General features: G+C 42.0%; 1 protein-coding gene across 1 annotated transcript; it reads left to right on the top strand.

Annotated features, from left to right (window-relative positions):
- Positions 1-40,331: 40,331 nt before the first annotated feature.
- Positions 40,332-115,424, top strand: LOC124798963. The gene is made up of 4 exons (XM_047262498.1): positions 40,332-40,652; positions 56,685-56,906; positions 84,814-85,119; positions 115,050-115,424. Exons 1-4 carry the CDS (start codon positions 40,332-40,334, stop codon positions 115,422-115,424), a joined length of 1,224 nt encoding a protein of 407 aa, XP_047118454.1.
- The last annotated feature ends 28,755 nt before the right edge of the window (positions 115,425-144,179 follow it).

Genomic DNA, 144,179 nt, shown 5'->3' with positions numbered 1-144,179 from the left:
GGGCATATAATGGTGATGGGAACTCTAAAATTAAGTGTTTGTATGGCACGTTGTTTAGGAGATATGGCGTGATATGTAACGAGTGTCGTGACGAATTAGCTTTTCTTAAAAACTTAAGTATTGCTATACTTTGTTACATTACAATACCGTTTGGATGACAAATATTCCAGTCACTCTGAGAAGTAACATATTCTTCTTTAAATGAAATATGGTAATAAAAGAACAGTACTCACTGCTCAAGTGCTCGCCTACAGCTGACTCTCCACAACATTAAAAATATAGTTTGTCATTGCTCACTAATCCTTTTCTTCAACACAGTTCTTTTCTGAATGTAAATTATGATCTACTACCTGTTCCAGATCGATGAAGTCAAGATACTCATTTCTATAAGTTACTAGTGAACAAACCTAATCAAAATATTTTCACAGGACCTAAACACATTACACTGCGCAAAGTAAATAGTATTGATTATATGATTTTACGATTTGGGGATCCGCAGCTTGGATACGTGATTCTTGAAAGTACTTATTTGTTTGTTGCGAGGTCCATGTTGATTATCATACCTCTGTTTTTCATTTTAAAATTTCACTTTCTGTCTACTTGGTTTGACTCCAGCATTTCGATCCACAGACATAATTCATGAGTCATAGGTTTCATTTTTGATTTTATTTTCTCATTTTTGTATGTTCGACATACGTTGAAGTTGAAACAACATTAGCACTTGGTCCATCTTTATCTCAGATACCAGCTCATTCCACCATGTTGTTACGTTTCTACATCATTTAGGGGGCACTTAAATATTCCAATCCCTTAAAGACATAATGTATTCTTCTTTAAACGAAAATGTAAATGACGTTAAGTTATTGCAACCATTTGGTAGATGAAATGAAAAATTCAATGTAGGTCGCGTAACTAAGTAATGTAGAATAATGAACTTGAGATCTGGTCATTGCCCTGAAGATACTATCGAAAACCGGACGCACTATTTAGGTTCAATCTGCGTGCAATGTGAATTAAGTAACAGGTATACCTTAATACTTCTCACTGCAGTTTTATTTCACCCAGTGACATAGATGCTGCTTTACAAACCTCCCACATCCAAAAATCGATCACTTATATACAATTCATGGGAATAGTTATGATGTTCAAAAAAATGGTTCAAATGGCTCTGAGCACTATGGGACTTAACATCTGTGGTCATCAGTCCCCTAGAACTTACAACTACTTAAACCTAAGTAACCTAAGGACACCACACACATCCATGCCCGAGGCTGGATTCGATCCTACGATCGTAGCGGTCATGCGGTTCCAGACTGAAGCGCCTAGAACCGCACAGCCACACCGGCCGGCAGTTATGTTGTTGTTAGTACAGATTTTACGAGTTACAATTAAAAATCATGACACCTTGTTAAGTTATCATACGGATGGAAATGTAACAACAATTCAATTCATATAAGCGGATTGGCCTGATTTCGTTTTTATCACATGAAATTACATGAAATATGCAGTACCAACAAAGATTTTTCCAGTTCTGTTAATTGCATACTAAATGAATTAGGTACTGCGTTCCTGTCATATTTTCGGCATTTAACTAAACAGGCATTTTCATCAGTATTAACAGATGGTAAGTCTTAGCAGTTTTTCATGATTTGTGATTGACAATAGTTCTTAATATCTCGTAAATATTCCGGAAATTGGTGACCATCATTAGATACATGAACAAAACAAATGTACAATAGCTGTACACAAGATAAGGCAAATTTTTAAGTATTTTGGCTGATACCTGAAAATTAGCAACTCGTTGATACACGATTTCAGTATCTGCTAATTGCGATAGAATATGACAGTTTTATATGTTCCTACCAATTAACCGAGTTCTATATATTTAGTGAATTGATGTTTCAATATCATATAAATTATTTAATAGCCACAAAGTAGGAATTATTGCTGTCATCAAAATATGTACATTATAATTATACTGATTGGTGTCTACATCTACATCTACATCTACATCTATACTCCGCGAGCCACCTTACGGTGTGTGGCGGAGGGTACTTATTGTACCACTATCTGATCCCCCCTTCCCTGTTCCATTCACGAATTGTGCGTGGGAAGAACGACTGCTTGTAAGTCTCCGTATTTGCTCTAATTTCTCGGATCTTTTCGTTGTGATCATTACGCGAGATATATGTGGGCGGTAGTAATATGTTGCCCATCTCTTCCCGGAATGTGCTCTCTCGTAATTTCGATAATAAACCTCTCCGTATTGCGTAACGCCTTTCTTGAAGTGTCCGCCACTGGAGCTTGTTCAGCATCTCCGTAACGCTCTCGCGCTGACTAAATGTCCCCATGACGAATCGCGCTGCTTTTCGCTGGATCATGTCTATCTCTTCTATTAATCCAACCTGGTAAGGGTCCCATACTGATGAGCAATACTCAAGAATCGGACGAACAAGCGTGTCTCGGTTAAGAGTTGTGGTATTGATCGATGCAGTTGGCCTCTTAAACTGGTTCATTATGGATCAGTACTCCCCAAAGGAGTCCACGTGATGGACAGTACACAGGACGGACAAAACATAGGACGGGCAAAACTCTTCCAGGTTATCCACCAAACACAGAAGAGGTAAACAGTACAAACTTTAAATCTGAGAAATAATTTTAAATATAAGTATGTACACATGAAGTAGTATGTGAAATATTATACAGTTACATTGTAATGAATACCATAGTACTGCAAGTAGTAGACATAAATGAGACATGTAGGACATTGTTCTTTAAAAAAGATTTTCCTCCTTCACGAAGTCTCCTACCTCTCATCACAAATGGTAATCGTCGTTTTTAACATATGACGTATCGTACTGTCCTGGAAAATGACGCTTCGAATTGCTTTTTCTGTCGACCAGAGCACTTACATAGATCAACATATCACTTTATAGGTGACTGACAACAAACAAACATCAGGTAGGGAACATAGAAAGAAATACATAAAGATAAATTTGAAATGCAGTATCAACTACAATCTTGTACAGAAAAATGTGAACCTAACCTAGTAACGTTGATGCAGCTCATTGAAGACAGTTATATACCCAAAATTCATGAATCAATGTAATGATTATTACTTTCATCTTCAAATGTAACACTTATCACTCACATGTTTAGTGCAGTAATATGTACTACAGTCTGTAATACAATGGCATATGTTATATACAGCGATAATAATCTTTCTCATTAATTACTTTTACATGACTATGGTAGTTAAACAATAGTGTAATGTCATGTTAGTGCAATAACATGTACACTACACGGTGCCAACGAATGCCTTACATGTCATCAAGCTTTTCATCCTGCATTATGATATGCTTTCTGATCATCATTCATTACCAAAAAGTGTTCCACTTTAAATAACAGTGTATCGTAACAGTAGTGTTATGAGATGTCCTCTGAAAGATTGACTTACGAAGTTAAAGTGGGTTAGTCACGTGATGATAGTATGATGTATACACATAATTTGTGAATATCTCAGATCTCATTAACTAAGTGAATAGTGCATATAATTTGAAGTATTTTATCAGTATTGCTCACTCGGTGCAGCAGGCGCTATAACATAGCCTGTCACCTGATGTCACCCATAATCAATACAGCGATAAGTATATGTGTCATTGTAATTATATGGAAACATTTGCTAACGATTCACATGTGACGACAAGCTCCTTTTGGAATCTGTAATTGTTAGTAGGTGCAGTGATAGCCGTAACATACAAGATCATTCAATAAAGATAACGGAACAATATGCTGTTCTTTGACACAATTCTGCGTTGATAAATAAGAAAAGAAAAAGAATTGAATAGTATAGGATGAAATATTACGTAAGACAGTTATGTTGTTTTAGCTTAGAAACTAAATCCGCTATGGCCAATGTTAAGCTTTACCAGCTTTTCTGTGTGTAGTTGCCGAAACAAGCCAGTTCCTATTAGATCCGTGTGTTTTTCTAGAGTAACAATACCCCGTAAATATCCCTTACATGTTTGGCTGAAGATTTTGTAGTCACCACGGCTGCCAACGCTGTTTGTGCAGTGTGATGCGCATGTGCTGTGACGCGTGTGTTTATGAACAGCATGCTACCAAATATAGTTTTTGCTCCCGTCACAAGGGGCGCTGTATTTCTATTATATTTTCTGTCTTCTGTTTATTCTTAGATCTACAGAAGCTTCATCTTTGTGAATTTTTTTCTGCCGAGAATTGTTATTGTGATGCGTCGGTTTAGTCATGGTAAATACAGCAGTTTTGTTCGTACCTGACTAGCACTTATATTTGCATCTGCAACGTTAAAGAGTAGCACTATATTGTCTAGTTTCACCAACGAGTATAGATATGATTGCCTGAGAACGAAGACGTCGTCCTTGCAAATTAATCTTAATTCCGCACTGAATTTACAGACAAAACAGTAATGTTACAGCTGAACGGATGAAGTGATGACCCCGACTTTATCTGCCGGTGTAAAGCACGAAATTGGCATGTTACTATCGAAGACAATACATGGATGACAAAAGTCCGGCAGCGTCGAATCTCACTGTGGCAGGACTCGCGGTACGATCACGAGACTCCTTGTCACACAATACCGACCTCTAGATCGTGCAAGACGACGCACTCTTCTTCTGCTTGAGCGTAACGGTGGATGACACTGGGGACCACAAACCATTCCAGTACTTGCTACACCTGCGGAGTAAGATCGACGCTGATTCGGTTCCAGACTATCTGGAGCAGCCGTGGGCCATCTCCCGTCAGGACGATAATAGAATCCCTGTCAGGTAAGTCTTTGGATACGATTGCGGTCCTGGGGATCAAACTGTAAGATGCTATGTTTCCTAAGCACATCAGAAGTGCACGAGTAACCGTGTCGCTCCTCACGACTATGCACTGCCGGCTAGAGATGAACTGTTGACCTAGCAGATCAGTTAACTGTTGTCTCGCCGTGAAGCGAGTAGTGATCGAGGCTGCCCGAATCGCCCAAGACACTCACGTGGCTGACTGGCACCTACCTCTTCTGCACCAGTGGCCGAACCACAACGAGGAATTTATTGGCAACGTGGTAGATCTTGAGAACAGGCGTGACACTGTACCCTGCCCAGCACATACCCAAATGCCGGCAACAGTCGAACGTAGGCGCCTCATCCGACTGCCAATTTACGTCGCAACGCCTGTTCGTAAGCGACCGGCGCACAGGTTGGAAATATTTAATGGACAGAGTTCCGATCTGTGTATCTGCCCACATACCACAATACGCCGTTGTAGGCGGCCAACATCGATCTTCCTGACTGCTGCTAACGATTCCTCAGTAGCAACATACGGCCCACAGCGGTCTGAACTGGATTTGAGCCTACGTCGAGCGTTCGTTTGGGATTTCACGGTCGCAGACGTCACTGAGCCGACTGTAGGAGCAGACGTTCTCTCTTACCACAGCCTGCTACATGGTATAACAAATACTCAGCATGTCAACAACAGCACCAGATTAACGATCTCAGGACACCGCCGCAGTACCGTCAAGCCCTTTGAAGCTGGAGATGGCGACTACACCACGCTATTCCATCTTCTGGCTTTGACGACGAATCGTGGGGTGCCTAAGGAAGTGAAGCACAACACCCTACACTACATTAAGACCACTTAGACACTACCAATATCTTGTTGACCGAGTTGGTTGGCTCCGGATAGCTAACGATAGCCGAGGAAGAATTCGACTGTATGATACCGTAAAGTATCATCAGGCCATTTAACAGTCCCCGATCTTCACCATTGCATCTGTCGGCCGTGCAACTACTACAGAGCGCTCAATGCCCGTACGGTGCCAGATCGATACCTGGCGGTGTTACTCCGTGACTACAACCTTGGGTTGGGTGGCGTCCGCCTCTACAGTGTGTTAGACTGCGCCAAGACCTACACGCAAATACATATCACTGAAGAAGATATTCTAAAGATGGCCATTATAGCACCTTTCGGCCTACTTGCAAGCAAATTAATGACGTTTCGCCTCCAGAACACCGAGCAAACTTGTCCGAAGTTGATCGATTCTGTATTACAAGACCTGTCCCTCTGTTTCCCCTGTTTAGATGAAACAATGGTATTTTCAGCCTCGCCGGAACAGTATCGCTAACAGACGGTTAGATCAGTACGACGTGGTGCTGAACAAGACGGAACGTATGTTGGTCAACCACAACTAGACTTGTTTCACCACCACATATCTCCATCCGGCTCCTTATCACTAACTCACAAAGTAGAAGCGATCCTCCAGACCTCCTGGCCGACCGTGATCGATGAATCAATGTGTATTCTCAGAATGCTGAATTTTTATCCCAGCCACCTACTGTGTGTGGCAGAAGTACAAGAACCTTTAACAGCTGGACTCAGAGGTCCTAAATGCAAAGAAATCACAGCAATTTTATGTATAGAACGCTTGACTGCTGCGTTCAGGGAAACTAAGCAAGGAATACCGGACGCTGACTTACTAGCACACCCTGGGCCAAATGTAATGTTAGAGTCGATAATGGACACTTGCCATACGGCGGTGGGTGCGATGTTGCAGCAACACAACAGTAGTGTGGAATAACCTCTTTCCTTTCTCTTGCGCAAATGTTCGACGTCCCAAAAAAAATGAGTGTATAGAACAATGAGTTGCTTTTGATATACGAGGCTATCAAGTACTTTCATCATCAGCTAGAAGCCCAAGATATTACTATCTTTACAGGGCACAGGCCATTAATGTACGCCTCCTTGCAGAACAATCTCAATCGTTCACCCAGACAACATAACCAGCTGGTGTATATTGCTCACTTCAGCACCAGTGTCCCACATACACCCATGAGCAAGAATGTAGTGGCAGACTGACTCTCCTGTGTGGAAAATGTTTCCACCATCGAATACACCGACTTCTCCGAACCACAACTAATAGACCGAGCTACTCCTTCGTTGGACCTACGATTAACTAATGTCCTGGGAACTTGTGACAAACGATACCGCGATGTATCCAAGGCGAAACCACGTACGTATCTACTGTCCAATTTTAGAAGAAGTGCAGTCGAGTCCTTGCACAACGTGTTCCACCCTGGCGCGCGGCCACCAATGCGCCTAATATCGGTTCGTTTCGTGTGACCGGAAACTAAGGGACTGATGCGAGTGATCAAGATGCTGCATCGAGTGACAGCGTAGCACGGTCGACCGACACGTACGCTCACCAGTTTTTGATTTCCAAATACAAACACTCACGCCTGCTGGCCCTCAAATGGGTGACACAATACGCCAGTCCAATCCACATCATGACGAAATGCGGAAAAGAGATCGAGTCGGATTTATTCGCCAAGTTCAAGACATTGTGCGCCACGAGCCATCACAAAACAACGAGCTACCACTCCTCCAGCGAATAGGATACTCGAATGTTCATAATAGTCTCTTATAGCAGCGCTGATGGGCAGCGAAACCTGGAGGACGGATGCTTTTCCTATTGTTTTACTTTGACTGTGATACGTCTTTTTTCATCTCAGAGGAACACTACCAACTTGCGACCTCATTCATTTGCCGGAGGTATTCCAGTCTCTTGTCTTCCTCTACATTTTTTACCTTGAAGCTCCCTCTTGTACAATGGAAGTTATTCCCTGATGTTTTAACAAATGTCTTGTCATGCCCCTTCTTCTTGTCACTTTTTCCATCTATTACTTTCCTCGCTAACCTCCTCATTTCCTTATTATGTGTCCACCTAATTAACAACATTCTTCTACTTTTACAGTTTTCCCGCGTGTTTCACTACCACACAATGCTGCGTTCCAAACGTACATTCTTGTGGTGTCACCGCCAGACACCACACTTGCTAGGTGGTAGCCTTTAAATCGGCCGCGGTCTGGTAGTATATGTCGGACCCGCGTGTCGCCACTGTCAGTGATTGCAGACCGAGTGCCGCCACACGGCAGGTCTAGAGAGACGTCCTAGCACTCGCCCCAGTTGTACAGCCGACTTTGCTAGCGATGGTTCATTGACAAATTACGCTCTCATTTGCCGAGACCATAGTTAGCATAGCCATCAGCTGCGTCATTTGCTACGATTTAGCAAGGCGCCATTATCATTTGCTATTTATCTTGTACCGTCAGGCCGATGTTCACCAATTATGAATTAAAGTTAAGTATTCCAGTAGTTACTTACGTTCTTTGCTACTATAAATTCCCTTACCTGTTCCAGACATCACGCCAGCCTGCGTGAGCTTAAACGCGTGCTTTTCGGCTTCCTCTCCTAGTGGTTTGGCTGTCTTGCCAAGTCACAACAATTCTCATACATCTCGTACTCAGATTAAGGGCTATGTTTGATACTAGTAGACTTCTCTTGGCCAGGAATCGCCACTTTGTTAATGCTGATCTGCTTTTTATGTTCCCTTTGCTCCGTCCATCATGGGTTCTTGTGCTGCATGGGTAGGAGAATAGCGAATGTGAAGTAGAGATACAACGAACATCAATGTTTTATTTATTTATTGTATTTTTCTTTTTATTTTTATTGGGTTTCATTTCTTTATTTACTTATTTTAAAAAAAATTAACATTGATACTACCGAGAATAGTGAGAAACCAAGGAGGAGTATGTGACAAGACGCGAAATTTCCGTGAGACTATCTACATATAGGTTTTCGAAGAAGAATATTCGATCACCAGAGTATACCGGTTCCAAAAGTGGAAGAGACGGGGATCGGTTCCTCATGTCAAGAACACCCCAGTTCTTGGGTTGGTTAGGGAATGTTGTGTCTAGACAAGACAGCCTAGACACAATGAGAGGAAGCCGAAAGGCACGCGCTAAGTTAAAGCAGGGTGTGTGAGGTCTGAAACAGGATACGTAATGAATGCTATAGAGAAAAGTACGTAGCTTCTGGAATACTTAACTTTAATCCATCCTTTTCGTACATCTGGAGATTGTGGCAATACAAGTGAGACTCTTTAGATACATGCAATGTTACTAATGGAGCCTTGCTAGGTCGTAGCCATTGACTTAGCTGAAGGCTATTCTAACCATCTGCTCTGCAAATGAGCGAGGCTTCGTCAGTGTAGTCGCTAGCTACGTCGTCCGTACAACTGGGGCGAGTGCTAGTCCGTATCTCGAGACCTGCCTTGTGGTGGCGCTCGGTCTGCGATCACACAGTGGCGACACGCGGGTGCGACATGTACTAATGGACCGCGGCCGATTTAAAACTACCACCTAGCAAGTGTGGTGTCTGGCGGTGACACCACAGGGAACACACGGCAAAGGAAATTGGAAATTGCGGACAGCTACACAATGCCGTTCATTAAGGAAGTGCCAAAAATCAATTTTATTTATCTCGCCATCAGAAAACAAGTTTTGAACTACACACCGCAGAAAAAGGTTTGTATCACCTCGATTCCGAGAGTGCCGGAACCTGTACAGAAAATAGGAATAGATATCAACATAAACATCATATCCGCCCTTTATATTGCTCATTAAAACCCCATACTGCATGTTGTACCACCATACAGCGAGATCTTTGAAGGTAGTGGTCCAGATTGTTGTACAAACCTGTACCTCTAATACGCAGTATCACGTCCTCTTGCAATGATGCATGCCTATATGCTTTGTGGCATACTATCGACACGTTCATCAAGGCACTGTTGGTCCACATTGTCCCAATCCTCAATGGCTATTCGGCGTAGATCCTTCAAAGGGGTTGGTGGGTCACATCGTCCATAAACAGCCCATTTCAATCTATCCCAGGCATGTTCGATTAGGTTCACGTCTGGAGAACACGCTGGCCTCTCTAGTCGAGCGATATCATTATCCAGACGTTCGTCATTTACAAGATGTGCAAGATGTGCAGGGACTCACCGAAAAGGCAACAAAAAGGAAGACAGATTTTGACAAGAGGATATTACGAAGACAATCCTTTTGCATTGGGGAAAGAGTAGTATTATGTACACTTCCATGTGCGTCATTACTAAACAACAAAATTAGATATGGCAATTAATGTACCAAGGACCATTTGAGGCAATTAGGATACAAAATCAAGGAGCATATCTATTATGAAATCCTGAAACAAGAAATATAAAGGGATTATATCTCCATTACTATTTTAAAAAGTCTCATTCCTTAAGGAACGAAGGAATGGCAGAGAAAGAATATATTTACTAAGAATAATATAAGCATTTTTTTTATAATTTCAGATAAGCGTATAATGTTTCAACAGAAATGCATAAGAGATGATTCATAGTGGTTATGTAAATATATGTGCTTTGATTCAGCAACATGACTTTAAGGTTCATTATGGAAAAGCTAGTATGGTGTTACTTAATTTCAGTTAATATTATAGTTATTAGTGGATATCGGTTTCAGTTTTTTTTATGAAAATGTTAGTATTAGGTACATGAGAATATTCACGTCAAGAGCATTATATATATATATATATATATATATATATATATATATATATATATATATATATATATATGTACGCCGTTGCCATATGAATACGGATGATTAAATGTTTTAAAGACAAAAGTCAGTTCACTTGGTGGAGGTTTTACGAAATTTGCTTAAGATAGATTACAAACGAAGATATGAGGAAGGACGTTGCTGGAGCAGGTTGAGCAAGATATGTGTCATCGTTGTGAGGTGTTTGAAATTAAACTGTCATTATTTAAAATAAGAGTTATGAAAACAGATTAAGAGAACCGACTGGGCTGAATTTATGTAGATTCGGGGGCAGTAAATAAATTTGTAATGGAATTCTGTAAAAGTTAGAATCAGTTTTGAAGACTGACAGAAGTACGTATTTGTTATGTATACTGTGAACAACAGCGACCTTCCAACGTAGTGTTGTGTGTTACCAGGTGCCAGATAAGCTATGAACACATGGTGGTCGCCGGCCTGGGTGGACGAGCGGTTCTAGGCGCTACAGTCTGAAACCGCGCGACCGCTACGGTCGCAGGTTCGAATCCTGCCTCGGGCATGGATGTGCGTGACGTCCTTAGGTTAGTTAGGTTTAAATAGTTCTAAGTTCTAGGTGACTGATGACCTTAGCATTTAAGTCCCATAGTGCTCAGAGCCATTTGAACCATGGTGGTCCAGTGTCATAGAAAGCTGCTAGTGAAGAGACGCAAGAGTGATTATCTGTGTGCTAAAGAGAAAAGAGAAACTCAAGTGCGGCATGTACTACAACGATTACTGAGCTGCATTAAAATGTATATGAAGACACTAAAGAGAATTATCACCAGAGTTTAGCACGGACAACGTTTTTTTTTTGATATGGTACTCTGATATTCATAAGTGACTATATAAAGAAAAACATTGGTAAATATGACCAAAGTTTACGCGAATTCTGTGTAATCAAATTGGATATCACTTTTTCAGAATCTCTGAATTCAGACCAGTAGCGTGAGAACGAAAATTATATGTTTACCCATCACCGCCCTGTGAATGGCGATATGAGGGTCGGATCCAGCCTTTCTTCTACCTGAGGATCAACCCTGTTCATGACCATCGCTAAAAAAAAAAAAAAAAAAAAAAAAAAAAAAAAAAAAAAAAAAAAAAAAAAAAAAAAAAAAAGGTTGAAATGGCTCTGAGCAGCATCATTCCTCTAGAACTTAGAACTACTCAAACCTAAGGACGTCAAACACATCAACACATCCAAGCCTGAGGCTGGATTCGAAACTGCGACCGTAGCGGTCGCGCAGTTCTGGGTTGAAGCGCCTAGAACCGCTTGACCACAGCGGCCGGCCATCGCTACCATCCCACACATAGCAGCAAGAGGGTCATCCTCCGTCTCTCCACACACCTGCCCAGCATCTTCCACGAGACATCACGTTGACGTTGCTACCTTGATTTCTTCACATTCGTTTACACCTGACTCCACCAATGCAAGAATACATTATACAAAAACACTTGCAAATCTGTCAGTTAAAATTTTAAATATTTTTTATAAATTACTGGGTGGAACATAAGGTTAAATTAGCCTTGTTCCAGGTTCTCCACGGTTTCCCTTAGGAAACCTTGCCCGAATGGGAGGGCTATTCTGATCGGACGTCCATGGCCACATTTGCCGTTTACACCACCGCAAGCACATTCCACTCAGCAATACTGTGGTAAGACAGTAGAGTCCTTTTTATTGTAATTTTTGCCCCAAATTGTCTGAGGAAATAAGATTCGCGCTCAGGAGGGGCCATGTGGTGTAACAATGTATGCAAAACTCTGATCTGTGTGCGACAAATTGGTATTGCGGTGAACGGCATATACGGATTGCGAGATTCGGACGTCCCGTGCTACGAACGCATCTATGTGTCTTACCGAACCAAAGATTTTGCATTTGGGAATCTTTGTGAAAACATGGAGAGATCGGACGTGTGAGAGGAGGAAATTGATTGTGTTTCGAGAGGCCATTACGATACATATTAAATGTTCAAATAGTTTTTTACACAAAATAAAATCCAATCACTGACATCAAGTATTCAAGGTGTGTACATGTCCATCCCGCAATTACTTAATTATCACAGTACAGATTTTATGAGACGTAGATAGCTCGGAGGTGAAGTTTGGAACATAGTGCGAACCTGCATCTTCCAGGGTCAGAATTCGTCTTAAGATTATCTCTGAATTCAAACCTTAACTTGCTAAAATTTCAGCTTTTCAGAAGAGTAAAGATAAAGGGAAATAAGGAACTGAGCTAAACCAAATGAAACCAATAGCTAAACCAATAATTAAAATAAAAGCAAACATAAAGAATATTTATTTACAATAATAAGTAAATAAAGAATATTTTTAATTAACTAACCAATAATAATAACATATTAAAGATCACAGCTCGTGTTAGCACCTGCCTTCTTTGGAACTGAAGAGTTTCACGTGAAAATATTTCGTAGAGGTGTGTTTCATCTTTGCAGCTTAATGAAAGGCACTGTATTTTTTACCATATGCAATTGTCTTTTCTTATTTTCAGTGGCATGTAACGAAAGTATATATATATATATATATATATATATATATATATATATATATATATATATATATATAACAAATCCGTTATGCAATAGTTACAAGTATGTCACTCATGCTTTTATCTTTTTTTTAAAGTGAGAAACAAATTTGTGGCACAAGTTTCGTGAGGTTAAAGTATTGTTTGGTGTTACATACGATTTCCATTGGTTCTAGTCCATATGGATGGTCCTGGAGATGTGTTTACTCGGTCCCCATACTCCAGATGTCCGATTTCCGGCGTTTACACCCACATTTATAACAAAATTCCGTTTGCACTTTTCGTTTTATTTTGAACGTATGTGTATTAACAGCGTGAAATGTTGCCAACTGTCGTTGTGTGTTTATCTTCCGTCTTTTGTATGTGTTGTATGTTAATGTTTTGACAGTTGTTCATTTCTCTTGTTTGTGTGACCATGTATATATTTCTGTGCGTGTTTTGTTGTGTGTGAATGTGTCATTCTTTGTGAGAGAACACACTGCGTACACATTTACAGACAATATACAAACCAGGTAAGTATCAAGGAGCAGATACGGGGTGATAGTTACTGAACTATATGAAAAAGAAAATGTAAATTAGTTACAAACACTTTATGCAACATGTAAACGTCACTACAGATATTCATATTTCGGATGCAGGTTATGACATGTTTCATATGCCTACTATCATTGGCGATGATGTGACACAGACGAATAGCGAAATTCTCATGACCCGCTGAAGTGTCGGAACATGGATGCTGTCGATGACTTCCTAAATGGCTGTTTTCAGCTCAGCAATGGTTTTGAGATGATTGCTGTAGACCTTGTCTTTAATACAGCCCCACAAAAAGGAGTCCCTTGTGATCAGATTCGGAGAATATGGCGGCTAATCGAGGCCCATGCCTGTTGTTTCTGGGTATCGCAGAGCCAGAACAGGGTTCCCAGTGTTCCTCCAGGACATCAACCTCTCTCTCCTGCATCGAAAGGGTCGAGTTGCGTCTTGCATGAACCACAGCTTGTCGAAATCAGGGTCACTTCGGATAATCGGGATGAAATCATCTTTCAAAGCCTTCACGTAGCGTTCGGTAGTCACCGTGCTATCAGGGAATCTCACACCGATTATTCAGTGACTGGATATTGGACACCACACAGTCCCCTGCTGAGTGTGAAGGAATTTCTCGATCTCGAAAAGTTGATTCTCAGTCTCCCGATGCGTCAATTTTGTTTATTGATAAACCCCTTCTAAATGAAAGTGGGCTTCGTCGCTAAACAAAACGATGCTTGCACATACTAATTCCCACCCTGTCTCGCGGCCAACCATGCAGTTCGAACATTGTAACGGAACCCCTTCAGAAGCCATGACGATTTTACTTCATGTAGTTCAATAACTGTCAACCTGTTTATACCACTTAGATTGCCAACAATGCAAAATAGTATATCCGGGGATGACAGGCAGGAATTTCAAAGCCAGGTATAAAGAATATATAATAAGGTGGAAGTATGAAATGAGCCATTCTACCTGTGATGAACACCTGATGAAGCATGGACATGAACCGTCCATACAGAAGAGGAAAATTACTAGAGTAAACCATTACAGTAAAAACTCCTGATATTGCTGGAAAACTTTCACGTGTAGAAAGAGCCCTTCCAATGAAAAAGAAGGTCATTAACGACCAGATCAATAAAACAATAACATAAAGAACTGTGACATTTAAAAACGAGAAACTTAAGTAGAACAAATAATGAATCTCCCTTCCCCCGCCCCTTTCTCCCTCTCTCTCTATCTCTCTCTCTCTCTCTCTCTCTCTCTCTCTCTCTCTCTCTCTCCCTCTCTCTCTCCTTTCTCTCTCATACACACGCACACACGCACACACACACACAGAGAGAGAGAGAGAGAGACAGAGAGAGAGGGAGATGATATCTATTCACGTGAAGACTAGCACATTCACAAACAAAAATATATAAAAATAAAAATAAATGAATTAAAATCTCACTAAGAATATCACATTCACACATAACTAAACACACACACAGGCACACACCTGTACACGCACGTATGCCAAATGAATAAATATCAAACCACACGTAGAATACGAACAAAACACGAAAAAGAAACACACAGTGGCAGTAGGCAACATTACACACTGTAACTACACATACGTTCAAAATACAATTAAAAAAAGTGAAAAATGAAGTGTTGTGGTAAATGTGAGTGACTAACTTTAAACAACAAAGAAGGTTCAAAATGGCTCTGAGCACTGTGGGACTTAACTTCTGAGGTCATCATTCCCCTAGAACTTAGAACTACTTAAACCTAACTAACCTAAGGACACCACACACATCCATGCCCGAGGCAGGACTGGAACCTGCGACAGTAGCGGTCGCACAACAAAGAAGGGCAAGAGAAAATAAGACAAAACTAACATACTTCTCACTACTACATAATTTTGACTTTATTTTTGTAAGATGTGTATAATCAAACATATTGCAGCCACTGAAGATGCTTCATAAATAAAAGAAGCGAAACGCATGTGGCAAAAAAAACAAACAAAACGTAACATACAACCATAAATTATAAAGCAGAAAAAGCTTTTCAGGTAACTAAATTAGGCATTCTTTTCTTGTCACAGTCTGCAGGTCATTTGTCACCTCAAGCAATGATGGACATTCCTGCTTGGACGCCATGTATATTATGCAACATACAGATTCACTTTGAATGTAGAAGCAGCAGGCCTTACGGTAGAGAACGCGTTTGGAATCCGAGCGAAGGCCAGGGACCGCACACCGGGTACTCAGCACCAGACGGAATGCACGCCGTTCTCGCTAGCTCACTATCTGCAGGCAATTTTTTTAATGGCCGGCTTCGGCCGCGGCCAGTAGATTTGAAGCCGGTCCACCGCTGGCTGTGAAGGCCCTGCGGCCTGCCCCCCCACCCTGACCCCTCCCCCTCACCCCACCTACGCCTCCCCTCCTCCCCCCGTGCACAAGGCGGCAGAGCGCAGCTCACGGTGCCCACCTGTTCAAAGCGCACGTAGCCTGCGGCTGAGGCAGGCACTCTCTGCCTGCCCTGCACCCCCTTCTGTCCGCGGGGTACCGCGCCCCGCCTGATGGGAAACGAACACGAAATTGGGGAAAAAAAGGAACATCAGAGCGTTCCTTTCGCACGAATCAGGGTTAAGTGGCCTCCGGGCGGAAAGGGTCCAGAGCAAAACTTCCTCTTACTTCGTTCCGGAACCACAATGTGATTTTATATAGAAAACATTCCGGCTCTTTCATTTCTTTCGTAAAAGATTTTGCTTAATGTCGTGACCTGAAAAACGAACGGAAACAGTCTTCAGTGAATGTTCCCTGAATTTGGATACACGAAGAGCTTTTCTTTTTATGTGTTACAGAACTGTGTGTATAGTCTGTGTATAAGCTGATGTTTCAGGGAACTCACGGGATAATACTGACTACTTCAAACGATCTGTCAAAGAATAATTATTATTGCTGCCAGCCTTTTTCAGCGAACCATAACGGCTTTAGATGGTCCGAAAGAAAACATTGTTCGTTATGAGCTACATAATATTCAGTTTATTTGCTACTGGTTAGTTTCGACACTACAGTTACTATGAAGCAGTATACAAATTATCCCTATGCAACATTCAGAAAAATATGTGACACGTAAAATAATCCGGCAGTCTACATTAGGAACTACACATAAACATTTACGTGATCCGTATGGAATATGAACGGGATGTTTATAACACGTCTGTGACCACCACGTACACTATAGCTTAAGTGCGTATTTCACATCCAACAACTGAACCTCAACTTTTATATTTCTGTTCTAGGCAAAAAGGGATCCGTTCTGGTATTTCACAGCGGGAAGTGGTGGAAACGCTAAACCAAGTGAAAATGACAGAAAAGCTGCATTGTTTCGCCAGAGAAACACTGACCGTGTTTTACAACTTCAGGTAGAAAACACAGTCTACATCACGTATTACAATAATGTCCAGTTTCGGTCAAATCAGTCTATCTTCAGGTATAACAAGTAAAATAATAAAAGAGGAAAATTTAAAAAAATGTTAAGTTATTCAAAAAATAAATATTATAAGTACACAAGAATATGTGCCATGTTACTTAAAATACGGGAATGAAATATTCACGATATGTACCTGCTTCGAATAGCTTAGATAATAGTACGTTTGTTTTCCTTTTCTATACTTTCAGATCAGAACAGTTTAGAAACGGACAATTACAATAATAAAAGTATTGTCTGTACTGCACTATCTTTGTGAAATAACAACTGAGAAAAATAAACACACAGTGTTGAAGGGCAGTTCTGTCTAACATCAGTATAAAATGTTTGATGTCTATAATATGGAAAATGAAATGCTCTTTATCTAAATTTTAAGAGTACCATCTCTTGTATTGTGCATTTTTTTCCAATTTAGGCCTTTAATGCACCTCCTGAATAATTTTTGCTGAAGTATAGCTTTCTCTTCTTATTATATAGTTCCATTCCATCAGAATGTTGTATTTTGTGAACTACTCGCCACTCTACCTGAAGCGTGGCAGCTCGATGATTTTAAAAAAGTTGGCCTTTTTCCCAATCTTGGCGTCCGTACTCCATTCCACGTCTAATAAATCATATTGGTGTCAATATAGATGCAACAATTCATTTACTTTTCTGTGAAACAGTACTTTTTTGGGTCGATTTATGTCGTGATTCTTTCTTTGTGACAACTGAAGTAGTCTGGTAATCAGTTTCAAGAAAATTCAGAAGACGCTGTATCTCAAGGAACCACCGAGAAGACATTTTGGCTTTCTTATTTGTACGGTCGACGAATCTCAGAGAATGACGTACAAGGCGCACACTTGCAAGAGCTACAGACATACAGTCAGCGCGCGATCGGGATGTAGCAGTGTGGAAGCTTTTGACACTGTTCTAGAATATTCAGGTTAACTGAAGATCCAGTCTACAGAAGTATTAAGATCCATTACACCATTGAAGACGCCCTTCACCGAAGAGTATCGACCCGTCCATCTGACTTGGGTGGAGGTAAAATGAAAAATGTTGCGCTAGAAAATTATGTTTTCGTACATTAGTGGGGTGGAATGATTTTCAGACAGAAATTATAACAATTACACCGGAAAATTAAGCGTTTTCGAAACGTGAACAACTGTTTCAAAGTACTGCTTAGTCAAGTAGCTAGCAGTAAATTTTCTATTCAAATTAAAATGAGAGATAATCTTGTGAATATCGTTCCTTACAGTCTGCGTTACAATATTCCTCTACTGCATCCCAATAATCAGCAAGTAAAATCGAAAATGATGTATGATCAAAATCGACGTAGAAGTTAAAACATTTTGAATAGGAGCTAATGACAGCTAACAGAAATTGGGAGCAAGGAAAATTTAAGATAATAAAGGATCCTAAGTCATTGGCAATTGTCCCGAATTTCATGATAAGAAGACCTTTCGTTTCAAGGTACAAGATCGTACACGCTTAACGAGGTATGGCTTAACCGTCCACGTATTATGTAATTAGTTTTAAAATACACAGAATTTAACTCCTGATAAAACTCTATAACTTGTCAGTTAACGAGCATTTCGCTCTAATTTAAATATATGGCCGAAAGAGTCAGCCAACAGGAATTGTGAAACGAACCCTGTCGTCAAGGTCAGCGTGCCACAAAAGGCGCAGATTCACCACGAGATGGGGAAACTCACAGGCGTCTATTGTCTATTGAGGCCTAAGCGCTGTAGTGCGCGAGTGAGACAGACGAGAGCCTACGTCATTGGGAAACCTAGTAGAAGCCGTTGGGCGAAGGAGAAAAAATGGCTCTGAGCAGTATCGGACTTAACTGCTGAGGTCATCAGCCCCCTAGAACTTAGAACTACTTAAACCTAACTAACCTAAGGACATCACACACATTCATGCCCGAGGCTGGTTTCGAACCTGCGACCGTAGCGGTCGCGTGGTTCCAGACTGTAGCGCCTAGAACCCTCGGCCACTCCGGCCGGCGCGAAGGAGACGTAGCAGTGTTAAATATAGCGGACCTAAGATCGGCCATAAAGGAAAACATTTATGTAAAATATTTAATTCCGTAGTAATGCAGGGAATCAAGCCACAGTACTTTTATTCGGCCGTCCTCCATAAATTTTCGTGGTGATCCCAATAAAAACTTGAATATTGATAATATCTGTAATAGTTTAGGATTTACTGTTAAAGTGAAACTCACAAGTTTTGTAACATAGACCTGAATGCTAAAATCTGAACGCTTTATTCGACCTTAGCGATCGACATTTCGTAAAGAAGCGCATCATTAAAATGACAAATGTTGTAAATATCAACTCTGTAACTTCATTTGTTTAAAAGATATAGTAAATTTAAATTATCAGTATTTTCAGTTAAGCATCAGATCATCATTTCCTCCACACAAAACACATTGAATGATGAGAGCATGACACCTTATTGAATCATTAGGTAATAGAATATTTGTTGTAAGGTTTGGTTCATAATATTTACTTTTGTTCTGTATTTATTTGTCAGAAAGCACATTGGTGCAAAGCTACTGGCCGTTACATTCAAAGTTAAGAAGGAAATTGTATTGGTTTTATGTGAAAGAATTTAACGTTTACTATATAATGGATATTATTGTTGGTCCCACTGAGAAATTCATCAATGGAGTAGAAGGAGTTGGCCACCAATAAATCCTTTAGGCTTCTCTTAAACTGAATTTCAGTGGTGGTTAAGCTTTTTATGGCTGCTGGCAAGTTATTGAAAATGTGTGTTCCTGAATAATGCACACCTTTTTGTAGAAGAGTAAGTGACTTTAAATCCTTGTGAAGATTATTCTTATTTCTAGTATTGATCCATGAATTGAGCTGTTGGTTTGAAAAAGTGATATATTTTTAATGACAAATTTCATTAAGGAATAAACATACTGGGAAGCAGCAGTTAGTATTCCAGTTTCCCTAAACAGGTTTCTGCAGGATGTTCTTGAGTTCACACCACATGTAACTCTTATTGCACTGGTCTAAACACCAAAGGGTACAGTTCGGATTGAGACGCAATAGCGGACAGTCTGTCTTTGGACAGATAGGAACTGAAACGACTGAGAAAATTTCGCGTTGTTTGTTATCGCGGGACTTAGTCTAAGAGCGGTCAGACGCCGCCCGCCTGGTGTGAATTCTAACTTTTCGCGTAGTTAACGAGGTGGAGCGTTGGACTTTTAATTCACGACGAGATTGTGAATGATCGAACTGTGTCGAACGGATATGCGCTCGAGTGTAATAGTAATTCTAAATACGACCACTTTTGCTATTAGTTTGCTTTCTGAATAAACATTATTCTAACCCAATCGCACTGTGTGGTCTACATCACTTACGGGTCATTAATTTAGTTCCCCATATTATTATTACTGCTGTTATATGTTATGTTAACTTTGTATTTCGCAAACTTGCCATCAGCCAGACAATTTAACCAAAGGGTCCCAAGTGTCTGTCTAATTTAGGGCGTGTAATGCGACACATGCTGTTCAACCCCTGGACGAGTTTGAGCCAAGGCATTTCGACGAAGAGGAACCGCATGTGAGCCCGAACATCTTTCGGATGTTAGCTCACAAACCTAACAAATAACAATATTCTCAAAATAACTTAAATATGTTATACACTGCTTAAATATGTAGAACTCATAATACTTACAAGCTCTGCATAAAGTACATGTCTCCACAACAAGAAAAACAGTAGAAAATCCCAGAAACTGCTTATGGCGGTCTGCAACCGGTGTTCCTTCATGTGACTCTAAAATAAATCACTAGACTATAACACCGACCAGGAAATATCATCTGTACCTACCAGAAACAACACTCTACCGTACTGAAAACAGAATAAATCATGTAATAGGTTCGCATCTGGGAAGGACCGGTGTTCCTTCATGTGACTCTAAAATAAATCACTAGACTATAACACCGACCAGGAAATATCATCTGTACCTACCAGAAACAACACTCTACCGTACTGAAAACAGAATAAATCATGTAATAGGTTCGCATCTGGGAAGGATGTTACAAACGACTGAAGTTTTACCAGACGTGATAACAGGGCGTGATGTAAGACGCAATATGGTTTACAAGTAGAGAGCGACGACAAGCTTGGCGGCGGGCGGCAGTAAACTCATGGATGTCCTCCAAATGCCTGCACACAGTACGCACTAGTTGTTTTCGCTTTCACGCTCTCTAGTTGCCGAATTTCAAAGGGCGAACTGTCGTCAGCGTTGAAATAAATTTCACGATTTTAGTTTTACTAAAGGTGTATTAGTGAATTATGTGGTTAAAAGTGGAAATACACATTGAAAGTAACTGCACCCACGGTGTGCCCTCGGGTTGTTAAGTTTCATTTCGCAGTATCAGTGTTGCAACTGCTGATAACCACACGACTGCAGTATAGAGCGCCTTGTGGATGCGTAATATTGTTCTCTTGCCATAGGGTCGCACGGTGTTCAGATCACTACATTTCATAACCTATGTGGCAGAAAACATCTTCACATATCGTAATTGGCAGCAGCAAGTTCATGCTCTTGGTTTCGAGAAATGTAAATTTTCTATGGATTCACAGCTTCCTGCAGAATATGTGGAGAAGTTTATTCTGGTTTTAAAGTGTTTCGTGTTGGCAATGTGTGATGTGGTCCAAACCACAGACTACGCCGAAGTTGTATTATCTTTTGTCATGCAAGGATTTTAGAGGCCGCCGTGTCTCCTGAATAAATTGTCTTATAACATATGCGTATGCCGTTCTGTTCTTCCTCGTAAGCAATGCTTGACACAGTCCTAAAATCTCCTCAGGAATCCCATGCAAAGCATCGTTGTCGACCTCAGTTGTCTGCGAGTGTTCCAGTAATATGGGCTGCAGGAAGGAGGAGGACTGCAGAACGGTGACCAGTGGCTGTAACATTAAGGGGGATCTCTGCACAATCAGTTCCTTCTTGAACCTAGTCTCACACACCAGCAGAGAAGAGACGGGAGTAAATCGAATAACAGGGAACGTAATAGAGTTCGCAGTGTTATTCCTTTGCCATGCACATGTTTAAAAATCACAGCAAATAGTGGCTCCATATACCACACAATCTATTGTCTATTTTTTTCCAGATTCTACAGCTGGCAGCTGACAGCCGTTGTTGTGGATACAAACAGTCAGTGATAAAAATTTAAGTCTAGAGACGTATAGTTTCCGATGAGTAAACCACACGCTTCGGTGCACTTCTTTCATTTACTCCCTGTTTCAGATCGATTTACGCAAATAATAGTGTAATTTAATAAGACGAAAATATTACATGAACCAGTAAAAAAAATTAAACAGTTACCAATTTTGCAAAAAGGTATTTGAAAATTTTGTGCCAGTCAAGTTTCACTGATATGGTGGTCTTAATTTCGAAGATTGATTTGTTCCTTTGATCTTTGCATAACTACACACACACACACACACACACACACAAACACACACATTACAAAATAAACTGTTTACTGATGCCTTGAGAAATCCATTTATTTACTTCAATAATGATAATTGAAACCAGTAGCTCTGTTGTAATCCAACGTCTATTATTCAAAACATGCTACCAGTTTCGACGCCAAAAATCGTGATAGTTAGGCCACTTTGTTTACTCCAGCCGTTTGGTATCATGTTATAAATTTGGTTCCTTTTTCTGTTTTTGATATATCCCATATTAGTATTTGATATATCCCATATTGTTCCAATTGGGGATATATGTGACTTCGATTGCTTTGCTGGTGTAATTCGCTATACGCGATGGTTCCTCTACAGTACTTCACATCATTGGAGTTCGGGATTATTGCCCCAAGAAGAAAAACCAATATGAATTCGATACTGAATTTCGATTTGTACCAATAACGATAGCATATTTTTATAATGGAATTTTATGAAGTGATTTACTCACTTTTAGTCACAAACTGTGATATTTTTTGTGTGTACACCCAAACCTTTTTATCATGATAAGAATGCTTTCATATACAAGAGCCTGAAGATGACTTTTATAGGGTCGAAACTGGTAGTATGTTTTGAAGAAAGGACTTTGGATTACAATACAGGTCTTGGATTCAATTATCGTTACTCAAGTACTTCATCCCTGATGCTATCCAACTGTCCTCGATGGATTACCATTCATCTATTTATTTAGTCAAAGTGTGCTATAATTTATTTTTTTCCCTGCTTAGAAGCAGTACCTTTTCATTAGCTAACGGATCTACCCATCTAATCTTCAGCACTCTTCTGCAGTGCCATTTTTCAGATCAATTTCATCTTTTCTTGTCTGTAGTGTTTTTCTTGCACGTTCCACTCCCACGTAAATTTATACTGTAGAAAATAATTTCCGAATAGAATTATTATCGCTTTACTTAATATTCGGTGTTAACAAACTTCTCTTTTTTTCATAAACCATTTTCGTGCTACTGTGAATCTACATTTATGTTCTTCTTGTAACATCTTTTATAAACGCTATCTATTTTGTTCATCTGATCTTTCAAGTAATTTGGCAAATCTGACAACTACTTCGAGACTTACAATGAATCCAGCTCCAAAAGTACATTCTCCAGCATTTCCTCCTCAAATGTCCTCCTTGCTCCGTCTGTCATCGATTATTTTGCTACCCAGGTTGCAAAATCCCTTAATATCATCTACTTGGCGATCATCCATCCTGATGTTAAGTACCTCGCTGTTCTCATTTCTGTTAAATCTCATTATTTCGACTTACTCTCAGTCCACATTCTGCACTTATTAGATTGTTCATTCCATTCAGCAGATCCTGCAATTCTTCTTCACTTTCACTGAGTATACCAATGTCATCTTCTAGTCTTGCTATTGATATCCTCCCACCTCGAATTTTAATTCGACTCTTGGAGCTTTCTTTTATTTCCGACATCGCTTCTTCGATGTACACATTGAACAGTAGAGGCGAAATACTATACCCTTGCCTTACTCCCTTTTTAATATGAGCGCTTCAATCTTGCTCTTGCATCTCATTTTTCTCTTTTGATTCTTGTGCATATTGTACATTATCCTCTTTCCCTACGATTTACCCGTTTTTCTCAGAATTCTCAACGTATTGCGCCACTTTAAATTGCCGAACACTTTTTACAGTGCCACAAATGCTATGAACATATCTTGGTTTTTCTGTAGCCATGTTTCCATTATCAACCGCAACGTTCTAACTGCGTGTTTGGAACCTTTACCTTTCCTAAAGACAAACTGATCGTCATTTAAGACAGAATAAATTTCCTTTTCCCGTTTTCTGCATATTGTTCTTGTCAGCATCTTGGATGCATGAACTGGTAAACTGTTTGTGAGATAATTCTCACAAGTGTCGGTTATTGTCTTCTTCGGAATTGTGTGAATGTTGTTTCTCCGCAAGTCAAGTGTCATACATAATTCCTACACACCAACGTGAACAGCCGTTTTGTTGCCACTTCTCCCAATAATTTTAGAAAATCTGATCAGGTGTTATCAGTTACTACTGCTTAATTCGCTCTTAAGTCTTCCGAAGCTCTTGCGAATTCTGATTCTAATACTGGATCCCCTATTTCCTCTAAATCGACCCCTGTCTATTCTTCAATCACATCGTCAGACAAGTCTTCGCCCTCGTAGAGGCCTTGAATGTACTATTACCCTTTATCGACTTTCTTATCTGCCTTTAACATTGCGATTTCCGTTACACTCTCAATGTTACCACCTTCGCTTTTAGTTTCATCGAAGGTTGTTTTGACTTTTCTGTATGCTGACCCAGTCCTTCCGACAATGATTTCTTATTCGATTTCGTCATAGTTTTGATTTAGCCAATTCGCATTAGCTACCCAGCACTTCTTATTTATTTTATAACAAAGTGACATGTATTTCTGTATTAATGAATTGCCCCAAACAGTTTTTATTTCCTTCTTTCATCGATCAACAGAAGCATTCCTTCTGTTACTCATTTTTTCTTCGCACTTACCTTCTTTTTACCAATTTTTTTTCTTTCCAACATCTGCGATTGCACTTTTTAGAGATATCCATTACCCTTCAACTGGTCTCCCTACTAAGCTATTCCTTACCGCAATACCTATGGCCTCAGAGAACTTCAAGTGTATCTCTTCGTTCTGCAGTACTTCCGTATCCCACTTCTCTGTGAACTGATTCTTCCTGATTAGTCTCTTAAAATTAGCTTACTCAAAATTGCGATCTGAGTCTATATCTTATCCTGGGTACTTCTTATAATCCGGTATCTGATTTCTGAGTCTCTGAGTGACCATTCCGAAAACAGATACACTAACACAACTACTCCAATGCGCAATGGTGCCCTTTGCGCTCGTCGTATGTAACTGAATTATAGTCATTTATACACTCACCGATGATTGTGCCTGTACACTGACATCCGACGTTACCTTCTAGGTTATTAACTTTTTTGTCAGGCAGTGTATATCGAGAACGAGTAAATACTTTACATAGAGATATCGCCTTGTCATGTTATACAAGAAAATGTGGTGACGTTAAGTAACTTTACACGTTTGTAGTTTCTGATCTTTGACACCGACTCTGGTACCAACTAAATACTTTCCTCGGCGCCGCTGGCATGAGCTGTAGAAAAGGACTTCAGCGACGTAACAGACGTAGAACTTAATCAAATATTGATGCGATAAGAACACCGCCAACCAATCTCCTGCAGTGAGGAAAACGTTAGCACTGCTGTACCAAATGTAAGGAACCACGTAACTCTAGAACAATATAGCCAACACACCATGATAATCAGTGACGTGTGTAAACAAGGAAGTACCTTATCGCCCGATGACGACGGGCGGTGCGGGGGAACAAGAACAGCTTCCCTCTCACTGGACTGGCAGGCTACAGCCGTGTCCTTAGTTCTTGTGCAAGCAAAACTGAAATTAATGTCATAAGGATTACCTATCCATTCCGCTGTGAAGATTATACTCCAACGTGTGCTGAAACATAGGATTAAATGAACACACAAGATTGATCTTGGCCGGCCGGTGTGGCCGAGCGGTTTTGGCCCTTCAGTCTGGAACCGCGCGACCGCTACGGTCGCAGGTTTGAATCCTGCCTCGGGCATGGATGTATGTGATGTCTTTAGTTTAGTTAGGTTTAAGTAGTTCTAAGTTCTAGGGGACTGATGCCCTCAGATGTTAAATCCCATAGTGCTCAGAGCCATTTGAACCATTTTGATTGATCTGGTCTTCTTAGCTTTGACTGTTAGTTTGACAGTTTCTGTCACATGTGTGAAGAGCACACATCCTCGTAAAGTATGGATATCCTAGGAACATGACACGAATATTGGTACCGTGTCTTCTGCATGGCCGGACTAAGTGGCCGTGCGGTTCTAGGCGCTGCAGTCTGGAAGCGCGAGACCGCTACGGTCGCAGGTTCGAATCCTGTCTCGGGCATAGTTGTGTGTGATGTCCTTAGGTTAGTTAGGTTTAAGTAGTTCTATGGTCTAGGGGACTAATGACCTGAGAAGTTGAGTCCCATAGTGCTCAGAGCCATTTGAACCATTTTCTTCTGCATGCACGAGATGTACTTGGTGACATTCATGCGACTGGTCTGAAGCTGACATGAACATGACGTCGAAATTGGTTGCTTAAGAAAAGAATATCAAAATAACAGCTATTGGTAAGCATTAATACGTTCACCGACCTGCCGCTGTCCTGCATTCCTTGTAAGTAGGCTGTTTATGTTTTCTTACTGGCAACGTTATGTAGCGCTCTGGCTGTGCTGTGTGCAGTCTGTGGCTAGTTTGCATTGTTGTCTGCCATTGTAGTGTTGGGCAGTGGCAGCTGGATGTGAACAGCGCGTAGCGTTGCGCAGTTGGAGGTGAGCCGCCAGCAGTGGTGGATGTGGGGAGAGAGATGGCGGAGTTTTGTAATTTGTCATGAACTGCTATATATATATTATGACTATCAAGGTAAATACATTGTTTGTTCTCTATTAATATCTTTCATTTGCTAACTATCCCTATCAGTAGTTAGTGCCTTCCATAGTTTGAATCTTTTATTTAGCTGGCAGTAGTGGCGCTCGCTGTATTGCAGTAGTTCCAGTAACGAAGATTTTTGTGAGGTAAGTGATTTGTGAAAGGTATAGGTTAATGTTAGTCAGGGCCATTCTTTCGTAGGGATTTTTTGAAAATCAGATTGCGTTGCGCTAAAAGTATTGTGTGTCAGTTTAAGCACAGTCACGTATAATTCTTCAAAAAGGGGACGTTTCATATGGCGACCCTTAGCCGAGGATACCTCACTGGAATCTTCTGATTTTTTCTTGTAGTTTGTGCAATTAGTGTAGCTTTTGTTTATTGCTAGCGCGCAATTATAGAGAGAATTTCCTTTGTAGTTGCAGTCTTTCATTGTGGTACAGTAAAACAGTTGTAGAATGCATGCAGTTTTACACCAAGTATTTCGCATTTGCGCTTGCAATTAACTACCTATTATTTTCAGTGCTATGTTAATGTGTTCTCTTATTTTTGCTCTTCAAATTGTGCTTTTCTGTGTTATCGTGTGAAATATTGTGACAATAATGGCGTGTGAAAAACGTAACACTAGGCTCCAAAGTAAACTGAGAAATAATAGTGACGACGAGCGTAGCTTGCCAGCACCACTGTGTAATGAATTAACAGACGTTCAAAGTAGTAATTTGGTAACTGTGCATAGGGAAATGGAGCGGGCTGCAAACAATGGCGTAGACAGTGAAACAGGTAGTGAACAGGGAAGCATTATCGATCGATCGCTCGGCAACAGCTCGCCTCAGGAATCCGAAACGACAGGACACAATTTTGCAAATACTGTAGATTCAGGTTTTGCGTCCTCACCGTTTTTTCAAATGAGTCAAGACACATTTTCCGCTTGTCAAAATGTGAATGTTGCCGGTGCAAATTCACTGCCGAAAAGCACTGAGGAACATTTTCCAGACACCAGTGCATTGTTATTACAATTAATGCAACAAATGGGACAAAAGCTTGAAAAGTTAGACACAATGGAAGAACACCAGAGACAAACACAGCAACAGTTAGACGCAATGGAACAAAATCAGAGACAAACACAGCAACAGCCTCAAAAGTTAGACTCATTGGAACAAACTCTTGAACAAACACGTGAAGATTTAACTACTGAGTTACATAACATTGAATCGAAATGTCAAAAAGTCTGTAATGATGTAAAAACTCAAATTTGTGAGCATTTTCAACCTTTTCTTTCGCGGCATGAAAATGCATTACAGAATCACGAAGCAGCCTTAAAAGAACTGCAAACCATTGTTCATGAAAATCATGAGACCTTGTGGGCTACAATTGACTCAGTTGCATCTACCGATTCGGTTACGCAACTTGCAAAAACTCAGGAAAACTTGAAGGACACAGTAGATTCGATTTCAACACAAATGGACACTCTGAAACTTGGTTCAGAAAAACACACTGAGGAAATGTGTTCACTATTGGAGAAAGTAGCCGAACTTTCGGATCAGGTCACTAACTTATCTACAAAGGTAGATGATGATCTGAATGACACAAGACCTGTAGCCTTCACTGACACAGAAGAGTATGAACAAATTAGAAAATTCAAACAAAATCAAAATCAAATCAATACACAGTACAAAAGAGAAATCCGGGAAGTACAAGATCAGTTGACGCAGGTAATACAAGAATTACGTATTTCAGAGGACACTCGCGCTCCAACACGGGAAGAGGGACTTATAAATACGGAAAAGACGCAAAATAATAACATAGGGCATTTCGGAAGTTATGAAAGAAACTGGCAATGTGCACCGAATTTTGAGATGGAACCGCCGACATGACCTAACAATGACCGATATGCGACTCGCCGACATGATGATTTTGACTATAAGCTGTTCATTACTACACGTAAATTCAAAACGTTTAAGAATTCTGCCAACGACATTCATCCACAAACATGGCTCCATCAATTCTCTCATTGTTTTCCTCCCAACTGGTCGTTAGAACACAGATTAGAATTTATGTGTGGCTACTTAGAGAACGAACCAGCTGTAAGAATGCGATCGGTCATTCACGATTGTCACAGTGAAGGAGAGTTTTACCATGCCTTCCTCTCAGCATATTGGTCTCAAGCTACACAAGACCGAGTAAAACATAGCATCATAATGATGAAACATTTCGAACGATCTGAATTTTCCAGTCTTGTGAAATATTTTGAAGACATGTTGCACAAGAATCAGTACCTGTCAAACCCATACAGCCCCTCAGAACTCATCCGCATTTGCTTAATCAAATTACCTGACATTTACGACATATTATTTTAGCAGGACGTTGCAAAGACGACATTGAAGCTTTTCAGGGACTCCTACAAGAATTAGAAATTGACACTGACAGTCGCCGGATGCGAAAACAGGAAAACAATCACTACAGGTCATATACGTCACAATTCCGTGACGACAGAAACAATAACTGGACACGACAAGGCTATTCTTTCAACGTAGATCATGACCAAAACAGACACCACCTGTATGACAAACGTTGGCAGAGTAGTAATAATTACAGGGAAAGATCACCTCTCCGTGGTAATGGCTATCACAGAGACAATCAGAGAAACAGACAATATGGGAACCAAAACAATTATTATTACGGGAGACACAATAACTTTAGACGCAACGGTCCAGCGTGCAGTTACGATTCAGGGAGAAATTCTCCACCACTTAACCAACAAGAAAGAAACTATGGCATCTACCGACATGGCGACAGACGATATGATCGTAACGACAGACCTGAATTGCATCAGAACTGGCGGGATTTTAACAGGGCTGGGCCCTCTGGGCAAGGTGAATTTGTAGAAGTTAGGTCTCCAAATCCCAATAACGACGCACGCCAACAAAGAGATAGCAGACAATGACCCGCACCGCAGGCAACCACGTGCGCCGGCTGGCTCAGAGAAAAATAACATAGACGCTAACATTGAGAAAAATTCCAGTATTCTTTACCGACGTATACCGCATGACAATTGCATTCAAGTTCAAACTCTGAGTACTATGAACAGTAAAGGATTTCACCACACTTCACATATAAAACCGCTTATTGACAGATAATCTGTTTTTTAACTTAGTCTTAGCTATAAAATTTTTCACTTTACATTATTGTATGCTTTGTTAGACTTAGAAACTGTTAACATGCAACAATGTTTGAAGTTAAATATCCAGTCAAGAACCAACAGAACTTAATTAAACAGAAATTACGAATGCATTGTTATTGTGAACAGACGATACAGTGTTATTGTGTGTGCACATTCTTGCTTGTTAGTTGCACGATTATGTAATGACTATAAGGCTTATATACTTAGAACATATACCGGTACTGCTAATGAGATTTTAATGCAACATTTTGGTTTACTTGCAAATACATTCTGGATTTAAAGTACTTTCTGTGAGATACCAGATGACACAGTGGTTAGTTTATGTGACAGCTATACGATTTTATCACGACGCTAGTAATGAGTGACAATTTACAATGTTGTTTTTGTGGTGTATCTGTTTTGCATCTGCACAGTTTTTCTGAATTATTCTGGAAAGTAAAACATGTTTTAGTAGTAACTTTTGTGGTATAGCTACAATGAGACAGCCTTTTTCGTGGCACACCAATACGTTACTGTACAGTACTTTCTTCATCACGCCAATAAGCATAATAACTACGATATCTATACGCAAAGCATTTCACTTTTGTTTATCATGAGGTAAGTACATTGACTTCTGCAGAACTTAGCTTTCGGAGGACGATAACTACAAGACTTCCACAGAGATTATCTTACAACATGACGCACAGTTTAGTGCTACAGTACACGTATTTGAGTGATTAATTTCGCACTTAAAACATTTATTTTTTTAAGATATTTGAAGTACAATGATACAAGGGTTTTCCGTGATATATTTCATTCCATTGCTGTAATCTGTAACACCTGGGGGTATAATTACATTAATCCTCAGGGGGGTACACGCTTACTTTGTGTATCATGTGTTTGGCAAGCACAAGGAGCCCTAGCTAATATGGTATTTGCTTGCACAACTTTACACATCGGTACCATATTTCTCTAACACACAAATTACACAGCTATCTGATTATTTAACAGAGAAACAAACATTTTTTTACTACATCAGTGACACATGTTTACGAAATTACACAGTTGGGTAACTTCACACTTATTAAATTGTATTTTGTCTGTACTTTGTGAACTGTTTATATTTTTTTGGAACCATTGTGATACTATGAGAGCTTTGAATGATGTATTTGGTAAGGGAGCATGATTTTTAAAGTACGTTTGAGGTAGATGACACTGTTGAAATGAGCAGAGAATTTTTTTTAGGTTTTAAAATATTGGAGGAAGCTACGACAATTTTGAGATTTGACTGAGGTGTTATGATGTTATTTTTACGATGACGATGTGTATTATGCTGTTGAGGTATGTTTATGATCAATAAGCTGATGCTATATGCGGAATTTGATTATGCTATGTATTTATTATGATGAAATATTGCAAGATTGACGTCTTGACGAATATATATATGTGTAATAAGGTAAGGAATAATGAGTAATGTTTAGGGACTCTGATTTGTGGAAAAGAATGTTGGAAACCAAGAATCGTACTTTCAGAGTTATGAAATGTGTGTAAATGCGTGAATATATCACAATGCCGACGAAAACTTTTTGGACATTGTTATATTCATAAGATTTTGTATCTACACATTTGCAACGCAAATTCTCGACCTCTGAAATTTTATATGAGACTCTCACTGTAGCAGAAACTGGTGTCGTAAATATTTCGGTAAGAAAGTTAAGTGACCACCTGCACGTAATGCATCGTGGGCACCCAGCTGGGCGACAGTCGCCTGAAAAAAAAAAAACCATTAGCGTGTGCCTTTCAGAGGTACAGGTGGAAAAAAAAGGGAGGCTATAGTCCTCACTATTGACATTCCTTTGTAGAAAGCATCGCAAATACGACACGCTCATAACTTGGAAACATTCTTACATCTGCACACCTGATTAGGACAAGTGTCTATCTACGAGAATTGAGAGAATTTTTACTGCCTTATTAAACGCCATATGGCTAATGAATGGTGTTTCATGCTGTCCTTTGTACATATTTGCTCATTTTCTTTAATATCTAGTTTCTAGCTGCACTGCAGCATTGGTTAAAATAAAATTTAATATATGTAGTAATATAGTTATTTTATGCCTACAGATCCAGTCAATAAGAAATTTATGATCTACTTCCAAGACAACGAGGGCACATAAATAGACATTTCCCTTCACAGGAATTGCATAAATAATTTCTTTACGATTTGGTAACTTATCTGCTAGTGTAAGTTCTCGTGATGCATCACTCTAGTATTAAGATGTGACATAGGTATTAGACATGGCCATTTTTAGTGTAATATTTTTTCTGCTTGAGCTATGTCATGTTTAGATATAAGTTATTTCATTTTCGTGCTACTGAATTTTAATTTGTGTTACTCTGCTAAGCCTGATTTATTTTTCTTGTTTGCTGCGCATTGCCTCATATTAGTTGTAATGTTGAATTGCTGGGTAATTTAGATTTACTGTAGCTTGCTTTGCAAATTTCCATTTTCTTTATTGCTGTTTGCATTAATTGTTTTATGCTGCTGCATTGCCTCGTCCCTTAGTTTAGCATCTGAGCTCAGTAGATTTAAGTTAGCTTAAGAAGGGGTAGATTATATAAGAAACTGACTATGGACAATAGGAAAAAATGCATTGAGATGTTATATGAAAAAGATTTGGGCCAAAATGAGTATTGTACAGTGGAGAAAAACTATTTTGAAAGAAGATGTGAACAGAATACAGACAGCAGGCTTAGATAGTACTTTTGGGAATAATGATGAACAAAGGGAGATCTCCATGCAAAATACTGCAGTAAAACAAACCCTGTCCTTTCCTTTTGTGTCATCCCTCTATATGTTTGTGTACCCTTGTGTATTTGTGTTTTTCCTGTCTTGATGTGTTTATCTGATAAGACTTATGTTGTAGAATTTTTCTAGTACTAAGCTACATTCACTATGATGAGGAATACTGTTATCCTCAAATATAATTGGCATTAATAATATGTTATTTACCTTGTAAATATGATTAGACATTATTTGTTCTGTTTTGTTTTAATGCTTATGTGTGAAGTTGATGTTTCAAAATTTATTCTGATCTTTTATGTATCAACTTATCTCATAATTCCTGTAACATTGATGTATATGTTTATTTCTATTCTTTTGTAAAGCCTGTATTACTACAAATGTTATCTGTATTATTATGTTTTAATGATGTTTTCTGTATCTTTGTAATTGTATTCTTGTGTTATAAAATTGTAATTGTCACCATTCATCATATTATTAACTTGTAAGTTACATTTCACTGCACACGTTTCTGTTGGTCATAGTATATGGACAATATGTGAGAAGCAGGGACTGATAGTGTTTGCACGTGTGTTAATAGTTCAGCAAGGGACTGGATAACAGCATTTCTGGTTCTAAGGACATTTCAAAAAAAAATTTTCTGTGCGTGCACAAGTGGTGGTTTATGGACTTGCTATATTCTCCGCAAGACTCTTTGATGGTGATTGTGCACCTGCACAGTCGCAACAGATGGCTGCTGGCCGTCTCTACAAGGACTACATTGGGTCTGCATCTTTGATGACCCACCAGTACCATTATTTCTACAAGGACTACAGTGGGTCTGCATCTTTGATGGCCCACCAATACCGTAATCTCTACAAGGACTACAGTGGGTCTGCGTCTTTGCTGACTCACCAGTACCATTATTTCTACAAGGACTGCAGTGGGTCTGCGCCTCTGGTGACCCACCAATATCGTAATCTCTACCAGGACTACAGTGGGTCTGCTCTGTGATGACCTACCAGTATTCTTCAACTTCGACTGACTCTGCTGTGGGTTTGCTCTGTTGTGGCCCATTAGCTGTCTGCATGTCAAGAGTCAGTACTGTCTTTCCGTTTGAAGGACAACACTACTTCTTCAAGACTGTGTGGAAATCCAGTACTTCCATGTGCATTTTCTTTTACTGCTCAGACTTTGAGAAAAACACTGCTATTTTACTGTGATGAACGATCAGGACTGTCTTTATGGACAGTGAGAAAATTTTAGCTTTTGACCAACATTGTATCAATAAGTGTGTGCATTTGATATCTTTGTTATTGTAATTATGAAAAATTTTATCAAATCATTATTGGCCACTGCCCAAAACAATTTGTAAAATTTTTTGTGGGGAGCATGGGGGCTATGTAAGTAGGCTGTTTATGTTTTCTTATTGGCAACGTTATGTAGCGCTCTGGCTGTGCTGTGTGCAGTCTGTGGCTAGTTTGCATTGTTGTCTGCCATTGTAGTGTTGGGCAGCGGCAGCTGGATGTGAACAGCGCGTAGCGTTGCACAGTTGGAGGTGAGCCGCCAGCAGTGGTGGATGTGGGGAGAGAGATGGCGGAGTTTTGTAATTTGTCATGAACTGCTATACATATTATGACTATCAAGGTAAATACATTGTTTGTTCTCTATTAATATCTTTCATTTGCTAACTATCCCTATCAGTAGTTAGTGTCTTCCACAGTTTGAATCTTTTATTTAGCTGGCAGTAGTGGCGCTCGCTGTATTGCAGTAGTTCCAGTAACGAAGATTTTTGTGAGGTAAGTGATTTGTGAAAGGTATAGGTTAATGTTAGTCAGGGCCATTCTTTCGTAGGGATTTTTTGAAAGTCAGATTGCGTTGCGCTAAAAAATATTGTGTGTCAGTTTAAGCACAGTCATGTATAATTCTTCAAAAAGGGGACGTTTCATCCTTATCAAGATGGAGTTGCATTTATTTAAGTGCTCAATGTGTCGACCTTGAGCACTATTACGTTTTGTGAAGCAATTGCAGACAAACGATATTTCACGCCGAGTTTCATCCGGGCATAGGTCAATGGTATCAAAAGCGTTGGGAGCCCTCCGGCTAAAACAGCAGTTCTTTTTTTTATTTTTCCCACAGGATAAACAACAGAGGCGTTACTTGTAGAGCGTGTGAAGTTCGTTTTGTGTCTCCGTACCCCATTCCAATGAAAAGTTCTGCAACTACCTGTGCGTCATATTAATACCACATGGACTGACTTACGTACCGTGGAATGTCTTCCAATAACACCAGCAGCGTACAGGGAGTGGACAAAAATGCTGGAACACCGCAAAAAATGCATGCTTGAACATAAAAGTAGATCCTAGCCACGTCTGCAGCTTGGGGTGCTGTATTTGAACACAAGCGGCTTCTTTATAGAGTCCTCAGTAGTTTGCAAGTGTCAGCCGTGGTTCTGTATAGCTATGAGAACATTATGTTGGAGCAAGTTGTTGGTGCTCGTGCGTTGGAAGCTTCCATAGGCAGGGTAGCAGAAGATTTGATGTATCAAGAGGCATCGTGAAGAAGATCTATGCCGCATACAGGGAAAGTAGAGGAACATCAAATGCCAATTCACAACGCGGACGAATGAATGCATGCGTTTAGAGATCGCCACGGATGATGACTGAACTGGATTTTGACGAAAAGTAAGAGGACGACAGCAGCAAAAGTCACTACAGAACTGAATGTCGCACTTGGAGTGCCCTATTGCCACCAAAACAACACGAGGGTAGCTCCATAAGCAGATAATTTCAGGGCAAGCGGATATTCCAGAGCTACTCATCAGTGATGGAAATGCCAATAACAGGGAAACACAGTGACGAAGCCATAAAACCTGGAGCAGTAGGCGAATGTCATTTGGTTGGATGAGTCTTGATTCACATTATTTTTAACTTCTGGTCGAGTTTACGTCTCTGGAGTGAAACATGGCTTAGGTTCTGTGATGATTTGGACTGCCATATCGCGATATTCGAAGGGGCAATGGATACTCTGAAAGATTACACTACTACCAAGCGTCATTTTGCTGGTGAGGTACATTCCAGGATACAGTGTTCACTCCCTATAGTGATGCTGAGTTCCAAGAAGACAGGTCCCTTTTCACACAGCTCGAATCGTCCAGGACTGGTTTTGTGAGTATGACGATGATCTGTCGCGTATCCCGTGACCATCATAGCTGCCAGATCTCAATATTATTGAGTCTTTGTAGTCTACTTTGGAGAGAATGGTGCGTGATCACTATCCACCTCTTCTTCGTTGTCTTAAGTGGTCACAACTTTGCAGGAATTATAAGATGTCTTCCGAAACCTTACAGGGCCTGTATTTATCCACCCCGAGACGACTGGAAGCTGTTTTGATTGCCAACGGTTCCTACATCGTATTAAGTATGGTAATGTGCTGTGTTTCTTGGTGTTTGTATATGTGTTTACAGTTTTAGATACTAGTGGCCATTTAGAGACCACTGATGCGATTCTTCCAGAGCTTGCATTGACGGACCAAACTATTTTATCCACATCTCTCAGCCAAAGGAGATTTCAAACTGACTAGTACTGCATATTGCGAAAATACATTTGACAATTGTTTGTACGCATAGTTTCACCTATAAACAAATATTGCACAGAATCGCCACATCACTTTGCAGTTTTCATAGACACCACTGGGAGTGGATTAACCGATTTGAAGTTCGTTAGAGTGAAGCTATTGATAAAGTCAAATGTGTAAAGTTTGGAATGAAGTAGATGCGCCGCCCGGAGTGGCCGTGCGGTTCTAGGCGCTACAGTCTGGAACCGAGCGACCGCTACGGTCGCAGGTTCGAATCTTGCCCCGGGCTTGGATGTCTGTGATGTCCTTAGGTTAGTTAGGTTTAATTAGTTCTAAGTTCTAGGCGACTGATTACCTCAGAAGTTAAGTCGCATAGTGCTCAGAGCCATTTCAACCATTTTTTGATGTAGATGCATAGAACACTCCTCTTGCTGATCGTACGTACACACGGAAATTGTCTTAAGGTGACATGTGGATTCTGTAACAGCTGCTAATATATTACATGCATTTCTCTCATCAGCTGTTGTTCTGATTCGTTGGTGTATTTTACTCTCCACGTTATAGGTTTCATTGTTCGGTGCAGTAGCGAAGACATTATACTTGACGACGGCTCCCGAAAAGAAGAAATGGTATGTAAGTTGGGCCTTTGCCAAGTTCTGACGAAATTCTACAAGCAGTATTGTTTGTATAGAATCACTTTATATGTGTTCCTGCTCGAGGATCACATTCTGAGCATTTAATATGACTGTGCACTATGGGGCTTAACTTCTGAGGTCATCAGCCCCCTAGAACTTAGAACTACTTAAACCTAGCTAACCTAAGGACATCACACACATCCATTCCCGAGGCAGGATTCGAACCTGCAACCGTAGCGGTCGCGCGGTTCCAGACTGCAGCGCCTAGAACCGCTTGGCCATCCCCGGCCGGCCAAACTAATAAACACACGAACAATACTTGAGTTACAAGTTCGTTTACATATGGGAAAGTAGGGAAGTGGTTTGTGTCAGCACCGCCTGACGCTGAGAGAGGGCTGTTATCTAGTTACTATTTGCTTGAGTTACATGTTTGCTTGCAGATGGACACTGGGGCAGAAGTTTGTGTGGACACCGCCTGATGAAGGGAAAGTGTTCGGCGACGCTGCTGTCTTATTATTTGAGCTAGTTCCACCCATGTTACGAAGTAGCAGTGCACCAGATCATAAATATATCGTTCTTTCACGACTTTTGTGAAAACGGAAGCGCAATGACCTAAACTCTTTCGCACGTGTTCCTTTAGAGTGTGGCCGACTCGAATGATGAAGCTTGTCGAAATTGGTGGGCAGCAGAGTGTGGCACCACTTGTGAGTCGGTACCAAAATAGGGACGAGTAATTATGAAAATCATATCACATTTGGAAGAAACAGCAGCAGTGTGCTCAATGAAACATCTTAGGATGACAGGAATCTATTTTGGTTCTCTGAGCTATCCAGCAGTTAGGTACGAGTGTGGATATTGGCTTACCGGAGTAGTATTTTGATACGTGTACTCAGTTTTCCTAAGACCAGGTCTATGAATCTTTCTTCAGATTCACAGATAACATTTTACTTTCTAAGAGCTATTCAGTTTTTACATCAACATATTTTCTCGGTGCGTTACTGTACGAATCGCAGTGCACGTACTATAATTCTGGATATCACGCATTGGTAATTTGGTCTGCAGTCTTTTTCCTGACACTTTTGATAAGAAGAAACACACGCCTGTTTCCATTACCATTCAATAGCTTTAGTCCCTGATACTCTAAAGGACTGATGCTTATTGATTTCACTGATAGAGAATATTGAATATTTTCGTTCCCAGGAGTTCGAAGTATTACCCTAACTAACTGGCTCTCTTGCTTATTGTTGTAGGTAATGGTTGAATAAGACGTTTAACAAAAACGTGCCTTCTTACTCATAACTATTCGAATCTCCTAGTTTATAGCAGGCTAGGTGAAGCCTTCCCCTACTACCACAGCTGGATCAAGTTATCACCTTCATAAAGGCCACAAACCTGGTGACAGTTCTCTTAAATATGTCGTTCAGATTATTATTACGCAGAACTTGTGAACAAGTATCTCGAAAATGTTGAAACTGGCTGAACGTTTATGTGCTACCGTGGTGAGCATCTACGAAAAGAGGTAGAAGGGCAGTAAAGTTACTACTAGGCACTAAATGATTGGATGTCCACGACTGTTCACAGAACGTAGGGTTCGGATGCTTGTCTGCCCTGTAAAGTAGGATAGGTTGTGATCTGTGGCATATTTGCTGAAAGAGCACAATGCCTGTCCATGCACAAGTGTTTCGGAGCACACCGTTCATTGTACTTTGTTGAAAATAAATCTGAGCAGGAGACTACCCCTATATGTTCACATGTTGATCCAACATCTTTAGTTATCACTACAGTGGATACGGGACCATCGAGATTTGACCGTTGATCAATAGAAATGTGTCAGCTCTTCGGGTGACTCAAATTTTTGGTACCCTAGGTCGTCTCCACAAACGCCGTCATCTTGGTGAACGGCGGCTCGAAACGTGCAGCGCGCCACGGATGCCAGCTGGTGGGAGTAGTATTACGCCATAGGAGACACCTTCCTGCGCTTGCATGGAACATGTAATAGTAATCGAAGACACGTTGACAGCAGCTAACCACCTGCATCTCTTCCTGCTTCATGTCTTCACCGACGGTGGCTTCACTTTTCTGCAATATAACTGTCCGTGTCTCGGAGCCAGAACCGTGCTACAGTGGTTCGAGCAGCATTTTAGTGCACTCACAGTGACGTTTCGTTGACCAAATTCGCCTGATGTAAATCCTATGCAACCCATCTGTGTCTCTACCTGCGACATCACCTCGTACACAAATGAGCGGCCCGTTATTTACGAGAATTACATGACCTGTGCGTAGACATCTAATGCCACATACCTCTACAAACTCATCATCAAACTGTCAGACCCCTGATACGCAGAACTAGTGATGTATTTCGATCCAAGCTATTAAGCAGGTGGTCATAATGTTCTGGCTTGTCAGTATATATCTATTAGCATTTACAAGTACTAAAATTCAGTACACTAAGCTGAAAAAATTTATGGTTTTTCATTTCCTCACAGATGTAAAGCGACGATAAATTGATTAACTTCTCGTTGTTGGCGTTCACGGTTATCAAAATTATTGTGGAAGACATCGTAGGCCTCTTTGATTGTAAAAGTTATATATCTGCACTCCGGCAGTTTCGGCCATGTGGCCATTATCAAGTGATATAACCGTACTACAGGAAAAACCAAAGGATAAAAAACTTCTGACATATATACATGTCATCGCCATAACTGTATGTACGGCGATGACAAGTATACGTCTCAGAAGATTTTTAGATTTTGCCATGTGCTACCATCTGACAATGGCCATATGTCCGAAACTGTAGTACTGAAAATAAATTTTAAAAAAAGGGGACTATGACGTCTTCTACAACAATGAGTTCATGTAAGCAACAGGTGAAAATATTTACAAGTTGTTGCATCAAGCGGTGCCAACATAATTTAACTTTATTCACTTGTGATAAAGAATCTGTTTTTTTAAGAGGAAGGGCTTCAGCCGTTTATAATTCTTACACCTGTACTCCTAATCCGGAGAAAGTGTGTAATACATTGGAGCAAGTCTCGTAGCAACTGGAAGCACAGGTCGTGTAACGATCCTAGGATCTGCCTCTGCCTCTAAGGGCACGTGGGCCGGCTGTTGCTTTTATGAGGGGCCTATATTTCAGTCGAGATTATGTCTGTATGCAGTGCGCGCTTCTCGCCCCGGTGACGTAACGCGGGCAGCGAGCAGACAGCACCCAATTCGTCTGCGGGAGCGCAGTAGCGGCCGGAATACCATGGCTCCTTCTGATCTTCTGAGCTCGGAAGAGTGCCAGAGAGTCGTAAAGAGCTGGTTGGCCGACGATCATTTCGAAATTGTGGACGTGCAGGTCCGGCCCTTGAGTGACGAGGTCAGTGGTTTCCTAGGGTCGCACCTCAAAGTCAGCATTAATGTTAGGCTTGGCAAGGAACGTAAAGTCAAACAGTTGGAGTTCTTTGCCAAAAGTATGCCGTCAGAGGCTTCTTCGTTCCACACGGACTTCATCAACTCCATACACTGCTTCGAGAAGGAGACCGCTTTCTACGACATTGTGGCCCCACGGCTGGTAGAGGCACAGGTGAGTTTGTGTTCCGCATTACATGAAGTAAAACACATATAAAATGACATGAATGTAATAGTAGTGGCTGCCAAGGAATGCGTTTACTTTGTTTTCGTAGTCTGTATGTTGGGCGACAGTCTGTAACTTTCACTCACATACAGGATAATCTTTTTCCTTGAGCCGAATGATACGGCTCAAATCCTGCACGTCAATGTGTGGACTACGGAAACCACAGTCATTATGCTCTGAATGCTAATGGCGTTCGGTGTCGAGAGGGAGATATATATATATAAACACTCTGTCGCTACCTATTCTCTCGTAAAATGGCACTTTTTACTCATTTCGTGTAGTAAACCATGCATTAATGTGTTTTCAGTATATGTAGATTTACTTAAGCTACAATTTCAAATGTATTTAATCAAGTCATGCATTTTTCACTTGCATGAAAAAACTGACATATGATGTTATAGCTGACCATATAATTCTCGTTTTAGTTGTATCTGTTCTTTTTCTCAAGTTTAAATATTCTCGCCTCGTTAACGAACTGCCCTTAACAGCACTAGGTACAAATTATTTCGTAGCATTTTATTATCTTAGTACGGTGCTTGTATGTCTTTTAATCTCATAATGCTTTTACTACCGTCAACAATCCATTTCTCTTCCCAGTTTCGAGATCTGAAGGCGGTCTCTGCAGCAAGCCAACAGGATACTTGAACAAATAATATCAAGTGATATAACTGATGTTTCTTCCGCATTATAGTATCAGTGGTCATGATCCGAATGACTTTTATTACTTCAGTTACGTAGTCACTGTGACATCAGCGCAGAAGACTGACCCAGTCAAGATAGTCTTCATCAGTCAGCTCCACACGCTCCACATACATTTTACAAAATGTAGTGGCTCTTTATTCGGGTGTATGAAATGTAGGTATTTCCGAAACATGCAGGCAAGTCACTGTTGGGCTGTTTATTATTCATTCATTCTGTCATCTATACACTGTGCTCTACAAATCTCACCCGTAGTTGCCGAGCGGTTCTAGGCGCTTCAGTCCGGAACCGCGCTGCTGCTACGGTCGCAGGTTCGTGTCCTGCCTCGAGCATGGATGTGTGTGATGTCCTTAGGTTAGAGGACTGAAGACCTCAATCCCATAGTGCTTAGAGCCATTTGAACTATTTGAACAAATCTCACCATGAATGAGGCCGTTTAAGGCAGGGCAATAATTAACGTTATTTACATAGAGATGTTACTTCTGTGAAGTATACTGATAATAAATTATTACTAAGCAAATGTGCCCACACAGATAATTATGGTAATTACTTTTTGAATTTTTGAAAAATGTTTATGCTTATTATGTGCCTACTTTGAAAAAGAAAGGCACTCTACTCGTCTTCTTGTCCTCAGCAGCTGCCTTTCTGTATTACTTCGAATAAATAATTATTTAACGTCACAGGAACTATGTCAGCGAACTGCATACTACAAAGACAAGATCTGTTTAATACAGACATCAAAACCTGAGCGCAAATATTCTGATGTATTATAGGAGTTTCTAAAGCGGTGTTGTTTAACTTCGGTTTTGGATATCTGAGGATTTATCTTCTCTATTTATGGCCATAGCTGTTCGCTTAATTTAGCGTCAGAATATAAATCTGCATTATGAAACTCAGATAAGGATTCGTAGCCTGTATGAAATTATTTATAAATGTAACACTGTGGTTGTAAATCGCACAGTGCATCCTAAATTTGCCCTTGCTATTAGTCTAAATGCCGTTCGGAACACACGTATCAGCATGTAAGCGCGTGAATCCGCAGGCACCTGTAAAATCTTCTGCAAGGTGCTCGATTATTACAGTCACGCTATTCTTAATACGTATTCTTATAAAATAAACACACTCCTTACCTAACTTGCATTTTCCTAGGAGACTATGCCATAGGTCAAACTTGATTGTCTAAAGCTAATCTGAATGTTTAATGAGGCTCATGATACCGTGCAAGCCTGATCTGAAAGCTTGACAGTGTCAAGACCTGATTGTAGTAGTTTAAATTCGGAAAGGAATACAAATTCTGCGTAAATAAGCGTTAACTATGACTGTCTTGGAAAGCTGTTAGGCATTCTTAAAAATCGAGAAACTATAATTACTGTATTTTTTGTAGCAAATTCAATGCACTTTAGCTGAAATCAATGTGTAAGCTTTAAATTTAACAATCAGTTCGAATGTAACAAGTTATTTAAGCAAAGTATCCACTTGCAAAACTAGCAACATGTGATTAGTGAATCAACTAAACTTCATCTACCATCACTATTCGTCTATAAAGAAAGGCAACAGTCATTTAACTTATTTGAAATGTGCACCTTTATTAAAATTATTTCTGTAACAACAATATTAAAGTTACTTACTCTTTGCTACTATACTCTTTCAATTACCACGACAAAGATAAGTGAAAGGATTGTCTTTATAAATAGCTTATATTGATTATATTTTATAATATTATATTCATGTTGTTCAAAATAGGAAAGAAAGTTTTCTTCCGCCCAGTCACGAACTAGAATACATATAATTAATGGTTCCGTATGGCCTTTTTGTATCTGGTTTGATGAAATAAGAGCTCAGATTTGGTGCTCGAACAGTGGCTTCATACAGTAACAGTCATTTACGGGTAAGCACATTATCGTCTTGAAGTACTAGTACGTGCATTCGTACTCCTCTTGCTGGATGATGTACACACTTTATCGGAGGCTGATGACTGGTATTTAGGGAGAAAAACTCCACAGTGCTTCTGCTATAATATTCTTCTTGCCTCAGGTTGTAGAGAAGTCACACTTTTGCGTCAGCTTCAGCCATTTGGTTTTTATTATGAAAAGTTAACTTTAGATCGTAATTTATTGCACATACACCGGCCATTTAGACCCATCGCAGAAGACAGAAATATTCAAATACATATACATAATGAAATTATTGACACATCAATTCCACGAATCATGATAAAATAGTTGAGAATAGTTATAACGTCACAGAAAGTTATTACATATTTGCTCATTTACTTCTCTTTCTGGCGCCCTCAGTGCTAGCTGTTGGATCTACTTCTTCCGGAGTCACTAAGGTCCTGTCTGTCCACCTCGTTTCCGGACGGTTTCTTGGACGTCTATCAGTTGGCTGATCTAGAAATACTCCATTACTGAGAGTGCCCTCTGCCGTAGAACATGTCCTGTCCACTGTAGCCTTCTTCTTCCAATCACTCTCCCAATATCAGCTTTCTTAAACCGCCGATACAGATCTTCAGTGTGCCTTCTTCCCCATCTTGCAGTTTCTGCATTGTATACCGGACCATAAATTTTCCATTTTCCTTCAAATCTACCTCTCAAACGTACGAATGCGCTCTTCCATAGTCTATGTACTTGTCCACATCTCACAACCATACAATACAACCGGTAGCACTAGTGACATGTATAGGTGTATCCTACTTTCCTGGGATACGATGCGCAACACTTTTAGGTGGTTTAAACTGTAGCACTCCAGGTTCTCACTGTTTGTCGAATTTCCTTCTCTATCTCACTTTTATTCGACAATATTGACCCCAGGAGCTGAATTTCTCAACTCTTTCTAAGCTATGACCGTCTAAACTGCTGGCGTCCAAATCATTCTGTCGATGAGAGATTACCGCATACTTTGTTTACTCATCGTTGGCCAGTAACCATAGTTTGCTCGTTTCTAGCATAAATTGAGAGGTATCTGCTGTCACTTCATTCAGAGTTTCGCCCGCAATCACCATATCATCTGCAAACGCAAGGATCGTATCACTTCCAACCATATTCATCACCCTATAATGGCCAATTGCAAGTATCACTTTTTCCAGCGCTATGTTGAACAGAACTGGTGAGAGAGGATCACCCTGTCTCAATCCATTCTTAAGTCTGAAGGGTGTCGACAATTGATTTGCCGACCATACTTGGCAACATGAGCCGTTGTAACAAGCTGTAATCGGCCTAATGTACTTCACTCGTATGCTAAAATCCCGCCCGAGGGCGGTCCGATTAATGCTGTCTTATGCCTACCGGAAGTCAAAGAATTTAAGGTGTAGTTCTTTATCGAATTCATAGAACTTCTCCATCATCTGTCTCAATGTGAAGACGTGGTCGGTAGTTGAAAGTCCAGGGGTAAATCCACACTGGTACGTGCCTACAATCCCTTCGAGCAATGTTTTTAATCGACTTAGTATTCGGGTGGTGAACACTAATTCGAGTGGTGAATCCTATCTCCAGCAGTGAGATCTGTCGATAATTACGCACTTTTGTGACATGGTCTTTTTTTAAAAAAATAGGGTATACGACTGCCTTTTTCCAATCCGCATGGATCTCCTCTGCCAACCATATTTCAGCCATAATCTGTCTGAGACCTTTTATTGTCGCTTCCCCCCGCATTGCTGTCACTACTGCCTGGAGCCTTATCGTTTTAAAGGGCCGCCAGCATGGTTTTTATCTCATCCGATGTTGGCTCAGGAACTTCTTCATGATTTAGTAACTTGCAAAACATCTTCCAAAGGTACCTGCTTGCTCCACTGAGGAAGCACTCTTTCCTCATCATCTATTACGATTAAAGTTTACGGTCTATAAATATCTATCGCAAACCTTGTTCGCCGAAACAAGGCGCTGGTTGCTTTACTTTAATCCTCGGTTAGCCTCAGTAGTTGTTTGCCATATTCTCGTTTCTTCTGCCTTATGATTCTGTCTGTCAGTCTTCTTTCCATCGTGTATGGTACCTTTGTGTTGTCAGTGGGATTATTCAGCAATTCTAATCTTCTTGCATCCTAGTCTTCACCGCTTCTTTACACTCATCATCAAACCATGCCTTTTTCATTGGCTTTAGTTGTCTTCTTCACTTGCCCTTTGAATGATAGCCCCTCGTAGTGACCGCCACTTCTATTCCACTCCACTTGTGATCCTGGACGATAGACAAGTCATGACTTTTCTTGATAGCAACGTCTCACTTGCTCATTTGCAAGCATGTCTTTGTCATGTCGAGCCACTGCTTCATTTCTCTGTAGCCATTTGGTAGTTAGTTTCAGTCGCAGTTCCAGAATCACTAAAAGATGGTCGGAATTCATATCAGCCCCGCGAAATGTCCTTACTTGTTCAACAAACCCACGGTGATTCCCATCCAGAAAATGTGATGAATCTGATTTTTATTTTAAACATTTTGTGATATTCAAGCAATTTTATGTACCGCTTTGCGAGAGAAATACGTGCTGTTAATGGCCATTCTTCTGTCGGCAGCAAAATTGATTTGTAGGGCACAATTTTCATGCTTTCCTCACGTAGACTACGCGGGCCGATAATCGGTCAATTTCCCTCCACCTTCCCAGTTCATGCATTAAAGACTTGGCGTGCTGTATGTCCTGGTCATCTGTCTCCGACTTCCTCCAACTCAGCAAAAATGTTGCTTTTCGACTCATCACCTGCGTCCTCTGCTGGTGAATGGCAATTGACAATGCAAATTTTATATAGAGATGCGATCACTTTTCGGTATCCTCTTGGTAACAGCTATAGATACTTCGTTGTGGACGGCGAAACCAACTCCTTACGTCCAATCTGGCGTGACTCATTGCTGTTAAAGAGAGTGTATTGATTACCGACCTTCATGATCCCTTGGAGAACTCTTGTTTTTGGGAGAGCCGTCACGACGCATTTGTAGCTGCTGAGCGCGTCTTCCAGTTGTTTCATTCCGGCTCTGATGAGGAATCTGATGTTCTATGTTCCAATTCGAAAACCGCTTCGTAGGCCCTTAACCAAGTGTTTGTCAACCACAGTATTATCTGTCCTGTGTTTCCTTTTGTCACTTTATTTTATAACATTATTTAAAGCTAGTAGGTTATCAGCCTTCTGAGCTGGAGCCCAGTGGTGGAACTGTCACCTTCGCGGTCTGGACCAACCGGTTTCTTTTCGAAGGTCCTTTTTCTAGACAGGCTGCCTTCACCGTGACTTAAGAACGCCATCCATCCTTAGGCGTTTGGATTTGGGGTTTCCCTTCAACTAGCCTGATTGCTTTCTCTGTGGCGAAGGAATCCAGCCCACTACACTACATTCCCCTATCAGCACTTGGGGAGGCACCCGATTGGGAAGCAGCTACCCCGCACGGGAAGTTAACGTTAGATACAAAATAAAATCACGAAGAAAAGCTCAGTCTTTTACTGAGATAGTACAATTGTGGTTTCTCCAGCAACGATGTAATGCACCGCATTTGACTTGAGTACATTTTTTATGTTAATGTCTTATCTAGTATATATATTATGCTGAACATATATAGGAGTACTCCGTATTCTAAGCTTGAAGATGAGAAATTTCTTTTAATTTTACTGAGATAGTAACTCACTACATACTCTATCACATTTGCTGTGGTCATACTCTTAATTACTCATTGTTCTAATTTTGCATTGTGACCACGCTCTCTAGGCTGTGACGGCATGATACAGACTGTCTCTTTACGCTCTCTGACCCGTTTCTACACTACAATTCACTTAAAATGTCAAGTAGCTATTTCTCATTACCTCCCTTCAGATTTGTTTCTAACAAGAAGGGAGAAGTACACCACAGGCTCAAAATACACAATCAGAAAAGAAGACAAGTAATACACCCCTGATATCCCAAACTAACCTCAAAGACACGAAAGTAACATATTCCTTGAATAACTCTACAACATTTTGGATCATGAAAACTGGCCAGGAAAAATATACTTAGCAAAACCCTATGCCATACAACTAAAGTCCCAGTATACAAGGATCGTAGCGCTGAGCACTGCTAGATTTAACGAAAACAATACTGTCCCTTACATGCAATTTATTCCAAATACGTGCAACTTCAACGAATGAACAATCTGACAAGATGCGACAAGTATCAAAACTCCTCTAGGTACTACACGTGAGAAAGTAATTTTAAAACTCCTAACGTAACTTAAAATTTATGTTCGGAGCAGATTAACTGGACCACTTCAAAGAAAAGAAACAATCTTGCGACATAATTAAATTTTAAGGAACCAGACGAAGGCGAGCGGACTATGAAGACAAATACGTGGTGGTCGGAAAAAGTTTTTAAAAAATTGTAAGGGTGTTGCATGGTCGGTTGTGCTGTGAAATAATTTTAAGAGGAAAACTCGCTACGATGCCCCGTTTCCTACTTAATTAGCACTGAAGTTAGAATATCAGGCCGTTGGGCGCGAAAAAAGCAGAGACACAAGAAACTGATTAGCGTCAGATATTCACATAACCTAGTAGATGGTAGCGCGTGAGACTGGTCAGCCTTTGGCTTGCATTAGATCTTTACTACCGACCCAAGTTCAACTTTTGTGTACCTTTCGCGTTCTGTTTTAGGAAAACGAACGAAGGACACGTTTGCCAACAACGTCCCTGGCGAGCCGCTTGAATTTGGGCGTTCATCGGTCTGATTGGCTAACTTCAATGATCATTAACTAGAAATCAGCGTAACTTATCGAAAATTTTTTTAACAGTTGTTTGTCAGCACAGCCCACATTGCAACATCGGTACAAGCGTTTGAAAATGTTTCTGACCACTCTGGATAGTACGGATATCTTGCCACTGTACGACCGAGCGAGGTAGTGCAGTGGTTAGCACACTGGACTCGCGCGTCAGGCCATCCTGATTTAGTTTTTCCGCGATCTACCTAACTTGTTCGAGGCAGATACCGGGATGGTTCCTTTGAAAGGACACTGCCGATTTCCTTCCCCAGCCTCCGATAGCTCAAGCTTGTGCTCCGTCTCTAATGGCCACGTTGTCGATGGGACGTTAAACAATAATCTCCTCCTCCATTACATTACCGCACATGCCTAGATAATAAGTACACATGAAATGTAGGGAGATGAAGGAAAGCGAAAGGATGGATGGGAAATGGTGATGTCTGGCCGCGCAGAACATTATCCTAATGCGATGACGAAAGTTGAGAGTTTGTCGCGGACCGGGATACGAACCCGGATTTCCCGCTTCTCATGAGCAGTTGCATTAAACCGCCTCGGCCATCCGGACACGGTCGCTCACCGACTCAAATTTTCAACTTATCGTATGCTGCAATTTCATCGTCCATTAAACTCACTACTCGCAAATCCTGGTCCCGTAAGAGTTAGGACAGTATTCGCGCATTCACATTGAAACAAACATTGAAGAGACGTAGGCCGTCTTTTTATTTTCTATTTTTTTCAGAAATATACATAAAAGCATGTGAACCAAAAGGGTATAATTCTTTTACGTTTTCTTCCAGCATGGATGGTTACCCAATAGATATGTGTAAACCCTGAACTACATCTTCGCACCTTTAAATTTTTTTTATGGTTTTAATTTACTGTTACTATGTTACCATTTGCGTACATCGTTGTTACTTTGGACGAAACTACAGCTTACCTGCTGCTTAAATGACATGATAGAAGTCTAGAGTATGCAAATGACTTTGTATACGCCCGTCTGATAATTATAATTCCACATTTTTACAATAAAAGTTCTACTATGTTGTCATTTGAGTACAATGTCGTTATTTCGGATCTAGCCAGGGATTACGGTGTTACTTTAATGACGGATTGTAATTCCACACCTCTGTTTTAATAGTTGTACATTTTTAAATTTTTCTACGACTATTTTAGAGGCGTTGACCATATGTCTGTGATTTTTGCAAATTGTTAAATCCTGTTTAAGTAGTCTATGGTTTATTGGTTTGCGGTAACTGTACTAAATATAAATTCAATTTCTACATAGGTACATTGCGTAATTAACGCTATAAGAATAACTCTTCAGAGTCGAGCCTGCCTTAATTACTAAATGGTAATAATTTTGTAAACATGTTTTTAGATTTATGTTCGTCCTCGCTTTAGCTAGCACACTGTAATGTAATCACATAAATAATTTCAAGTAAGAAACCCACGTTACACTAGTGACATCTGTCGGTCCAGTGACAACGCTTATTCGTTACGGGTTACCGCCTGCTGGTCTAGCAGCGCCCTGATTGCAATGATGTATTGTATTGTGATTGACATGTGGCGAATAATTCTTTTTATACTCGTTTTAATCCAGAGGTGCAGCTCCATCAGCCTTCTAGTTTGTTACGTTCTTACCAGTTCACGAGAAACGGTTCTTGTACTGGTATTTTAAGACATATACCATAACCTGTCTGTCGCGATATCTTGTTCTTCTGCTTTTTCATTTATATTGTACCTGATACTCCATATTACAATTGTTTTGTACATAGTCACACTCTGTAAACGCTTTCGAGGTCTGAAGACGGTTACAATTATTACCAATAAAGTTTATTACTAACGATCTTGGGAAATAATTTATCTTCTCCAATGTACTACCACAGATCACGCTTTGATTATCATTATGAGCAGTAAAACATTTTGAAACATTTGCGCTCCGGCTTAGACATCTGTCTTAGCGTTGTCCTAACTTTCCAGTAGAATCATCATAGAAGGCAGCTGCCTGTGCTCTCCACCATTTATCTAAGCTGGTATTCACGGCGTTGTCTTCGTAGCCAGCGGTTCTTGTGAGCAGAGATGAAACTAAGACGAAGGCAAGGCCGGACGGTGTGATGGGTAATTGAACACTTCTCGTCGGAAACGCTGCAGATGCGACTTCATTGCAGCTGTAATTTGCGGGCGAAAACTGTCATTAAGAAAGAAATGCGTAACAGTTAAGTTATTTGGGCTGCACGAAATCAGGTGAAATCTCGCAGCAGGCATCCATACTTGGCGGAAGACTACGCGTCTTTATGTGCTCATTAAAGGGCGACGTGATGCGACTGACGGACATACAGAGACACTGCCCAAAACATCTGATGAAAGCTTCATCGGACATTCACTGTGGTTTCCTTTTTGCCATCGTTCTGACCTTAATCAGCGAGTAGCCCTGGTACAAATGACTCTGCATCGTACTATAGCGATTAATTATTTCTGCTGTGCCTCAACTTGTCATCTTAATTAACGTAAAAGCCTGATTCAGCATATAGTAAAGTTAACATTGAGAACGCAAGAGCAATTTCACACCTAAGCAAAGAGAGTGGTTAGCTGGAAAAGGGACACTGAACGCCTAACCAAACGGAGCAAATGTCTGATGACATGACAGAAGAAGAAATTGGAGACAAAATGGAAGACGTGACTAAAAGAAGGTATCGGTTGATGGGACACATCTTACTGTATCATCATTTGGTAATGGATGGAAGTGTGGAAATAAAAGCTGTAGGGAGAGAGAAAGCTTTGAATACACAGAGAATGTCCAGTAAATGAGGAGAACTGAAGGGGCTTACAGAGGGGAAACTAGCGCGGAGAATAACTTTGAGCCACTCTTCGGTGTGGGCAATGACAACAAAACAATAATAGTGAACCGTGAATTATTTTCAAAGCATATTCTTAAGAACTTATTTTATTTACTAGCGATTCATCAAGAACATTAACAAAATGGTTCAAATGGCTCTGACCACTATAGAACGTAACATCTGAGGTCATCAGTCCCGTAGAACTTAGAACTACTTAAACCTAACTAACCTAAGGACATCACACACGACCATGCCCAAGGCAGGATTCGAACCGGCGACCGTAGCGGTCGCGCGGTTCTCGACTGAAGCACCTAGAAGAGCTCGGCCACACCGGCCGGCAAGATTAACACATTTAATCACACTATGTAAGCGTGGAAGTAGTTGCCAAGGAGTAACTGATGAAATCATAATCAAATTCCGCGGGCCGAAGTGGCCGAGCGGTTCTAGGCGCTATAGTCAGGAACGCGAGGCCGCTACGGTCGCAGGTTCGAATCCTGCCTCGGGCATGGATGTGTGTGATGTCCTTAGGTTAGTTAGGTTTAAGTAGTTCTAAGTTCTAGGGGACTGATGACCTCAGATGTTAAGTCCCATAGTGCTCAGAGCCATTTAATCAAATGCCTTTTAACAAATGGCAATTTATTCACTTTAATAGTGTCTAAAAGCATTTTTTTTTAAAGAAGAAGATTTAAAATTATAATCAGAAAGCACCCTCTAAATATCAAGTTACAATTTATTCAGAGGCAGAAAGAAACAAGTTTTGACGGTATGAGCTTTCGGGCAGAGAACCTTGCCACTGCCTTCTGACACGGCCGTAGTTACGACCGCTCACAACAGCCTCTGAAAGACTACACTGGTGCAGATCTGCAACACACCAGATTACTTTACACTAAAAGTTTTAACAATTTACACAAGCACACGACCTATGCACCCCCGCAGGAGGGGTGGAAATGGTACAAAACACTAACAATTAAAACATTAATTTTGCCACCAAACGTGCAACTTGATTTTAACTTCTAAGAAAAGTCTTACGGTGAAAGGGTGGGGTGGCAACTTTATATACTAAAATGATCATTTAAATGAAAGTCCATGGAATACAATCTTATATAAAATTCTACAAGATTGGCCAAACAAGTTAAGATGCTCTGCAGTACACAGATACCGCCTCTCAAGATGATAGGAAAGATCAAAACATATTTCAGGCATTAGGCCATTACACTCCAAGCAATAAATTCGTTAACACACCAAATCCGACAAACATGACAGAGGCAGATCCGAACGACCCGTGGTCTAGGCGTAGCGTCTTTGATTCATAATCTAACCGTCTTCGGTCCCGGATTCGATCCCCACCACTGCCTAAATTTTGATAAATAATCAGCATTGTCGGTCGAAGACTTCCGGCATAAGAAGTCAGCCTCATTCTGCCAACGGCCTTGTCAAAGAGGGCGGAGGAGCGGATAGAGGTTCAGTGCACTCTCTTGTCCTAGGGGTGGGAAAATGCCCCTAAAGGGGGAAGAATCAGCGATGATCAACGACATGAGGATGCAGAAGGCAATGGAAACCATTGCATTAAAGACACGTAACGTGTATCCACAGGACATGTGACCTGTAACTGAAGAAGTGTCATGATGATCTCTCCATTGGCAAAAGATTCAGGAATAGTCCCCCATTCGCATCTCCGGGAGGGGACTGCCAAGGGGGAGGTTACCATGAGAAAAAGATTCGATAATCAACGAAAGTATAACGTTCTACGAGTCGGGGCGTGGAATGTCAGAAGCTTGAACGTGGTAGGGAAACTAGAAAATCTGAAAAGGGAAATGCAAAGGCTCAATCTGGATATAGTAGGGGTCAGTGAAATGAAGTGGAAGGAAGACAAGGATTCCTGGTCAGATGAGTATCGGGTAATATCAACAGCAGCACAAAATGGTATAACAGGTGTAGGATTCGTTATGAATAGGAAGGTAGGGCAGAGGGTGTGTTACTGTGAACAGTTCAGTGACCGGGTTGTTCTAATCAGAATCGACAGCAGACCAACACCGACAGCCATAGTTCAGGTATACATGCCGACGTCGCAAGCTGAAGATGAACAGATACAGAAAGTGTATAACGATATTGAAAGGGTAATGCAGTTTGTAAAGGGGGACGAAAATCTAATAGGCATGGGCGACTGGAATGCAGTTGTAGGGGAAGGAGTAGAAGAAAAGGTTACAGGAGAATATGGGCTTGGGACAAGGAATGAAAGAGGAGAAAGACTAATTGAGTTCTGTAACAAGTTTCAGTTAGTAATAGCGAATACCCTGTTCAAGAATCACAAGAGGAGGAGGCATATTTGGAAAAGGCCAGGAGATACGGGAAGATTCCAATTAGATTACATCATGGTTAGACAGAGATGCCGAAATCAGATACTGGATTGTAAGGCGTACCCAGGAGCAGATATAGACTCAGATCACAATATAGTAGTGATGAAGAGTAGGCTGAAGTTCAAGACATTAGTCAGGAAGAATCAATACGCAAAGAAGTGGGATACGGAAGTACTAAGGAATGACGAGATACGTTTGAAGTTCTCTAACGCTATAGATACAGCAATAAGGAATAGCGCAATAGGCAGGACAGTTGAAGAGGAATGGACATCTCTAAAAAGGGCCATCACAGAAGTTGGGAAGGAAAACATAGGTACAAATAAGGTAGCTGCGAAGAAACCACGGGTAAGAGAAGAAATACTTCAGCTGATTGATGAAAGGAGGAAGTACAAACACGTTCCGGGAAAATCAGGAATACAGAAATACGAGTCGCTGAGGAATGAAATAAATAGGAAGTGCAGGGAAGCTAAGACGAAATGGCTGCAGGAAAAATGTGAAGACATCGAAAAAGATATGATTGTCTGATGGACAGACTCAGCATAGAGGGAAGTCAAAACAACCTTTGGTGACATTAAAAGCAACGGTGGTAACATTAAGAGTGCAACCGGAAATCCACTGTTAAATGTAGAGGAGAGAGCGGATAGGTGGAAAGGATACATTGAAAGCCTCTATGAGGGTGAAGATTTGTCTGATGTGATAGAAGAAGAAACAGGATTCGATTTAGAAGAGATAGGGGATCCAGTATTAGAATCGGAATTTAAAATAGCTTTGGAAGACTTACGGTCAAATAAGGCCGAAGGGTTAGATAACATTCCATCAAAATTTCTAAAATCATTGGGGGAAGTGGCAACAAAACGACTATTCACGTTGGTGTGTAGAATATATGAGTCTGGCGATATACCATCTGACTTTCGGAAAAGCATCATCCACACAATTCCGACGACGGCAAGCGCTGACAAGTGCGAGAAATATTGCACAATCAGCTTAACAGCTCATGCATCGAAGCTGCTTACAAGAATAATATGCACAAGAATGGGAAAAAAAACTGAGAATGCGCTAGGTGACGATTAGTTTGACTTTAGGAAAGGTAAAGAGACGAGAGAGGCAATTTTGACGTTACGCCTAATAATGAAAGCAAGGCTAAAGGAAAATCAAGACACTTTCATATGAGTTGTCGACCTGGAAAAAGCGTTCGACAATATAAGATGGTGCAAGCTGTCCGAGATTCTGAAAAAAGTAGGGGTAAGCTATAGGGAGAGACGGGTCATATACAATATGTACAACAACAAAGGGGGAATAATAAGAGTGGATGATCAAGAACGAAGTGCTCGTATTAAGTAGATGTAGCCTTTCGCCCTTGCCGGCGGGAGTGGCCGAGCGGTTAAAGTCGCTACAGTCTGGAACCGCACGACCGCTACGGTCGCAGGTTCGAATCCTGCCTCGGGCATGGATGTCTGTGATGTCTTTAGGTTAGTTAGGTTTAAGTAGTTCTAAGTTCTAGCATTTGAGTCCCATAGTGGTCAGAGCCATTTTTGAACCTTTCGCCCTTACTCTTCAATCTGTACATCGAGGAAGCAATGATGGAAATAAAAGAAAGATTCAGGAGTGGAATTAAAATACAAGGTGAAAGGATATCAATGATACGATTCGCTGATGACGTTGCTATCCTGAGTGAAAGTGAAGAAGAATTAAATGATCTGCTGAACGGAATGAACAGTCTAATGAGTACACAGTATGGTTTGAGAGTAAATCGGAGAAAGACGAAGGTAATGAGAAGTAGCAGAAATGAGAACAGCGAGAAACTTAACATCAGGATTGATGGTCACGAAGTCAATGAAGTTAAGGAATTCTGTTACCTAGGCAGTAAAACAACCAATGACGGACGGAGCAAGGAGGACATCAAATGCAGACTCGCTATGGCAAAAAAGGCATTTCTGGCCAAGAGAAGTCTACTAATATTAAATACCGGCCTTAATTTGAGGAAGAAATTTCTGAGGATGTACGTCTGGAGTATGGCATCGTTTGGTAGTGAAACATGGACTTTGGGAAAACCGGAACAGAAGAGAATCGAAGCATTTGAGATGTGGTGCTATAGACGAATGTTGAAAATTAGGTGGACTGATAAGGTAAGGAATGAGGAGGTTCTACGCAGAATCGGAGAGGAAAGGAATATGTGGAAAACACTGATAAGGAGAATGGACACGATGATAGGACATCTGCTAAGACATGAGGGAATGACTTCCATGGTACTAGAGGGAGCTGTAGAGGGCAAAAACTGTAGAGAGAGACAGAGATTGGAATACGTCAAGCAAGTAATTTAGGACGTAGGCTGCAAGTGCTACTGTGAGATGAAGAGGTTAGCACAGGAAAGGAAATCGTGGCGGGCCGCATCAAACCAGACAGTAGACTGATGACCAAAAAAAAAAAACAACTGAGATCTCTCACGAAGACTTGGCGCGGGACCCCCAAATCGCTCTCCCGAACCGTCCGCTGCCAGCGGGTTCAACAGACGCAGGAAGGCGCGCCGATCTGCCGCCTCACGGCGTCGCAGCTCGCCCCGGGCAGCCCGATGTCGTGGTATCACTCCCGTTGTTCTCGTGTCGACCGCGAAGCCACTAACCCTCACTATACGACGCGGCCCACTGGACTCACGAGGCGACCTCACATGCGCCGACGCTCAAGGCGGACAAATCATCTAGTGTCTCAGTGCGCGACCGACCAACCGATCGATCCAACTGCCAATGACCATTGCCTGAGTAAATTCGAGCACACTGGCGGCCTAAAGCGCAGACTCAGATGCGGGAACTAAGCCCCGACCGGACGACCACACGCTGAGTTCTCTTACTGGCAGTGTGGAAAGACTCTCATTTTGCCGGCTTTAAAGGTTGATCCGAACGAAAGACATACTAGCACTCCGGACGACAGACAGACACTAACTGCCTCACAACTGCGGACGAGAGACAGACTAGCAAGCTGGAGACGAGAGACTTACCCAGACTGCTTAGTGACAAGCTCATAGCGCCCCTTAAGTGCACGTGAACAGGCTTCCTTTCCTCTTTCCCACCAGAGGGAGACACCAAAGCTGCGATTGCCACAGCGGTGCCACCGTCAGAAACGGAGGGCGACTGCTTCACACTACGCGCTTCGGCGCGCTCTTCAAAACAGCAATTTTTACCACGGCTCAAATAGCAACAAAAACATCAGGTCTTCTAAAAGAGAATTACATATTATATCAGTTTGTTCAGAACAGCCACTCTGCACTGCAAGGTATGCCATTCAGATTGCAAACACCACGCTCCTTCTGCATTCAGGGGCTCGTGGTTAGCTGGCAACACAGTGACCGGTGATGATTCACCACGCTCATTGCCCGTGACGCTATTGGCTGCCCGCAGCCGGCAGACTCGCCCGCGTGGGCGCCGCGGTGCCTACTGACGCGGCCCGACCTGGTGCTGCTCGAGGACCTATCGGCCCAGGCGTTCCAGGTGCTGGACAGCCGCGCGCCGCTGGACCTGGAACACTGCCGCCTCACGCTGCGCACACTCGCCGCCTTCCACGCCGCCTCCATCCTGCTGGAACGCCACGCTGGAGTACCTCTAGACACGCTCTTCCCAGAGGTAAGCTCCAGTCTCCTGTTCGGTAGGGTCAGCAACTTGCTTTGTGCAAATGTACCCTTATATGTACGATGGGGTTAATTTTCTGACATCGTGTTGTTATAATTAAAGTGCAGACACTCACAGATGTCCAATGTGGACTGTACTTATCGTACGGCTGCGAAACTTGGCAGGTATGCAAATGCTTTAATGAGGAGCTTCTTTACACTGGAAGAAAGTTAGTTCCAATTTTGGTCACCAGGTGCAAATCTGGCGCTGTACAGAATCGCGTCGACGACCCTGGTGCTGATGTTGAACAAATTGTGTAAGTAATCGTTAACAATAAAATCCAAACTATGCCTCTCTCACTTGTTTGACTGTCTGCCTGTGTCCCGTTCCTAGTCCATTAAATACATAAACATTTCTATATGTTTTTCCTTGCATTCAAAGAGCAACATTTTTACCTGGTGGTAAAAATCGGAACCAATATTCCTCCTGTGTCAATCATAACCACTCGGTAACATTAAATATCATTCTCAAGATCGCATGATCAGGCTGAGACTCTTATGTTATTTGGGTAAGTTGTCTCGACTTTCAGCTATTTGAATCAGCGACATATTTAGATAAAGCCGTGGGATTTCTTTAATTTTTCCTTTTTTGTGGAGATTCACCTTTTCCATATGTTTAGTAGAGAAAAACATGTTCCATGGCATCGTGTAACATCACAAGTGGTCTAGGGGTGCCAGAACGGTAGCTCAGCATGTTCGGTCAGACGATTAACGGCCTTGTGTAATAAAAAAACTGAGTTAATGGGTAAACGATGAACATGAACAAGCGTCATGGGACGTCTGCCCTGAGCAGATAGAACGAACAACGAACAAAATGAGAAGAAAACTAAAAAAAATGGGGGGGGGGGGGGAGGGACTTCGGTTGGTAATCAAAAGGTTCTCGGTCGCAGGTTCGAAACCCGCCATCACATAAATTTTGATTAACAGTCAGCGCTGGCGGACGAAGACTTCCGGCATAAGAAGTCATCCTCATTCTGTCAACGGCCTTCACAAAGACTGTGGAGAACTGGATAGAGGTCCTTGGGGTGGGAAACTGCCCCTAAAGGTGGAAGAATCAGCAACGATGAAGGGCGTGAGGATGAAAAAGGTAATGGAGACCACTGCATTAAAGATGCGTAACGTGTATCCATAGGACATGTGGCCGCTAATTGGAAAAGTGTCAACAAGGTCTCGCCATTTTCAAAAGAATCCAGAATAGTCCCCCATTCAGATCTCCTGGAGGGAATTGCCAACGGGAGGTGACCATGACAAAAGATTGAATAACCAACGAAGGGTTGACATCTTCAACTTCAGTAGTCCTGTCTTCCTCAGCTGCTTGTAATATTACGGTATATTGTTAATATTTACTTGGTGATGGTCTAACTACAACTGAATGGTTCAAATGGCTCTGAGCACTATGGGACTTAAAATATGAGGTCATCAGTCACCTAGAAATTAGAACTACTTAAACCTAACTAACCTAAGGACATCACACACATCCATGCCCGAGGCAGGATTCGAACCTGGGACCGTAGCGGTCGTGTGGTTCCAGACTGAAGCGCCTAGAACCGCTCTCAAACACAATTTTTCTGTCATACCCGTTTTGCTTTTACTCTCCGTAAGGCATCTCCAGTGGCCTGGAATGTTATTTGGTTTACATTTTGGGACAATGTGTGTACACTCAATAAAATCTTTCTGGGTTTGTGACCGCACTGCCAATATATATAAAACTACTGACGTTTCGGTCACTGTATTGAATTTCGATTCCCCCTCGAAGTGGGCGGGCTGGCAGCAGCTTAGTGCGCTGCTCTTCAGCCTACAGAATTTTTAAAACATAAGAAGATAAGAAACAATAAAACGATAAAACAGAAACTTAAATTGTAAAACTGAGAAATTGTCAAAAGTTAAAACACAAAACAAAGGGTTGGCGATACTAATAAAATACACAGGAAGCAGACAGGTAAAATAGAAAATCAAAAAACACGGCTACAGACTGGTTTCTGTCCGCAAGAGACATATAAGTCACACCCAGCGACAGTATGATTTCCGTTTGCAACACTTCGTAAATGCACAACACTGAACACTCACAGCCAAGAGCAGATGGCGGGGGGGGGGGGGGGGGGGGTACCTGGACAGACGAGGGGAAAGAAGGGGAGAGGAGAAGAAATACGACTGGGATAAGCGAGGCGAAATGCGTGGCGTTCAAGGATTTTGAGGGACTTACAGTAAATGAGAGGTGAGGGATGGGCATAGCAGAGGATGTGGCAGATGAGGGATTTATAAATGTGGAGGATGGTGGAGGGGTCCAGACCCCATGTGCGGCCAGAGAGGTGTTTGAGGAGGTGGAGTCGGGAGCGTGCCTTGGCTTGGATCGTCCAGAGATGGTCAAGGGTAACACCATGGTACTTGAGGGTGGGAGTGAGGTGATTTGGAAAACCATAGATGGTGACATAAAAATCAAGGAGGCGGAAGGAAGTGGTGGTTTTGCCTACAATGATTACCAGGGTTTTGGAAGGATTGACTCTGAGCAGCCACTGGATACACCAAGTGATTAACCGGTCAGGATGGGATTGGAGAAGGTGCTGGGAGCGTTGCAGGGTGGGAGTGAGGGCAAGGAAGGCAGTGTCATTGGCGTACTGGAGAAGGTAGAGAAGAGGGAAGAGGACGGAACCTTGGGGCACACCGGTGGAGGTTTGGAAAGTGTAGGAGCCCGTATGGTGACATAGGAAGCACGGTGAGAAAGGAAGGAGGCTGTCAGACGAACGTGGTTAATAGGAAGAGCGAAGGTTTGGAGCTTGAAGAGAAGAACAGAACGTCATACACGGTCTGGGCACGCTCAAGGTCGAGAGAAAGGAAGATGGTGGGACTACGGGAATTTAATTGTTCAGAGAGGTGGTGAGTGAGATGAAGGAGAAGGTCATCGGCAGAGAAGGATGGCCAAAAGCCACATTGGGTAGTGGGAAGTAGGCAGAGATGGTGGAGGTGACGGTAAATGCGTCGGCTGAGGATGGATTCCAGGACCTTGCTGAAGGCCGAGGTTAGGCTGACGGGGCGGTAGGATGAAACAGCAGAAGGCGGTTTGTCGGGTTTCAGGAACATCAGGATCCGGGAGGTTTTCCACAGGCCGGGGTAGAAGCCAGTGGACAATACCACTGACCAGGGTGGAGAGGAAGGAGGCGGTAGCTTCACGGAGGTGACGGTAGGTAACACAGTCGTGACTGGGAGCGGTGTTGTGTTACTTGCGCAGTATAGCTATGATATCTAGAGTGGCGACTGGGGCTGTTCAGTTCAGTGTGTGTAATGTTGTCCAAGTATTGGAAGCCAGAAGCGAGTGGGGAGGCAGAGGTGTCAGTTCGATCACGGACATCAGGCCAGAAGGTGTAATCGAACTGGGGCTCATTAGGGATAGTAAAGGTATTGAATAGGTAGGAAGCAAAATGGTTAGTCTTACTATGGTTATCAGAAAACGGGTGGTCATCATGGCGGAGAGGGTAGTAGGGGGGGGGGGGGGTGTAGATCCGGTACAGCGGCCGAAGGCTAACCAGTTTTTTTTTTTTTTTTTTGTCGTCTACTGACTGGTTTGATGCGGCCCGCCACGAATTTCTTTCCTCTGCTAACCTCTTCATCTCAGAGTAGCACTTGCAACCTACGTCCTCAATTATTTGCTCGACGTATTCCAATCTCTGTCTTCCTCTACAGTTTTTGCCCTCTACAGCTCCCTCTAGTACCATGGAAGTCACTCCCTCATGTCTTAGCAGATGTCCTATCATCGTGTCCCTTCTCCTTATCAGTATTTTCCACATATTCCTTTCCTCTCCGATTATGCGTAGAACCTCCTCATTCCTTACCTTATCAGTCCACCTAATTTTCAACATTCGTCTATAGCACCACATCTCAAATGCTTCGATTCTCTTCTGTTCCGGTTTTCCCACAGTCCATGTTTCACTACCATACAATGCTGTACTCCAGACGTACATCCTCAGAAATTTCTTCCTCAAATTAAGGCCGGTATTTGATATTAGTAGACTTCTCTTGGCCAGAAATGCCTTTTTGCCATAGCGAGTCTGCTTTTGATGTCCTCCTTGCTCCGTCCGTCGTTGGTTATTTTACTGCCTAGGTAACAGAGTTCCTTAACTTCATTGACTTCGTGACCATCAATCCTGATGTTAAGTTTCTCGCTGTTCTCATTTCTACTACTTCTCATTACCTTCGTCTTTCTCCGATTTATTCTCAAACCATACTGTGTACTCATTAGACTGTTCATTCCGTTCAGCAGATCATTTAATTCTTCTTCACTTTCACTCAGGATAGCAATGTCATCAGCAAATCGTATCATTGATATCCTTTCACCTTGTATTTTAATTCCACTCCTGAATCTTTCTTTTATTTCCATCATTGCTTCCTCGATGTACAGATTGAAGAGTAGGGGCGAAAGGCTACAGCCTTGTCTTACACGCTTCTTAATACGAGCACTTCGTTCTTGATCGTCCACTCTTATTATTCCCTCTTGGTTGTTGTACATATTGTTAATGACCCGTCTCTCCCTATAGCTTACCCCTACTTTTTTCAGAATCTCGAACAGCTTGCACCATTTTATATTGTCGAACGCTTTTTCCAGGTCGACAAATCCTATGAAGTTGTCTTGATTTTTCTTTAGCCTTGCTTCCATTATTAGCCCTAACGTCAGAATTGCCTCTCTCGTCCCTTTACTTTTCCTAAAGCCAAACTGATCGTCACCTAGCGCATTCTCAATTGTCCTTTCCATTCTTCTGTATATTATTCTTGTAAGCAGCTTCGATGCATGAGCTGTTAAGCTGATTGTGCGATAATTCTCGCACTTGTCAGCTCTTGCCGTCTCCGGAATTTGTAACGTCTCCGCTCTGGCGTAGTTAACTCTTTAAAGCCTGTACTATGAAAAGTTGACGGGCTTTACCTTATAATAAAGGATTTTAGTAAATATGTTGACCGCGTGTATCTGGATGGAGGCAAAATAGGACTTTCACCTACTCAGTAACAACAATAATACGTCAAGTAAGTATAGAAAGCAACTACACGTTAGGACGGGCAAGAAACATACACAGCAGATGCTACCAATTGTTAATAATACGGTCGCCAGCCTAATTAGGCATTAAGTGAGTTTCTTCCTTGTACAAGTGGATATACGTACAAGCATAACAACACGTAGTAATACTGCATTATATGGTAAATTTTAGAACCTGAAAAATCTACTGAACTAATATTTTCCCTTTCTGTACTAATTTGGACAAGCTGTAAATACACAACATTACACTATAATGATTACTACAAACTGCATTTTGTCTATCGATCGGACTGAAATCAGGCATAGATTACCCTAGAAATAGCACTTTTGAAACACACATACAATGTCAATTTTAATAAGAGTAAACACTGATAAATTTAGGTTTTATATTGACTTTAACTTTGCAGGCCAAATCAGTTCAGTACACTCCAGAATTTAAATGAATAGAAAAGAAAAGAGTGGAAGGGGGGGGGGGGGACCCTGAAACTGTTATGATCACTGTGTTGAAACTATTAACTATTGGAAACATTAAGCACTCAAGATTTACAAAATATGAGTTACTACTCCTTTAGTCTTATTACTTCCTCATTTAACTACCATTATTTTTGTCTCAAATTATTTAAGCTTCATTACTAAACCAATTCCAAAATTATCTTCCAACTTTGTCAGACCTTTGTTCTTTGCTTATATTTTCATTAACAATAAAGCTCCTTAAACATCTTTCTAGCATAGATAGGTCTGCAAGTAGTTCTTATTAACATAAACTTTAAATTTTCATTTCGGGACACCCGGATTGCACAACATGTGGAAAGGACCCTGTCTCGGTTAGTGATGAGGATAATTAATTGATAGGGCAGTTCTGGTAAAGATAAGTTATTATTGAATAGTCAGGAACAAAATTAACACTGGTCCACACGAATACAATTCTAAAGATTCAACCTGTTCGAGTCGATGCGGCGGTTGGCGGACAGCGAGATGGCGAGGCGCACAGCACACATACAATCACAGCTATGGCTCTTGCTGTTTCGGCACTTTGCTTCTTCTTAGCGTCGCAATCCTTTTCAATTCAGTGCCTATAGAATATAGCCATGCTGTATAGTCGTCGGAAACGGCACATCCGAGGCTCAATGAAACCACTTTTTCCAAGATAGCCTCCTCGATCCGGAACGTGTTCCTCAGACCGATGCCCAACTCCGACTGTATTGCTGAGCCCGTTATGCCGTGCCGCGCCCGTGTGCATTTTCAGATTTCGGCAGTCTATTTCGCATCATTTTATCACATCTGCTGTACCACACTTACAATTCTCGTTTGACTATTCATCTGCCCTCTTTGTTATTTGGCAGTCCTTCACATTATGACTCATATACTGCCCACTTTGGTTTTTGGCAGTCCAATCTTTTATTTGGCTTGCAGCATTTGCTATTTCTTTTCAGCCCTTTTCTCCATACATCTTTACATATACAGTACATTTGGTAATCTGAAACTCACGTAAGTACATTAGCACACTGATATTGGTACACATATATTTACAAAGATTAGTTACATTTAGAATAAATTAGTTTCAGCATAGGATACAGCACATTTACTGCAAATTGCTTTCTGAGTGTACTTATGTCACTCATTCCTAGGAAAATACAGTTTCAGGTCCACAACATTTCTTACACCTAAAGGTCTTTTGGATTTTGGGTAGATCAGGTAGTAAGCATTATCGTGTGGAATGTTCTGTATTATATACGGTCCATTATGAATATATTTGAATTTGGAAATTTCATGGTTCAGTTCACTAGACTTTTCGTGGGTTTTCAAAAGAACATAATCCCCAATTTTAAACTTTGAAACTTTCAGATTTTTATCATGTCTTTTAGATCTCGATTCAGCTTTTTGCTTTGCCCTATTTCTGACTAATTCTTTCTTTTGACTCAACCCCAAACTTGTACAAGGTGGAAACTCTAGTTTTTCTTCAATTAAACTTTTACTCCTGCTACCTAACAAAATTTCTTCCGGTGGGAACCCAGTAGTTTCATGACGTACTGTGTTCATGACATTCTCGAAATCCGATATGAATCTGCCCCAGACTCTAAATCATGCCCCTTCCTGTTTTTACCGTAACGCACCTTGGCCGACTGTGACATTGTCCCAAGATACGTTCCTGACCTGTGAACCAATTATATCTGGCGGATTTTTCGGTTTCTGGAGTTCAAAGTCTTTGCTTACTTGAACTCGTTGTAAAATAAACATTGAGTCATCCGGCGGCTCTTTCTTTCTTTGTTCAGTTTCAACATCTGGGTTTTGTTTTGAAACTTCATCATCAATAGATACAATATCGCAATTAACTGTATCCCCATTATTTTCGCTAGTACCGAAATATTCGTCATCTGAACTATCGTCAGAATCCGACCATTCTGGATCGCTTTCAGGTTCTAACATAAAGGCTTTTCTGAGACAGGCACTAAGTTCTTCCTCTGCGTTTTCGTCAGGTTTAGATTTTAACTCAGTATCCTCCTTCGGCAAAACGTCCTCATTATCAGCTTTACTCACATCTACTGTTAATTCATATTTCGTGTAATCTCCGTGGACTTCAATTACTTTCAGGTAATTACCTGCTGCTTCCTCACGGTGCTTTTCGGTAGCAGCTCGTACTGTTGGCGGATCGTTAACAGAAGTTACTTCCTCGTCAATGCTTAATATTTCATCCTCCAATTCCTTCCTATCTTTAATCATCGTCCTATCGGCAGCACGCGTACTCAGCGCGGCGCTGTTTACTCTCTCCTCTTCAACTTTGGGCCACGTCACCTTATCGACGTCCCTATTATCTCCTTTTTCATTAATCAACTCCCTTGCCTCATACTCCTTCTTAAAATCCTCCCACTCACATTGCTTTAGGCCCTTGTACAGATCGTCGATCTGCACACACCAATCAGTTACTTCTGCTAGATCATTCTTGCCATTTACTTTTTTGCTAACACTGCTAACCGCGCCTCTCTGTGTCTCCACCGTTTCATCTACTATTTCCTTCGCCACGGAATTATCACTCGTAATATATTCATCAGCTCTTACGGCTATGTTCGTACCTAATGCTGCCGTATTGCTAGCGGCTTCTCTCTGAACAGCTGTTCTGCTAGGCTGGGCCGTTGGCCTCTGATGCTCCACTCGCCTGTTAACAAGTAGCGCTCTGCTTGGCGGAGATGACTCATTCTGGCTCGCACCTGACGCTTGTTTCGCAACAACACGTTGCGTCGTTCACACGCCTGTCTCTAACCTGTCTCATAACATTACTGTCAGTTCGGTAACTTTTCTTAAATCGGGGAAGGTATATATTGTCCGCTTCCGTTTGGCCCGCAACGTTCGCGGAAATCAGTTTCCCTCGTCGTTATTATTATCAGCGACTTGTATTTCTGTATTCCTGATTTCCCCGGAACATGTTTGTACTCCCTCCTTTCATCAATCGACTGAAGTATTTCTTCTGTTACCCATGGTTTCTTCGCAGCTACCTTCTTTGTACCTATGTTTTCCTTCCCAACTTCTGTGATGGCCCTTTTTAGAGATGTCCATTCCTCTTCAACTGTACTGCCTACTGCGCTATTCCTTATTGCTGTATCTATAGCGTTAGAGAACTTCAAACGTATCTCGTCATTCCTTAGTACTTCCGTATCCCACTTTTTTGCGTATTGCTTCTTCCTGACTAATGTCTTGAACTTCAGCCTACTCTTCATCACTACTATATTGTGATCTGAGTCTATATCTGCTCCTGGGTACGCCTTACAATCCAGTATCTGATTTTGGAATCTCTGTCTGACCATGATGTAATCTGATTGAATTCTTCCTGTATCTCCCGGCCTTTTCCAAGTATACCGCCCCCTCTTGTGATTCTTGAACAGGGTATTCGCTATTACTAGCTTAAACTTGTTACAGAACTCAATTAGTCTTTCTCCTCTTTCATTCCTTGTCCCAAGCCCATATTCTCCTGTAACCTTTTCTTCTACTCCTTCCCCTACAACTGCTTTCCAGTCGCCCATGACTATAAGATTTTCGTCCCCCTTTACATACTGCATTACCCTTTCAATATCCTCATACACTTTCTGTATCTGTTCATCTTCAGCTTGCGACGTCGGCATGTATACCTGAACTATGGTTGTCGGTGTTGGTCTACTGTCGATTCTGATTAAAACAGCCCAGTCACTCAACTGTTCACAGTAACACACCCTCTGCCCTACCTTCCTATTCATAACGAATCCTACACCTGTTATACCATTTTGTGCTGCTGTTGATATTACCCGATACTCATCTGACCAGTACTTAGACAAGTTAATAAGCAGGGTAGCATTAAGGCGTGTGCATGTCTGTCGACAGTCCCGGCGTTTCTTGGTCGCGAGCAAATTTCGTTTGTGTCGTAGGAGTTGCCGGTGTCGTTGTAGTGTGTCCCGGTCCTGCGCGTGGAGGAATGCATGGTATAGACGGCGGGATTCACGAAGGAGGAGGACGGCCTATGGGGGTCAGGCTGAACGAGAAAACTGTTTCTTATATACCTGCAGACATGGCTGTTTTCTAATTGTGATAGGCTGTTTAGGATGAAGGGGGGGGGGGGATGTCAGATGTCTTTATTGGTGTCTTCATTATTTCTTGTCATTGGTGGAAACCCGACGTTTTTATTGGTGTTTTCATTACTGCTTGTGAAGGTGGAAATCGGCGAAAAGAAAACCAGGCGGCATCTGTGACGTGGCGTTGTTTTCCTGCTTCCTAGCGCCGGCCGAGGCGCGCCAGTACTCGTACCCCCATCCGCCCCCCTGTACCCCCATCCGCCCCCCCCCCCCCTCGCGGCTGTCTGTGTTGCTTCACGTGAGCTATCGTCCCGTAGCGCTGTTATTGCGGCAGGCAGTCAAGACGTCGGAAGTCGGTACCTGTCTTCTCCGTTCGTGTTGGCCCTGGGTGTTGTGTGATGTCCTTAGATTAGTTAGGTTTAAGTAGTTCTAAGTTCTAGGGGACTGATGATCATAGATGTTGAGTCCCATAGTGCTCAGAGCCATTTGAACCATTTGAACCATGTTGGCCGATGGCTTGGCTATTTCTAATACCTCTCTAATCTTCCTCCTGAGAGTAAATGGCTGCTTCGCCAGTACGCGTGATTCACAAAGATCAGTCCGTTTGCGCACTCATCCTGGTGTTCTGCCACCGCTGACTTGGTGTGCTGTCTTAATCGGATGTATCTGTCGTGTTCCGATATCCATGTGCTGATGGGTCGCCCCGTCTCGCCTACATACACTAAGCCACATTCGGGCTTGATTTCGTAAACTCCAGCAGCATGTAGTTTGTCAAGTGAATCTATTGTTGTGCGAAGAAAATCTTTCATTCTGTTGCTGCTTCGTAAAATAGGTTTGATGTCTGCGCTTCGGAGAATTTTGCCCACCCGTTCATTGACACCTTGAACAATTGGTAATAGAGCGATGTTTTGTGCTTCCTTATGCTCTCCTCTATTGCCTTCATTCTTTGTTGCCATGGTTTTATCTATTACATTCATTCCATAACCTGTGGCACAAAAAATGGACTTGAGGTTTTGTAGTTCACCCTTTAGATGTTAATCGTCGCTGATCCTGCGAGCTATCTTGGCTAAAGTGTATAGGGTGGATTTCTTCTGCATAGGGTGATGATGGGAGGCGGCATGCAGGCACCTGTCAGCACTGGTTGGCTTCCTGAATACTCTATGGCCCAGTTTACCATTAGGCTTTCTGTAAACTTCCACGTCGAGGAAAGGCGGCACCCACTCTTTTCCATCTCCATCTGCTGTGCTGCTGGTTGAGGTGCTGCTGGAAATTTCGTAGCTCTTCCTAACCGTATGACTACCTGTGCTTGAAAATTACAAGTAGTCCTAATTAGCAAATCCCACGATTTGAATAATTACTATGGAATTTTATATCATTGTATTTACGTACCACGTATTTATAGTATTGTATGATCGTATGAATACATACATCTAGTGACATTCCAGTGGTTTGTTTCATACCAAACTGAGACTGAATTCATCCAGTTGATTGTCTACCAAAGCACAGTGTCCAACGTTGCTACAAGGGGGTTTGAACCAATGTAACATACTGTATGAACAGCGATGGTAAGAAATCCTAGCCGACGGATGGCGAATGATGTAACGGTCTTCACTCCACCAAGCATACGTTTATTCCACTTCTGTTGCGCTACATAATTGGTTTTGGTCACAATTTATCATGGTGAGCATAAGAATAGCTTCTCTTACTGCGAAATTACAAATTAGCTATTTATCAATACATATCTTCCCCGGTTAAAAATCGCATATTGTACAGAAAAAAATTTAGAGTATTAAGTAATTGATATAAATAATATCAATTCCTTGTTTTAACACTTAGGATTCTTACACTATGATGCTTGAATACGAGCCTACATTTTTATGAATGTGCTTCTAACCACTCCTAGATGGCTCTGTGTATCTACTCTAAAAACTGTCGAATTTTATAATACAGATGTTAGAAAAGCAATACAATTTCTTACAGTATTCAAGGGATGTACAGTATTCACTCCATCTTCACAAGTTACAAATGACACTGAGGGTGAAATTCACTGATAGTGGTGAGTAAGTCATTATTCAAATGATATACTCTCTCAGTGGAACCATAAATTCTAGTAAACTAGGACGACAAGACTACATATTAAATACAAGTTCAACCATTATCACGTTATCACATTATTAAGATGCGGAGGACTTCACATAGCATCCTGTTACATCTGGCGAAAGCATGTACAGAAATCGAAACAAAAATTTAACCGACATAAATATCTTGCATTTCAATGCACTGGTTATATCTAACAGGGACTATTTCTCAGTTTCTGGTGTTGGCCTCCGGTCTTCTTCCTCCAGTCATTTACAGAAAATTCTTGTTATCTTGTATGACTGATGAGAATATGTAACTAACATGAACTTCAACGAATATAAGATAACGGCCTACACACCGCACATAGAAATGAAGAAGTCTCTTAAAATGGAGGATGAATTTTACAACCTTGGAGTTACTCTGAGTTGAAAGAAGTCACGGGATAGCGATATGCACATAAACAAATGGCTGTAGTATCACTAAACAAGGCACAAATGGGCGGTGCATTGGCGGAGCTGACGCTTGTGCTCAGGTGTTTCACGTGGAAACTATTCCGACGTGATTATGGCCGCACAATAGGAATTAACAGACTTTGAACGCGGAATGATAGTTGGAACTAGATGTATGGGACATTCCATTTCGGAGATTGTTAGGGAATTGAGTGTTCTGAAATCTACAGCCTCAAGAGGGTGACGAATGTACTAAATTTCAAGCATAACCTCAAAGCGGTGGTCAACGGCCTCGACTTAACTACTGAAGACATTAACGTTTGTACGAAATAACTGCAGAAGTCCATGTCGGACGTACGAGGAACCTATCCTTCAGAATAGTGCGGTGAAATACGTCGTTAATGGGCTATGGCAGCAGACAACTGAATGCGATTGCTAAGAGCACGATATCGCCTGCAGCTGCCTTCCTGGGCTGGTGATGATATCGGGTGTACGTTAGAGAATAGAAAACAGTGGCGTGGTCAGATGAGTCCCGATTTCAGTTGATATGAATTTATGGTAGGGTTCGAGTGTGGCGCAGACTCTACGAAGCCGTGGACCCAAGTTGTCAACAAGGCGTTGTGTCAGCTGGTGATGGCTCCATAATGCTGTGGGCTGCGTTTACATGGAATGGACTGGGTCCATGGACCCAATATTTAAGAATTAGATGTGAAATTCTTACTTTACACGTTATACCACTATATTTAAAAAGTTATATATTCTCCTCTGTCTAATCCAGGTGCCTTCCTTTTTTTACGGGCCTTAATACTGTTTGTACCTGGTAATGTTTATTTTCTTGGGAGCTATCCATTTCTGTTTCATTCAAATCCTCATTATATCGTAACTTTTTATAACGTTATATCCATTTTTTTCATGTATTCCGTTTAATCTTTCAGCACCTGTGTTTAATTAATTTATAGTCATTCAGTAATTAATTTACATACAATCAGCCGCCTCCCATGTACATTATGCCCTAACTCACTTATAAACTTATCCTATGCCTCCTCGGTTGCGTTTCTGTTTATTTTCTTGGCACCTGTTATTTCCTTTTTATATACTTCATAAGTAATATTTGTTTCATTTCGCTAATGTACCTTGTAAGCCATCAGTTTTGCTCTAGTTGCTTCTTCTATTTTTGCATTCCGTATTCTCAAACGCTTTATATTGCTAACCTTTTTCTTTTATTCCTAAAATTTCATTTTCTATTTTACATACAGTCTGTGTTATATTTTTCCGTCCTTTACTCACATCTTTATCTGTGGATGTTTCCCTTAAGTAAGTCTATTTTCAGAAAGTTCATTTTCATAAAGAGCTGCTAAACTTTCTTCTTGTAGCACATACACGCTATACACTTCATCATTTGCTTGTTTGTGTTTTGGTTACTTACCACCATTTTGCCATTATTCTAAATTTTGAATTTACGAGATAGTGCCTCTGCGTACTGTAACAACCATTATCGTTATGTTTCTTTATAATTTAATTCCTTATCTCATGGTGAAGGGGGTGGGGGAATACGGACTGGCAGTAGCCATCTTGCTGCACTTGAATCAAACGATGTTAAAATATATACATAGTGTTTTTTTCCGTTAAAAAGTTTGTAATGAAAGGATCAAAATAAAATCAAAACGATTATTTTATTTACCATCAAAAGTGATTGTGATAGTGTGTCTGATGCTAGGATGATTATGATGACGATGTTCCACCTGACAAGTTCATCTAGGTGAGCTTCCAGTAAATGCTGAATGAGCAAGAAGAGGGAATGGAGGGATGAGGGGAAACGAGAGACTCAGAAGATGCGTCATTAGGTTTGTGATGAAGGGGATGATTGCGGGCTGGGACGTGGAGTGAGCAAGTTGAGACGGGAGCAGAAAGTAAGGGAAGTGTGGCAGAAGCCTGGTAGAGCTACTGGACCATTGATCTAAAGAAAATATATCGAGTGTGGTGCTCTAGGAAGTAGACTACAAGGATGCAGGTCGGATTTCTGTGTGAGGAAAAGCGTAATGAAATTGCCATGGGATACGATATGGAGAATGTGAATGAAGAGGGTGAGACGTGCCGGTATAGGTGCGGCAGCAGCCCATAACTGGAGAGGATTGGGGAGAAGGAGGGTTTTGACCGTCGACTTTACAGTACGTATATTTGCAAAAATGTTCGAGAAATCTGAGGAGAGATGCCAGGAGAAATTTATCCACTGGTACAGAAGTCTGTAACAAATGGAAGGTGGGTACGTTTGGTGGAACGGAATTTATGCCATTGTAGGACTAATAAAATTTCGAAGATGTGGAAATCCATGTTACGTGGAAAGGTGAGGAGAGGTTGTCTAAAGTTTTATCGGTGTTGATGACGGTGCGAGGATGTAACTCAGAAGTTCGTGGTTTTTAGTGATTTAGTCTGTGATGGCCTTTTAGTCAGTTTGCCGTTGACTGTCATGGGCATTTTACTATAACTAAGACGCATGGGATTGCTACGAGCGGTGAACTGGAAGTGTCTGACACGTAAGCGACTAAAGGTACGTTCTATTATTGCTTGATAAGTAGGGGCAGATGCGCTACTCTGTCTCAGCCGTATACGAGAGCCAGAGGAAAAGTGATGAGGAGAGAGGCATGCCTGTAGATGGATGGAAGATTCGGGTTCGAGTATCGGTGTTGTCGACGAAATAGTTGACGTATGAGAAAGGAAGCTATTATCGGGAAGTGCATATTTTTACAGTTTGAACAGATCGGAATGCTGTACTCTGTAAAAGGCTCTTCAAAGGTTGTGAGAGACACATATGACAGCACGATGCTTGTTCAGATGTAGGGAAAAGATGTGGATGAGTTTTTGGAGCTGATTGTGCATGTAGTATTTCGTAAGGAAGTCACAATACGTTTTAGGAACTGGGAATTGCATTTCTAAATATTTGTGGATGCATTGGGTTAGTAGAGAATGAAGTACGATGCTGAAGGTGAATGAACGGTTTAATGGGCCCATAGGAGGAGGAGGTTTCCCTGGGAGGTTCGTGAGTTTAGAGGATTAAATGTTGGAAATCATTTGCAGCTCGGTTTTTAAACCACCACATGGAATAGCATTACACAGAATTGCTAGGGTTTGCATGTAGGAGGAGGAAATTTCTGTAACATGGCACTTAGTAAATGAGTCACGAGCGGTTTCTATGTTTGGTGTGCTGGTAAGCGTTACTTTGTTCTATGCTGTTGGTAGTGTGTTTAACTTGCTTTGTTGCGTCGTGTGAAAGTACTTAAAGTTTGGAGAAAGAGGTGACATGGTTGTGTTTTACCAGTTGTGGGCGTAAGGAGCTACGGTGTGTTGGTAGTTCGGGTCACTGGCAACATTGAGGATATCTTCAAGGTATACAGCAGAGAGGTTGATCTTACTGAGATGGTAATGTTTGGTTGTTGTGGAGGAGATGACGGCGTGGTTAAGGATTTGTACCAGTGAAGCGGTTGAAAGTTTTCCAGTCCTAAGTTGAGCTTATCGGTTAAAGTTTAATGGGTTGCTGAGTTTTGTGCATGCCTATTGCTTGTACCAATGTTTCAGTGGATAAAGGGGGTTACCGCTGTGTCGCTATAGTTGACAAGAGAGTCTGAGAGTCATATAATCTCGTATGTGCAGCAGGATCGTTACAGACGACGGGATTCTCCTCAACTGATCAAGGAGGTGGGGACAGGGGAACTGGGTGAGGGGAGATATAGGTGGATATGGATTCAGACAAGGTATTTTGGGGGCAGGATGGAGTGAGTTGTAACTGGGGTTTTCCAGATTAATTAGCTAGCTTCCGATTGGCGTATGGAAGGAACCCCGATAGGCGTTCCAGTTAATACGTCTACAGTCATATTTATTTTTCTTTTGGGTGGGAGGGCCGAGGGAGGTGGGGGAGGGAAATAGCACAGCCGACATTATCTATCAGATGTTGTATGGGATTGTGAGGAAGATCGGGATGTGATGTCTTCCAGTTGCGTTGAGAACATGTACAGGAGCCATGAGGGTGATGCTAGAAAATCAGTAGAATGTACACTTATAAAAGTGCTCTCCCTCATTTTTATCTACAGAGTTGTTGGGTAAGATTCTTGAGGCACTATTCGTGACCGATGGTACATTGATTAGGGTACTAATAGCCATTAGTGAGAGACACGGGGAGCGTTATCAAAATATTGTTGTTAACAAACCGCTTACGTGGACTGGTGATTGTTTTTTGCTTCTTGATGGGGTGAAGCCACTGGGTCGAAAGCCTACAGCCGTCATCTCTGCTGAAATTACGTTCATCCTTGAGGATTTCTGCAGCCTCTCTGACGCTTCCTTCTATAAGTATTACCTTCTTTGACTAGCACTCATATGATATTAAAATAAAATACATATCTAGCTCACATGCTTCTTGCTGTTTCGCTACTACAGATTTTACAGTTTGGTTCAAACGTACGGCTTGATGGGCTTTCAATAAGTAATGGAAAACATTATTTTCTCGGACAATATCGGTTGAAAAATGTAGAAGTTGTTGTGGGGTATCGACGAATATTCCCGCTTGTTTCTTGAAGTTTCGATAGTTGACGGTGCTATACATTGCCTTCAAAATGGCGTCTGCAACGGGGGTGCGATCCAAGCTGAGAGCTGTCATTGAGTTTCATTTGGCGGGAAACCACAGCATCGCAGATATTCATAGGCGCTCGCAGAATGTCTACGGATACCCGGAGTGAACAAAAGGAAGGTGAGTCGGGCAAGGTGTCCGTCATGATAACAACAAGGTCGCGCAAGTCTGTGCCATGTACCGGGTGCTGGCTGGCTGCGCGCAGCCGTGACTCCTGCAGCGTTGAAAGTGTGGACACTCTTAGTCGAGGTGATCGAAAAATCACAATCAATCCCCTCTCTCGCTCAACTGGACGTCTCTGTTGGTAGTGCTGATACACACGCCCACCAGTTGGAGGTGTGTATCCACTGGGTTCCTCGAAGCCTAAAAGAAGACCATAAAGAGCAACGAAGGATCATCCGCGCAATATAATCATCGCAAAGGCGATGGAACACGGGTTCATCACTTCGAACCGGGAATAAAACGGCAATCCGTGGTTTGGTGCCACACCACCTCTCGTCCGAAGAAAAGGATCACAACCGCGCCCACAGCCGGCAAAGTCATGGCGACGTCTTCAGAACCTCTAAAGAGGTTATTCTGTTTCATGTCTTCCCTCATCGTGCTACTATTAATCCTGAAGTGTGAATCTGAACAAACGACTTCAGCACGTCCGTCGCCACAAAAATGCAAACGAACTTCTCCTTCTCCATAACAAAGTGAGGCTCTATTAAAGTCTGTGCATTTAAGAGAACCTCACACATCTACATTGGACTGTTCCTCCTCATGTACCCTATCGCACGGATCTCGCATCCCTCGACCTTCATCAGTCCGACTTCCATCTGTTTGGCCCAATGACGGATGCACTCCGCGGAAGCACTGCTTCGATGATGGGGAGACTATTGATGTAGCAAGACTTCAACTCCGCTATCGACAAGTAGAGTAGTGCGAACGTACAGGCCCTCACAGTAATGTGGCGTAACACCGTCGCATTGAACGTTGATTACGTCTGTTGAAAGAAAGGGCAGTGTGGAAAAAGGAGTGGGGAATAAAAACATTCATTGGAATCACCAATACAAACAACCTGGTTTTAGAAGAAAAAAAAGTGTTTCGTTAGCTACTGAACACCCCGCGTACACTACCGGCCATTAAAATTGCTACACCACGAAGATGACGTGCTATAAACGCGAACTTTAACCGACAGGAAGAAGATGCCGTAATATGCAAATGATTAGCTTTTCAGTGCATTTACACAGGGTTGGCGTCGGGGGCGACACCTACAATGTGCTGACATGAGGAAAGTTTCCAACCGTCTGGAACCGCGCGACGCTACGGTCGCAGGTTCGAAGCCTGCCTCTGGCATGGATGTGTGTGATGTCCTTAGGTTAGTTAGGTTTAAGTAATTCTAAGTACTACCGGACTGATGACCTCAGATGCTAAGTCCAATAGTGCTCAGAGCCAAAGTTTCCAACCGATTTCTCATACACAAACAGCAGTTGACCGGCGTTGCCTGGTGAAACGTTGTTGTGATGCCTCGTGTAAGGAGGAGAAATGCGTACCATCACGTTTCTGACATTGATAACGATCGGAATGTAGCTTATCGCGATGGCGGTTTATCGTATTGCGACATTGCTACTCGTGTTGGTCGAGATCCAATTACTGTTAGCAGAATATGGAATCGGTGGGATCAGGAGAGTAATACGGAACGCCATGCTGGATCCCAACGGCCTCTTATCACTAGCAGTCGAGATGACAGGCATCTTATCCGCATGGCTGTAGCGGATTGTGCACCCACGTCTCGATCCCTGAGTCAACAGATGGAGAAGTTTGCAAGAAAACAACCATCTGCACGAATAGTTCGACGAGGTTTGCAGCAACTTGGACTATCAGCTCGGAGACCATGACTCCGTTTACTCTTGACGCTGCGTCACAGGCAGGTGCGCCTGCAATGGTGTACTCAACGACGAACCTGGCTGCACGAATGGCAGAACGTAATTTTTTCGGATGAATTCACGTCCTGTTTACAGCATCATGATGGTCGCATTCGTGTTTGGTGACATCAAACGCACATTGGAAGCGTGTATTCGTCATCGCCATACTGGCGTATCACCCGGCGTGATGGTATTATGGGGCGCCATTCGTTAAACGTCTCGGTCACCTCTTGTTCGCATTGACGGCACTTTGAGCAGTGGACGTTACATTTCAGATGTGTTACGACCCGTGGCTCTGCCCTTCATTCGATACCTGCGAAACCCTACATTTCAGCAGGATAATGCACGACCGCATGTTGCAGGTCCCTGTACGGGTCTTTGTGGATACAGAAAATGTTCGACTGCTGCCCTGGCCAGCACATTCTACAGATCTCTCACCAATTGAAAACGTCTGGTAAATGGTGGCCGAGTAACTGGCTCGTCATACTACGCCAGTCACTACTCTTGATGAACTGTGGTATCCTGTTGAAGTTGCATGGGCATCTGTACGTGTACACGCCATCCAAGCTCTATTTGACTCAATGACGAGGCGTATCAGGACCGTTATTACGGCCAGAGGTGGTTGTTCTGGGTACTGAATTCTCAGGACCTATGCCCCCACTGCGTGAAAATGTAATCACATGTCAGTTCTAGTATAATATATTGGTCCAATGAATACCCATTTATCATCTGCATTTCTTCTTGGTGTAGCAATTTTAATGGCCAGAGGTGTATTTTTGTGCTGAGTATAAAATATAGTCCTTAAATCATTAGGCCGAATTAGTGCTTTTTCGGTCTTTTACTTCAGTAACATATGGTAACCTTGAGCAAGAGTTTTCTCGTCCATCGTTCAAAGGCCCTGTCTGTGGGAAACTCATCATAGCCTTCGGACATCATTGTTTCCCGTCCATCTCTGATCAAACCTTAATTAATATCACAAGCTGCTACATTCTCGCGAGTAAAACAGTGATCAGTATATACAATACGTTTCCTTTAATTTACGTCTTTGGTCACAAACGTTTTGTTAACAGATTACCGGTTTCGGCCTACAATGACCACCATCAGATCATCTGATGATGGTGATTATAGACCGAAACCAATAATCTGTTAACAAAAAGTTTGGGACCATAGACATAAATTAAAGGAAACTTATTCTAAATTAATATTTTACAAAGCGTAAGTAGTGCCTGTTCTCATATGCTTATGAGAATACTGTGTATTCAGCATAGCTAGAAAATGAAAGTGAAAAACTGAAGTACTGAGATTGTTACATATTATGTCTTGAGAGAGCGCACCCGCTCATCAGGCATCAGGCGGCAGTCAGGAATTTTTAATCTGAAGAGCAGGATGAAGTATAGAAAATATCATTTGGCAAATTACGTCGAACGAATGGATTGTACCACACTCATCAAGAAGTTCTGCAACTCGGATCTCAAGAACGATGAAACTCAGCAGTCTTAAAACAGAGGAGAAGAAACTTTGAGGCCGTACGCGCTGACTAAATCTGTCCATGAGGTTGGAGGGCCAGACGACACACCCTTGTAACAGAATCATAATAAAATTCGAAAACTTTTTTGTATTATGCCAAAAATGTACCGTAGGTCTCTAGAAGAGCGTAGCGTTCCAAAGATTGGAAAAGGGCACAGGCCATCCCCGTTTTCAAGAAGGGACGTCGAACAGATGTGCAGAACTATAGACCTATACCTCTAACGTCGATCAGTTGTATAATTTTGGAACACGTATTGTGTTCGAGTATAATGACTTTTCTGGAGACTAGAAATCTACTCTGTAGGAATCAGCATGGGTTTCGAAAAAGACGGTCGTGTGAAACCCAGCTCGCGCTATTCGTCCACGAGACTCAGAGGGCAGTAGACACGGGTTCACAGGTAGATGCCTTGTTGCTTGACTTCCGCAAGGCGTTCGATACAGTTCCACACAGTCGTTTAATGAACAAAGTAAGAGCATATGGACTATCAGAACAACTGTCATTCTCAATGGAGAGAAGTCTTCTGAAGTAAGAGTGATTTCGGGTGTGCCGCAGGGGAGTGTCATAGGACCGTTCCTATTCACAATATACAGAAATGACCTTGTGGATGACATCGGAAGTTCACTGGGGCTTTTTGCAGATGATGCTGTGGTGTATCGCAAGGTTGTAACAATGGAAAATTGTATTGAAATGCAGGAGGATCTGCAGCGAATTGACGCATGGTGCAGGGAATGGCAATTGAATCTCAATGCAGACAAGTTTAATGTGCTGCGAATACATAGAAAGATAGATCCCTTATCATTTAGCTACAAAATAGCAGTTCAGCAACTGGAAGCAGTTAATTCCATAAATTATCTGGGAGTATGCATTAGGAGTGATTTAAAATGGAATGATCATATAAAGTTGATCGTCGGTGAAGCAGATGCCAGACTGAGATTCATTGGAAGAATCCTAAGGAAATGCGATCCGAAAATAAAGGAAGTAGGTTACGGTACGCTTGTTCGCCCACTGCTTGAAGACTGCTCAGCAGTGTGGGATCCGTACCAGATAGGGTTGATAGAAGAGATAGAGAAGACCCAACGGAGAGCAGCGCCCTTCGTTACAGGATCATTTAGTAATCGTGAAAGCGTTACGGAGATGATAGATAACCTCCAGTGGAAGACCCTGCAGGAGAGAAGCTCAGTAGCAAGGTACGGGCTTTTGTTAAAGTTTCTAGAACATACCTTCACCGATAGTCAAGCAGTATATTGCTCCTTCCTACGTATATCTCGCGAAGAGACCATGAGGATAAAATCAGAGAGATTAGAGCCCACACAGAAGCATACCGACAATCCTTCTTTCCACAAACAATACGAGACTGGAATAGAAGGGAGAACCTATAAAGGTACTCAAGGTACCCTCCGCCACACACCGTCAGGTGGCATGCGGAGTATGGGTGTGGATGTAGATGTAGAATGTTATATTGCCCCTTTCTAGGACCACAGCAGCTTGATCCTGATGTCATCATTTTAGAGTAGTGCCGCTTAACTAGTGCCAAATAAAAGCAGAATACTGTTCCGATACAAGAGAAGGTTAACTGTCTTTTGTATTCAGAATACAACGAAATACTTACTATCACTTTTTAACAAGTCTTAACCAATTTCTTCGTGCATTAGAATCAGCATAGGAAGTATACACAGTGAACGTAATTTGTTCTTCAGTGAACGTAATTTGTTCTTCCGTATAAATTGTGAAATCTTGAGTAGAAATAAGCAACTGTTTTCATAGCATCGAATTTCGTTAGGTTGTTTCATCCAGCAGTACGCCAGAGAAATAATCTTTCAGCCTTTTCCCTGAAAATATTAAACTTTCCGATGGCGACTTGAACAACAATCGGTTGATAGCTTCCTCACTCATTATATTAGGAAGGTGTCGTAGTGAACTCTAGAGAGTCGATACTAAAGAAGAAAACGAGAAAAAAAGGCTTTTTAAGCTTCACTAATTTCTCTTCCACATATGCCTCTGTGAAATAGATCGATGGAGTAATAGAGGAAGGAGCAAACGAACATATGCGCATGCGCGTTTGGAGCACTCCCCAAAATTAGCTGGGATGCAACATAAAGAAGAGAGCGTACAACGTATAGACGTCAGTAACAGGGAAATCCTAGCCAGACAGCAATATTTCGACGGCTAAAATATTACAGGGACCACCGAAAGCTGGTGGACTGCATTTCTGTTTTTACAGGGATGGTGGATTTAAGTTGGTCACTGCATAGGAGCTAGCTGTCAACTGAGCGGCGTATGAACTGTAACATCCATCGTTCATTTCATTTCGCTAATGAAAGCGCCAACGTGTCGTACAGACAGCCCATGAGAAAGTTGTTTAATACTAGATATCACAATGGAGAAAACAACTCAGATTTTAAAGGAAGGCTTTTAATAAGGCAGCGACTTCAAACAGAAATAGTACAAGACATGAAAATAATCTTCGGCACTGTAGTCGAAATCCACAACGTAACGATCCAGAACTGAGACCATAAGAATTTATCTTATCTAGAATCATAGCAGTCTTAAGGTATGGATAACAGGGGTCATAGAAGCTTGATTCGAATCACGTTACAACATTCACAATGGCTACTAAATCATTGGTTCGGGTATAGCAAGACTTTGATTCCGAGAGTGAATGTAGGTAGAGTCGAAGTTTCATTTGATGTTAAGTTATGAAATAAATACGATACCAGGTGATAGGACTTCTGTCACGCCGTTCTGAAAACCAATTTCGTATCTCTGAGCTTACGAACATCAAGAATTTTAGATTGAATTGTGGTGCTGAATACTCACAAGCAGAAACGGGATTTATCGGTAACCACAGCTAAGATCGGTTTCCGGGACAACGTAAGCTTCGTTGAAAGGTAAGTTTCAAAACTTCTCTGCCATTCGCTGGAATGATTTAAGTATGAGGACAGCTCCCAGACGACAGTTATCGTTTGTTCTAACGTGCGCCATTACCTGCTTATCGCAGTATCCTCTACCCTTAATGCCAACCGCAAGAGCCTCTTCAACCGGTTGAATGAAGCCAGCAGGCATGCGCATTAAGTATACTAGGCGATCCTTCTCATCCCATCAATAGCGTCTGTCGCTGCGAAGTAAAAAAACGCGTTTCTTGGGACCTAAATGCTCATATATCGCGGCAAGAATTAACGCGCTGCTGAACCATCAACCAACAGTAAGCATGACTACATAAACATGACAGGTTCGAATCCTGCCTCGGGCATGGATGTATGTGACGTTCTTAGGTTAGTTAGGTTTAAGTAGTTCTAAGTTATAGGCGACTGATGACCTCAGAAGTTAAATCCCATAGTGCTCAGAGCTATTTGAATCATAGACATGACAATGAGGTTATCTGTGAAAGTTTTGCGTAGTTTGTAATATCGAAGCAAAAAATACCCTTTCACCTTATTAGTATTCTTAAATAATATAAATGTGGCATAAGGCATGCTGGAAGCAGGCGGCTACTGTTATGATAATCAAGAGTCGCAAAGGTAAAAGTCAGTTATCAGGCAAGGAAGGGCTTTATTGTTCATATGACGCATTTTGGAATTTATCCACCGTAACATATCTAAAAAAAATAAAAAAAATATTTTATAAAACACAGACTGAAAGCATTTGGCACAAATTGTACTACACCTACTCTGGAACGATTGCTGGACATATACAGTAATGTATTTATTATTTTAGATTTCGACTTTATGTCCCTTGTCATACTGCACAACAGTTGTGATTGCAGCTTTTGACGACATTTGGCGTCACGTAATATTCCCGAAGTAAAGCAAACATTTTGTGTAGACTTTTTTCAGTAAAATTTCATTATAATTTGTATAAAAATATTTCTTTAATGTCTCTTATAATAAAGTTTTTCTTAGCCATCGGACACATGGTACAATAAATGTACACTACTGGCCATTAAAATCGCTACACCAAGTAGAAATGCAAATGATGAAAGGATACTCATTGGACGAATATATTATACTAGAACTGACATTTGATTGCATTTTCACCCAATTTGGGTGCATAGATCCTGAGAAATCAGTACCCACGACAACCACCTCTGGCCGTAATAACAGCCATGATACGCCTGGACATAGAGTCAAACAGACCTTGGATGGCGTGAACAGGTACATCTGCCCCTGCAGCTTCAACACAATACCACAGTTCATCAAGAGTAGTCACTGGCGTATTGTGACGAGCCAGTTGCTCGCTCACCATTGACCAGACATTTTCAGTTGGTGAGAGATCTGGAGAATGTGCTGGCCAGGGCAGCAGTCGAACACTTTCTGTATCCAGAAACGCCCGTACAGGACCTGCAACATGCGGTAGTGCATTATCCTGCTGAAATGTAGGGTTTCGCAGGGATCGAATGAAGGGTAGAGCCACGGGTCGTAACACATCTGAAATGTAACGTCCACTGTTCAAAGTGCTGTCAGTGCGAACAAGAGATGACCGAAACGTGGAACCAATGGCACCCCATACCATCACGCCGGGTGATAAGCATGTATGGCGATGACGAATACACGCATCCAATGTGCGTCCACCGGGATGTCGCCAAACACGGAAGCGACCATCATGATGCTGTAAACAGAACCTGGATTCATCCGAAAAAATTAAGTTTTGCCATTCGTGCACCCAGGTTCGTCGTTGAGTACACCATCGCAGGCACTCCTGTCTGTGACGCAGCGTCAAGGGCAACCGCAGCCATGGTCTCCGAGCTAATAGTCCAAGTTGCTGCAAACCTCGTCGAACTGTTCCTGCAGATGGTTGTTGTTTTGCAAACGCCCCCATCTGTTGACTCAGGGATCGAGACGTGGCTGTACGATCCGTTACAGCCGTGCGGATAAGATGCCTGTCATCTCGACTGCTAGTGATACGAGGCCGTTGGGATCCAGCACGGCGTTCCGTATTACCCTCCTTAACCTACCGACTCCATATTCTGCTAACAGTCACTGGATCTCGACCAACGTGAGGAGCAATGTCGCGATACGATAAACCGCAATCGCAGTAGGCTAAAATCCGACCTTTATCAAAGTCAGAAACGTGATGGTACGCATTTCTTGTCCTTACACGAGGCATCACAACAACGTTTCACCAGGCAACGCCGGTCAACTGCTGTTTGTGTATGAGAAATCGGTTGGAAACTTTCCTCATGTCAGCACGTTGTAGGTGTCGCCACAGGCGCCAACCTTGTGTGAATGCTCTGAAATGCTAATCATTTGCATATCACAGCATCTTCTTCCTGTCGGTTAAATTTCGCGTCTGTAGCACGTTATCTTCGTGGTGTACCAATTTTAGTGGCCAGTATTATACAACAGCTGATGCTCCTTGGTGCCGCTATGCATTTTGTAATGCAACCTGGTGGCAAAAATATCTTCTTGGTAAGCACTGTACACAATGAAATTGGGTCTGTACTGTGCGAACTTGAACAACTTTAAACGCCATATCTACGTGCATCAATCGCTCCTCGGATGGTGTAGTACAGTTTGTGCCAAGTGATTTCACTGAAGCGGAGTTATATAGCTAACCAATACTAAGTCTTAAAAAATATTTTTCTATTTGGTTTTTCGTCGATATGTAATGATGGATAAATTCCGAAACGCGTCATATGATTGGTTCAAATGGCTCTGAGCACTATGGAACTTAACATCTGAGGTCACCAGTCCCCTGGACTTAGAATTACTTGAAGCTAGCTAACCTAAGGACATCACACACATCCATGCCCGAGGTAGGATTCGAACCTGCGACCGTAGCGGTCGCGCGGTTCCAGCCTTAAGCGCCTGGGACCGCTCGGCCACACCGGGCGGTGCGTGTACTATGAGCAATAAAGTCATTCTTCATCTGATGTCGCCTTTCTATCTTTGGACCGCAGTCAGCCTGAATTCAGAACTATTAGTTAGTATTCATAATGTACATAAGAAATTAAAATTATATTGGCGCATACATTCGTTGCGTATTTGTTTTCCATGATGGTATTTCTCTTGCTATGGGTTTATTTACCGACAATTATTTTTTTATTTCTTGTTCACTTTGCTATAGGTGTTTACATATTGTCATTTGTAGATAATGAATAGAGCTGTGGCCATTAAAAATAGAGTGCCGATTGCTGAGATCGGGACATTTCTGACATATTCTTCCGTTTGAGTACCGTAGAAGAGGGACAGAAGCAGAGGCACAGCGAAATATTTGCCCCGTGTGTGAGGATAATGCCACTGAACAGAGAACGGCAATAAAAGGGTTTTATCGTTTTATTGAGGGTCGTTCTGACATTGGGGACTCTCCACGTTCAGGAAGGCTTTCCGGGTTTGATGAAAATCTTGTAAACGCATTGAGCCACAACGATCCACTTCACTGTACTAGAGAACTGGCAAATCTGATGTACTATGATCATTCCAGAGTCGCGCAACATTTGCTTGTAATGTGGGCGGTTAGAAAATTGGGTGTATGAGTACCGCATGCTCTAAGCTAAAATCACAAAAAAACAGCAGGTAGACATGTGTGCATATCTGTTTGCTCGTCATCAATTGCCTCGTGAACAACTCCGACCATTCCTATTCTGCATCGTTACTGGTGACGAGAAATGGTGTCTAGGCTGAGATGAGGAAAACAAAGGAATGGTTGAGTCCAAACAAAGGAGAAAAACCCACTATGAAGATCTGCGCTCATCCACAAAAGATAATGTAACGCATCTGGTGGAACAGCGGCGGTGCAGTATACTACGAATTGCTTCCCTGAGGTGAAAGCATCACTGCTGACACTTATTGTCAACAATTGATGAGCCATGTTGCAGACGCAATCCCAGAACAACGAACAGAAAGACGGCGCGAAGTGATGCATCTTATTCACCCGCTCTTCCGCACTCAGATTTTCACATCTTCCGCTCTCTCTCGAACAACTTCCAAGGAATTACCTTTCCGGATGAAAATGCGTCAGAACTTGGCACGACGAGTTCTTAGCCTCAAGACCACGTAATTTCTACAGTCACGGAAGCAAGTTACCTCAGCTTTGGGAGACTGTTGTAAGTACTGAAGGGGAATATATTACAGATGACGGAAGTCTCTGTAATGTGTATGTGTTGTGTTTATTAAACTTATGGAGAAACGCTACGAACTTATGCACCAATCTAATATTTAAATGTATTAATATATCGAGATACGGGTAAATTTTCGTAGAAGCAACGAGTGTTTATTTTTCTGCTATTGTTTAAGCTCTATAAGATTAAAAAGAGAGTTACTAGCGTTTTAAGACTATCTGAAAATTGATGTCAAATTACGATACTACGCCATTCTTCTGCAAAAGTCGAAAGAATAGGTATGACACACAGTGTATATTAAACAGCTTTCTTTGCAGCAGTTTTCTCCGCTGGCCCTGTCTCAAATCCACCTTCTTGTTTCTATTGCTTAGCACCATATATTCCTTCCGTTTGTTGTCACATTCCACACAGTTCTTGCTACAGCTATTACTTCGTTCCGGTTCCATTATCAAACAGTGTCCTTTTCTATAAGCATCTCTCTCTCTCTCTCTCTCTCTCTCTTTCTGTCTCACACACAGACACATGAAAGTTTTGTATACCTTCCGTGCATATGAAAGTGTATCCTTCAGGGTAATTGTCCCCTGGCCCACACTCAGCACGTGTAACGTGCGGCCATCACAACCTTTTTGCCTTCTTCTCTACTTAGGTCATTCACTTGGTCTTCCAGATATGTAAGGAGAACCTTCTCACCGGCGAAGAGGAGAACTTGGCCACCGGGTGGTTCCGCACAAGCGTGAAAGGAATCTGCAGCTTAGCTGAGTTGATACGACCGGGCACAGACAAGGCACGAATTGAGGACACGTGCTGGAAGCTGCTGGATGCTGTTCAACCATCCACGAAGTACCGGAACGTTTTGACGGAGGGCGACGTCTGGGTGAAGAACCTCATGTTTTCCTACGACGGTGAGGGAAGGCCCTCAGAGGTGCGGCTGATCGACTTTCAGCTCGTCAGATACGTTCCTCCAGCCTATGAGGTGGGTGTACTGCTTCACAGTGTGGCACTGACATGCTAAACACAAGGTATCAACTCGATTATTTTATGCTTACACAGCTTATTAGTACGAATCTTAAGAGCACTCTGTTACTCTAGAATGTGTGGAAAAGAATATGGAAACACCACAACACATAATACGGTGTAGGAAAACTGTCGTCTCGCAACGGATAAATAAAGCTTATGAATGAAGCTCCTCTACGATTCTCGAGTTGATATTACACCATTTCTTCTGCAAAACAAGGCAAGTTCTGGTAAAGATAATAGAAAAAAATAAGCATTTGGCGTCATTGGATGGGAGGCCCCTTACGAGGCAAGTCCGGCCGCCTTGGTGCAGGTCTTACTACATTCGACGCCACATTGGGCAACCTGAGCGGGGAAAAATCCCCGCCCCAGCCGGGAATCGAACTCGGGCCCGTAGGACGGCGATCTGTCACGCTGACCACTCAGCTATCGAGGCAGACAAGACAATATAGCTGGATAGCGATCACGCTCGCTTGACTTCTAAGTAGACTGCAATGACAATAAAATTCATATCTGGTGACTGGTGGCCACGGCAGGTGCGACAATCAATTCTGTAGCTCAGAAGACCAGTCCTAGACGACACGGACTGTGTGAACTGCGTCAGTGTTATCTTTGAACATAGCATCATCATTGAGGAGCAAAGTTATACTATAAGATTGACCTCTTAAGTCAAAATGGTCAGATAGTCCTTAACAGTAAAGCGACTTAAAAGTAACTCTGGCGCGCACGGAATACCACGATATGGCTGTCAAAAGTACCTCTGAATCTCTCAACCCCTCTTCCCCCCCCCCCTTTCAAGCTCCACCCTTGGGACGCAAACTCGTTCAGAAATTTGTGTGAAATAAAACTCATCCGAGCAAAAGACATTCTTCCATTGCTCCATAGTCCAGGTTTTATGGCTTCAGCATGACATAGTAATCTCATGGATAGTTACATCACTGATTTATGATTTGGCATTTCCAGTTCTCCCCGGAGTTCCATACTTATGATTCTCCCTTCGTGTTATTTTGGTGCTGACAGGGGTCTCGAGTACAACATTTAGTTTCGCAGTGACGATTTCAGCTGCGTCCTCTTATTTTCGTTACAACCCCGGTCAGGATGACTCTACACACACTTTCGTCCGCGCTCGGTGTTAACGGATGATGCTTTTCCTTTTTCCTTTATAAGGTATAAAAAATTTAAAAAAAAGCACCAAACACATCCGCTACCTTAGTTACCGAAGCACCCACCACACCAGCACGAACAAACTGCAAGCGTTCGGATTCACTTAGCTCCTATGTAATAGACTCAGAACTACATAGGACACTTTTATGGCCACGACTGATTGCAAGTATTGAAAACATTGTGAAGGTGCCATTGGTGGTCAAATACAACAGCTTAACCTGCAGGCTTGGCTAGCATCTGTATTTATGTTCAAACATGCATTACTGGCAGTGATTCCATATTTTTGTCCAATCCCTGTAGGTGTGCTTCTTAACTCACAATTTGTTTCATCCGCTTCGACCATCTTCAGGCGACCAATTATTTTGTATCAAGATACACATTACGCAATATATTAACAAGGTAATACAATGGAATATGCCACTTTCGTCTGGCACTGTACTTCGTCTTGTTAACATATTACCAAACGTAGAAATGACGTACATTCCTGCGTTCTATAATTTTCGTCAGGGGCACTGGAAAGCAATTAGGAGATTCCCTGCAGAATCGGCGAATTAGGGAAGATAGGGGAAACGCTGACAAGTAGAAGGGATAGGATAATACACTACTGGACATTAAAATTGCTACACCACGAAGATGACGTGCTACAGACGCGAAATTTAAGCGACAGGATGAAGATGCTGTGATATCCAATGATTAGCTTTTCAGACCATTGACACAAGGTTAGCGCCGGTGGCGACACCTACAACGTGCTGACATGAGGAAAGTTTCCAACCAATTTCTCATACAAAAACAGCAGTTGATCGGCGTTGCCTGGTGAAACATTGTTGCGATGCCTCGTGTAAGGAGGAGGAATGCGTACCATCACGGTTCCGACTTTGATAAAGGTCGGATTGCAGCCTAACGCGATTGCGGTTTATCGTATCGCGACATTGCTGCTCGCGTTGGTCGAGATCCAATGACTGTTAGCAGAATATGGAGTCGGTGGGTTCAGGAGGGTAATACGGAACGCCCTGCTGGATCCCAACGGCCACGTATCACTTGCAGTCGAGATGACACGCATCTTATCCGCATGCCTATAACGGATCGTGCAGCCACGTTTCGATCCCTGAGTCAACAGATGGGGACATTTACAACAACCATCTGCACGAAGAGTTCGACGACGTTTGCCGCAGCTTCGACTATCAGCTCGGTGACCATGGCTGCGATTACCCTTGACGCTGCATCACAGACAGGAGCGCCTGCGATGGTGTAATGAACGACGAACCTGGGTGCACGAATGCCAAAACGTCATTTTATCAGATGAAACCATGTTCTGTTAACAGCATCATGATGGTCGCATCCGTGTTTGGTAACATCGTGGTGAACGTACATTGGAAGCGTGTATTCGTCATCGCCATACTGGCTTATCACCCGGCGTGATGGTATGGGGTGCCATTGGTTACACGTCTCGGTCGCCTCTTGTTCGCATTGACGACACTTTAAACAGTGGACGTTACACTTCAGATGTGTTACGATCCGTGGATCTACCCTTCATTCGATCCCTGCGAAACCCTACATTTCAGCAGGATAATGCACGAACGCATGTTGCAGGTCCCGTACGGGCCTTTCTGGATACAGAAAATGTTCGACTGCTGCCCTGACCAGCATATTCTCCAGATCTCTCACCAATTGAAAACGTATGGTCAATGGTGGCCGAGCAGCTGGCTCGTCAAAATACGCCAGTCACTACTCTTGATGAACTGTGGCATCGTGTTGAAGTTGCATGGGCAGCTGCAACTATACACGCCATCCAAGCTCTGTTTGACTCAATGCCCAGGCGTGTCAAGGGAGTTATTAGGGCCGGAGGTGGTTGTTCTGGGTACTGATTTCTCAGGATCTATGCACCCAAGTTGCGTGAAAATATAATCACATATCAGTTCTAGTATAATATATTTGTCCAATGAATGCCCGTTTGTTATCTGCATTCCTTCTTGGTGTAGCAATTTCAATGGCCAGTAGTATAGACCATCTGTTAAATCATCAGGGAATAATCACCATGATATTAAAGGGCAGAGAGTAAAGACTGAAGGGGAAGAGAGAGATTTTAATATATCCAGCAAATACACTGCGCAACACATTTAAGAGATCATCTTTTCGAAGCCCCGTAATTTTGTCCAATTGCGACGCCCGAGCTTGAAATTTGGCTCTAAGCTCCATAGAACCTTCCTCTCTAACGCTCTCCGACGTCACCCTCGGCCTCTGTGACGCTTCAAAACCAAGGTGTACGCATACAAAAAGATGCCAGCGCCCGGAATTTTATGCACTATATTTCACGACAATGGTGCCAAAAGCCACCCTGAACGTGTCACACATCGGAAAGGTCATTACAACACCTCGTACACACATTCCTCCCCTTCCTTTGACGTCTCTACAATGGAGGTCAGAACCACGACTTTTAGCGTTTCATATCACGCGGTTTTATTATGGGTGGCGCAGGAAAACATTTCAGACACTGCCTCTCAGAATCGACACGGAAAGGACTTAGGAGCTGCATAAAGGGCGTAAATAGAACCGCACCGCCCTTGGGGCTTTGATTCCCACACATTTCACGGTCGTTCTGTTCTGTTGTTGGCGGCTGCATTGGCCGAGCGGTTTTGGGCGCTTCAGTCTTGAACCGCACGACCGCTACGGTCGCAGGTTCGAATCATGCCTCGGGCATGGATGTGTGTGATGTCCTTAGGCTAGTTAGGTTAAAGTAGTTCTAAGGGACTGATGACCTCAGATGTTTAGTGCTCAGAGCCATTTGAACTACTTTGTTCTGTTGTTCATCGCACTGCCAATTGTCGTTGTCGGGCGCGAAACATGGAGTGCTACTGAGTTGCTGCTCGATTGCTGTTTATTCTTAGTGTTTTCGTGACCCTGTTAATTTATATTGGTGAAACGAATATCAGATTAGATTAACTTAAGAACACCCTATCGAATGGAAACGTAAAATTCCGTTTCAAAAATAGTTTTGTTTGCTGTGGGAAACCGTCAGTTTCTGTTGTCAATGGGTGTCGTACAGAAGATGTGAAAAGCGGTAGTTTTTGGGCTCACTCCAGCTGCGCAATGCAAAAACAAAGGTTCAAGTATCTGCCGAAACTCCTGAGGAAATACACCTGAAGACTGTTAGGAGAGACACTTAATGTATGTATATATTAAGTGTGCAAACGTCGTTGTACAACTTACGAGAGAATTGTGTACCTAATTAAGACGTGCAGGGCAGACCACGACCACTACTGCTGGCGAGCTGCGTAGCTGCAGCGCTGCGCACAGTTGGTTGTACGCCCTGGAGACGGCCCGTCACGGCTGCGGGACTAATTAACAACAAATCATTCCGGAGCTCCGTGGAGTTCTGTGACGGAGGGGGGGGGGGGGCACCTGGTCGCTACATCCTTCCTGCTTCCTAGCATCGCTGAAGGCTGAGGCGCTGGGCGCTACTCCGATCACTGATGCTTATTCCACACTTGTGTACTTTTTCTTCTAAAACTGGACCATCTCCCTGCCACGTACTCACACCCAAAGGAGTCCAGTAACGAAGAAAGTTAACTGTGGTTTTCAATAATTCTTCAGTCTCTTGGCAGATTTGATGCTCTCCTTTCATCTGTTTTTACCTGATACGAATTTTTTTTCTCTGCATATCTCTTTTTCGCCAGGGCCTTCTATGACACGTTTTACATATTCTCATCTTGGTCTGTCTGTAATACATTGCCTCACAAAAAACATGAAGTACCAACCTTGAGAAGAGAAAACGAAATGAAACTACACGAATCGGAAGAGTGTGCTATTTCAGTGGTAACAAAAGCACGTTAAATGTACAAAGAACTTGGCAGTATGAGCCCACTTATCAGTATTAAGTTGCAACCCCTCTTGCCTTGATGCATGTACTGATTCTGTTCGGATTGGTGTAATAAGGCCGTTTCATGCTCTTCTGAGGCAAACCGGCTCACAGGTCCTTTATATTCTGGATACTGGTACGGAGATGGAGTTTAAGTCCGAGATTATCCAACACATGTTCTTTTGTGGTCAGTTTTGGGTACCTTACTGGCCACTGTAGTAACTCAACACATCATACAGGCAGTTGACCGCCCCTGGTAGCTGAGTGGTCAGAGCAACAGAATATCAATTCTAAGGGCCCGGGGTCGATTCCCGGCTGGGTCGGAGGTTTTTCTCCTCTCAGGGACTGGGTGTTGTGTTGTCCTGATCCTCATTATCCCCATCCACAAGCAAGTCGCCGAAGAGGCGTAAAATCGAAAGACTTGCACCCGGCGAACGGTTTACATCTACATCGATACTCTGCCAATCACATTTAAGTGCCTGGCAGAGGGTTCACCGAACCACCTTCACAGTTCTCTAATTATTTCAATCTCGTGAGGCGCGTGGAACGAACAGACACATATATCGAGCTCTCATTTCCCTTATTTTATCGTGGTGATCGTTCCTCCCTCTGTCGGTCGGTGTCCACAAAATATTTTCGCATTCGGAGGAAAACGTTGGTGAGAAGTTTCCGTCGCATCGAAAAACGCCTTTCTGTTAATGATGTCCAGCCCAAATCCTGTATCATTTCTGTGACACTCCTTCCTATATTTAGCAAGAATACAAAACGTGCTGCCTTCTTTTGAACTTTTTCGATGTACTCCGTCAGTCCTAGCTGGTAAGGATCCCACACCGCACAGCAGTATTCTAAAGGAGTACGGACAAGCGTAGTGGAGGCAATCTCCTTAGTAGATCTGTTACATTTTCTAAGTGGCCTGCCAATAGAACGCAATCTTTGGTTAGCCTTCCCCACAACATTTTCTATGTGTTCCTTTCAATTTAAGTTGTTCGTAATTGTAATACCTAGGTATTTAGTTGAATTTACGGTTTTTAGATTAGACTGATTTATTGTGTAACCGAAGTATAACGAATTCCTTTTGGCGCTCATGTGGATGACCACACGCTTTTCGTTATTTAGGGTCAACTGCCAATTTTCGCACCATTCAGATTCTTTTCTATATGAATTTGCAATTTCTTTTGTTCTTCTGATTACTTTATTAGTCGCTAAACGACAGCGTCATCTGCAAAGAACCTAAGACGGCTTCTCAGATTGTCTCCAAATCGTTTATATAGATAAGAAACAACAAAGGGCCTATAACACTACCTTGGGAACGCCAGAAATCACTTCTGTTATACTCGATGACTTTCCGTCAATTACTCACGGGAGGCCCTAGTCACACGATATTTATTTTTCACAGGTGGTTTACACAGACGACTGCCATGTCTTTACACAGACCACTGCCATGTCTGACGAGAACTTTCCCCATGATAAATGGAACCACGATGCTATCGCATGAGAAGTAACACATGGAGACGCTGGTTGTGCGTGACGTTTTCTTGTGCTGTTATAGTTTCCTCACACACTACCAGCACATAATGGTTTCCAACATCGTGAAGCCAGGAGGAACAACGTTTTGTCTCTTCAAAGCATTGTATGAATGGAACCTCTACCCATGTCGCCGTTATACTCAACAATAATGGTCATCTGGAATAGAGCAGAACTGAGATATATCAGCAAACACAGTGCGACGCCAGTCATCAGCTGTTCATGTTTCTCTTAGTTCCTGATGCCGCTGTCTTATATGAGTAGGTGGCATCTCTGTGTCCTTCACAGTGATCAGAGAGGATGATGTTTGGTTTGTGGGGCGCTCAAATACGCGCTCATCAGCGCCCGTACAAAGTCCCAAATTTTTCACAGTTCAGTTATTTTTCACAGTCCAATTTAGCCACTGTCACGAATGATGATGATGATGTTGAAATGATGCAGAAAACACAAACACCCCAGTCTCCGGACTGAGAAATGCCCCAACACGGCCGAGAATCGAACCCGAGGGCCCCGTGATCCAGAGGTAGCAACGCTAGTTTACAGTGATCAGACTGTATATTACGTTGTTCACGGCCCTTATACAATCTACCGTACGGCGCCGCTCACAGCTCGAGTCCTCCCTCGGGCATGGGTGTGTGTGTTGTCCTTAGCGTAAGTCAGTTTAAGTAGTACGTAAGCTTAGGGACCGATGACCTCAGAAGTTTGGTCCCATAAGACCTGACCACAAATTTCCAAATTTCACAGCATTAAACAGAACATTGCTAATGCTCTCTGATAGCCATTCTGATTGCCACAGAGAACTAGAACTACAATGCCGGAAAAAAATATTACATTCTTTTAGATGTTTCCAATTCACTCAAATATATTGTTGCAACAGTTGTAAGTAGGCTGTTTATATGTAAGTAGGCTGTTTAGGTTTCTATGTCAGTAACGTCACGTAGCGCTCTGTATGAAAATCACTGTGCTGTGTGCAGTCTGTAGCTGGTTGGCATTGTTGAAATATTCTCTATTGTAGTGTTGGGCAGTTGGATGCGAACAGCGCGTAGCGTTGCGCAGTTGGAGGTGAGCCGCCAGCAGTGGTGGATGTGGGGAGAGAGCTGGCAGAATTTTAAGAGCGGACGATCTGGACGTGTGTCCGCCAGAAAGAGTAAATTTGTAATACTGGATATTATGAACTGATATATATATATTATGACGTTTGAACATTATTAAGGTAAATACATTGTTTGTTCTCTATCAAAATCTTTCATTTGCCGACTATGCCTATCAGTAGTTAGTGCCTTCAGTAGTTAGAATCTTTTATTTAGCTGTCAGTATTGGCGCTCGCTGTATTGTAGTAGTTAGAGTAACGAAGATTTTTGTGAAGTAAGTGATTCATGAATGGTATAGGTTATTGTTAGTCAGGGCCATTCTTTTGTATTGATTTTTGAAAGTCAGATTGCGTTGCGCTAAAAATATTGTGTGTCAGTTTAGTGTTGATCAGAATAAGTAAAGAGAGTAATGTCTGAATACGTTCAGTTTTGCTCAGCTGTTTGAAAATCAAATAGCGTAGAGGTTTATCAGCACAGTAATTCATAATTTTTCAAAAGGGACGTTTCACAGTGCATGTTGAGTACAGGAATTGGTTACATTTACAGGTCAGTAGCACAAACTGTTCAAAGGCACAAAGTATTGACCGAAGCTGAAACAGCCATATCAGTACGTGGAGTAGACTCCATGGGCGGCAATGCAGGCGCTGATTCTGGCATCCAGTCGATCTTACAGATGGCGAATGCTGTGCTGGGATACGTTATTCCACGCCTGCTCGACCTCTTGACGTAGTTCTGGAAGAGTTGTTGGTTGACGAGTCGCACGACTTACTTCCAGTCCCATTACATCCCAAACGTGCCCGATTGGAGAGAGATCCGGAGATCGTGCCGACCAGGGAAATTGCTGCACGTCTTTCAAAGCACGTTAAGTTTCATGGGCAGTGTGTGGGCGAGCATTATCCTGTTGCAGCGACATATCACCGTCCTGTTGCAATAACGGCAAAAAAGAAACGGGCCTATCAACATTCTGCACGTACCGAGCGCTCTTTAGCGCCCCTTTAGAAACACTAACGGTGAATCAGAGTTGTAGGTTATCGTAACGCCGGCAATAAGGTGTGGGGTTGGATGTCCTGGACGAATGTACTCTTCGAGAGAGCGCTCTCCATGTCTACGTCGTACAAACAAACGACCATCATTTTGGTGCAGGCAGAATCTGCTTTCGACGCTGAAGACCACCGCGCGCCTTTCCATCTTCGAGGTGATGCTCCGACTGCACCAGTCGAATCGCGTATGTCAGTAGCGTGGCCTGAGTGGAGCAGGCTAGAAGTGTGCGTGGCTGTCGTTCCACTACTAATAACCGCAACAGTTTCGTGTTGACACATCTGGTCTCACACACGCTATCATCCACGCCTTGCTAGCTGTACAATCTGCCACTGCTGACTTTACAATACGACGATTCTGAAAGGTGTCTGTCCTGACTGAACATCCAAAACCTCATCTGTGGGTATGAGAATGTTCACGTGACCACTCATACCAGCATTGTTAAACAACTAACGCAGCACGTCCATCTTGTGTGGCAATTCTCTCAAAAAACCCTCCCGACGCACAGAAGATTACAATTTTTTGAATTCTTTCAAACTCACTCAGTTGGCTGTAGAAGGCATTAGTGTGTCTCTTTTGGATGGTTGCCTGCTTGTTTCACACGTTTGCACCACACTGAGTAATCTGACTTCGAGCATTTCGTATTAAAGGGTACACATACATTGCGCCCTGATAGCTACGCCACTACGCTACATGCTGGGACGACGTTGAAACCGTTATCAGTACATCTGCTATATTCCAGGTGGAATATGCCGTCATCAGATCAAAGTCGACGTTGTCTTTCCATGTGCAGTAATTTTTTTTTCCAGCAGTGTATAATCTATTACATAACCGCCAATGGTGTGTATGTGTATCAAGCTACATTGACATCCGTCCATATATTTTGGTGCTTCACTGTTTTGAGCAGGCATAGTATTTCTTTCCAGAGGAATCGTAGCTCTCCCTGGATGCCATAGCAAACATGTCACTAATCTATCCCTCGTCTATTGCCTTCAACAGCCATTTGTCTTTCACAGCACAAATGGCTGTGGAAGGCAATAGAGAAAAGATTGAATAACTAACGAAATGATAAAATTCTACGAGTCGGGCACAGAATGTCAGAACTTTGAATGACGTAGGGAAAATAGTAAATATGAAATGGGAAATATGAAGGGTCAATCTACATATAGTGGGCATTAGTGAAGTGGAATGGAAAGAAGACAAGGATTTATTATCAGACGACTATAGGGCAATGTCAACAGCAGAAGAGAATGGTGTAAGGGGGAGCAGGATTCCTTATGAATAGGAAGGCAGGGCAGGGAGTATGTCTCTGAACAGTTCAGTCATAGGATTGTTCTTATCAGAATCGACAGCAAACCAACCTTGAAATGATAGCTCAGGTTTACATACCGAGCGTCGCAAGCTAAAGCTGAAGAGATAGGGAAAGTAGATGCCGATACTGAAAGGGTAATACAGCGCGTAACGGGAGATGAAAATCTAATAGTCACGGAAGACTGAAATGCAGTTGTAGGGGAAGGCGCAGAAGATAAGGTTAGAGGAGAGTATGGGCTTGGGACGAAGAATGAGAGAGGAGAAAGACTAACTGACTGTTGTAATAAATTTCAGCTAGTAATAGCGAATACTCTGTTCAAAAATCACAGCAAGAGGAGGTATACTTGGAAAAGGTTGGTTGATAAGGGAAGATTTCAGTTAGATTGCATCAGAGGCAGAGATTTAGAAACAGGCAGCAGCGATTCCCCGAGATAGATGCCGTAACAGAGAAGTAACATTTTTTTTTACTTTAATGAGTTTCTAACCAGGACCTAATTGTATAATTTCGTATATTTGCTTTGGTAGTTTAGTTTCTTGAGTTACTGCGTGTTAATTTAATATTTAATAACAACAATTGAGAGATTGCAGGGGACTCTCACTTCTGATTCTGTTTTATACCACTTCATGTTCTTAGGGAAGACGATCTTTATTACGATTTGACTTGATCCATCATACTGAAATGGTGGGCAGTAGTTAATGCTCTTGCTTGCATGCTCTAGGGAAGGAATAATGGTGAGCTTTACCTGTGTTCAAAGGAATAGGGTGCTGATTTAAACGACTGCAGTAAAGGCACACAGCGACTGTGGGCCGAGGGAAGCGCATTTTTTCTGCGGAAGCTGGGTGGAAACATTTCCAGACGGCTGAGTTCCGCAGCCTGATTGTGCAGATACGTTGGTTGGCACCAGTAAGTCGGCATCTGTGTCCAGGTAGACTGACTAGCGCTGTGGAGTCGCCGCTGCAATGCCAAGCGCATTGTAGAACGGCAATAACGCAGAGGATGGGCCCTTGTTAGGCAGGAAGTCGACGAGACGACGAGACAACGGTGAGCGTTTTGTGCATTTCCGTGGGACAGGTCAATGGCGCCCATACGTCCAGACTCTGTTACAAAACATAATGGTGAAAGCATGAGGCTTTTAGCGAGTTTATGGCCATTCTTTGGAAACTTCGAAACGGATGCAACAGAGGGGATAACAAGCTTTTTATGGAGGGATGTGGTTCCATCTTGCTCATGCTGTTAACAAAATAATGCGTGGGAAAGAGGCTAAGCTGAAACTTTTTTTCCTTTTCTTCCAATTAACTTTAAAGTCTCTGATTGGTCAAAACGGTGTATGAGAGCAAGGGGCACTCTCCGAGCTTCAAATGCCGTTCTCCAGCTCTTGATTGGCTTGTGCTAAGGTGGGGGAAGTCTAAGGTGTAAATGGGCTTTTGCTACCGAGATGAGGAGGAAAGAGGACAGAATGAGAAGATCTCTCTTGTACTGGCACTTTGCTTGTAAAGAACTACAGGTGTCTACCTATACGGTGTGTATTTGGCTTGTGTGCCACTTAGCGCCTGTGCCAGTCACCTTCTGAACCTTCAGAGGTACTGCTTCTAGCATCACGCACATGACGAGTGTTTTGTGGGTGTACTTATTTGTCTTGAGTCGGCTGTCTAAACATTTGACATATTCCATCACGCATAGTCGTGGCACAGAGTAAAATTGGTTTGGCAGACCATCAAACGGTTCCACCTGCACACTGGAATCCATCGGGGTTTCATATGCTCAAAGGGAAGTACCTGCATTCCGAATTAACCGTTTGCGAGACTGCATACTTCCATTTTTCGGGCGCGCGCCATTAATAACAGATTGCGGCTGTCCATGACTTCATTCGCTGAACGCATATTTTGGAATAGTAGAGCATAGATGCTTGATTGTGGGGTAGTTTTCGTGCCATACCCCGCATTCACGTGTATTAAGTCAGATAGAGCGATTAGTGTTCTGGTTAGTGTCGTATGTCGATCCCCAACTGATCACTTTGTCCACCATAGACCCCATATCGGTGAAAGCGTTTGTGAATGAAAATGTTTGCATGACGTTTCTTTAGTCATTTTTTTCTTGTCTTGTGATGTTAAGAAAGAATAAATCTATTGTCGTTTGAATCACAACTTCTCATTCTGTTCTGATTAACATTATCTTGACATTTTTATTGAATTCCTGATTTAAAAAGAAAGTAGTTACCTTGTACAATTCTCGCATTTTTGTTTGTGTCAGAAAGTAAACCGATTTTGTGACATACTGCAAATTCCTAGCCCGGGGCGAATTATTTAGTTTCACCTGAGTGCTTTAGTAGTTAGGGTTTTGAGTCTCTGCGTATCAATCTAATGAATTAGACACAATTTCTGCGTTTCCATCAGGGTCTACAGAAGATTGCCACTTCACATGCTGATAGTCGGTATATCTCAGTAGTTTTGTTTTCCACTATCTCTATTATGAACAGGGAATGTGTTTATTCTGTGTGGATGCGAACACAGTTGGTGACACTCCACTCTCAGCTCCACTCTCAGCTCCACACTGCAGTGGATCGGCACCACCGTTGTGGGCTGGCCGTGGGGATCCAACAGACGTACAGCACGTCTGAGTCCTCCGATCGGTCCTCACCGGTAGCTAGTATAATTACTGCTTGCACTGTGGTTGAACCCTCATCTGTGGTCGAGTGTGAGGTCACCCCGGATCGTGGCAGGCGGCGAAAGACTTCCCAGAGGGCCGAACGCAAGGCCTCCGAGGTTAATCTGACAAACAGCTTCCAGGTACTGTCTTTGGCTGACACTGTCGCTCAGCCAGATGCAGTTGCCTATCGTCACAGATGGTGGGATGTAGTTGGAAGCTCCAACGTTAGGTGCATTACGAGGCTCCTTAGGTACATGGCTCCCAAGAAAGGGAAAAAAGACCATGTGCATTTTGTGTGCATACCGGGTGGAGTCAGTCCAGACGTGGAACGGGTCCTTCTGGATGCCATGAAGAGCACAGGGCTCACGTCGGTACCAATGATGTGTGTCACTTTGGACAGGACTATGCAGCAAAGACCGACTGGAAGGTTTGAATCAGAGGCTCAGACGGTTCTGAGACTGTGTAGGCTGCAGATTCCTCGACCTGCGATATAGGATGATTGTGTTTCAGGTTCCGCTGAGTAGGTCAGGACACCACGACGCGCAGGTGGCGGCTACACGGTTAGGAAGGACTGTGTGGCGTGGTGTGACCGGTTTTTTAGGAAATAGGGTCTCCAGAAAAAACGGATTCAGTCACAAAGGGTGTAGGCCAAACACAGGAAGAACGTAGATAGAGGAACCATCCGTTGTAAGTTGTCGTAGCTGTGTTGGGAAAGCACCAGAGCTCCAAGCGCTAATAGAAAGCATTTGTGGTGAAATCTTTATAGGCACTGAAAGCTGGTTAAAGCTGGAGGTACGTTCAGCCGAAATTTTTGCGAAGAACTTAACGGTATCCGAAAGGGCAGGCTAAACACAGTTGACGGTGGCGTGTGTGTTGCTGTTGGAAATAGTTTATCTTGTAGCGAAATTGAAGTAGATAGTTCCTCAGTTAGTACGAGCGGAGGTCATTCTTGGCAACTGGAATAAAATAATAATTGGATCCTTTTACCGACCTCCCCATTTGGATGATACAGTTGCTGAAAGGTTCAAAGAAAATTTGAGTTTGATTTCAAACACGTACCCGATTCACACAGTTGTAATTGCTGGTGACTTAATTAGGTGAAAATACACCTTTAATTCCGGTGCTACGCATAAAACATCATCCGAAATTGTCCTAAAAGCATTCTCTGAAAATTATTTCGAGCAGTTCGTTCATGAGCCCACGCCAATAGTAAACGGTTGTGTAAACACACTTGACCTATTAGCAACAAATAACCCTGAGTTAATAACGAGCAACAAAGCGGATACGGGGATTAGTGAACACAGGGACGTTGTAGCGAGATTGAATATTGTAATCCCCAAATCCTCCAAAAATGAACGAAATATATACATATTAAAAAAAAACAGATAACATTCACTTGACGTCTTCCTGAGAGACAATCTTCAGTTCTTCCAAATCAAGAACGTAAGTGTAGACTAGAGGTGCCTTAAATTCAGAGAAATAGTATCGGCAGCAATTGAGAGATTTATACCAAATAAATCAACAAACGATGGAGCTGATCCCCCACGGTACATAAAACAGGTCAGAACACTGTTGAAGAAACAACGAAGAAAGCATGCCAAATTTAAACAGACGCAAACTCTCCAAGATTGGCGATCTTTTACAGAAGCTCGACATTTAGCACGGACTTCAATGCGAGATGCTTATAATATTACCACAACGAAAATTGTCTCGAAACTTGGCTGAAAATCCTAAGAGAATCTGGTTGTATGTGGAGTATGCTAACGGCGAGACACAATCAGTGCCTTCTCCGCGCGATAGCAATGGAGGTACTATGGAAGACAGTGTTGCCAAAGCAGAGTTACTAAACACGGTGTTGCGTAATTCCTTCACCAAAGAAGACGAAATAAATATTCCAGAATTAGAATCAAGAACATCTGCCAACACGAGTAACACGAGTGACAACCTCGGAGTAATGAAGCAACTTAAAGCAGTACAAACAAGTCTTCTAGTCCAGGCTGTATACCAATTAGGTTCCCTTCAGAGCATTCTGATGCAACAGCTTCATACTTAACAATTATATACAACCGTTCGCTCAAAGAAATATCCGTAACCAAAGACTGGAAGGTTGCACATGTGACACCGATATTCAAGAAAGATAGGAGCAATCCACTAAATTATTGGCCCGCATCATTAACATAGATATGCAGCAGGATTTTGGAAAATACATTGAGTTTGAAAATTGTGAATTACCTCGAAGAAAACCGTCTATTGCCACACAGGGATTTCAAATGGATTCCGTATTTCTGGCTTTCCGGAAGGCTTTGACATTGTACTACACAAGAGGCTTGTAGTGAAATTGCATGCTTATGGACTATTATCTCAGTTATGTAACTGGATACGTGATTTCCTGTCAGGGATTTACAGTTCGTAGTAACTGACAGAAAGTCATCGATTAAGACAGAAGTTTCCCAAGCTAGTATTATAGGCTTTTTGCTGTTCCTTATCTATATAAAAGATTTGGGAGACAATCTGAGCAGCCGTCTTAGGTTGTAGGCCTATGCAGATGACGCTGTCGTTTATCAACTGGTAAAACTTTTTCTAAGTCGTTCTGCTATTTATTTTGATCTTCTGACGACTAAGCAAAGTCATCAGAAGACCCAAACAAATTGCAAAACGATTTAGAAAAGATATCTGTACGGTGCGAAAATTGGCAATTGATACTAAATAACGAAATGTGTGAGGTCATCCACATGAGTGCTAAAAGGAATCCGTTTAACTTCTGTCAAATCTAAAGGCCGTAAATTCAACTAAATACCTAAGAACTACAAATACTGGGAACCTAAACTGGAAGGAACACACAGAAATGTTGTGGTGAAGGCTAACCAAAGACTGCGTTTTATTGGTAGGACACTTATAAAATGTAACAGATCAACTAAAGAAACTGCCCACACTACACTTGTCCGTCCTCTTTTAAAATACTGCTGCACGGAGTGGGATCCTTACCAGATAGGACTGCCGGAGCACATCGAAAAAGTTCAAAGAAGGGCAGCACGTTTTGTATTATTGCGAAATAGGTGAGAAAGTGTCACTGAAACAATACAGGATTTGGGATGGCCATTATTAAAACAAGGGCGTTAATCGTTGTGGAGGAATCTTCTCACGAAATTCCGATCATCAACTTTCTCCTCCGAATGAGAAAATATTTTTTGACGCCGACATACATAGGGAGAAACGATCACCAAGATGAAATAAGGGAAATCAGAGCTCGCACGGAAAGATATAGGTGCTCGTTCTTTCTGCGATCTATACGAGATTCGAATAATAGAAAATTATGAAGGTACTTCGATGAACCATTTGCAGGCATTTAAACGTGATTTGCAGAGTATCCATGTAGATGTGGATGTAGATGTAGATTAAATCCTATACTGGACTGTAAGCTGTACCCAGGAGCAGATATAGACTCAGATTACAATTTAGTAGTGAGGAAGAGTTAGTTGAAGGTTAAGAGATTAGTCAGGAAGAATCGATACGAAAAGAAGTGGGATACGGAAGTATTAAGAAATAACGAGATACGCTTGAGGTTCTACGATGCTATAGGTACTGCGATAATGTGTATCTCAGTAGGCAGTTCAGTTAAGGAGGGGAAATAATAATTTTTCAGAGATAAAAATAGGTACACAGATAGTAACTGCGAATAACCTACGGGTAACAGAAAAACACATTGGTTGATCGTTGAAAGGAGGAAGGACAAAAATGTTCAGGGAGATTCGGAAATAAAGAAATACAAGTCACTCAGGAATGAAATAAAAAGGAATTGCAGGGAAGGTAAGACGAGATAGCTGCATGAAAAATGTGAAGAAATCGAAAAAGAAATGACTGTCAGAAGGACTGTCTCAGCAAATAGGGAGGTAAAAACAGCCTTCGGTGAAATTAAAAGCAAGGAGGATAACATTAAGATTGCAACGGGAATTCCACTGTTAAATGGAGAGGTAGGAGTCGATTGAGAAGAGATAGGGGATCCAATATTAGAATCAGAATTTAAGAGAGGGTTGGAAGTCTTAATTATCAAATAAGGCAGAAGGGATTGATGACATTCCATCACAATTACTAAAATCGTTGTGGGAAGTGGCAACTAAACGAGTCCTCATGTTGGTGTGTTGAATGTATGGGTCTGACGACATACCATCTGACTTTCGGAAAAATATCGCCCACACCGTTCCGTAAACTGCAAGAGCCGACAAGTGAGAGAATTATCGCACAATTAGCTTATCAGATCAAGTATCAAAGTTTCGAGAACAATTTACAGAAGAATGGAAAAGCGAATTAGATATGTGTTAGATGACGATCCGTTTGGCTTTAGGAAATGTAAAGGCACCACAGAGGCAATTTTGACTTTGCCGTTGATAATGGCAGCAAGACTAAAGGAAAATCAAGAGACATTCATAGGATCTGTCGATCTGGTAAAAGCTTTCAACAATATAAAATGCCGCAAAATGTTCGAAATTCTGACAAAAATAGGGGTAAGCCATAGGGAGAGACGGATAATATACAATATGTGTAAGAGCAAAAAGGGACAATAAGAGTGGACGACCAAGAACGAAGTGATCGTTTTAAAAAGGATGGAAGATATGGATGTAGTCTTTCGCCCCTACTGTTCAATCTGTACATGGAAGAAGCAGTGATGGAAATAAAGGAAAGGTTCAGAAGTGTAATTAAAATTCAAGGTGAAAAGAGAACAATCATACGATCCGCTGACGACATTGCCATCATGAGTGGAATGAAGAAGCATTACATGATCCCCTGAAGGGAATAAACAGTCTACTAAGTACACTATATGGATTGAGAGTAACTCGAAGAAAGACGAAAGTAATGAGAAGTATCTGAAATGAGAAAAGTGAGAAACTTAACATCAGGATTGATTATCACGAAGCCGATGAAGGTAAGGAATTTTTCTAGCTAGGCGGCAAAATAACCATTGAGGGAGAAACAAGGAGGACATCAATAGGAGACTAGTACTGGTAAAAAGGGCATCCCTGACAAAGAGAAGTCTATTAGTATCAAACATAGGCCTTATTTTGAGGAAGAAATTTCTGAGAACGTACGTTTGGAACGTTGTGTGGTAGTGAAACATGGTCTGTGGGAAAACCAGAACAGAAGACAATCGAAATATTTTAGATGTAGTGATACAGACGAATGTTGAAAATTGGGTGGACTGATAAGGTAAGCAATGAGGTGGTTCTGCTCAGAATCGGAGATGAAAGGAATATGTGGAAAACACTGACAAGGTGAAGGGACAGGATGATAGGCCATCAGTTAAGACATCAGGGAATGTCTTTCATGGTGCTAGAGGGAGCTGTAGAGGAAGACAGAGATCGGAATAACTGAGGACGTAGGTTGAAAGTGCTATATTGAGATGAAAAGGCTGTCCAGGAGAGAAATTCCTTTCAGGCCGCATCAAAACAGTCAAGAGACGGTTGGCATATTTTTTCAAGGAGTATCTATGTGTAAACAAGTCCTGAACTCGAAAATATTGTGCATGACATTCACTGGGAAATGTCATATGAACTACTAAAACTTACAAATGTGCAGTAAGTTTAACCGAAATACACAATGTGATCAAAAGTATCCAGACATCCCCAAAAACATACGTGTTTCGTATTAGTGGGGCGCTCCGCGGAACTCACGGACTTCGAACGTGGTCAGGTGATTGGGTGTCACTTGTGTCATACGCCTGTACGCGAGATTTCCACACTCCTAAACATCTCTAGGTCCACTGTTTCCGATGTGATAGTGAAAAATGGAAACGTGAAGGGAAACGTACAGCACAAAAGCGTACAGGCTGACCTCGTCTGCTGACTGACGGAGACAGCCGACAGTTGAAGAGGATCGTAATGTGTAACAGGCAGACATCTATCCAGACCATCGCACAGGAATTCAAAACTGCATCAGGATCCACTGCAGTTGCTATGACTGTTAGACGGGAAGTGAGAAAACTAGGATTCCATGGTCGAGCGGCTGCTCATAAGCCAAACATCACGTCAGCAAATGCTAAACAACCCCTCGCTTCGTGTAAAGAGCGGTAACAATTGACGATTGAACAGTGGAAAAACGTTGTGTGGAGTGACGAATATCGGTGCACAATGTGGCACGACGACGATGGCAGGATGTGGGTGCGGAGAGTGCCCGGTGAACGTCATCTGACAGCTTATGTAATGCGACCAGTAAATTTCTGAGGCAATGTTGTTACGGTGAGGTCGTGTTTTTCATGGAGGGGGCTTGCACTCCTTATTGTTTTGCGTGGCACTATCACGGCTCAGGCCTACATTGATGTTTTAAGCACCTTCTTGCTCCCCACTGTTGAGAGCAATTCGGGGGTGGCGACTGCATCTTTCAACATTCTTGAGCACCTGTTCCTAACGCACGGCCTGTGGTGGAGTGGTTACCTTACAATAAGATCCCTCTTAATGGACTGGCCTGCACAGAGTCCCGACCTGAATCCTGCAGAACACCTTTGGGATGTTTCGGAGCGCTAACATTGTGCCAGCCCTGACCGACCGACATCGATACCTCTCCTCAGTGCAGCACTCCGTGAAGAATGGGCTCCCATTCCCCAAGAAACCTTCCAGCACCTGACTGAACGTATGCCTGCGAGAGTGGAAGCTGTCATGAAGGCTAAGGGTGGACCAACATCATACTGAATTTAAGCATTACCGATGGAGGGCGGCACGAAGTTTTAAGCCATTTTCAGTCAAGCGTCCGGAAGCTTTTGATCACATAGTATATTTGAAGTATTTCTGGTATCGTGGTGAACAATAAATATTTTTCACAGTTTTAGTATATGAAAATATTACATTATCATCATAAGGAGGGTACAAAATACCGGCTCCCTCCCTTGATATTGAGAGAGTTTATGTGCTGTTGTCGAAGAGCATAGTTTGATTACAGAACTACATTATAAGGAAATTAAAGATTTTTTCATTTTTGCCAAAACACACGTGGCACTACTCAAAACTTTATCTCGCAGTGAAAAACGTTTGTCATCTTCTGCTGATAATGTTAATATATGTTATTGCACAATAAAGAATACACGTACGTCGCCATCTTACAGCAGTTTTTGAATGAATTTCCCCATACATAGGGGCGTTACAGCAAAATTTGTAACTGTAGTTCCACACGTGTTTTGCACTTGAAACGCTTACTTATTCTGATACATAATTTTACTACGTTGCAAAGATCGAATTCTTCAGATGTCGTGTTTTCGACAAGTCAAAGCTTCTTTATCATTTTCTTTTTCAATGTTATGCTATTACATGGTGTATTTAGAACATAACAAATTTATATTTTCGTATTATTTGGTAGTTCATTATGGAAAGGAAGGGGAACAGAATCTATAAAGGTTTTAGAGACCTTTGTTACCATAGTTCCAATCAGTGAATGTTGCAGCCTTCCTCCAAAGCTTTTTTTTTTAACATAGCCTCATTTAGGCTAAAATGAAGTGCCAGCTGCCTGATTAGCTTGTTATTTGAAGTCAGATGCGTTTTGTACTCTTACACAAAGTCACTGCCAACTAAGCAGTAAACTATTTGAAATAAACGAGTCTTAAGTATCAAACAGAAAGAAAAAGATGACATATGGTGATCCTTAATTTTAGGTAATTAAAAATTTTTAATACATACATTACCCACTCACTTGAGTGTGGTCACTTGTCAAAATCCTGAATCACCGCCCATGGCAGCGCGGATCACTGTGAGATCCTTTCCAGCGTGGATCACTGTGATACGCACAGAAAGAGTGTGCAGGAGGTACTGGAAGATACCGACAGGGTTGTGGAACCGTGTCGACTCCACTGCTTTGGCCAACTGCACTACGCTACTCGGTTGAGAAACCAAGGCACGAACAGCACGATTCAGGTAGTCTCACAGATTCTTTATTTGGTGTAAGTCCGGGGAGTTTCGTGGGCAGTGGAGTGCACTAGACTCATCTTGGTGCTCTTCAAACCCACTCGTGTATTCTACGAGCCATGTGACATGTTGTATTGTCTTGCTGGTAGATGCCATGGTGTCGAAGGAGAACAAGCTGCATGTATGGGTTTCATGGTCCCCAAGGATGGATGGGTGTAAACAGTTTTTTTTTCCAGAATGACGAAAGCTATGAAAAGACTTTCCAGATGATAACGAATTTTGAGGGTTTTGTCTTAGACGTTTCACGCCGTACACACCAACGCCCATCTGTACGATGGAGCATCTGAAAAAGCAACCTGGCGGCACTCAGCGGAATGAAAATTGCGTTACTGGCGTGGGAATCCCAGCCTTCATCACTGATGAACAGCAGTCAGCTTGTGTGCACGAACCAGGTGCCTGCTGCAGAGGCACATAGGTAGCAGCGAACGCTTAACGGTCGCCATTGGTTCACCTGGGCGGTCAGTTGCTCGACAGTTGCGTGTATCTCCTCAGCCATTCTTCAGCTCTCCATTATGCTCCACAGTTGCCTCGGCACCTGTTTTGGATAGAGTCATTTTTCCACGCACGGTATATTTTAACCACAGTGGCATGCGTACCGTTTACAAACTTAGCCGTTTCGGTAATGCCTCCATCCATGGTCCGAAAACCAATATTCCAGCCCCTCTGGACGTCAAATAAATCGCTCCGTTTCAGCGTTACCTTAATGACTGTGTTCCATGTCCCCCTGGATACACTTTATATATTCTTCAATGCTAGTGCTGGCCCCTGCTGTTTGTATGTGGTTGTTGTACGTTAACATCGAATGTAGGCAATGATCACATTGAAGTAACTGGAGCGTTTAATAAAGATGTAGAAATGTTATACGTTACATCCATTAGGTATTCTTTGAGGCTGTGTGTACACATGGGATTTCTCTGTAGGCCCCATATCCTCGAGAAATCTGAAGGAGGATTGCTCCATCAGGCTGTGTTTTAAATTACTTTTCTTGCCCAAATATGTAAAAATATATTTTCACTTGCAAAAACCTGTGTAAATAAAATATTTTAAAACACAGTGTGGTGGAATAAAGTTCTACATCAAATTTGACACAAGCGTTTTTTTGTACTTTTAATTGATAATAGAGACCCTTTGGATTCTTTTGTTGCCGGCTGGTGTGGCCGAGCGGTTCTAGCCGCTTCAGTCTGGAACCGCGTGACCGCTACAGTCGCAGGTTCGAATCCTGCCTCGGTCATGGATGTGTGTGATGTCCGTAGGTTAGATAGGTTTAAGTAGTTCTAAGTTGTAGGGGACTGATGACCTGAGATGTTAAGTCCCATAGTGCTCAGAGCCATTTTTGATTCTTTTGTTACATTCGATTTAAGATGCACAATTCAGATTATTTGGTTACTTTTGAACATGGAGCTGCATTATGCAAATCAGGTGAAGCGTATGCTTTTTATACGTGGGTATACTATGGTATTGTCAATATCCTTGTGTGTTACTGATAAATAATTTTGATTGTCTGGGTACTTTTGAGAATGTTGCCAAAAGTATTCATATTAGTCAAATACTTTTGAACATGATGCCAATTTACGCACTGGAGGTGAAGCTTATATATTTTTGCTAAATAATACAGGTAGAGCCGGCCGCGGTGGTCTCGCTGTTCTAGGCACTCAGTCCGGAACCGTGCGACTGCTACGGTCGCAGGTTCGAATCCTGCCTCGGGCATGGATGTGTGTGATGTCCTTAGGTTAGTTAGGTTTAAGTAGTTCTAAGTTCAAGGGGACTGATGACCTAAGATGTTAAGTCCCATAGTGCTCAGAACCATTTGAACCAATACAGGTAGATCAGAAGCCATTGAACTTGGCATAAAATACAGGAGGTGTGTGTGTGTGTGTGTGTGTGTGTGTGTGTGTGTGTGTGTGTGTGTGTGTATGTGTGTGTGTGTGGAAGGGGGGAGGCTTGAGGATCCCATCTGGAGATGTTTGGAGCGCAATATGTGTGCTGGAAACTACACAGCCATCCTGCTTACAGCATTCTTAGAAGCACACTCAGAAAACCAGTTAACGGCTGTGCATAGTATATTTAATTTTTGTATTTCATCCATGACACCTCCAGCGTTTGCTTCTTTTTCAGGAACCACGTACTTTTAAATTTTCTGTTAATAATCATAACAGTTTGAAATCAACAGTAACATTCATACAAACATGGTATTTAAGGAGGAATAGTAAATAATTTAAGATTTGTTAGTGGTGACCAATTTGAGTGAAACTTCCCCGATAATGTGGTCTAATTTTATTAGTTACATGGATACAGCGATTACTGTATTCAGTTCGCGTTTTGGTATTCCAGTTTATTAATTGATCCTCATTATTGTCTTTAAACTCAAACTGTGATGTTGTATTTTTCAGCGGTGATTCTGATTTGTTGGACGTTTATACAATATCTCTTGAGCATGTCACACGTATTATCCATCTTTTGATTTACAGCTCTTTGTATTGGCCGTGTTTGCAGTTAAAATTTTTGGGATTTGTGTTCCGCCAGCTACGCAAAACACCGTTTTTCTCAGTACCCAAACATGTTTCGGCACCACTGTGCCATCATCTGTGGGTTTTCGTTTTTATTTATTCTGCAATGTGAACATTTGTTTTACATGATTATAAAATTATGAGCATTTTTTGTTCAAACAACAGATCTTTTCTTTTTGTAAATACCTATACATCTGGTGAGCATGAATTTTCTGGACCACTCTTGTGTTAATTATTAGAGGTAGCTGGTCATCTGCAACCAAACGATGTTGATGAGAAAGTTTTTTTTTTTTTTTTTTTTTTTTGCTTCTCGCGATGTTTTCGTCCCTATTTTCGTATTTACTTACGTTTTCGTGTGGCAAGTACTTCCACTCTCCGCATCATGCTGAGATGTTGGTTGTGATGCATACGCAGCTATAGCAAGTATTTTCCACAAATAACGTAGTAAAATGCTTTTCACTACACCAGAACACAGAGTGAATGTGGTTTGTTGTGTCCCAGCCCAGTCAGTGTTCATTTGTTCACCAGGGAGTTCGGCGCCAAATTTGAATTTTATTTGCATTTTACGAGTATATGTGTGTGTGTGTGTGTGTGTGTGTGTGTGTGTGTGTGTGTGAGTATGTGTGCGAATGTGTGCGCGTGTTTTCTGTGTGTTTCTTAGCTGTGTGTGTTGTATTTTATATGGTATTCCTATTTGTGAGCAAACGGTGCGTCTTTGCAGATTTTAGTGTATTTATTTTTCGTGCGTGCGTGTGTGTGTGTGTGTGTGTGTGTGTGTGTGTGTGTGTGTGTGTGTGTGTGTGCGTGTGTGTGTGTGTGTGTACATGCGTGAGTGCGTGTGCTTGTGTGTAGACCTTATCTGTTTGTGCTGTTTTTATTTGTAGACTTCCTTTAATGTGTTAAAAGGTGTGCCCTAGCAGAGTGTAATGTATTCGTTTAAGACCTGTTCTTCTTCCGCTATTGCCTTCTATATATGGAAGTTTTCCTCAATGGTCATTTTGCTGTATAGGCTGCGGCTGGGTTTTAGTATTCTTAAGTCTGTTTCTATTGTCTTTGGGTGGTGGTTGTTGGCTATAAGGTGGTCAGCAAATGTGCTGTGGGAGCTGTTGCTTTTTAAAGCTCTGAGATGTTCCGAATATCTTGCTTTGAAGTTTCTGCATGTTTGTCCTATGTATACTGACTGGCAAGTGTTGCATGTGAGTTTGATATATTCCTGACCTGTAAAATTTATCCATGGGTGTTTCTTGTGTTCTGATCTTTTTGTGTGTTGTGTTATCCGTCCTGTATCCTATCTGGAGTCCCTGTTTCTTTAATATGGTGCCTATTCTGGGAACAATCTTGTTAACGTAGGTGAGTATGTACCATTTCGTTTTGTGTGTGTGTTGTTGCCCTGTTGTGTCTTGTGTGTGGTCATTGTTTGTGTTTTGTGTTGGTCTGTGCTGGATGAGGATTTATGTGTGTGTGGTGTGTTCATTTCTGTACTGTTTGCATATTTTTTGATTTAACTTGTTTACCATATGGGTAGTATAACCATTTTCTACTGCTATTTGTTTTATTGTGTTTAGTTCCTGTGTGTAGTTCTGTTTGTTCACGGGTGTTCTGTTTAATCTGTGGAGCATGAATCAGAAGATTGCATGCTTATGTGTCAATGGGTGGTTTGATAGGTTGTGAATGGTGATGCTTGTGGTAGTCGGTTTCCTGCATATTGTGAAGTGGTGTGTGTTGCTTGTTTTTTGTATGGTGAGATCTAGAAAGTGTAGTGTGTTGTCAGTATCTGTTCCTAATGTAAAGTTAATTTTTGGGTGTAAGTTGTTTATTTCATTGTGTACCTGTTCTGTGTGTGTATGTGGTTCATCAATCAGGCATATTATGTCATCGACATATCGGTACCAGTATATAACTTTGTAGTTCTTTGGTTATTTTATGTTTCTGAAGATCAAGTTCTCCAGGTTGTTCATGAATATGTTATCTAGGGGGCCACTGACAGGTGATCTCATTGGGAGTCCTTCGTGTTGAGAATAAAATTCTTTGTTGAATGCAAACTAATTTTGTGATGTTATGGCCTTGAGTATGTTTGTTATTTCATTGATTTGTGTGTCTGGTATGTTCTCTTGTTTTTTTAATCTTTGTGTGATGACATTGTAATTCTGTCAGAGACAGCAAGGGATTTGGAAGAGCAGTTGAAGGGAATGGACAGTGTCTTGAAAGGAAGGTATAAGATGAACATCAACAAAAGCAAACCGAGGATAATGGAATGTAGTCGAATTAAGTCGGGTGATGCCGAGGGAATTAGATCAGGAAACGAGACACTTAAAGTAGTAAAGGAGTTTTGCTATTTGGGGAGCAAAATAACTGATGATGGTCGAAGTAGAGAGGATATAAGATGATGTAGAATGGCAATGGCAAGGAAAGCGTTTCTGAAGAAGAAAAATTTGTTAACATCGAGTATAGATTTAAATGTAAGGAAGTCGTTTCTTAAAGTATTTGTATGGAGTGTAGCCATGTATGGAAGTGAAACGTGGACGATAAATAGTTTAGACAATAAGAGAATAGAAGCTTTCGAAATGTGGTGCTACAGAAGAATGCTGAAGATTAGATGGGTAGATCACATAACTAATGAGGAGGTATTGAACAGAATTGGGGAGGAGCTTGTGGCACAGCTTGACTAGAAGAAGGGAGCGGTTGGTAGGACATGTTCTGAGACATCGAGGGATCGCCAATTTAGTATTGGAGGGCAGCGTGGAGGGTAAAAATCGTAGAGGGAGACCAAGAGATGAATACACTAAGCAGATTCATAAGGATGTAGGCTGCAGTAGGTACTGGGAGATGAAGAAGCTGCACAGGATGAAGTAGCATGGAGAGCTGCATCAAACCAGTCTCACGACTGAAGACCACAACAACAACAACAACGTGATGATGTTGATTGTTTCATTTATTGGAATGCAAGTGTACATTGATGTGACATCAAATGATATGAGGGTTGCTGTGTCCGATATGTGTATGTTCTTGATTCTGTCTATTAACTCTTTTGAGTTTTCCAGGTTCCTGTTGTTATCAAACGTGTAGAATTTTTTCGGTAGTGTGTGTATTTGTTGGGCTAGGTGGTAGGATGGAGCATGTCAGAAGTTAATGTCGGGTCTTAATGGGACGTTATCCTTGTGAACCTTTGGTAGTGCATTTAGGGTGGGTCCTTTTGGATTTTTCTGTGTCATCCTCTTTATTTGGCCTTTTGAAAATGTATTATTGATGTTTTTCAGTGTCTGTTGAATGTTGTCTGCTCTTGTTACTATGGGATTGTTCTCTTTTAATTTTTCTTTAAGTTTTGTTGGCAGTGATTTCCTTTGATGTTTTATGATTGGAGATAAATGTGGATTAGTGTGTTCTGATTATCTGTGTTGTTTCTGCAGCTACTAATTCTCTTGTCAATTTTGCATTAAAATTTGGTGTGCTCAGTATTTCTTGTTCCTGTATAATGTGTTCTGATTCCGTTATGAGGTTTTCTATTGTTTTGTGTGATATGTTTCTGTTAATGTTGTTCAAATGGTTCGAATGGCTCTGAGCACTATTTGACTTAACTTCTGAGGTCATCAGTCCCCTAGAACTTAGAACAACTTAAACCTAACTAACCTAAGGACATCACACACATCCATGCCTGAGGCAGGATTCGAACCTGCGACCGTAGCCGTCGCGCAGGTCCAGACTGTAGCGAATAGAACCGCTCGGCCACCCCGACCGGCTGTTAATGTTGTGTTTTGGCCCTTTTCCTAGTAGGGTCTTTTCTTGTTTGATAAGAATTATGTCAGTAAGGTTAACGATTCTGTCATGGAACTTATATTGTTGGTTGAGATTGTTTTTAGTGGGTGTGTTTATGCTGTTGATTATTCTGTTGAGTTTTCTGTTTTGTTTCTCTTGCTTTTCTTGCATTACTTTCTGAATATATGCCTTTTCTCTCTCTTGCATTTCATCAAAGTGAGCTGGTAGTGTAAATTTGTTGGCCAAATCTAAATGTGTTTGTTAATGTTCAGTCCTGAGCGACTGCTTTTTAGCATATAATTCCCTAATTTCTTGCTTTAGCCACAAAATATCCACTTTTTTTCACTTTCTCTGGTGCAGATTACATGCTATTCACAGAGTTTTTGATATAATCTGGAAATACATTATTTGCTAGGAAATTTTTATTAAACTGTATATTGAGAATTGTCTTCTGAAGCTTCATTAAGGTGTTCCTGTATTTGTTGTAGAGCTTGCTGGGGAATGCCTGGCTGGGCGTGAAATATCCATCTTTTGATTTGCACACGTGTTTATAAATGACGAGTATACCGCGACGTTAAATTTGCGTGGTCTTAGTAACGGGAACGCAGCTACTGTTTGAAGAGAATGTTGTAGACGATTTCATAATTGATGAGTACCAGACTGAAGAGAGGATTGTGAGCTGCCCAGCAGTTACTTCTCATCTGAATGTGCACATGAGCAAATTGTTTATCAATTTGATGAAATTATTCTGTTGTTAGAATACGGACCTCCAACAGGCACACGCAAAATTTGTTTATGTAACGGTATCCCACTTACAAGAATATGGTGGATGGCACATATGAGGGTCTGTCAATATTTATAGCGGATTCAGTGCCTTCAAGACAGAGGTGTTAGTAGACGATTGCAGTTTTAAAGTTGGATAATCGGAAATCACTGATGAATCACTGACAATGTTTACTGACGGTCACTTTCACTTATGACGGCATCAATAACACTCGTAACTCACATTGGTGGTCCGATGAAAATACCCACGCTTTTCTGGAGAAACACTTCGCAGAACGTTTCTTTGTAAATGTGTGATGTGGTATGATGGGGACTGTCACTAATGTGTCACGACATCGTCCTACGTAGGCCCGGTATCTAGACTACCTTGGAAATGAGATCCCAGCTTTCTTGGGAGGAGCTCCTTTGGCCTCAAGGATGGGTACGTTCTTCCAGCATGAGAGAGCCTCTGCACATTTTAGTCACCAGTTGATTACTACATTCTGATGTTCCCTACAAGACCATTATACAGAAGTTATCACAATATTTGGCCACCGATGTCCCCGAACATTATTCCAGTAAAGTTTTGCCTGCAAGTGTGACTGGAAGGCGAACTCAACAAAGTAAACGTAGATACAGAAGACGAATCGGTCGTTCATATTATGAATAGTACTGGCCTCAAAATGGAACGTCACGGCTCCAAAGGAAGAAAACTTTTTTTTTCAAGGAAATTTAGAAATGAATTAACGTCGGAGGTGGAATTCATGAAAAGAAACAATGACTTACTTTGGCTCTGAGCGCTATGGGACTTAACTTCTGAGGTCATCAGTCCCCTAGAACTTAGAACTAGTTAAACCTATCTAACCTAAGGACATCACACACATCCATGTCCGAGGCAGGATTCGAACCTGCGACCGTAGCGGTCGCGTAGCTCCAGACTGTAGCGGCTAGAACCGCTCGGCCACCCTAGCCGGCAATGACTTACTCTATTTGCTCTGTTTATCAACTTGTGTGAGAATAGGTTCTGGGTTACGTTCAATAGCAGCATCATAGCAAGTGATAAAAATTATACACATGTTAAATAGGGCGACTAATGAAATAGTTTATACTAGCACCAAGAAAAAAATTTACTTTTCCTCCTGAAACATACTGTACAGGTGAGTCAGCTGCCCCTACCTATTGGTTTTACGCAGCTCACGACTCACAACACCTTCAAAAACGATGCGCAAGATTTTGATTTTCTCTTGCTCACTATGCGCAAACTATCGGTCCTACAGAAAAAATAAACAGAAACAGTTTGTAGGAAATTTAAGGTAGTTAAATTTTGTACTGGGCTAAGTTTGCGCTGGAGGCCGCCGTTTTGAAGTTATTCAAGGAAAACGTGTTTGAAGAGCACTTTTGAACGTTTTTGTTGAATAATTCGAAAATAACTGCCTCTAGCGGAAACGAATCCTATAACAAAACTACATGAAATGTCCTACAAGAAGGTTCTCATTGATATTTTTTTTCTCTAGGGCTAATAGTCTGCGTCTAGTGAGAGAATATGAAAATCATGTGCATGGTACTTAAAGGTGGCCGCTCGGTTTAAGGTGCCATGTCACGGACTGCGCGGCCCCTCCCGCCGGAGGTTCGAGTCCTCCCTAGGGCATGAGTGTGTGTGCTGTTATTAGCATAAGTTAGTTTCATTAGCGTGTAAGTCTAGGGACCGATGATCTCAGCAGTTTGGTCTCTTGGGAATACACACACACAGACGCACACACACACACACACACATACACGCACACTTAAAGGCGTTGCGGTTTGCATAAAGGCCGTAGGTAGACACACTGAATCACCCCATACAATAGTAAGGAGAAAGGATTTTTGGCCATCTACCCAGTAATATGAAGAAGTTAATGGATGATAGAATTATCTTGAAACGCAAACAGATATTCTGTCTCCCTAAGAGCTTCTTTTACGCTATCGAATTACTAAGTTCGTAGTATTAAAGTTGTGTACGTGTGTTAGAGAGGATAAGAGAAATACAATAAACGAAATATTAATCACTACATACATGAAAAAAACCTTTAGAAGTCATATGTGTGTATCGGCATATTTTTTGCTCAGAATGTGTGCCGTGAATGTAATGTTGGCTCTTTCCATATAACTTCGAGAGGCCGCAATTAAGATCGACAGAAAGTATAAATAACAGAGTAATCTATTCAGTTCTTAACGAATGAATGGCTTATATCCGTGAGCAATGCTTGGTTAGGGTTCTGACAGTCTGAGTGTGACGTAGCTGTTTGTCCCGCAGATCGGGTTTTTCCTGCACCTGTCCACCTCCCGCGAGTTGCGCTCCGCCCACCTCGAGGACCTGCTGCGCGAGTATCACAGCGCTCTGACGTCACGGCTGGCGGCTGGCGGGGTGGACGCGGCGCGCGAGCTGCCGTGGCCGCAGCTGGTGAGCAGCTACCGGCAGCTGCGCCTCGGTGGGGTCGTCATGGCGCCCGCCCACCATCAGCTGACCGCCATGACTGGCGACGCCGCCAGGAAGTACGTGTCGGCGGCCGACTTCCAGCACTTCATGGTCCGCGACCGCGACCAAGAGTTGCGCCACGTCTTCCTTTCTGATCCCGTCTACAGGAAAATCCTCACGGAAGATATTGAAGAGCTTCTGGACTGGAAATAGCCGACGTCGCAACATACTATTACCTACATGAAAGCTAGTCTTTCGTGACCGTCGTCTGTTTCCAAAAGCTTTCTCTGCGCATAAGAGCTCGTAACACAGACCATTGTTTCGGAAGTTGTTACAAGTGCTCTTGATCATCGTGTTGTTAGTATTTAAGGCTTTACATCTCGTAGTCGACGAGGTCAATGGAAAAGGACAGGCACGGACTGGGAAAAAATGGGAAATTTTTTTTGTTTCCTTTTCAATGGAGTCATACTGGCTATTTCTATCTACGATCTAGGGAAAAATACTAAAAATACAAACTTCAAAGCCGTAATGTCGAACAATGTTCCCCTGTCACGCACGGAAATGCTATAAATTGTGTCGTTCCTTAGCTCTTCTCTAGTATTCACTATAAAGTTTGTTTCAGATAACACACACATAAGCTGTTGTTGCTTTCAACGGACTACTCATTATCAATGACCCGATACTACTTGTTAACCGAAGCCAACGTCAAAGCTAGCTCCCACTAGAATCAATGAATTTTTGCTGATCCGGTGACACTTACACAAAACATTATATGCTGCATTACTCTTTATTGTTACGATGTTGGCAGTTTTCCTACTATAACTGCATTCTTAAGCAAGTTGCATGAATATTGTCAACTCAGTAGTGGCAGTGGATGAGTTTCATACTGCAGACGTGTTACTGAACTTTATCGGCAAAGAAAAAATGTGTCCTCTGCACACATATGCAAGAAATACAAGCAATGGTATTCTGAGTAGTGTAAGAAACGTATAAAGATAGCTGTGGACTTTAAAACCGGCAACCCTTAATTGAAAGCATTGGGTAAGTATATGATTTGTAGAGTCCGTAGTCGGCCGCTGTGGCCGAGCGGTTATAGGCGCTTCAGCCCGGAACCCCGCTGCTGTTACTGTCACGGGTTTGAATCCTGCCTCGGGCATGGATGTGTGTGATTTAGGTTAGTTAGTTCTAAGTCTAGGGGACTGATGACCTCAGATGTTGAGTCCCATAGTTCTCAGACCATTTGAGCCATTTTGTAGCGTACGTCTAGTTTCCCGTACGCCATACGTCGTCACAGTATTTTTCTGCAGAGTGCCGTAACACGCCTTTGGAAAACTGCTCATGCATTGTAGCTGAGATAATCGCCTTCGGTGGAAGTTGTCACGGCATAATGAGACATGTCAAGGACGTAAAATACCAGTGGACACAGTTTCATTTGTTTTGCAACGTGGTTGGTGTACAATCAAGAGGAAGCCACTGTTAATAGCTCTTATTTGTGTTATCATATATGCGCTGAAATGTCATTTTCTTAATAGTAATTATCACAGACATAATGAGGGCTACATGTAATAGTGTGTCATATCACCTTTTAAGATATAGAGGTGGATTTTATAAATCTCTTCTCGACATGTTCTGAAAGTACTGGCATATTTAAAACACACAAGCACGCACACCACACACACACACACACACACACACACACACACACCTATGTTCAAGCTTCCTATCTGGTAGTCCCCCAACCACTGGAACTGATGTGCGATTCTACGCCGATCTAGAATACAATTTTCACTTCAAATAATTTGTAAATATCCTGATCTTCTTACCTTATTCCTAAAATTTAAATTGCTAGTACTATATTAATTACTGAGTGCAATATTCACCGTACCGTAATACCTTTCCAGGTAAGTACTACTAAAGCATCTTCTTTCCTTCGCATTGCTCTAATCACATTCTGAAGCAAATATCTTCGTGATGTAGAATGGAATGCCATGATGGTTTCTATTACAAAACGAAGTAGTTCACAACCTTTCGTCTAATCAGGCCACTGTACACAAAGGACAATACCGACACAGCAAAGCACTACTTGCTAATATACCAGGTTATATTTATTTTTTAATGGCTCACTTAAACAGGAAAGCTGCAGTAAAAGTTAAGGATATCGAGTCAGAGGCCAAGTTTACCTTTAAAATAATTAAATTTACATTTGGGCTTCAAAAATGTTAATGAAAATAAGAAATCAGTTATCAATTATGTTGGCAAAAAGTGGCTCTAGTACTGTAGGAGGTACCAAATGGAAGGAAGATTTCAGGGAGAACGAAGAACCGAGATATCGCGATCTGTGCAGATTTCAGATATAAATAATAAAACGAAATGCAAATTGGAATTAAATTAGCAACTCAGGTCAAATACCCGGAACATAGGAGAAGAAAGCTGCTCAAATGATGGACAACAACATCACGGCTTGCAAAACGTACATCTGATCAAGATCAGAAAAGTGACCCAATGAGATTTTCAGATTGATAAAGAAGACCCGAGACCATACTGTGAATCATCTGGAGGTTAGAAGATCGTGAAGCTTACTCTCCAGGTACAGATTTCCAGTGCCTATAAATGTAACAGCGAAACAGTGGTCAAACTGATACTGCATTGTGATATGTGACAGTTGTGTCGTCACATCACCCTCTTATCTGACTCAAAACGTAAGGAAAACTCCCTAACAGCAGTTCCTATTAACCACATGGATTTCATATTCCAGAAAACTAAGTAATTCACACATTCTCATAACCGATAAAGTGACTCCATCTTCCTTCAAGATCATGGGAATGGTAAAAACTAATTTTGTCTGATTGATTGCTAGTTAATAAACACAATATGAAGATGGACATGATAGTGTAACCTCGTACGCGGAGCGTGCGTATTAACGAACAACTACAACTTCACAGTAGGAATCTGCATCCCATAAAAGTGATTACAGTATTAACTCTTCTTAGTCTGGGTACAGCGTAGTCTTGATACAGTGACACAGTATTGATTGAATTAACTAAATAATTATCCACGTTTCATCAAACAGAATTTATGTGAGTGATACAAATGTATTTGAGAGTACTTGACATACCAACTATTTCTGATTAGCAGAATAAAAGAAATGTTTCACACTTTCGCGTATTATAACTACAGAAACATTTTTTCTTGAGTTGCTCGTACATTAATGTTATTGTAAAGGAAATTAATCTAAATGGCGTCTAGCAACTATGAAGTATTATGTATGAAGTTTATAACCAATATGCCGTCTCCTTCTTTGAAGAAAATATTGTATGCATAATAAAAAAAGGAGATTCAAATGGAGAAAATACAGATGTAGGAACTATTTCTTTTTATGAGAACTAAGAATAATCTTTTCCTACAACCGCATATCTTGATTAAGTTAATATAATAGAATGGTTCATTTCAAAAAAACAAGAGAAACAGACCTTTAAAAACTTTCTAAATTGTTCCCACATCGGGATGTCTTGGCAATTCCAACAAGTGTATCTTGAACTAGCTAAGGAGTAATACCATAGCAAGATCACTAAAAGACACCAAACAAAACAAATTATTCAAAAATGGATTGCAGTGATTACAGAGAAGTGAGCATCAAGTTTCATTGTTAGGTGTTGGTTACTGCCATGTGTTTGAGTTAGAAGATCTACAAGTAGACTCATTCTCATACTGTAAGGATAACTTACAGAATGTCGTGCCACACAACGGGGCACTACACAAAGGTGGCGCTAATAGCATAGGCACATAGGGAAGACACACAACACAGATCTGTACGTCCACGGTATTGGTGATAAGTTGAGAAAACAGTCCCGAAACACATGTGCTACGAAACGCCACTGTTTACTGCGCATGTACCCCGACATCAGTATGGGATATTATCACCATGCACATGTACACAAGCCGCACAACGCGTTCCAATACTCTGAATCAGGTGGTTGAGCAGCTTCTGGGGTATAGCCTCCCATTCTTGCACCAGTGCCTATCGGAGCTCCTGAAGTGTCCTAGGGGTTTGAAGACGTGCAGCGATACGTCGACCGAGAGCATCCTAGACGTGCTGGATGTGGTTTAGGTCTGGAGAACAGGCAGGCTACTCCATTCGCCTGATATCTTCCGTTTCAAGGTACTACTCCGCGATGGCAGCTCGTTAGGCCCGCGCGTTATCATCCATCAGGAGGAAGGCGGAACCCACTGCACCCCTGAAAAGGCGGACATACTGGTGCAAAATGACGTCCCGATACACCTGACAGTTTACAGTTCCTCTGTCAAAGACATGAAGGGGTGTACGTGCACCAATCATAATTCCACCCCACATCATCAAACCACTACCTCCACACAGGTCCATTTCAAGGACATTAAGGGGTTGGTATCTGGTTCCTGGTTCACGCCAGATGAAAACCCCGCCAGAATCAGTGTTCAGACTATAGCTGGACTCGTCCGTGAACATAACCTGGGACCACTGTTCCAGTGACTATGCACCATGTTCTTGACACCAGGCTTTACGGGCTCTCCTGTGACCAGGGGTCAGTGGAATGTACCTTGCAGGTCTCCAGGAGAATAAACCATGTCTGTTCAGTTGTCCGTAGACCGTGTGTCTGGAGACAACCGTTCCAGTGGCTGTGGTAAGGTCCCGTGAAATGCTGCCTGCAGTACTCCGTGACCGTCTGTTGGCATTGATGGTGAGATATCGGTCTTCTTGTGGTGTTGTAGACTGTGGATGTCCCGTACTGTAGCGCCTGGACACGTTTCCTGTCTGCTGGAATCGTTGCCATAATCGTGAGATCACACTTTGTGGCACACAAAGGGCCCGTGCTACGACCTGCTGTATTTGACCAGCCTCCAGTCGCCCTCATAACGTCATCAATATTTCTTTGAGCCATTTTCAACACACAGTCACCATTAGCATGTCTGAAAACGCCTGCACACTTACTCGCCGCACCGTACTCTGACATGCACCAACACACCTCTGCGTATGTGGACTGCTGCCAGCACCACCGTGCGACGACCGCAGGTCAAATGCACAGCATAGTCATACCCCGAGGTGATTCAAACCCGCAAACCGCCCACCAGAGCGTTGTTTCACCATGTATCAGCAATATCCTTAATTTATGAGCATGCGTGTATAATATCTTCGCAGGACTTCACGTTGCCCTTTGAATACGAGAAGTTTCCTTATCTCTGATGGGTGGCACAGTTACATTAAGTTGATGCAGACAACGACACTGTATCGCACAGGTTGCCACCCTGTGGTGTTCGGTTCGCTGACTCCTGTGCCTGAGAACACCTGTGAGGCACCAGGACGTCAGCCACGAGCAAGTGCAGTTTGCTGCTGTCTTTATTTGACTCAGTATGTCTGCTGACATCGGCACATTCCCCAGAGAGAAAGGATAGACAACGCTCTATACGTGCCTAGCTGACAGTTTGTCGTTTCTTGCCTTGGCTAGTCCGCTTCTATAACGGGCGTGAGCTTCAATGAGTAAAGCTTTGTGACTGTACAACCTCTTTGGCAACGCTCTAGATAACTCTATACTGAAATTTAATATGAGTGAATATGGGCAATAGCAGAATATTTTCTGTAAGTTATTTTCTTTCTAAAGAAGTTCAAACGTATCACAGTTTCTATTGACAACTTAATTTCAAACCTCACATATGTCTTGCTTACACATACGTCTAAAAAATTCGTTACTCGCATATTAAACACTATTGTTACCTCTAAACCTTTTAAGTCTAACAGATTACAATGGTGCACTACAACATGTCTACCTACATCATGTTTAAAAGCGAAATCGCCGGCCGTTGTGGCCGAGCGGCTCTAGGCGCTTCAGTCCGGAACCGCGCTGCTGCTACGGTCGCAGTTTCGAATCTTGCCTCGGGCATGGATGTGTGTGATGTCCTTAGGTAAGTTAGTTTCAAGTAGTTTCTAAGTCTAGGGGGCTGATGACCTCAGATGTTAAGTCCCTTAGTGCTTAGAGCCATTTGAACCATTTTTAAAAGTGAGATCAGCATTAAGCTCAAAGTGATTTTCGTACCACAGATAATCTGTATTATCAATCCACATGGGCAAGTTATCATACAAACAAATACACACAGTCAGAATCGTTCAAAGCTCTCTCGACAAAAGCAGTGTCTAGAAACCCGAAACATATTAGTAAAAAACCGCAGGGCATTTTCAGAAGGTGTCGGTATACCCAAAAACTCTTAATAAAATCTACATCTACATCTACATCCATACTCCGCAAGCCACCTGACGGTGTGTGGTGGCGGGTACCCTGAGTACCCCTATCGGTTCTCCCTTCTATTCCAGTCTCGTATTGTTCGTGGATTGAAGGGTTGTCGATATGCTTCTGTGTGGGCTCTAATGTCTCTGATTTTATCCTCATGGTCTCTTCGCGAGATATACGTAGGAGGGAGCAATATACCGCTTTACTTTTCGGGGAAGGTATGTTCTCGAAACTTTAACAAAGCCCGTACCGAGCTACTGAGCGTCTCTCCTGCAGAGTCTTCCACTGGAGATTATCTATCATCTCCGTAACGCTTTCGCAATTACTAAATGATCCTGTAACGAAGCCCGCTGCTCTCCGTTGGATCTTCTCTATCTTTTCTATCGACTCTATCTGGTACGGATCCCACACTGCTGAGCAGTATTCAAGCAGTGGGCGAACAAGCGTACTGTAACCTACTTCCTTGCTTTTCGGATTGCATTTCCTTAGGGTTCTTCCAATGAGTCTCAGTCTGGCATCCGCTTTACCGACGATCAAATTTATATGATCATTCCATTTTAAATCACTCCTAATGCGTACTCCCAGATAATTTATGGAATTAACTGCTTCCAGTTGCTGACCTGCTATTTTGTAGCTAAATGATAGGGGATCTATCTTTCTATGTATTCGCAGCACATTACACTTGTCTACATTGAGATTCAATTGCCATTCCCTGCACCATGCGTCAATTCGCTGCAGATCCTCCTGCATTTCAGTACAATTTTCCATTGTTACAACCTCTCGATACACCACAGCATCATCTGCAAAAAGCCTCAGTGAATTTCCGATGTCATCCACCAGGTGATTTACGTGTATTTTAAATAGCAACGGTTCTATGACACTCCCCTGCGGCACACCTGAAATCACTCTTACTTCGGAAGACTTCTGTCCATTGAGAATGACATGCTGCGTTCTGTTATCTAGGAACTCTTCAATCCAATCACACAATTGGTCTGATAGTCCATATGCTCTTACTTTGTACATTAAACGACTGTGGGGAACTGTATCGAACGCCTTGCGAAAGTCAAGAAACACGGCATCTACCCGTGAACCCGTGTCTATGGCCCTCTGAGTCTCGTGGACGAATAGCGCGAGCTGGGTTTCACACGACCGTCTTTTTCGAAACCCATGCTGATTCCTACAGACTAGATTTCTAGTCTCCAGAAAAGTCATTATACTCGAACATAATACGTGTTCCAAAATTCTACAACTGATCGGCTTTAGAGATATAGGTCTATAGTTCTGCACATCTGTTCGACGTCCCTTCTTGAAAACGGGGATGACCTGTGCCCTTTTACAATCCTTTGGAACGCTACGCTCTTCTGGAGACCTACGGTACACCGTTGCAAGATGGTTGGGGGGGGGGGGGGGGGGGCAAGTTCCTTCGCGTACTCTGTGTCAGATCGAACTGATTTCCCATTAGGTCCAGCGGTCTTTCCTCTTTTGAGCGATTTCAATTGTTTCTCTATCCCTCTGTCGTCTATTTCTATATCTACCTTTTTGTCATCTGTGCGACAATCTAGAGAAGGAACTACAGTGGAGTCTTCCTCTGTGAAACAGCTTTGGAATAAGTCATGTAGTATTTCGGCCTTTAGTCTGCCATCCTCTGTTTCAGTACCATTTTGGTCACAGAGTGTCTGGACATTTTGTTTTCATCCACCTACCACTTTGACATAAGACCAAAATTTCTTATGATTTTCTGCCAAGTCAGTACATAGAACTTTACTTTCGAATTCATTGAACGCCTCTCGCATAGCCCTCCTCACAATACATTTCGCTTCGCGTAATTTTTGTTTGTCTGCAAGGCTTTGGCTATGTTTATGTTTGCTGTGAAGTTCCCTTTGCTTCCGCAGCAGTTTTTTAACTCGGTTGTTGTTCCACGGTGGCTCTTTTCCATCTCTTACGATCTTGCTTGGCACATACTCATCTAACGCCTATTGTACGATGGTTTTGAACTTTGTCCACTGATCCTCAACACTATCTGTACTTGAGACAAAACTCTTGTGTTGAGCCGTCAGGTACTCTGTAATCTACTTTTTGCCACTTTTGCTAAACAGAAAAATCTTCCTACCTTTTTTAATATTTCTATTTACGGCTGAAATCATCGATGCAGTAACCGCTTTATGACCGCTGATTCCCTGTTCTGCGTTAACTGTTTCAAATAGTTCGGGTCTGTTTGTCACCAGAAGGTCTACTATGTTATCGCCACGAGTAGGTTCTCTGTTTAACTGCTCAAGGTAGTTTTCAGATAAAACACTTAAAAAAAAATTCACTGGATTCTTTGTCCCTGCCACCCGTTATGAACGTTTGAGTCTGCCAGTCTGTGTCCGGCAAATTAAAATCTCCACCGAGAACTGTAAAATCGGTAATATACACTGACTATGTAGAAACACGAGAAAACTGTAATTCCTTATCAAGCCGTACTCGAAATTATCCTACCACTTTTCCAAATATTGCTAAATCATTTCAAACCAACAAAAGTGTGCTGAAACTAAAAGCTTTCCACAAAAAAAATTTGTCATCCCACCATTAAAATTATGATGAGACAGGACAGGGATCAGACATCAAAAGAACGACATACAAAATGACACTTTAGAGGAATGATACAGTGCGTTGTTACCTCACAGGCACCTCTGAAAGAAAACTGAAACATGTTACGTAAAGATCTGCTATTGGTTTTCGTTCATGTTGGATGCACCTTATTCTGGAAAACTTCCAATGTAAGTATTATGTTTGCGCAATACTAAATGGTTGCACAAGAAGGTTTTGCAACAGGCAGACGTGTGTCTGCACTTTTACACTCCGATCTACGAAAGATGGCAGTTTGCGCAGGTGTAGAAACGGACGTCCATTGCATCGTTGTTGGTCCCAAGCGACAGTTGCGGTACGCGCATACACGTGCTTTTCGATTGATGAAAGAGTGTATCCCGTAGTTATGTCTCTCACTTCATTGTGTAGGATTTGTCTCTCAACATCATCATCACCCATGAAACAAATGGAATTTAAAAAAAAAAAAAAATCACTAAATAACGCGCTACGCTCGCATTTAATGCTCTCACTGGATACGACATCCACAGCGGAGGACTCATTGGCTGTCGGAGAATACGTGACGTAGACGGGCAGAACTAGCCTAATCTCGAACGCCATTGTTTGTGACTCTAACTAAGGAAAGTGATTTCTGCTAGACGTGTCTATCTCCAATACCCTTCACGTTTACACGTTTAGGTCTCAGCTAAAAATACTACATACATATGCACAGAAACGGTAGCCGCAAGAAAACTGATAGTTAATCAAAGAAGTAAAATATACTTAATACTAATCACTAATGGTACTTGTAATTACACTTAGGGAGAGGATTTGGCCCTTACCTCCACTAGCTTTCTGGTCGTTAAATAGTCAAACATGTTGACTACGATATTGGGCAGGATTTCTTATGTCAATAATTTCTATTCTCGTGTTGTTCCGGTCTCTTGGTGGTATTTATACGTAGTTTCCTAGATGTGGCCTCTCTTCATAATGCTCTGGTGTCTGGTTATTCCAAGTACTACTCTGGTCTTACAGTTACTGCTTTCCCTGACATTGCCATTTGCCCACTACTTCTCTCGTGAATTTCTCTACTGATTCCTGTCACAAGTAGAGCTCATTCTCCTATCTTTTCATACGTATTGGCTGAGGCCAATGAACACTAGCTTAAAAGCATCCACATCACTGTTTCTACAACAAATCAAGAATCTTTTGTGCTCAGTTGTCATTGCGTCATTGTATTGATGAAAATTTGAATCAGTTCTCCACGAGTGTAGGGATGGATGCGATGCTGATTCCACTTTATGAGCTTGTCTGGATACTGCGAGTATATTTGAAAGAGCATTTCTACCAGTGTTGACACTTCTATTATAAATCGAACGCTATTTCTTTCAGTGGACGGCCATTATAGTTTCATAATTTCTGTTTTTAATCCGACGATACAGTGTCTCGTGATCTCTCCACTGATATGACTACTCGTAGACATTAATTTTCTTTGTAGTGGCGAAAAGTTAAGCAGACTGTCTCTAAATGGCCTACCCATGTTTTGATGTACCAGTGGAATAGCTGAGGAATTCTCACAGGGAGCAAAATGATTAGTATCAATGTCCCGACTAAGCTGAGGAATTCTCACAGGGAGCAAAATGATTAGTATCAATGTCCCGACTAATGAACACAGATCACGATGTCGGACAGGATTTTCTCGCAGGAACCCTGTCTTGTGTGGTTGACGGCGCACCAATAGAAAATGCATTCGCACAAATATGCTGCACATTATTTATTTGTATTCTATTCTCTGCTAGGAGAATCAAGGACTCCATGACTCGCGGCCACTCTGTTTCTTTGTTTGTGGTTTCCATACTTTGTTTAAGTGACTAACTCCTCAGTTTGGGGAAATCGCATTGGTTCTGTGTCCTCGGGCGCACTTAGTTCCTGCAAAGACAGCACTCTCCCAGGAATTGAAGTGTTTGCCACTTCTACTTTTTCAAATTTGCCTCAGGCCGTCGGTCACATTGTTTACGACTATCTTTAAAATCTCAACAGCCTTCCCCTCAACAGTTTTGCTCTGTCACTAAATTCTTCAAGCAGCGACGTCATCTTCTCTGTAAACTGCTCTCCGTCTGCTTCATTCTTTTCTCTGTGTGCCTCTGCGTCTGCTCCTGCCTTTCCAAGTCTGAATCGGCTATCGCATCACTTTCTCTTGGTTTTCTTCTGTCAACTTCTGTGTCTGTTTCCTTTTTTTTCCTTTCAGCTGCTGCCCTTCTCTCTCTTCGTTCTCTCTTTCTCCTGTCTGCATCTCCTATCTCTCTCTTCTGTCTTTCCCCTGTCTGCTTCTTCTGTCTATCCCTCTTCTGCTTTTCTCCCGTCTATTTCTGCTTCTTCTAGCATTTGCTTTGCCCATAGTGGGATATCTCCCATGATTTCTAAATTTTCACTGCTCTGTGCTAATGACGATTCTGTCTTGCGAATTTCGCTACTTCGGCCATATTTCGCTATAGCTTCAGTGTCTTGTTGCTGATGCTATCCGATACGCTTGTAATACCATGGAGAACTTGAAAGGTGGCTACACTGAGCCACTGCGCCAGAGATTGTGCCAAAGAGTATTATTCAGCCGCCTCCTCTGGCAGTGCTTGGGGAGAACTAGTAGTAGTCAGTGCTTGTTGAGATGTGCTAGTGAAAGGTGCTGGTCGAGAACTCGTAGTAGGCAGTGCTTGCTGAGATGTGGTAGTGAAGAGTGCGTGTCGAGAGGTCGTGGTGGAGAGTTCTTGTTGAGATGTGGTAGTAGAGAGTCGGTGTGGAGATGTATTGTAATGATTAGAGTGATTTTGGTCAATATATGAAGGTAAAAGAAAAAAAATTTTCCTTTTCTTTTTATTATCTCAATGTCTTAAATAATGCAGCATTACAGGTTCAGTCAACAAAGCATCTGGCGTGTGTTCTTGTATTAGAGTGTAATTCTGGTTTTCTTGCGCAATTCTAGTATTTCTAAATTTTTTTATCACGTCAGTATAATTGGTATTTAAAAATTCTTGTCTTGTTGAAGAAGAACCGTGCCAGATGTGCGTTGAGTCATACTTCCACATACAGAACAGTTATACTTGTGCTTTGGTTTCGTAGGGTTTATAGTTGCTGGGGACTTAATTAATTAATTTTATTAACGAAAATTTTCATTTCATTCTTTGTTGTTGTTCCATGCAGTCAGATTGCGGACAAAAACTAGTCAGGGCCCACCGTTTACGAGACACAGCGTAATCGGACATACAGCTACTAAAAATAAAAAAAAATAAAAATTATTTTCAAATAATAATAATTAAGCCCCCATGCAAACTCTTTCGTTAAAGACTGCACGCAGCTGGCACTATCCATCAATACAAGAATTGAAACTAAAATCTACTTCACAGCAAACGACTCTGAAACGCTCACTAAATCACGCGGGGCTAACAGGTAATTAGGGTTGTGGAAAGGGCCAAGGGAATTGCGGTCGGATTCATTTCACAATTGTAATTTATTATTATTTAGTTCACAAATACACTTTTGAAAGAATTAAATTTGCTTCGCGGCTGAAGGCCTCCAAACAGATGCTTTAGCATAAGTTCAATTTTGAAAAGACATGACACACAGTTAAATTTACGAATAAGACGACATCAGCATGAGGAGCGACTGAAGGCCGCTGGATTAAATCTTCAAAATTCCAAATATACGATGATGATTACTGAAGGTAGAAGACCACAATGTTTTAAGATGCTGAAAGGGCTGATGGCCCACAAGGTGCATAGAAAGAGATAAACAAACTTAATAAGATGGCTGAAGGCCGCAAAGTTAAGTTCTGCAAATTAAGGAAATATATAATGCAACAATCGGTAAAAACAATACATTGAGTTTAAAAATTTCCTTTTTGCAACACCAACGGCGGAAGACCCACACTAACTTGTAAAATCTATCAGAGGAAATTACAATAACCTTTCAAGAGCAGAAGGCGATAATATCTGGACTTGAAGGAAACTCTGAGAACATGTTTCCAAGGCTGAAGGCCCACAACTAACCTTGCCAAATTAAAAATAGAAAATACAGTTAAATTACAACAACATTAAGACTGCCAAAAGGATAATTAAGAGAACGGCATTCAGGAGTCTCCAGTGGATTGGTCTGCCCTCGTTCATTTAGGCGAGAAAGGTAGTGAGTCCAACTACACTTAATTCGTCAGAACCCAACCAAGGGACAGTCACGGACCGACAGACCAACAATCCGCCAAAAGTCAGGCTCGGTTTGTGTGATGCGTGGCGTCAACGTTCGGGCAGGCGATGTCCACACAGGGCTCCCTGCTGCTGCAAGCCGGCCACTGGCTGGCCCGGGCTGCGCTCCAGATGCGTTGCAACTAACTGTCAGGGCGCAACTCACGACCCGAACTGCAGCCGTGAACTCTCCTCCTCGCACGTTCTGACTCACTTGTCTCAGAATGACGACAACATCTAAAATAGTCGTCAGTGGAAATAACACCAACTACACACACAACCTGACAAACGCTGAACGGAGACCTGAACGATATCCAACAGTCACTAAGCACGCACGAAGACAAATCGGGAGTAGATGCACACACACACACACACACACACACACACACACACACACACAGCCGACTCATGAACGATCGAAGAGTCAAAACGAGTCGTCCGGTAGTACGACCGACCGACGATCCACCCAGACCGTGACCCGGCTCAAGTGATGCGTGGCGGCAAAGGTCGGGCGAACCATTCGGCGCAGAGCTCACTGCTCCAACCCGACTGCACTAGTGCCGCATTGCAACTCCCCGACTGGTAGGTCCAGACTGCGCTCCAGACGCCTTCCAACTGACTGGCAGCCCGAACTCACCACCCGAACTCGCTTACGACAGGCAACGACCGGGAAGTAATAGCAGTAGAGCAAAGATACTACGAGAGGGGATATATCGATACGCGCTGCTAGCCCCGGTCACCGTTAGACAAAGCAGCAACTCAGTGACATTAGTAATTTAAATTAACGTAGTGAGGGGGAAGTACGTTAAAAACAGGGTGTGAAATACATGATGGGGGAACACGGGCCACGCACGGCTGGGAGTCTACACACAAAAATTCTTCACATGCAACGCAATAAATCTTTACAAGAAATACAACATAAACCTTCAAACAAGGTAATTTTCCATACAAACACCCAAAATATAGTTACATACAACAAATTATTTCTATAGATACAAAATACGCATGCTTGGTGATAGCTAGTCTTGCGGTTGCTCGTTGGAGCACCCTCACATACAATGGTATCAATGCCCAAGTACCGTTTCACTGCAACGCAGAAAACCCAAAAGAATCAAGCGGGCTATTTTGGAAACAGTTATACAACAACTTATGCAAGATCATTTAGTTACTAGATCCCACATTTCGATGCTTCCAAATGATCTCGAAATATTTTTGGCGCCTTATAAATTGCAAAGACCTCAAGAACCAGAAGAACCTCCAAACAAATGAAGAGTCACTGCGTTATGTGTGGCAGAAAAAACAATGTTGTCACCACAATTCGTTGTAGTCAGTGTAAGATGTTTGTATACAAGAAGCATTCAGCAGTTAAAAAAAAAAAAAATGGCTCTAAGCATTATGGGACTTAACATCTGAGGTCATCAGCTCCCTAGACTTAGAACTACTTAAACCAAACTAACCTAAGGACATTACAGACATCCATGCCCGAGGTAGGATTCGAACCTCTGACCGTAGCAGCAGCGCGGTTCCGGACTGAGGCGTCTAGAACCGCTCGGCCACAGCAGCCTGCCATTATGCAGTTGTGTGTGAAAAGTGTGCATGTAGCACTGTGGATGAGGTACAGAAGCAAGATGAGTAAACTCTGGTTTTACGTAGAAACAATATAGTCATGTTCAATAAAGAGAGTATAATCCAATAAATACTTTTGAGTAACATGCAATGAAAAATAAATGCAGGTCGAATGTGATTTAAGTTTATCCTGTGTATTAGGAATGTATTGTTAAATGGAAAACTAGGATTCTTTAATAAGATTTTGTAAGTGTATCTTTAGAAATAATAGAGTTAAAATATTTAAAATTGTATTTTTATTAATTAAAAAAGCAAAATGAACTTGTTATTTTTCAGTAGCAGGTATAATATGGTAGAACGTTCCACATCTGTAATGAAAACGATGGTTGGTTGACAGAGTCAACCACGTGACTACTGGTGTTACAAAAATTTATGCGACCAATAAAGGTTTAAAAACGGCCTAAAAGCTCAGCAAGATCAAGAAAAGAGAGGGAAGGGGGTGGTAGTACATTCGTAACGAGCCAAAATACTGAGGTCTTCGGGCCCTAGGCTTACACACTACTTAATCTAACTTAAACACGCTAAGGACAACACACAGATACCCATGCCCGAGGGAGGACTCGAACCTCTGAAGGGGGCAGACGCGCGCACCGTGGCAGGGCGCCTCTGATCACGCGGCTACCCCTCGCAGCAGAGAGGCATGTCCACTCATAAGAACCATCAGCAAATGCGCCAAAATCAGCTTTGGGTAGATACGGAAGCCTAATTCTGGGAGCACCCGAGGCCTGAGCTAGTGAATTTGGCTAGTAATCTAAACGCCCTTGCTCCTTGCTTCGAACCCACCTACTGCTTACATTCTAAATAGAAATACTCCACAATGTCGGTCGATGACTTCCGGCGTAAGAAGTCAATCACAGCCTGCCAACAGTTTTGTCAAAGAGGTCCAGACGATTTTTATTTTCAGAAACATGCGAACACGGCAATGCGTCGCAACTTCTAAACATGCATGGGAACTGCATATACACCCTAAATTCCTTGCCCCCCCCCCCCCCCCCTGTCTCTCTGCCCGTCTTCTCATGTAAAAATGTAAAGCCTGTCTTACTATATTTGTCCGAATGTTAGAGTATCGTGTAAAAATTGGAAGTAAATCGGTGAAGAACTTTTCGAGATTTATGGTAACTACGCTTCCCTTTTATATACTACTTATATACATTTTACACATAGTACAAAAATATATAGGCCACTGTCGTCCGAACGTTCATTATAGTGTCGTGTAAAAATTTATGGTAAATAGATTAAGAAGTTTTCGGGATTTCTGGTAACAATTTTTCCCCTGTATATATTACATATGTGTAATACCGCCGCAGAGGTAAAACCGAATCACGTCAGATCACTGAAGTTAAGTGCTGTCCGTCTTGGCTAGCACTTGGGTGGTTGATCGTTCGATCTGCCAAATGCTGTTCACAAACGGGTTGCACTCATCATTTTGAGGTAAATTGAGGAGCCACTTGAGTGACTCCGGTTGGAAAAACAGACAACACCCGGAGGAGCAGTGTATTAACCAAACGTGCCTCCATATATGAATCCAGTAAGGCTAATAGGCTGAGGATGACACGGTGGTCTGTCAGTATCTGTTAGTACTGAGCTTAGTTTTTTATTTATATACTATACAGAGTGGCCCACTTAAGCGTTTCTGCCCAAATATCTCTGGAACGAATACAGATATTGAAAAACGACTTCCATGGGTATGAATGTAAGGCTGGGGTTCATGACAGTAAATCCTTTGAGTCTTTGTAAAACGTAAGCAAATATTTGTTTCAACACACACTTATGTTTTTCTAAATGGACACCCAGTATTATTTCTTAGGCATTCAATAACATGAAAAATCTCAAAGACAATGGCGTTGGTTGCATCGCAATACGAGAATTACATTCCTAGAAACTGCAATGCGAAGTTGACGCTTCAGATAAACAAAACGCTCCGGCATTGCACATCCCAAGATGCAAGCGTGAAACTCACGTAGTTTATAATGGCAATGTGACTGATGTACTGAGACACGACAAACGCTGTACTGTTATTATGCGGACTGGAAACGGTACAAATGATCAGTCACACATAAAGAAAAATAAGGAAAGGGTTTACTCGTACGTGCTTTATTGATCTTTACTACGCTATTAGAACGGGTATAACGGTAACGAAATACTCAATATCACCGACAATGGTAAACATAATTAACGGCTGACGAAAGATCTAACAGAATGGTAGATGTTAGTTGTACGTAGCTGAACATCAATTATGTAATGTGGCGTGAAATGTACACGACGTGTCACTGAAATTTTTTAATGACTAAGTTACAAATGAACTTCTGCAGATGATGGAATGACAATACAAACGGACAGTAGTAAAGACAAAACAAACACACTTCTATGTCAAACACATCGCGGTTGCGACCAACGTGGGGTACACATTTGCATCTCGGGATGTGCAATGGCATCCCGTTTTCTTTATTTCGAGCGTCAGCTCTGCTTCCCAATTTCTTGGAAGTTATTTGACGTACTGTGATGCAAACTATGCCATTCTTTTTGTGATTTTTCATGTTACCGATGGCGTCAGAAATTACGCTGGGTGTCCTTTTAAAACTCATGTTTGTGTTGAAAATAATATTTGCTTGTATTATTTACTTCCATGAAACCCCTCATTACATTCGTACCGTGGAAGTCGTTTTTCAATACCTATTGTTACAAAGATATTTGCTCTGAAATGAGGCACCCTGAACACATAATTGACAAACAGTTTTTTTATGAAAATATGTGACAGCAGAACCGTCAAACTGACCACAGAATTTATTAAATTTTCCTTTCCATAACGAATAAAAGCAGCAACTCGATCGATCCGTTCTCAAGTAACTATCTTTCTTAAGTGATTCTAATTTCCGATTTTTTCGGTGAATTTTCTAAAAATGTTCTTTCATACAAACCTTGTTTTTATATTTACGAACACAACAAAGACAAACAAATCCATCGAGTCGCTCTTAATTGGTGAGATTTCATACATGCGACATTGACGTTAATTTCAGACTTTTCTGTTGGATTTTCCGAAATTTTTCTTTAATACAAAGCTTGTCCTGACAGTGACGGACCCAAGAAAGCGGAATCAGCCAAAACGGTCAAGCCGTACTCGGGTGATGACGCAGAAACTTTTTATTCATATAGATTTGCAAAGAAGATGAAACTTTCATACATTGTAAGAGTGAGGGGATTTAGTATAATATTTCTTTTCTTTCAGTTACAATGAATGAAAAATTTTCTCACAATGTACTTTAAAATTAAGAATACATTGAATTTAAAAAGAAAGAAAGAAGTTAGTTAACTGGCGATCTGTGACCTAGGAGATGATGCCCCGACCTTACAACCTGCATCGAGCCAATCCTGTCCTGTGAAGCCTTCATTCAGTTTCCTGTAAATCCTTCATACTGCAGGTCCTCCACGGTGCTCCACGCTCCCATCTTGTTCGTGGTCTTTCCCGGGAGCACATTTCCTGTGGTTTTCCACCCAGCACTACATTTGGAACAGCTACCATCAGCGCACCAGTCCATCTCATTGTAGTTGTTTAAGCTTTGCTTTTTGTACAGTATTGTGCCCATTCATCATAGCATATATTTATATTTCAGGCTCCACTGGCCAAGAAATCTTTCTCGTGAGATTTCCCTTAAACACCATCAGCTTATTTTTCTATCGCTTTTGGAGGTACTCGGCGTCACTGTGTCTTATAACAGCAAAGGGGCAATTATTCTACTACAGGCCTCAATTGAGATTACCTGTGGTTTCATTATTAGTTTTATGCTGTTGTATGATCTGGGAGCATTAACAATTCTTTCGTGCTATTCTACCTATTTTGACAAAATGTGAGAAGCAATACGGCGTCTGATCCCAAGTATTTGCATTATTTTGTTACCGGTTTTCTACGCACTGATAATCTTAAGAATGATCTAATACGGATGAAAATATTTAAGACGAAGAGGATTTTGAGAAGTTAACAACACTCTAAGCAGCTACTGCTTAGAAAATAGCAAACAACCTACCTGTAATCTCGTGCAATCGCATGTACTGCCGGTAGTCTGCGTCTTCCCAACACAACTTTTCGACGGCATAACTCGGCGCCTTCGTCAGATGTTTCCTGCGACTGGTTGACAAACTGATCCTGTCCTTTATCTATGCCTGTCAAGTGTCTGGTGTTCCACACGCTGTCCGCGACCCTTGCGGCAGTTTCTGGCTGTGCTGTTCATCCCTAGAGGTTCCGTCTTCCTTTCACTCCCGTTTCTACTGTTTTCCCTGGTGGCGGCAGTGGAAAGGCGTTCCGTACTGGGTCCGCGCCCGCGAGGTGCATTCCCAGCTCTGTCGGCAAGCTGCAGGCGTTTTTAATGCTGTTGGGAACCGCTACGGCTTTTTATAGTGCCCCTGTCATTCTCCAGGCCTTGTGGGTTCGGTACGCCCCTGCAAGGTGCGCTTCCTGCCGAATCAGGTTGCTGTGTGAATTGCATATTCCGTCCGTGCACCACGAAGCAATATCACTTGGCGGTGGCCGCCGTCTGGAGTTCTGTACTGTGTCCACTCTTGTGTGGTGCCTCATGTTTCTGAAGATTGATGTTGTTCCCTCTCTTGTCCGTGAGCGATTCAGTTGTCTCCCGAGGAGATAGTTGCCGCCTGGTGCTCCAAGAAATTCGACCCGTTTATTACGCCCCTATTTGTCTGAGGTTCGTCACTGGACAAGGGATTTCTTCCGTTGTTTTTTTAGCAATTCTAAAGCCGTATTTCACGTCGTACTGAGCTGGTATTCTGCTTCCTGGTAGATCAGGTTCTCTGTCATCTTGATTTCGATAGATCCAGTAATACCACTACCCTAAAATCTGGGGTTCTGAGCCATGATTCAATGTGTCCTGAAGTGGTACCTGCTGAGCAGAAACGCAACATCAAAGGAGTCCAAGGAGTTGCGGATGTAATAGGCGCACTTTCCCACACATGTTGCTAATATATTCTGAAGGTGGGTGGCTGTACCAATATTGTTTACGATTGGGTGAAGTGGTATACCCTCTTTATGGACCGTGGGAGACAGTTTAATCATTGAGAGATTTGATTGAGCTCTGCTGGACCTTTTCAAGCATATTTTAACATCGACTTACTTTCTGTGTGGAGGCCAGTTTTATGAACTGACTGAAGGAGTGGCGGTGGATAGTCCCTTACCTCCGATTGTGGCAAATCTGTTTACTGAGAGATTAGAGGTTGAGGCACTTACGACTCCTGCCTGCCAGCCGACGTGTTTCATCAGGTATGTTCGTTGTTTGGCCACGTGGTCGGAAGAGACTGGACGTGTTGCTTGACCATCTGAACTCGAGACACCCCAATATCTTCAAACGGGGTACTGATGATCAGCTGCCGTTCCTGGATATCCTGACGAAAACGAAGAAAGACGGAACATTAGGTCACACTGTGTATATGAAACCAACACATACCGACTTTTATTTACAGGCTGACAGCTGCCATCATCCGGCGCAAAAGAATGGGGAACTGATAAGACTTTTACACCGAGCCAAGACACTTCCGACTCAGATAGTCTGACAGCAGAGTTAGAACATCTACAGCAAGCGTTTACAGATAACAGGTCCTCAACTTAGAGACAAGGGGTACTCAATCACGGACGTCCGCAAAGCGCTACATCCCACCAGACGACCTGAAAGAACAGGTGAAGAACAAGAAGAAGAGACCTGAAGGTTAACCATTCTACGGTATGTAGAGCCGGTATCTGCTGAGATCAGGAGGATTCTGAAAAATAGAACACAAAGTCAGAAGTGTGTTCTGTCCGCCAAAAAAGATCAGACCGTTGTAACGATCAAAGATGCTCTGAGGAATGCCGGTATCTACCTCATACCGTATGAATGTGGTGTGTCCTAACTCGGTCACTCCATCAGAACAGTTGACATGAAGTATGAAGAGCACCAAAGACATACAGACATAGCAGGCTGCGGCAGACAGCTGAACCATCGGTAGCAGAGCACTGCCTGCAACTTGAACACGCCATGCGTTATGATAAAACCAGGATCCTGGCTCAGTCCCCCAGATTTTGGGATGGTGTGATGACGGAGTCTCTCTAAATCGAGATGACAGAGAACCTGATCAACGGGGAAGCAGGATACCAGCTCAGAACGCCGCTGAATTCGGCTTTAGAATTAGTAAAGGAACAACGAAAGAAAGTTCATTTCTCCTGTAACGAATCTTGGATCACCAACGGGATCGAATCACTTATGGAGCACCAGGTGGCAACTGCCTCCTCGAGAGATACCATGATAAATTTCCGTTCCGCGTTAATCCGTTCCGTTCATTCAGCAGTTTTGTAGAGTAGCGTTACTTATTCCCGTAGATCTGTATTTCTTCAAATAGGTTCAATAGGCGGCAATTTCGGGCAGTGTCTACGACTTGCTTGATGTAATCTATTTTGTTTACTGTGTGGCTGTGCTCAGTCAGTTGTTGTCCAAATGAGGATTTGTTGTGGTCATGTGCATACATCTTACGCTAATATTAAAATTTCTGCCAGTTTCTACAGCATAAGAATTCTTAAATTCAACACAACGTACTTCACAGACGCCTGAATATGAAAAATTATTACGTTTCACTATAGACACTACAGCCAATAAGGCAATGGTACTGTCATAATATATCACGGTAGCATTGTCAAAATTGAAACTTTTTTGCAAAAAACAGGGTCATTATGTGCCTCAACAATAATAAGAAAAACTTCCAAGCAGACATGCATAATAAATTACGAATTACACATTTTTACTTACTGAGAAAGACAGAGACGCGTTTAAAATGATGAGCCATAGTATCACCGAGGTCTCAAGCAAAAATACAAAATAATGGCAGCCTAATCCGTCAGATTGTGAACAACGGGTTAAGCCCTAGTTATAAATCTAATAATATAGTAAACGCAATATTAAAGCAGCATATAAATTTCACGAAAACTTCGGAGTTAAGAAGAGTTGTGAATTCACTGATGCTATTAAAGACGTGACTATTTCTAAAATAATGCAATTTTGACATCACTCATTATGACTAACTTTTACACTAATGCCCCATTATTGAAACTATCGAGATTATGAAACGTAGTCTCAAGTCTCACAAGGAAAGCAGAAGCCAAAGAGTTCGTTGAGATGCTTCAATTCGTGCTGTCCTGCAAGTATTTCACTTTGCGATGGGAAGTAACTTAGTCGCTGCATTGGCTGTCATTTTTATTTATGACTAAGAAACAAATTTTTTAAAGAAATTCTCTGAGTGCAGAGATCAAGTCATCTGCTAACACCTTGTGTAGGCGAGACCCTGGTGATGCTAAAAGGTAGCGCAGAAGAGATCGATGTCTTCGCGCAAGGGTTTTATTCTATGCATCCTAAAATTAAATCTACTTCATAAATAGAGAAAACTAACTCCACTTATAACATTACTGACGCCCCATTCCAGTCACGAAGTACGGTATAAAAGAGTCTTCATTACTTCCATGATTTACCGACTTATTCGCCAGCCATTATACAGTCAAACAATACATAATGAACTACACATATTCAAACAAATAACCAAATGCCTACTCAGACAGCTTTTTCGTGCGATCAAACAATAAGGTAAAGGGAAGAGGAGAACAAGAACACCATAGAGAACATTAAGCAACGAAAAAAATAATTGTCCGAATAGCCTATTATGGACAATCTTTTCAGCTGCTAGAGAAGCAACTGAAGAAACCAACCATCGGATGCGGCTTTCAAATAAATAGAGCACTGAAACTGCGGCTTACACACAAGATAGGTGACCAATGAAATAAATTTCGAAATGATGACTGTAATAAATTTTATGTTGGATAGACAGGCAGAAAATTATATATTTGGATTACACATACACATCTGTAGAGCAAAACTACATTTGGATAACACCTGACTGAATACAACATTACTGCAAACAAAATACATTACAACATACAAGTCGTATACACTGTGCCAAGAGGCCGCCAGTTGAACCTTTTGGAAGATATACAGATCTCCGGGGATAATAAACCACTCTCCACATCACCACTAAAAGAAGACAACGAATTTACGCCGTACACCAGTTTATTGTTGTGTGACTGTATGTTGTTGTTTTTGCAGTTCCTGATGTTCTGACTCTGTCCACTTGTTTTCTGCCCTGGCCCTGTGTCGCCTAAATTTCTTGGTTCTGCTTTATCGAGCCCGTTCAGTCCGTGTATTCTTGTGCCTTGAGGTGCTGCTTTCAGCTAACTTCACTATGCGCTAAATACGCCTCAGAGGCAGATTTGAGAGCTGGAAAGTATACCGTCGTCAGTAAACAGCAGACAAAAGATGAGGTACGTCTCTGAAGCTGAGTGGTCAGCGCGGCTGACTGCCTTGGGGAGATCTCGAGTTTGACTGCTATTACTTCCAGGGGTCATTCCGTGGTGGGAGAACGTGAGCAGCGTGCACTCAGCCTCATGATAGCAACTGATCACCAACTATGTAGAACAGAAGCGGCTCCAGGTCGCGAAAACTGAAACGGCAGAGAGGACGGCGTGCTGATCCAACGCCCCCACCCCCACCCATCCGCCTCCCCCTCCCAAACACACACATACACACACACACACACACACACACACACACACACACGCACGCACACACCACATCCAGTGACGCAAGTGGCGGACGGTGACACGAGAATGATGAGAATGTGGACGGAGTTTTAAGTTTACGAAGACTGATGAGATTCATTTGAAGTTCTCTAATGCTATATATACTACGACAATGAATACCACAATAAGCGATTAGTTTGAACTGAATGGACAACTCTAAAAAGAGCTATCACAATTTTTGGAGTTACTAATGTCGGTAATAGGGACTTAACTGCCTACGTACCATGGATAACGTCACAAAGAAAGAAGTAAAACAGTATAAGACTGTAATACAGCAATACAAATCACTTAGGATGCAATACGTAGGTTACACAGAGAAGCTAATGTAAAATGTTGCCAGAAAAATGTGAATAAATGGAAAAGGAAATGGTAAGACACAGTCATCAAACAGAAGAATAAAAAAAAAGGATATAAGATGATGTATACGGAAGAAAGGGAAAAAAAACTGACGGTCTTTAGATGACGATTAGTACGGCTTTAAGGAATCCTAATGGCATCGGAGATGCAATTCTTAAGTTGCTGTTGGTAATGGAAGCAAGACTCACGAAAAATCAAGATACGTACATATGATTGTGGAACTATAAAACACGTCTGACGTTGTAAGAAGAAACAAGATACTCGAAACTGTGTAAAACACAGCAGTAAAGGAAAGGCGGGTAATGTGCATTGAGTACAAGAAACAAGAAGGAACAGTAAGAATGGAAGACCAACGATGTGTTCGGATTTAAAATGGTATAAGACAGGGATGCAGTCTTACACCCCTACAATTCTTTGTATATACCGAAGAAGCATTAACAGGAATAAAGTAATGGTTCGAGAATCTGATTAAAATTCAGGGAAAAAGGAGACTAACTACAAACTTTTGCGGTAGACGTTGCTACCCTCAACGAAAGTGAAGATGAACTGCAGGACATAAGAACCGAGTGGTCTTCTGAGCACACATTATGGACTGAGAACTGCACGAAGAAAGATGAACGTGAAAGTTAGCAAAAAACAAATTTGGTGAGTATGATGTAGATGAAGTGAAGAAATTCTGCCACATTGGAAGCAAAGTAACACATGCCGGACAAAGGAAGGACAACGCAAAGCAGATTAGCACATTTCCTGAATAAAAGGCGTCCACTAGTAAAAAACATAAGCCTAAGTGAGGAAGAAATTTAAGAGTATGTATGTTTGGAACACAGCATTGAATGAAGATGAACCTTGTATTGTGGGCAAACCAAAAAAGAAGAGAATCGAAGCGCTTGAGATGTGGTTCTACAGATGGATGGAAAATATTACATCGAAATTTCGAAAATCACTGGTAGAAGTGGCTGCAAAATGATTATTCACATTTCTGTGTAGAATGTATGAGACTGGCGATATACCATCAGATTTCCAGGGAAACACCATCCATATTATTCCGAAGATTGCAAGAGCCAGCAAGTGCGAATATTATCGCACATTCAGCTTAACAGCTCATGCGTCCAAGATCCTGACAGGAATAGTATACAGAAGAATGGGAAAGAAAATTGAGGATCTGTTAAGTGATGATCGGTATGACTTTAGGAAAGGTGAAGGCACCAGAGAGGTGGTTCTGTCGTTGCAGTCGATAATGGAGTAGTGCAAGTGGTTGGAAATCCTTGCAAAATAGGAGTAAAGCATAGTGCAGCGAGGGACGAGTAACATAAAATATGTGCAAGAAGCAAGAGAGAAAAATGAGGGTGGAAGACCAAGAACGAAGTGCACTGATTAAAAATGGTGTAAGGCAGGGATGTGGTTTCTCTCCCCTTTTTCTCAATATTCGAGGGTTGGAACTTAAATAATGGCAACTATTTATTCACAACCGATAAAAATAAGTTACATGTTTACACCTGTTACTGTCCTTCAAAGAACTCTGACAAGAAGGGAGGAGGTAATCCGACATGTGCTAAAACATTCGGTAAAAACTTCCATGATACGAGAGGGAGCAGTAAATTGTAAAAACAGAAGGGGATTGCAGAGACTGAAAAACAATTGACTATGTCGGGTGCAAGTACTCTTCTGATACAAAGATTTTAGCGAAAGATAGACATTCATAACGGTGTGTGCATTTGCTACTCTGAAATTCTGAAACGACAAGTTAGAAAGTCGTGGCAGGCCAGATCATATCAGTCAGAAAAAAAAGAAAAATCAGTACATTGAGACAGTTATCATTTAAATTGTAGCCTACGTTTGCATTCATTGAACTAGGCACTTTCTCTCCGAGGAGACAAAATTTACGACCTTTTTCAGCACTGGGGTACTGTAAACACACATGAATGTCGAGGCAGAACTTGGAACAGGAATTTCCGTTTTAACGAAGTAACAATACTTCGCACCCTTCCATGGCAGTTTCTTTGCAGTCACGCAACAGAAATATGTTTTACTCTCTCTCTCTCTTTCGACTTAAAGAGAAAAAGTCATTTTTCTTGAATTTTCTATACTAATACGGCTGTAAATGGACTGTAAACCATCCCTAAAAATATATGTTTATTGTTGAATCTGATCGACCAGTTTGATGCTTCATTTTGCGCTGATTAAACCTTCTTCTTGGCATCATTTGAAAATGTCCTCAAAGTCACCAAAAAGGACGTATTACGTTACATACGATGAAATCTACAACTCCTTCAGAATCATGATTTTAACCAATAATAATTTCGTAGCGGCTGTTGAACGTACTGAGCTTACTTTCATTCTGGGGACAATAATCGGTAGACTGGTACGCGCAAACTGCAATCGTAACGTGTCACATTATGTGCATGATACATTCTTTCATTGTTAGTCGCAGAAGTAATAACTGCGAGAGACACGGTGAATAACTGTCAATTTCTCCAGTATCCACGAGAGACTCTTACTTCGGAGAAGTGGACAAGGCTCGGTGGTCGTTGGGGGAGGGGGGGGGGGGCGCAACACAACCTGGACACATTAAAATGAAAATCGTTGCTACCAAGCTGTTTGTTTAGTGTAACTACTTGATTTAGTACTACTAGCCACTTCTAGGCTGCAGATAATTTAGAGGTGCACGAATGAATATACATCTTCCTTTTACTTACGTACCGAAAGGGATACGTCAATCACATATACGCTTAGCATACTAATCGTCAGATACATTTTGATGAACTACAAACGAGTGCGTGGTTTTTGGAAATTCTGTAGGTGACTCTCTCTATTAATGACCATGCTGCGTGAAAATGTGCTTGGCACGTAACTTTGCACTCACTCCGATGAGCCAAAGCATTATGGACACTGCCCACTGCGAGAATGAATATCTCCTGGTTGTGCAGCGGGCACATAAGATCATGACACCATAAGATCATCATATAGACGGAGTAAAGACAAACGGGAAATCGTCGTAGAGAACGTACTGGCCCAAAAATGGGAAAATTACTAACATAAACGACTTCGACAACTGCAGGCTGTCCCGTTCTAGCACCTGGGGATGAGCACCTCAGACACAGCAAACACGATAGATTATTCTCTTCCTCGGAGAGTGGTTGAAGGACTGTAAAACCACATGTACAAGTAGCCGACGAGGTGTATAACGTCCAGTCCTCAGCACAGAATGTGTGTACCGGAGGCTTATGGACTCTGTAAAGGAGAATGGGTGGCGATCTGTAGCGAATAGGATGACAGAACAAAGCTGGTGTAGCCACACGTGAATAGGAGTACACAATTCATCGCAAATTCGTGATCATGCGTTTAGCACAGACAACCCTTTCGCGCTCCCATCTCGACCCAGTGCCATCGCCAGTTACGAATGCAGTGGGCATGGGTTGGTTGTTTGATTTGGGTGAGCCGACTAAACAGCGAGGTCATCGGTCCCATCGGATTAGGGAAGGACGGAGAGGGAAGTTGACCGCGTCCTTCCAAAGGAACCATTCCGGCGTTTGCCTGAAGTGATTTAGGAAAAACACGGAAAAGTGAATCTGGGTGGCCGGATGCGAGTTTGAACGGTCATCCTCCCGAATGCGAGTCCAGTGTGCTAACTACTGAGCCACTTCCCTCGGTGTGGGCATGGGACTATAGCGATTGGACTGTGGATCAGTGGAAACGTATCACCTGGTCGGATAAATCCCGTTTTTTGTTATTCCACGTTGATGATTGTGTCCGAATAGGCCATTAACTAATGCCAGTTCAAAATATGCACTGCACCTCGACAAAGGCCGGTGGGGACAATATTGTGCTACGCATAACATTCACCTGTACTGTTTAAATTACACAAAGTAAAATAAGTTACCACATAACCAACAAAATACAATAGAAAATAGTTCATAACACTAAAATAGCAAAGCCACATTTCCACAAATTTGCTCCTGCTACTACATAGGGCAAACAGTACGAAAGAAATTCGATACAGAGAACACACAGATGCACTACGTTTAAAACATTTAAGTATATCTAGTTTTGTAACCCACCTAGCAAAAACAGTCATTCAATTACAAACGTCAGAACAAACCTCCATATCCTACATATTGCAGACAAAGGAGTAAAAATGGATGTCCTGCGACAATTAGAAATTTTCGCCCATAACAATAAATCACCCCACACCGCTTAAAATAGAAAAAATTGAGCTAGCAAATAACCCGTTTTTCCAAAATTAAAAAGAATCATTAAACTCGAAAAATTAAATAACTCAAAACAAAAGAAAATACCTCCTCTACCTCTCTCCCATCCCTCTCTCTCTCTCTCTCTCTCTCTCTCTCTCTCTCTTGCACATTGTATCGCGTACTCAAAATTCTCACCTTCTAATAGACAAAAACACACACACACACACACACACACACACACACACACACACACAAAATATCTTCGTTCCACATGCCACCCTGACTGATATCTCATTATTAAAAGATAAATTAATGCTGTGATGATTATTGCTTATTTCATAAGAATTAACCAATCTTAGTTAAACAAAAGGTAAATGAAATGTTAAACGAAATTTCAGTGTCAAAATTATAGATGTAATATCTTCCAGACTCGTTGAATAACAGATTTTCTAAATAACACATGCCGATGTTGCCATATAACTGCATATTATTTTCACTAAGTGTCACCCGTGTGTCTTACAAGAGATGAACAAAGAGAATCTTTGGCATAACTTTAGCTATACTTCATGGTTTATTTATGTTTTGTAAAGCATGTGGAACGTGTTAACCGTACCTAAGTGTATAAAGAGATGTAAAATTAACGTCACTGGGAAACATTCATTATGTTTGCCAGAATACTGTATGCACCAATAACCAACAAATTTGTACTAAGAACTCTAAGAAACGCAAGTAATTCGATCTTATAATGTGAATAATACTCGCCATCCTCACTGCTTACATGTTTCGCATATACATCTCCCCCGCGAAATTTAACCGACAAAAGAAGATGCTGCGATATGCAAATGATTAGCTTTTCAGAGCATTCACACAAGGTGGGTGCCGATGGCAACACCTACAACGTGCTGACATGAGGAAAGTTTCCAATCGATTTCTCATACACAAACAGTAGTTGACCGACGCTCCCTGGTGAAACGTTGTTGTGATGCCTCGTGCAAAGAGGAGAAATGCGTACCATCACGTTTCCGGCTTTGATGAAGGTCGGATTGTAGCCTATCGCGATTGCGATTTATCGTATCGCGACACTGCTA

Source organism: Schistocerca piceifrons, chromosome 5 (genome assembly GCF_021461385.2).
Source record: "Schistocerca piceifrons isolate TAMUIC-IGC-003096 chromosome 5, iqSchPice1.1, whole genome shotgun sequence".
NCBI classification, from domain to species: Eukaryota; Metazoa; Arthropoda; class Insecta; order Orthoptera; family Acrididae; genus Schistocerca; species Schistocerca piceifrons.
Note: the sequence above shows the minus strand (reverse complement) of the source record. Positions and strands in the feature narration are given on the sequence as shown.

Excerpts from the sequence above, each read along its gene's own strand:
- LOC124798963 (XM_047262498.1), top strand. The coding sequence starts at position 40,332 with ATGGCTCCTTCTGATCTTCTGAGCTCGGAAGAGTGCCAGAGAGTCGTA. Across the intron at positions 40,653-56,684 it reads CACGGCTGGTAGAGGCACAG|CCGGCAGACTCGCCCGCGTG; the intron begins GTGAGTTTGTGT and ends GGCTGCCCGCAG. Across the intron at positions 56,907-84,813 it reads TAGACACGCTCTTCCCAGAG|ATATGTAAGGAGAACCTTCT; the intron begins GTAAGCTCCAGT and ends TTGGTCTTCCAG.